The sequence below is a fragment of the Struthio camelus genome, chromosome Z (assembly GCF_040807025.1).
Source record: "Struthio camelus isolate bStrCam1 chromosome Z, bStrCam1.hap1, whole genome shotgun sequence".
In the NCBI taxonomy this organism is placed as follows: domain Eukaryota; kingdom Metazoa; phylum Chordata; class Aves; order Struthioniformes; family Struthionidae; genus Struthio; species Struthio camelus.
The window spans coordinates 65,881,142-66,025,320 of NC_090982.1; the positions used below are offsets into that span (position 1 = coordinate 65,881,142).

At 40.3% G+C, this 144,179-nt stretch overlaps 2 protein-coding genes across 7 annotated transcripts; one reads left to right on the forward strand and one right to left on the reverse strand.

The window, feature by feature from the left end:
* Window positions 1-6,419: 6,419 nt before the first annotated feature.
* LOC138064628 (E3 ubiquitin-protein ligase RNF180-like) lies at window positions 6,420-78,404 on the reverse strand. 6 transcript variants are annotated; one of them, XM_068928069.1, is made up of 8 exons: window positions 78,071-78,176; window positions 69,743-69,909; window positions 67,817-67,940; window positions 64,705-64,800; window positions 60,152-61,102; window positions 26,980-27,205; window positions 21,968-22,093; window positions 6,420-9,705 (listed from the first exon to the last, which is right to left on the reverse strand). In XM_068928069.1, the coding sequence occupies exons 3-8, from the start codon at window positions 67,916-67,918 to the stop codon at window positions 9,506-9,508; spliced, it is 1,701 nt and encodes a 566-aa protein (XP_068784170.1). In that variant the 5' UTR covers window positions 67,919-67,940; window positions 69,743-69,909; window positions 78,071-78,176; the 3' UTR covers window positions 6,420-9,505. The 6 variants fall into 6 exon arrangements, with proteins under 6 accessions (XP_068784170.1, XP_068784166.1, XP_068784171.1 ...); XM_068928065.1 differs by having other exon boundaries at window positions 6,420-9,708; XM_068928070.1 differs by having other exon boundaries at window positions 78,026-78,078.
* Window positions 78,405-134,224: 55,820 nt separating this feature from the next.
* On the forward strand, window positions 134,225-135,671 carry LOC138064490 (5-hydroxytryptamine receptor 1A-like). Its single transcript, XM_068927336.1, has one exon. The coding sequence runs from the start codon at window positions 134,365-134,367 to the stop codon at window positions 135,604-135,606; it is 1,242 nt and encodes a 413-aa protein (XP_068783437.1). The 5' UTR covers window positions 134,225-134,364; the 3' UTR covers window positions 135,607-135,671.
* Window positions 135,672-144,179: the final 8,508 nt, after the last annotated feature.

The following is a 144,179-nucleotide window of genomic DNA, read 5'->3' on the forward strand; positions in this document are numbered from 1 at the left end:
CTCCAACTACAGTGTGGAGTTCTAGGTATGCAAAAGACAAAATTATAGGAAACTATGCAGTTTGAATTATCTATCAGAATTCTAGATTATAATTAAAAAACAATGCTTTAAAGTGTTTATTAACTATACCATAGTCATGCCACAATCAGATCAACTTTTAAATTGTTTAAATGACTAGTAGTTAATATATTTTTATTCTACTGTTTTATAATATATATATTATTTTATTTTAGCATTTTTTGAATGTGCTGCGAGCCTTTGAAGAAAGCACAGATAAGAGAACATCAGTAATTGCAGTGCCTGCTATAGAAGGAAGGATTCGTCATGCTTCCCAGAAAATGAGAGAACACTTGTGACAATGGCCAGAGAGGAGGGTTCGCACTTGTTCGCCATGGTTCCCAGCAAAGACTGCGACAATTCTGACTCTGAGTGAATGCGATGAACAATGTCAAGGCCAAAACAGTATCTAAAAACTGCACAGCCTTTAACATGGTAATATCAAACACGAGTTTCTTAATAAGAGTTCAGCAAAATTCTGTTAGTGTTATTTTGCTTTTTCTTTCTATTGTCGTTAAAAAGTTTCACTGATATAAACATTTACTTAAAATCAGTGCTGAACATTTTTTAAAAAATTCATCAAATATCTCTGACAAGGTAAATATATTTTCTTGTTCTTTAAAAAGTAACTTGAGAGACAAAATGTTCATATATTTCGTAATTAACTTCTGTTGGTGGCTTTGTTAAACTAATCTTTTTCATATGCTTGCTGATTTGTATACAGTAATGATTCCAATTAATTTTGAAGACCACTATGCGAAAGAGAAGCATCCCAAGAGTTTTAATCAGGGATTTTACTTTGATATGCTAAGGTTTTAAAGCATTTGTACTTTAATTCCACATTCTCCCTATGTAACAACAGTTCTCTGGCCACTAAACTGTTACGTAGAATAATCTTATCATGATCAGTGATAAATATATTTATAATTTATGTATAATAGATACCGCTATTTTAAGGGGAGTTAGGTTCCTACGGTAGAGGATATGGGCGTCCTTCATTCTGTGTTACAATCACTTCCTGGGAACAGAGGAGAAATACTTGGGAGAGTTGCAGCCGCTGAAATTCCACTTTTCTCTAACAGTCACCTAGAGCTTGTTGTTCTGGCAGAGCATGGCCCGCTTGCAGTGCCATCTGACCATGCTCCCTGCCATCTGTGAGTTCCCAATGCCAAGCGTTGTTGCGCACAGCCAGCCATGCTGGCTTTAGTCCACATAAGGATTCCTGTACTAAAAGGGGAGCAGATCGCAGCAATTTCAGGTGCAGAATGATGCAGTGGTACAGAAAAAGGGCTAGTGAGAGACCAGATTTGTCCCTAAAAGCAGGTAAAAACAAGAGGAAAGAAATAGTTTTTTTGAGCTTAATGAGAGTTTTACTTATCTAAGAATACTATTTCAGTTTTTAACCTAGTATTTCTAAACCCTGCATTCTGAACGTGATGGTTTAATTCCATTATCTACTTTCATTAATTCCTTATAAAACTGGAATTCGACGTTTCAGATTAAGTGATTTATAATTTAGATGGACATGTCAGTAATCCAGTTAAGGTGTAACAGCACAACCAAGGTATAAGGAATATGAAACAGCAAGTGAGCTAAAGAGAGACAAATGTTAATCCATTAAAAAAAAAAATCAAGTGAAATAGGCTAGAGGCCAACAGGAGTCCCTCCCATATCTTTGCTTTAAAATGTTTGAATTTGAGGGCCTCTATGTGATAAACATGATCTTAAGTAATAAGGTAGAAGTGTGAAAAAGGGTGGGAATGGAAATGGGCTATAGGTTTTATTTGGAATCGGTTCACTAAGTGTGTAAAATGAAATGTTAATTAAAATAATCCACCATGAAAATTTACAGAAAAATATTCTTACAAAATAATATGGGAACAGATGAATACTGTACTTGTGTATTATCTAACACCCATTAAAGGAAAGCCTTAAGTAAGAGTTGCATTGAATTTATCTTTCAGCTGTGAGCGAGTCTGAAGGAAGTTTTGGACTATCTGATTTTTACCTCTGCATCATTGTAAGCCAGTAACAAGGTAAAGCAGGCTTTTCTAGAGAAATTTCAAAACTATTTCATTTCTGTTCATCTCTGGAGTGTCTACTGCTTCACAACAAGAACGTAAGTAAGTACTGCAGCAGAGGCTTATACCACAGCAGAACGGTTAGGAGAAGTTAGACATCATGATATAGTGCGGGTAGAACTGCTCTGAGGACTCTGAGCTTATCTTCTGCTACTATTGCTGAAAGCCATCTGTTTTATTCAACTTATTTGTGGCTGTTGTGGCAGCAATTGCTGCTTTTCATTAGACTGAGATTCGTGTTGGCAAGTTTAGGAAACCAAGGCCAGATTCAGCAAAACGCTTCAGCTTCTGCGTAGCTGTAAGCGTAGATACGCTTACATACGCTTGTACGCGTATGTAATACGCTTTGTATTTGCTAATTTCACTGGGACTGGTGGACAGCTTTAACATTCATTGCTGAATCAGAACTTCATCCTTACCTGTTTGGAAGATGCTTTTATAGAACTTGACATTTTACTAATCTAGTCCTTGAGTTTAAGTGCACTGTAATTCCTGTTATTGTATGGAGGCTGGAATCACTGCTTTACCCGGTCAAGAAAAAAAATATAAAGGAATCACACTTGCTATTGTATTTGAAGATTTTTTTAAAAAACTGTAATTCCATTCATTATGTTTGAAATAAATTTATTCACATGCTTTTGAAATCTATCCTTTATACAATGTATAAAGAGTGAGTTGTTTCAAGAAAGGTTAAAAAATGTTGTTTGTATTTGCTCTGTATTACAATTTGCACTGTTTTTCTAAAATAATGCTGTATTATTCTTACAGTGTTTTTCAAAGAGACAGCTCAACAGTCTTTACAAGCATCCTTTTTTACAGATAGAAATACTAGTGCAAAAAAGAGTTGCATGACTTGCTACATCACACAGCAGATCACTGGCGATGCTGACAGTGGTGGCTTCCTGACTCTTAGGTTTGTACAGTTACTACTTGATTACTTTATGTGTACTTGATAAAAAGCTCAGACATGCAATAAAACTCATCTTTCTAGTGAGCAAAGAACCAACGTTTGATAAATCATACTGTAATTTATATTGCGTTGCCTGAAGCAACTTGGTGTGTGCACTATTTAAGGGCTTGGACATTTTATTTTCCTACTGAGGATACTTGGCTAAGCAATGTGGAGGAATGCTGCCAACAGCAATCTTCCAGAAATCTCCTCCTTACCAGTGGATCATACACAAAATCCTGAAGCACTTTTTAATATTAAACTTCCCATAAAGCAGTACATCCTAAACCAGCTTTTTTTTAAATTGAGTCAGTAAAGAATATAGTTAATAACTGCACAAACCATGCATGTGTAATTGGCTGTCCAGTGATTTAAATGATAATTTGATAATATTTTAGTTACTGTTGCCAAAATATTTTTTTAAACTGTTGGATTAACAGTTTAATACTTGAATTTAGATACCATCTTGTGCTTGTAACAGTGCCTGTCACTTGAGGAGCTCTAAGTGCTTTGTACACTTACCCCACAAGGCGAAACGGAAGCTCTGAAGGCTTAGAACTTGTATTTAGAGATTCAAAACAGTGGAAGTTTGAACCCCTTGAATATGGGCATGGAATAAATCTGCCAGTATAGCTTGGCAACTTAATGGCATTATAATTTTTTTTTGGTAGTTTAGAATCTAAATCACTGTCCAGATGACAAAAATGAGTTTGGGAGTCTTGTTTTAATTGCTAGTTGTGTATAATACAAAACTACCAGACCATTTGTAGGTGGTGGAATTGTTCATAAAAAATGCACTACATGGGTAGTGTAAGAGAGTTTTCACAAGAAAAGCCTGTGCTCTTTAATAAAGACAACTAATCATTAATTTCTATGTCTGTTAAATTCACAACTCCAAAAAAGATAAAAAGTGAGGTCCACTTCTCTAAGATAGGGCTTAAAAATCATCTGTAACATTAGTTCCTTGCAAACATGCCCGGCTTGATAAGATATAAAAGAAAATTAACACATTCTTCCTTGCATAAGGTCTGATTCAAATTATTGTAGAACCAGTTTAACTTCTGGCAGCTGAAAGGCATACATTAGCTAGCTAGAGCCATCTGCAAGGCAAACACAGTCTTACCTCATGTGTTTCTAATTAGAACGTTTTGTCTTTCAGGCACTATCAGATGCCATGCTATGACTGGTAATGAATTCTGAAATCAAGTACATCCCAAAGGATTTAAAATCTTCATGGATTAAGGAGAGCCTTTTGTGAGTTTCAGTTATTTTCACACTTTCACTGTAAGTCTAAACAATATTTCTTGGATAGTAACTTAATTATATGAAGAGCTGATATCCCCAAGAGAGGGATGTTTTAGGCACACTGGGATTACATAGGATTTTTTTAAAGTATTATTTTTCACTTGTTCATTGAATAGGACAGTCATGTAGATTTTTATGTCAATATCCAACATCATTTATTCTGGGGAGCTAATACAGCGTGGCTACATGCAGATTTCCCTTCTGCTCAATTTGAATGCCATTCCCTAGCTGAGAAATAGTGGAGTACAGTACAATATTAGCATTTTAATACTCATTTTTTTATGACAGAGTAAAACTGATTTTATGTAATTAATTTTTAATGCTTGTATGAATATTAAATGGCTTAACATGATCTTTTTATTGGTGGCATTTACTTTTTATGCTTCACCTCTTGTTTGAGGATAAAAGATTACATGTGTGATATATTTAAGTGATTGCCTTATTACATTTTAATGCCTTATTGGAACCATAGAAATATTTCAGCTGAAGAAAATGTTTGATGGAAAATAAAATAAATTATTATTAATTTAAAAGACATCTTGCAAAAAGTCATAATATAATTACTGCAGTTTTCTCATCCTAAAACCAAACTGCAAACCTAAATAAGCCAGCACTAACATATCATATAGTGATGTGTATCATCACTTGCATAACGTCAATCATGAGAAGCAGGAGGAACAGTTTTATTCCACTAGTGTTGGGATATGGAAGTCATGAGGTTGAAGGAGTCTTTCCAAATTCTGTACAGGAACAGTGAGTGATGGTAGCACTGTTGATGGCTCTAGAGGAATATCTGGGTAGGATATGCTGTGGTACTGATTTTAGAATATTTTTTTATCTCCAAAAACTATTTGGTTAAGTACATGAAGGATACTGACTGCTGCTGCAATATTAAAGGAACTGCTAATAGATAAATTTGAAATTTCAAACAATCCTACCTGTTTCTTTTTTGAGTAGTAACATTTTTCAAATATCATAAACAAGCCTGAAGGAAGGACCACGCTTTTCCCCGGAGATGGGTGTGTGAAGACCTTAGGCCCCTGAGAGCCCTCAGGAAAGCACGTAGGCCAAGCCGGGACCTCGAGGGCTTTTTTGCCTCTGCGGGTAAAACCACCAAATAGGTTCACAAGCTGCTCCTGTTATCGTTCTCATTTCATACCAGCCTTGATTGAAGCTGAGGGAATATTCAGTTGTTTTCTTGACAACAGTCAGTAAAATAGCTTTGTTAACGCTGACCCACCTTTTCCTTAGCCAGGCTGAATGGAATCCAGTATCTGCTCCTGCCACCCAGTACGGCTGGCCAGTCCCTTCCCTGCCGGGATGGCTCTCCTGTCCTTGCTTACCTGCAGCTTTGCACACCTCTGTGGTTCCTTCACTTCTGCTGCCTTGCAAGCAGCAGCAGAGCTCCGGCTCCTGGAAACCTCTTTAGGGAACTTCCACACAGGGGCTCACAAGTCGCTTTGAAAAGATCTTTAGGGTTTGTCTGGATATATGTTTGCCTTCTGTTTACATTTGCTTTTGTGGGTAGGTACATTGGCTGTGAAGGAGTCCATTATGTTTCATAACAACAGTTCCCTGTGCAGCTATCATTCAGGATTATTTTTTTCTTAAGTGTGGGAGAGAAGCAAGAGGAGTGGACCTTTGGCAGGTAGAATAGCTACAGATATACCCACTACTAGGCATGAAACTCATACACTTCCAAATGTGCACAAAGTCCCTTTCCCTGTCAGAGGCAAACCTCTCAGTCTCTTCCTGGATTTGTGCTGCATTCAGCATTTTTTCTGTCTGGACTCTCATTTTATCTGTCTGGACTAACAGCATCAGCACCGAGTACTCTCCGAGTACGCAGAATACATTAAGGACTACACCTTGCCCCAAGATGATTTACAACAAAAGCTGACTGTTCCCTGGAAACTACTGAAACAAAAAAAAAGATTGTCAATATGAAAAGAGGTAACCATAGTAATAAAAAAATCCAGCAAATCCCAGCTGCACCCCAAACAACAGAATAACAAACATGAAGTTGATTGATTGAAAAAAATACTAAAATTTAATTCCACCAAGAAAAATCTACTGAAATGGCTGCAAAATATTACAAACAACCCGATTTTTATTGGAAACATTTTAGTACCACTGTAGATAAGAAAGACAAGATTGCAGAGCAGGATCAACTTCTTAACCAGAGAACTGCTTACAAAGGACCTACTCTTGCTTCCACAGATATCAACAGCATTTCACTGGCAGAATTCAATGAAAACCAAGTTTGAACCTTCAAATTGTTACTGTATTTTTGCAAAAGTATTTATTTGGAAAGAGCAATAAAGGGGGAAAAAAAAATCTCTCTACACTTTCTATTTTTTTTTATTAAGGAGGATTTCGCTCCTTAAAAAAAAGGTTGCAACAGTCTTATTTATGTGCCTTTGCATTTTTTTTTAAACTAATTGCCCCCTGGAATTAATAACAACCAATATACAGTAGAACAGTGTAGCCCAAGAAACAGTTTACTGTTTACGCGTCAGAGAAAGATACAGCTATACAGTTAGAAATGCCATACAAAATTGTTATTCTGACTAATTTAGCCATCCTCAGCTATCAATTTTTGCTGTAAATGTACAAAAGGGGCCAATATTACATTGGATTTTTGACTCTCCTTGTTGTCTTTTTCAGAATAAATCCATGGTAACATGCTAGTAAAAATGATTTAAGTAATTTTATTTGCACACAATTGGTGATATCTATATTATGTTTTATGGTTTCAATATATTTTGGAATATTAATTTAAAGATATTGCTTTATCAGATATCCTAGATTAAACTACTTAAAATTATTATTGGACTTTCAGACTATCAGTATGTCAGTTAAGTTAAAGTAATTTTTTATGCTATATCTTATTTTAATATTTTGTGAGATTGAAAGGTATAAGCAATTTGGATGAACAGGTCAGTCAGTCCTTTTCTTTGCTAAGATAGGAACAGTTAGCTATTAAGATGAAAGAGACAAAAACATGTAGCTAGAATATCAGTCCTGGCATAGATGAGAAAAATGTTTAAATTTTGATAATTTTTGAACATACAGACCCTACACATGTGGATGTAGCAAAACATGAACCTATGACAATAAACTAGCTTTTACAAGTTTAAATATAAAGAAGAAATTTGCCATAAGCTTTATTACAACCTTAAACTTAGAAAATATTATGCCTAATGCCATCCCATACGGCATTGGCTCTGTTACAACTGGATATACTGTAATTACATACTATACTATGATGGTGAATTAAAATTATTATGTTTCCTTAAGTTTGTGTACATTAAATAAATGATGGTGAAAGGATTTTATTTCAATTAGTGTAGCTAGACTGGTAAATTCTAATTCTGCACATATATTCTCAAAGAGATAAAGCAATTATTTTTTCCAGCCTATAATGAAAACTAAATATTAGTAGCTGATTTACTGCTGTTTTTCAGATTAAGTGAAAGTTTCTGGTCCTATCACTTCTTCATAGCCTATAAGAGACTGAGCACGCTGGCCTTGCTTCAACAAAGAAGCATAAGCACCTGCTTAATGTTAAGCACACTGATAAAACTTCTGATTCACGTCATTCCATCACATTTGGCAGATGGCAGCTTCCATAACACATTTCTCCTTGTTCTCTGCTTGAACAGGGGAGTACACCACCTACTGAAAAACCACAGGTCTCCCACACAAATCCCGATACCAGAGGAACATGCATATATGCACATGCTTTTCTAAGATCAAACTGCAGTGTGCTTGGTAGAATCATGCCCCTTCCTTGTACCTTCCTGAAAAGTAAGCCTTTTAACTACGTTGTACCATTCTTTGGCACTTGATTTCTGCAAGTTTCCGATATGCCTCCTGTAATTTAAAGAAGTTCTTTCACTTTAATTTGAAAAATATTATGTAAAGCAGCAAGTATGGACCAAATGCTGAATTGGCTGCAGGTTGGTACAGTAACCCTGCGATTTTGCATACATTAACTATAAAGTGCTTTAAAACCCTTTTACATGAAAGGTGCAAATAAATATTGTGTCCTCTTAATTGATTTCCTGGGAGACACATAGTACTGGTGAGCCCACAGCTAGGGGTATCCTCAAATTGTTACAGTAATTAAAAAGGTATGAATTCCATACAGCCATACATAGGCTGAATTAAAATTGAAGAACACTTCTTTTTCCTGTATTTACTGGGGTTAGCGTCTCATGGCATCACAGCCAGCAGGCCTGCTGCTTGCCCTCTAGCTCTGTGTCTTCCTAGATCCGTATGCAGTCATCTGGATAGGTAAAAAAGGTATAGTGCTACTTTGGAAATCTGTGCAAAAAGGGTTAATTGTGCAGAACTTGGGGTTGTTAGTTGATTCACTCTGATTGCCATTTGCTGAAAAGACGAACTGTTTTAGCAAACTGTCCGGTATCATTTCTCTTTTTGGTTAACAGGCTCAGAATATCTGGCAATGAATGCAGCACATCCCCACAGCAGAATGCTGGCAGGTCTAGCAACTGACAAAATTACCCAGAACTTGAATTATGCCATTGAAAGAGCTCTGATAAAGATCTATATAATGCATAGGGCAGCACTGCGGTACTTATAATCTACGGTCCCCAAGAGATCTGACTATAAATGAGAAACATCTTTGTTGGTGTTTTGTATATGAGGGATTGAAGCACCCATAAGTGAGATGACTTGCTTAAGGCTGCAAGGTCTGCCAGCAGTCAACCCCTAAAATGACCCTGTGGATCATGTTCTGTTGTAATGGACAGAAATCCCCTAAGAACAAACGGTACTGTATATTTCTATGGAGTAATTACTTTATACATTAGGGGTAAAATCCTGCTCCCATCTGAATCACAGCAAAACTCCCACTGAATTAAGTATGATCTGGATTTCAAATTATATTTGGAACCAAACTCAAGTACTTTGTCACATATAGCAGAACTATCAAGCAAACAGCCTTACAGCATGCTTGATGCAGTCTATTACAGTTCTTAATGATCAAAATGCAATGTCAAACATTTTGCCTTCTTTAGGTTGTTTCTATTCATATTATCATGGTTCACATAATTGCTGTTTTCTTTAGCTGTTAGTTTAATACAAACTAAAAAGGAAAAAAAAAGTAACAAAGAAAACAGAACACAATAAATCCTATTACCCAGTTGACAGAATAAATGTAGATTATCACCATGTCCATATCAAACCGCCATCCACGGCTATCATCCTCAAAGTCCATGTAGTCCATCCTGTGAGCGGCATGTGGGAAATGCCTCCTTGTTACAGTATCTGAACGTCTTTGAAAACCTGCTGGAAAACAGAACAGGAAATAAAGATCCTTATAAAAGCAACTGCACTGAGTACAAAATAAGTTAACTCCTCCCTCCCAATTATTTACAGAACAAATGGAAGCAGGCAGTCTTACACCTCACTGCTGGGTTTCCTCACTTTATCGAACAAGTAGCTCTCTGGGGATTTGACTATGAAAGATCTAAAACCAAACTTTTTCTTCCAAGTCTGGCAAATAATATTTTTGTTTGGATCTGGCACTCTCTACTATAGTAAGGTAATGCTATATGCTTATGTCATCCAGATCTATGAACATGTCTCCTTTGGTGCTGACTTCCACTGAATTTGATTCAGTGATCTGGAAGTAAAAGGTTTCATTACTGTAATTAATTTCTTGAGTCATTAATCTCTGGATTCCCTGAGCCTACTCATCTGAATTCTTCAGCAGTCTAGCCACATCCATATGCATGCACAAATACCTAATGAACACAACACTTCAAAAATAATTGAATTCCTATTGAATTAACTGAATTTTGTGTTTGAGTATTTTTCAAAACACTCTTCTGACCAAGACCTACTTGCTTTAATATTATTTGAACTTGTACTGACTGATGGTTAAGCATGCCTCTATACACGCACACTAGGTTAAAATTCATTTTCAAATTACTGTTTGTATGCTGATAATTCTCTAAATATAAATTGGGACATTGCAAACACAGGCTCTCAAGTAAATGTGAAAATCTAGTGTGAAAAACAAAACTCAAAATACTTAAAATAATACATCTAGATACATACTCTTCTACTTTTAAACTCTTCTGTTGTGAAAGCATTTAGGATAACCCTTCTGGCAAGACAGAAGCAGAGAAGATGACTTCAACGAACAAACACAGGGACTGGCAGAGTGGGCCAGAGCAGCGGTCCATTCCATCCACCAGTTGCTTCTTAATAGCAAGTAGCAAATGATACAGAGAGGTGCAAAGAATCCTCTTTTGAACAGTTACACAATAATCTGATCTAGGGGAAAACTCATTTTAATCTCCAGAACAATAGGCTTGCTTTTGCACTAAAGCTAAGGATTGATGTGTACTGTTACTCTTGTTTTTTAAAAGGCTACTCTTGTGACTATATTCTTTTCATCTTTGTGACTCTGTAATCCTACTTTGAATCCTATAAAGCTCTTAGGCCTCAAAGATCTCCCGGGGAAGTCATGGCTACTTGTGCAGGAAAAGTGTTTCATCCATTTAAATGTCTTCTCTTCAAATGCCTTTGAATATTTTCTGAACTTTACTAGGGAGAAAAAAAAATCACTGGGTAACAGTGCCCCATCTACTCTGATTTGCAAGTTTCATTAGTTTGTACACAGTGTTGATTATTGCAACTTCTTCTCTGAGGAAAGATTTTTCCATGTCTAATCATTCTTGTGACCTGCCTCCAGCCCCCTATTTCTCTCTCTCTCATTTTGGAGAGGTGTGATCAAATCTAAGCAACTGATTTAAAGACCTTCCAGTATTTTATGGCCTCAGTATGACTCCAAGAATGGCTTCTTTGAATGTAGGACCCTGCCAAAAGGTCATTCCCACCCAGACTTCTCTGTATAGTAAGAGAAGTACTATATAGGCAGAGTACTGGAATAAAAGCTGCTCGTGAGGGGGTAAAGAAACCTCTGACGGACCAGCTGTGCTAGGCACTAGGTTATGGTATGGGGAAGAGGTGGGAGCTGCGCTGCAGAGGCGGACAACCTGACCTTACCTGTGGTGGTGGACAAGGAGGGACTGCAGTCATATAGAGCGCTGGGTATATACACAGCATTCTATTTTCAGGTAAAACTCAATCTTTATGACACATTCTTTGATTTTAGGAAACAGGTTGTTGCTGAGCTGTCCAGACACTTTTCCCCTAAATTGATATAATGGATTTTGGAACCTCAAGGTGGAGGAGAAACAGTTAAAAGTGTTCCCTTCAGTGGGCATCGCTGCACAACAGCGTGCATCAGTGCACACTCCTCAGTTTCATCTGCTAACGTGCTCCTTCTAGTCTAGCTTAATTAGGCCTCCCTGAAGTTCCTCAGTCTTCTGCTTTTGATTAACATAAATAATTCAGTATAAATGGTGTTCACATGCCAGTAATTTCATTTTAATACTCTCAGACTTTATTCAAGATAATTGACAAACATATTAAAAAAATGTGTCCTAATAAACAACTTTGGTGGAATTGCACTATTTTTCCTTCTCAGTGGAGCATACTGACTGTTTCTTTGTATTTTTTTCTGAATATTTTGTCCAGAACTTTTATAGCACAATTTTTTCCATGCCTTCCAAACAAAAATTTTCTCTCTTCGGTATCCAATTTAAGATACTTTGTGAGAGTTTGACTCCTAATAAAATAATTCAACTGATTCTCCTGTGTTCATTTAATGACTGATTTAGCAATGTGACTAGACTACTGAAATACAGATTTTCACTGGAGAATCAGTACTGGTTAGACATCACGATAACATAGTTAGATGAATTTTATTTTCAATGATAATATGGATCAGTTTGTCATCTACACATACTAAGTTTCTAGGTCTGTATCTATCAGAATCTATTACTATTTATCTTATTTTGGAGACTGTATATATGAAATCTTCATGCTAATGAAGAGAGCAGTGAAATTTTGTGATGGTTTTCAGTGACTCTAAGTGGGCTAAGATTTGCCCACAGCTAAAAATGCTATAGTGGCTCTAGAAAAAGAGAATGCAGAGATTTTCTTTTATAGAGCTTTAGGTTGCAACACCACAAAATGTTATGCAAGCGCATGGGCTAATAATCTGCTTAAAGAGAAGTATGATATGAACTGTCTTGCTTTTTATGTTATGTTTTAAATTGCATTAATTTAAAACAATATCTTTGATTACTGAAAAATATCATTAGTAGTTCAGTAACTGAATACTGAAAAATGTAAGTCTTATTTAAGTATCCTTATCCTGCTATCAAGATGTAGTTTATGTGAAAAATGCTCATTAAAAAACCTACCTCAACTTCAAACCTAAATTCTTCTTAATTTCTTTTGTAACATTTGTTAAACATTATTGTCAAATTTAAGTCTAGATTTATGGGTTTTTTTTAATTTAAATTGCAAATGATGTTAAATTTTATCACTAATGTTGTAACATTACCTTTGCCTTTTACACATGAATTTTAGTGTATATTATCCTCTCTGGAGGGTCTCATTCAGGACTGCTATCTGTGATTTCTTTTTATTTATTTCTGTATTTATAGGAAATATAACACAACATTCTACAGGCTATTTTTGTGTCAGCAGTTTGGGATCATCTTGCAATCACAGAATTATGTAAATGTTTAGCTACATTAGTTAAGACTTGGTAGTCCTTGCCTTCTACAGGATTTAGACAAATATTATCCACAGTTTGTATTCGGTGTACTTCACCTTAAGCAAACCTGCATTCCATTTATCTTAGATTAGACTTTGTAATGTAATCATTCTACATTCAAGAACAGCAGTTTCAATATAGCAAGCTAGCTATTCTGTAATTGCTCTTGATATAGAAACCCTCATAAAAACTGTGGGCACTGTAGTAAAGATACGAATGCAATCAGGAACTTCTTACTGTACAAGATGTGTAATCCCTGTGGCTTGCCTGAGCATGAGTAAAACAACTGCAAGTTGCTAGCCAGTAATATGAAATCATAAATTGATTAAGCTTTAGTTGAAAATGCCAGTAGTACAACTAGTCTGTAAACTGAATTCTGGAACTTAACACAGGCTAACAAAGAACAGGAACTTTTTTTTTTCTCCTACCTTGAAGTATATTCCAAAAGACATTTGGATATATATATAGTACTGAAATTCAGTATTAGATTTAGACAGCCTATCTGATCATGCAGATAGATTACTGCAGAATCGATGATCCATACTGTGCCCACTGTCTTTAATACATTCTGACAAGAAAAATACCTTCAGATGTCTGTCTCTCCAGCTAGAGTGGAAGTAAGCTGTGGCTATACATATCATTCTAGCCATCCGCAAATAAAGTCTGAAAACTGTGAAGTTCTCCAAAAACTGTTGAGTAACATGGTAGAGGGGTTTTCACTTATTTGAAATAGAGGAGCTGATGGAGCTCCAAATCACTTCTAATGGATTTGTTCCTTTTTAAAAAAAGAAGTCCTGTCTCATTTCAGGAATACAGTCCCTAAATCATTTCTACAAGCATGTATTTGTTAAAATATATACTTTACATAATTGTCTTATGCATGCCTGTGTTGCAATGCACTGAACATGAATTTCCACTCCAATCACATGCATAAACATGCACGGTGCCAGCACAGTCTGGCAGACTTAGTGGAAACGTGTTACTGAATAAAGAAAACAAGGCTGTGTGCAAATTATGCTTTTATACTGATAACAGAATACAAATCAAAAAGGATTTTCACTAGATCATGAATAGGCACATCTGTTGCATGTGTCCCTGCTGAAGTTTTTGCAACCTCCTACTGAGGTGCTAACGATACTCAAAATAAGACTACAAATAATTTAAAATATTCTCCCTATTTTACAAAGTGACTGGACTAGTTTTGCTACGACTGAAGGTGACATATGAGAAAGGAAATTTAACTCTAAAAATATGCCTCAACAAATAATATGCAAGCTACGATAACTACTTATAAAAGTGCTCATGTAAGATTAAGTTACCTAAAATTAAGTGTATCATCAGATGTACCAAGGTCATTTTGACCCTGTCACTTGTTTCTGATATGGCGAGCAGCAGATAGACAGATCTATTGAAAGAGTGTAAGAAAAAAGGAAAGTACAGACTGACACCTTCCCATATATGTCCATGCAGCAACTGGCAGTTCAGGGCCCCTGTGATTTGGAAGCTGTGCTCAGGACGCTTGTGTTAAAAAGTCACTGATAGGACCTTCTTGCTGTAAATTTGTCCAACTGCATCTTTAACCCCCTTACACTTTTGACATCCAAAATATTCAATGGCAATGAGTTTCTTGATTTAAGTAAGTGCTTTGTGAAAAGATATTTCCTTTTGTATATATGCAGCCTATTGTCTTATACATTCATTCACTATTCCCTAGGTGTGTCTAGATTAACATTTTCATTTGGAGCAGGATGTATACTTTTGAACTAGATCTCATATTGCTGCCACTTACTGCACTTTGTGTCATGTCGTGGAGTGGTCTCAGAGCAAATAAATTGGACTAATTTCAGGTGAAACTAAACCAGAAGATAAGCTCCAGGAACTGAAGTAACTCAAGTAATGTGCTCCAACACCACCAATGGTCATCCAGCCTATGGGATCAGAAATAAGTCATCACTTTGTCCCCTGAAATGCCAATCTGGTCCTGAGCACCATTTGTTTTGCCCTACCTATTATGGCTCTACTAACTGCTTATGTAAAGAGAGGGCTTCTGAGAGCTATTGAACAACCTTTCCTAAAAACACCTTTACGCCACTCGTAATTTCACAGACCTCTTGTATCTGCCTCCTGTAATACCCTTTCCAGACTAATATGTAGTAGACTACCTTTAGCTTCCATACCCTCAGATCATCCTTTCTGTGTTACAGAAAGATGCTTCACCCTGCTTTATCTTTCTTTGAGATGATGTAATCAAAACTCTATGCAGCACTGAAGATGTGGGACCATCAGAGATCTATACAATGATAAAATGTCTTCATTTTTGTTATGTTCCTAATAATTCCTACTTACTTTTTTGACTATGTTTTCAGAAAACCAAAGCACTTCCCAGATCTCTTAAGCGGTCATAGCTAATTTACAGCTCCTCATTGTAAATATTATATATTATGGAGTCTGCATAGGCTCTATGGGCAACTGCTCCTCCACTTGACTGTCTGCATGGTGAGAAATTTCTTCTTACATGCAGTCTGGTGCCTCTTGTCCTCCTACCATGCACTACTGTGAACACAATCACAGAATGGTTGAGGTTGGAAGGGACCTCTGGAGATCATCTGGTCCAATCTCCCTGCTCAAGCAGGGTCACCTAGAGCACGTTGCCCAGGATCGCATCCAGGCGGCTTTGGAATATCTCCAGGGAAGGAGACTCCACAGTCTCTCTGGGCAACCTCTGCCAGTGCTCTGTCACCCTCACAGGAAAGAAGTTTTTCCTCATGTTCAGATGGAACTTCCTGTGTTCCAGTTTCTGCCCGTTGCCTCTTGTCTTGTCCCTGGGAACCTCTGAGAAGAGACTGGCCCCATCCTCTTGACATATACTTGTACACACTTGTACCCTTCAGATACTTGTACGCACTGATCAGATCTCCTCTCAGTCTTCTCTTCTCCAGGCTCAACAGGCCCAGCTCTCTCAGCCTTTCCTCATAGGAGAGAAGCTCTGGTCCCTTAATCATCTTAGTCGCCCTTCACTGGACTTGCTCCAAGAGCTCCATGTCTCTCTTGTAATGGGGAGCCCAGAACTGGACACAGGACTCCAGGTGAGGCCTCACCAGGGCTGAGCACAGGGGGATAGATCACCTCCCTCGTCCTGCTGGCAACACTCTTCCTAATGCACCCCAGGATACCACTGGCCTTCTTGGCCCCAAGGGCACATTGCTGGCTCATAGTCAACTAGCTGTCCACCAGGACTCCCAGGTCCTCTGCAGAGCTGCCTTCCAGCAGGTCAACCCCCAACCTGTACTGCTGCATGGGGTTATTCCTTCTTGGGTGCAGGACCCTGGACTTTCCTTTGCTGAACTTCAGGAGGTTCCTCTCTGCCCATTCCTCCAGCGTGTTGAGGTCTCTAAACAATTGGCTCTGTCCTCTTGAAAGCCTCCCTGTAGGTCTGGGAAGGTAGCTCTAAGGCCTGCCACAAAGCCTTCCCTTCCCCAGACTAAACAAGCCCAGTTCCTTCAGCCTCTCTTCATAGGAAAAGTTGCTTCAGGCCCTGAGCATCCTGGTGTCCCTCCACTAACCTTGCTCCAATTTAGCAATGTCTTTTCTGCACTGGGGCCCAAAATTGGATGCAGGATTCTCGATACGGTCTGCTGAGTGCTCAGGAGTGGGGGATAATCGTTTCCCTCAATCTATTGTCTGTGCTCCAGTTCATGCAGCCCAAGATGCTGTTGGCCACCTTTGCTGCCAGGGCATAGTGCCAGCTTATGCTCAGCTTGCTCTCCATGAGGACGCCCAGAGAGCTGCTCCCCAGACAGTGCCCAGCCTGTGTGGAGGCCAAGGCCTCCTTTGCATGTACAAGACAGCATTTGTCCTTGCTGAATTTCCTGAGGTTCCCATCAGCCCATTTCTCCAGCTTGTCTAGGTCTCTCTGAATAGCAGGCCTGCCCAGGGGTCTATCAACTGTTCCTTCTATTTTTTTGTCATCTGCAAACTTGATGAGAGAGCGCTCGTTGCCTCCTCTAAATCGCCAGTAAAGATAACTCTTAGCTGTCAAGTTCATATTTACTATCATCAGTGAACTGAATAATTTAGTATCATTAGTAAACTTTATCAGCTCATTATGCGTCTCTTTTCCTAACCACATATCAGTATGCTGACCTACATGGACTGCAGTGGGATTCCAACGACAATCCACTGTAGTTTGCTAAATGTTCTTTTCCATTGTATTTTCTATCATATTTTCCATATATATTGTCTTGGTGTGGTTTTATTTTTAGGTAGGCTGCTGAAAGAGGCCTTTATTTGCCTGTTTCACTATTTCCCACATGAAGTTTACCAGTGTTTGGCCTGTATTCGTTTCAAGGACACAGTGTTTCCACACTGCTTTCACAGAGGAGGTATTATCCCAAACTTCCTGCATGCCTACCAGCCTTCCCCAGTGTGTGTGCAAGCTGTATCATATTCTGGTTATGCTAATATAACAGCTAAATTGCAAGATTTGCTAGTTAAAATGAATTATAACTCCTATATTTCCAACAACAGAAAAGAGCATATATTACCAGAAAGATTTCTGAGAGGATGGCAGTCATCCTGTGTGAATGCCTGCAAACGTGTCACACTGATTTCCCAGTCTCCTGTCCTAACCCCTAACTCAGTCTGAAACTCTCTACCAAACTCAAGTGTCAAAGGCATCCAGTTCCTTCCCAAAACCAAGGCCACTCAGGCCAGTCACTGCCCTTCTCAGAGCCAGAGTTTTCTCCTTCTCCTAACCCAAAACCTCCCTACCCTCCTACCTCAGATACCTCAGCTGCACAAACCTATTGTTTCAGAGATCAAAATCTCATTCTTTTCTACAGCCCTCAACTTCCAAACTCCTCTTGCCCCAGAATCCACATCAGAACTTCCAGTTTTCCTACACTCACACTTCTACCATCCTGTTTCAAGGCCTTTCTCATTGCAAAGCCCAACCATCTTCCCAAACCTCATTACCCATCCTACCCATCCTACTCTCCTCTCACCTTCCCTCTGCTTTCTTTGGGTACTTCTCAACTCTTGCCCTTCTAGGCCCACCTGTGGGCTCTCACTAGCTGCCAGCATCTCCATGTGTGACTAAACTTACATGATGGCCTGGAACATCTTTCTACCCCTTTTCCTCCCCTCAAAAAATCAAAAGTCATACTTTCTGCTAGCAGATAGGCTTTAAAAAAAAACATACTACAAGTGAAAACTACATTTAAGTTGGACATCAGCCTTACCTGAAACCATTTTTATATTCACTCTCATGTCTGTTTTACTGGTTGTAGGGCTTTTGGAGTTTAAATGTTGAAATCTGCAACAGTCCCAGACAGATAAATTGTGCATGAGCAGTTATGGCCACATGCGGCAAACCTGATCGGTTGAACTCACTGTGCATGTGATGCAGAGGCCCTCTGTGCATGAAAAAAATCAAGCGTGCAGCCAATTTACCTGGCAGTGCACAGTAATTGCTTTTTAGGATGTCCAACAACCTTGTCTGCCAAAGGTCTAGAAAAGCAACCGATTACTGTGCAAATTTGTAGAAGACCTGCCCTGAAGCCTTTTGTATGGGACACAAGATTTGATTGTATAAGGGCATCCCTTCTTAGAAGTGAGAGCGGTTAGGAGCTACTGGTCTCCATTGTAATAACTAGCTTTTTTTTTTTGACATCCTAAGGCATGTGACATAAGAAGAAGATCTTGAAACTACAGACAAAACAATGCAGAAATCCCAAAATGTGATAATGGCACTAACTGACACACATTTCATCAGTTGAAGCAAGTGGTTTCTAAGAATTGTAGTCCTAAACAATCAACTCTGAGCCAAATAGTGCTTCTTGCTGATCAATGTCAGCATGACTACTGGCACTTCTATCTAAGAGTCATCAGTACTTTCATCTTAAAAATTCATAAATCCTAAATGGATTGGGATTAGAACATACATAATAAACCAGAAATCATTTAGCACTTAAAAGAAGGAAATACAAGATACAAGTTCTTGCAGTAGTCAGAGTTCTTACAGATAGTAACTTCATACTGCTCTTTCAATATTTTTTCCAACGTTAGAAATATGATCATCTATTCTGTTTTTTGTAGCTATTCTCTGACTTTTCTACATATATGTATAATCAAAAAAGCCTGTGTTTTAAGCTTACATACAATAATACACAAAAGTATTGTAAAAAATACAATAATACACAAAAGTCCTGCTTGAATTCAGCATTCATTTGGGCCCTTATTGTTAATCACTACAATAACATCTCTTAGGCGTTCAAGACAGAAAGGAAGCAACTTCTCATTTGAAGTTTGCTTTCTGAAATATTGCTGTTTGAAATATCAATCAAAATTACAAATGTTTAAAATTGACAAAGAATTTACAGTTTTACACTGGACAAGAAATAAAGATGAGATTTTTTCAAACAAAGCAAGTTGGAACTCAGTGGGGATTATTATTTGCAATTAAAATGTTTGCAAAGCAACTCTTCCTACTATTAGTTTGAATTCAAAAACATAAATTATGAGATGTCTCTCTCATAAATTAACAATACCCTGAATATTAAATAAACAACCAAATAAAAATGTGTGAAGACTGTTACCTCTTGCTATTTTACAGATTAACAGTTCAGCTCTTACTGATTAAAACACAAACCATAAAGCTAGCTAATATATCTCATCAAAGAATCAGGTTACTAGAAAGGAAAAACAAGTAAGAGAAAGCTTTAGAAAGGAATAATTAAATCTATAAAACTACATTAAATGCATGCATGCACATTTTAATATTTGGTATTTCACATAACTAAGATATTGCTAATTTTTAAAATATGAAATTGTATTTATCAACTTTATGAAAACCATTCAACTCCTACTGTGCCTAATCCCCCTCACAAATTCAGAGCAAAGCTAGAACAACGTGTGTTTTCTATCTTGGGCTGTTTATTTCCCTGGAAGTAAATGAATCAGGAAGCAACAGGACTGTGGGAGGGCAGAATAAGCTTAGAAAGCATACTCTCTCTGTCCAGACATCTGTGACTATTTTATAATTATCGATATTCAAATATAAGCTAATTGGCTAGTCTAAGTGCTGGGATGCATACTAAATCTGGGGTAACTAATCTCATGTTTCATGATATAAAAGTCATTTGACCGTGGTAGTCAGGAAGGAATTCTGATGGCCAGGCTGCAAATGGAATTTTTTTTAAGTGACCAAGTGCATTATTTGCTTTTTCTACCTTCCTCTAAACCATAACACACTAAACACCAAACGGGCAGGATGTCATATAACAGTTTTTAAAAATGACTTACAGCGAAACCTGTTCTCCTACTTTAAAACTGGATCACTTTATTTCAAAATTAAAAGGAGGATGATGAAATGAAAATAATATACGATGATTTAAATACATATCCTTGCTTTTCAGGGTGCAACCTAGCCCTGTGTGTAAACGAAACATTGGCTCCTTTAACTCGCTTCTCCTTCACCATCCCTGCTCTTCCTGACCACAGCCCACATAGTATTGCAGACTGACACCAGGAAATGAGGCTGCGTGCTCTCCCTGTGAGAGCCTGTCAGGGATCTACACACACAGTTTACGTACGCTCTAGACGATGACATGTCTTCCTTTCCTTTTACAGTGCACACTTTTCCCACAGTAAGTTTTCCATATGCATGTTGATGTCATACATATTACGCTTACTGTAATTTTCATATGTTTGCCCTTGAAGTGGGGGGTTTTAGTCACATTTATTTTCATTTTCATGTTGGTGAACTGTATCCTAACAGTGAATTTAGCTTGTGGATACCTCTCCTTGCCATGACTGTGCAGACAAGCAAAAACAGGCAAACTCAAATAGCAACTTGAACTATTTAATCCTTCTGTGGCAAGTGCACTAATAACCAACCTGAAAAAGTAATTTTAAGAAGTATTCAGAATATTTTGAATCTATTAATTTTCTTATCAATTTTTTATCTGTTGTCTATTTCTCTTCCATTGTCTCTTCACTGACTAAACCTTAATTTTTCTTCACAGTCTCAAACTTTGTTCATTCTCAGCACCCTCTTTCATCATTCCTCCTCCCTTATCACTGAACACTTCTAAAAATCATGTTGCAAAAACATTTTTTTTCTTCAAGTTTGCCATCTCCCAGCTGAACCAATTCTGTATTTCATCTATCATCAATTCTTGCTGAAAAATTCCTTTGCATCATACTTTTGTATCATATTTCTGTAATGACATAATTAGTTTCATTCCTCCCCTACAACTACTCCCTAGCTACTTACTGGCCTTCTAGTTTCTTTTGTTCAGACAGCTGCCATACAAAACGCATAGAGGCAAAAGCTATTGACATCTATAGGTTGGTTTAAAATATAAGTCAAATAGTGAATAAGGATAAAATAGTATTACAAGCAACACCACACCGATTGTCTCTGGTGCGAATACTACTTGGCACACTCCTCAATCCTCTTTAGATGCCTGGTTCTTCAATTGCATGATTGCTATATTTTGTTTAAAAATTACTTTCATTCTTTAAGTATATTGAAATTTCAATTTAATATTGCAAATCATTTAACAAAAACTTCACAGAGTTTTGCTGTATACTACTGTCCATGAGCCTTTCAGTGCTTAAGATTTTAATGTTTAAGCCAATTTTAGTGGAATACTGTTACGGTAAGAGTAATATAAATACTTTCTCAAAAATAAATTCATTAATTGGCTCAACTTGTCTAAAGATAGGGTCAGCCCGACAGCCGAGGTCAGATGGAATACACAGTGTCGGTGTGCCGGGGCCTCGCCACGCCGATCTAACGAGGGGAAGAGTACCTACATGAAGCCTTTAATTTACACTGGTATCTAGCTGACTGGCAGCATGCAATTCTTCATGTCCAAAATGATATAGAAATGATTTTCTTACCTTCAAAAACTCTGAAAGCTTTCTTGCAGCTTGGTAGAGGCCATTTTGCAGAATTTGATCTTTGAAAGCTTTCTTTTAATTTCATATATTCCGTAGGAAAAAAAGATTTGGTAGAGTTGTTCAGTTCTACAATAATTAATGGGAAAAAACATATATATTAATGCTGCAATTACAGCAATAATTTTCCTATGTTAATTCTACAAAATAAGATTGACTTATCTACTGTGTAATATTTTTCTGATCATTACATACCATGAGATCTCAAGTTTTTGAAAATCACATTAAAAATATCCATTTAAATCTGAAAATTATATTAAGCATGTCCAAATACAGCAAGAACAAGTCTTAAACATGCTCTTCTAATTCTATACCTCCAGACTAAGGCATTCAGGAAAGATGATGTCAAACACTACATGAATGAAACGCATTATAAATCAGGCTACTTAAGTTACAAGACAATGAAGACCTCTTTGAATGAATGAATCTGACTGTAATATTAATTCTCTGTTCAGGCTATATTTTGCTTTAACATCATCAGTGAAGAACAGCTGGTAACAATGGAAGGAGATGGACAAGTCTGAAAAATTATCTGGATAATTTTTATGTACTGCGCATTAATAGGAATTATTACTTAACATTCTTAGAATGATTAATGACACACTGGAAGAGCTGAGGAAATAGCTAGATGGATTGCAACCCCAAAATGGCAAAATGAACCTATCCATAGTCGTGTATCAATGAAAAATAGATTCAAAAGATGAACATATTATCCTACCACGGAAAAGAAGTGATTTGATGATAACAGACAGTTGCCAAGCTAACAGTTAACAGGAAAAACTTTTAAAACCCTGATTTCAGTTGCTGGAACAAGCATTCTCCCTTCCAGCTATCATGGCTCCATTTAAATACTAATAATAGTGGTTGTTTCCACAATTCATTCTGTACCTTAAAAAAAAAAGAAAGAAAAGAGAGGCCTTCACAAATCTTTGGAAAGGCTTATGTGTTATTACTATACTTATTACTACTTTGTTGCAATTTTGCATACCTTTTTAATAATCAATGTTCATTAATTCTTGAAGAGATGAATCTTCTTCTCTGACAAATCTGAGAAAGCTAAGCTTTTTGTGAGAGCAGGCTCCAGAAAGAAAAAAAAAATCTGACTGCAAGCTACTGAGCCCCTTCGTTGCAGTAGCTCTTGCTACCTAAGAGGAAGGGATTTGTAGATTTAAAGTCAAAAATATGCTGGCCTTATTCTAAAACTTCTTTCAACGTGCCTTTCCATATTTCACCATGTCAGAATGCAGACAGAACTGGCTGCACAGCACACAGACTACAGAAATGCCCAAATGCTTCTATCTCATTATGTGAGAAGAACTGTGCTACTGCACCTATAAACCTGTGTCAGTGAAGGGAAAGAGGCCATTTTTTCTCCTAAATATAATTGGAACAAATTGCATATTTTTTCAATAGCAGTTTTCAATTTTTATGTAAGAGCTATATATGGCACTGAATATATTTTGATTAAGTACTATCAGCATTCAGAGAAATAGCCTCTGATGAGACTCTGCTTGCCTCTTGCAGGATCAACAGAGAGTGTTTTAGTTTCCTTCTAACGGCCATAAAAATTGACTCAATTCTTTCAACCTGATTGCCCAAATTTAACCACTGAAATCTCTGGTGAGGCATCTAATTGCTGTTTTTCAGAAAACGCAGTGACGACAACTCTTACTGGCTTTTAGAAAGTTGCTTGGACAGGCTTTCAGGCTGGCCAGACCAGCTACCCTTCTGTATGTGACCCTTTCCTTGCCGCGTGACTGGATCTACTGTGGACAAATAGTACGCTCAATCTCTGTTTTTTAGATTTCTTACACGTGGGTGCCAGATCTGGCACTTCTGGGAAACATTTTACATGAATCAAACTGTAACCGGGATCAAAGTGCATGAGCCCATCCCAAGATCATTATTTCACCTAATATGAGAAGCATTTAAAAGATAAGAGTTCCTGGAAGTGGGTTGCTGTAATCAGATCAAATTCCATCCTCTTTCTCAGGTGTGTCCTGGACACTCTGTCATCTGACCAGAGGTTAGTTTATCCTGAGGGGAAGGGCTTTTCGTCCTTTAAGAAAGACGGGAATGCACCACAGACACTGCCAGCACAACCCATCTGGACTGGAACTCACCCTCAAGGGAACCAGTAGAAGAGGCTCCCTTGATGTGGGCAACAGGCCAGATTAAGTATCCTCACGAGTCACATTTGGCTTTGAAGCTCTGGATTAGGCACTCTTTTTCTTTATAGTTGGTGGTTAATGGATCTTTTTGCCTTCATCTTTTTTATTTGACTTGTTACATGCATCCTTCTATTTTAGTTATAATTCAGTTCGCAAAACTGTACTAGCTAAAAAGTGAACTTCTGCACATATCCTTAATTTTTTTTGGCATATCCTTGTAAAATAAAATGCAATTTTACAACAAAAGGACACTCAGTGAGAGAAATGAGATAGCCAGGCTGTAATATTAGTGGAAAAAATAAAGAATGCTAGCAATTTTGCTTCCCTGGCTGCACAGACCTGTAACAGCAGTGACTTTAACATAACTTTAAAAAGACTTAATAAACCTCCTGAGTAAAAAATATTTACTACCTTTTACATTAGTCCTGCACCATTCGTATTTCCTAATATGTTGATGTTATTAATCTCACTAAGGATATGATATCATAATCAATATTTCTTGGTTGATTTATAAGCTGTTCAACATGTTATGTATTGGCAAATTAGAAAATATTTTTCGTAACAGATGTAAAAGTAAATTTAGTGTATCTGTTTTCAAATATATTGCTAAGTCAAGCTTATACTCTATAAATTGTATGGAATATGCAAATAGCTGCAGTAAGGTCCTATGGATTTCTCTGATCTGAAGTTGTTAATTCTACACACATATTGTATACTTGTTATGACTCTCTATTCTTGACACGGTATTTACAGTTTAGCCACACAAATCCATTTCCTCAGTAAAAATACATACTTTTCTAAGTACTCAATTGCTACAAATAATCCTGGAAATATTTCACTTAAATGACAGTACTTCAAAGGCGTTAAAAAGGTTTGCAAATACATTTTAGCAAGCATCCATATCCTCTTTCGGCTCTCCCAGTGGTACTTTACTGTAGCAACCCTGTTGTAAGCACCTCTCCTATGAAGAAAGACTGCAAGAGCTGGGCCTGTTCAGCCTGGAGAAGAGAAGATTGAGAGGCGATCTCATCAACGTGTACAAGTATCTGAAGGGGGAGTGTCAAGAGGATGAGGCCAGCCTCTTCTCCGTGGAGCCCAGCAACAGGACAAGAGGCAATGGGCAGAAACTGGAACACAGGAAGTTCCATCTGAACCTGAGAAAAATCTTCTTCACTGTGAGGGTGACAGAGCATTGGAACAGGTTGCCCAGAGAGACTGTGGAGTCTCCTTCCCTGGAGATATTCAAAAGCCGTCTGGATGTGATCCTGGGCAATATGCTCTAGGTGACCCTGCTTGAGCAGGGAGGTTGGACTAGATGATCTCCAGAGGTCCCTTCCAACCTCAACGATTCTGTGATTCTGTGATTCTGTAAATAGCTTTTCTTTATTCACAGCCCTACAGCAACGAAAAGCCATTCTGTAGTAGTGAATCCCACTTCATCTGTGGATCAAATCGAAAGGAGCATCAAGCATTACGCAAATGAAGTGAGAACAGCTTGAAACCTCTATACACCAGACAGGCAAGGCGCTGAGAGTGCTCAGGCTTCAGTTTCACATGCAGTTTTTCTGCTGCAGTCAGTTCCTATCCTTGGCTTATTGGCTCTTGCCAACTGCAGCACTGGAGTGAACCATCCTGGGAAACGAGTATGGCTGAAAAATGCCTCCTTCCCATCCCAGTGAGCTCTTCTTCAGCCAGTTCAGTTCCTCAAGCTAGTTTGTCATCCAACTATACAAGGTTGTGCCTCTTCAGTGTGTGTCTTCAATGGAAGAGTCTGTCCACACCAGAAATAGAAGCTGGGTAGCTCTGTTGCTCAGTGCAAAATCATAACTTAATTACACAGAATCTGCGTCCTCACCTGTCATCACCACAGCACTCTCCCAGTTTAAGCAGGATGTCTGCATGATCTCTGCAGCATGCAAGAACAAACAAATGTTCCGTATGGCTGAGTCATTTCCATTACTTTGTGACCCACCTATGCATAGTTTTAAGTGCTGTAAAGGGCCTGACTCCATATATCATACTGAAATTTTATCCATTCTCCCTGAATTTACCTTTTTAGGCTGCAGGTGTTAAGACTGACCCATGCTGTTCCATGTATACTATCAATAGCACTACTTAGCCTTTCTTATTCCCACATCTCTTCTGACCTCAAACAACAATCACTTTCCAAGAATGTTTTCCTACTGCAGGAGTAGGAGTCAGGAGTACTAAAGGTGAGGGTGTAAAGAGGGGAGGAGGGCAGAATTTAGAACAGTGTTAGTTAGAATTCTATAGTTCTGTCAGCTTTTATTTTCACCGACAGCTAAATTAAAGTCATAAAACCAAGAAAAGAACAATTTTTTTGTCATGAACTTAATAGTTTTTAAAATGCCTTTTTAGTGAGGTATTTTGAGAAAATGCACGTTTATAATTTTTGGAGTTTGTGATTATTTAGGAAGAGGAAACTAAAGAAGTATAAAATATCAGGACGCCACTTCAAACCACAAAAAGTTTTGAAATATACCTCCAGAGTAGTTTCTTACCACTTAAGATAAGTCTACATGGAATAGTTCTAGGAAGAGCTGAATGCAAAGAAATCCTCACAATGGATAATGAGACGAAATTTGGCTCTGCATGGATTTTGGATATATCCCACTGCACACTAGACAGAAGAATATTTTTTATGACTATACTTGTTTGCCAGGGATTTACTATGCTTTTAACTACGTATTTATTCAGACTAGAAAAACATGAAGAAAAAAATATAAATATTTTTCTATATTGTAAAAAGCTTAGTTTTTATACCTGTTTGGAAAAAGACTCTGGCAATTGTAGTGCGACACAGTGGACATGGAGTGCTGGCTGGATTGTCTTTGGCAAGCATCCTTAAGCAAGGTTCACAAAAGATGTGGTGGCACGGATAGCACATGTAAGGATTGAAATAAACATCCAGGCACACTGCACAGAGATAGTTTTCTTTATCTCCTCTGAATTCAGGCATGTCATCTGTATGCAGGTTATCATTTGCAGTCTACAAGAAGAAAAAGAGAGAGAGAACATTTCTTCACAACCCAGCTTATAACTATTTTGGATAAACCAATCAGCAAGAAGGTGGCTTTAAATAATACCTAGGAAGTCAGTACACACTGTGATATTCTTAACTTTTAATACAACGTTACTTTTAATAAGATAATGAAACATACAGACAAGACAGGAATGTCATAACAAGCACTGAGGAAAAGGAGAAGAAAAGTCATACATGAGACAGTAAAAGAAAGGAACAACAAAACCAAAAAGTTTGACTAAAACAGTAATATCAGATTTCTTCTTTTAAAATAGATGCTAACAATTCATTTCTGACTTTATTATCAAATATCTGGCAATTTTCCCAAGAAAGGCAAAATGAAACAAACAACCCTAAAAATAACCTGGGGATTCTTCTGCCTTTGAAAGGCAATTTGCAAAGGGTATGTTTCTGCAAGATTCACAGTGACTATCAGTTAATGACTCCCAGCTTGATATAAACCACAGCTTTATTACTATAATGGAGAACATGGACCTTAATGTAGAAAGGAAACCCTTCTAGGTTTCCCTTCTAGGAAACCTTAACAACTTTGGCAAATGCTTGGTTTTGCCAGCGTGTATGTTATGAATTTTCTTGCAGGGATATATTTGTAGGGGGGCATGACTGGATTTTCCATATTGTGTACATGCCATATGAGCATCAGACATTTATACTGTACCAGGTTCCTGCTTTGGTCTAGTAAAACAACTAAACTTTTCCATGTAATCTGAAGATTTTATATTAATGGCACCCAAAGTTTTTGGCTTAGGAAAAATATATTTTTCTCCTTTTCTATGGGAGCAACACAAGAAACAGATTTACTTGGCTTTGTTTCCTCTATCTCTACTCTGTTTCATAGCTAACAGGACCTAACGTACCTCAATATCCAGCAGACCCAACAGGAAAGATCTGAGACAGAGGAGGGTGTCAGACACTGCCAAGTGTCAAAGCTCTTCTCATATGCCCCTTGTTCTAAACTCCCAAACCTTACCTAGTGATCCCAACTTAAGCATCTTAATTCTAAGCTGTCTTATAGTATCAGTGACTTCTTACAGGCTCCAGCACCCATACTTAACACCTTATGCTCTAAATATCCCTTGTTCAACCACTACCCCATACCTACCTCCTTGCCAGGCCTGCAGAAGTCCTTAGAGGCACCTATTACCAACATACCTCATGACTCACTGCTACCCAGTACGTACTGCTCTGTGCCAGGGCAGCTGCATGATTAGCAGCTAATCTACATATCCCCCAGCTGTCTATTAGACAGGCCACTTTTGACACTTGTAGGCCATGGCAGACTACCACTGCTACTTGTATACCACATAGTCACAATAATCAGTATTTTGTGGCCGCTCAGAAACATGGGAGTTTCTACGTCTGTCTCGGGGATGATTATGTTTATGGCTTACTGCTTTCGATTTCTGCTCTCTCTCATTATAGTCAGTCCTCTGCTACCTGGGATACTGAACACAAATACTGGGATAATGAGCAAATAATAAATAAGCCCTAACAACATGGGTACTATGGAATGTATTTGAAAACACAGAGCAGAAATATTTATGCAGGAGGATTTATTAGTTCTGGATAAGCACTAATCCTACCAGTCAAGCTCACCATTAACATCACGTTTTCCAGAACACCAGGTGCCAAAAGGGCTTATAAATTCTGGCCTGCAGTGACATAAATACACAGAGACAACTTGGGTTCAGCAGTGTCCAAACAGGAGCTCTTGTGCAACCCAGAGCGTGAATACCTGTGTGGCTATTGTAGCACTTTCCTCCACGCTCTCTTACACGAATGATCCCTCCTCTAAGGGAGGCAGTGGTGTGGAAGGCAGAAGAATACATAAAGCCACATTTTTACCCTTACAAACCAGAAGGAAGAGCTGATTTGCTGCTCTTAGGGTATCTCACATTTTGAAAGAGAGCAGTTTGCATATTCTTCTTTGCTCTCTCAGAAGCTCCTTCCTACCGTTTGTTCCATGTTATTTGTAAGCTACACATAAATGAAACTGTAATGATTTACAGTTTGAAAACAGAGTTTAAGCCTTTAATGGTACTATCTAATCAGAATATTACACCCAGGTTTTAAAAGTTTGGCTATAGAAGAAAGAATGGGTACAGATCTTGTTTTGTTCAGAAATAGATCAAGAAGAAATAAATACTTCTTGGTTACTGCTGGAAAAGAATGATCAGTGGTTTCAGCCTCATTTCCTAAAGATATGCGGCTTATGAGGTTGGCCCATCTAATCCATCTGTCAAGTGGTTCCACAATAGCTTTTGAACCCTTTAGTCAATTGTAACCGAATCTGATAGAATGGTTGAGATCTCAAGTATACTGGCTTCCTGCAAATTTCACAAAAATTGACAGCTAGATTGAGTAAGGAGACTGAAATGAGTGCCATCATTATGGGAAAGTCTACAGAGCACCTCACCAGGTGCCTGTTTTTTGGCCAACTAGTACAGTGAGGGCTTGGAAGAGGAAGTGGGGATACTGGAGGGAAGAGGAGTACTGAAAGAGGATTTAGTGTCTGTAAGCAACAGCTGGGGGGGGATTTAGGGGTGTGAAGAGTAAAGAATGTGAAGGAAACCACTGAAGGGAGCAGACATAATGTGGTAGTTATGTAAGATATGAAGAAGTAGGAAAGCAGGCTTCACTATTATTATCATTCACCTAAAAACTTGCAGTCATTTTCTTTCAAGTTAGTGACAGTAATAGCATTAATATATTGTTGCTTATTAGAAATTGTCTAGACTAACTTCTGCAGGCTAAACCAGTGACTTTTTATGGAGATTTAAAAGGAAACTCAAAAAACAAAACCAAGTACAATTTTAAAATGCATGAAAATCACTATCAAAAGTCTTTACTGACTAAGCTACCAGCAGTTCTTCCAAGTCAGGCCAAAACATCCATTGGGGTTTGTATGCCCTCAAGCCTCTGTTTTGGTTGACTGGTATAAACGAATGCAAAGGGCATCTTTTCAGGCTCCTGGCAAACCTAAGCTTAAAACATATAGATTATAACAGCGCAGTTAGGCCAATGCCCGTGGCTTACATTTCTGTACAAACTAATAATTCACTCTGAACTACCTGCACTCTGAATTTCTCCCTATACAACTTCTCAGAAAAATCCAAAGGCAAACTAAAAACTTTAAAGCAAAGCAAAGCAGCTTAAGCAGCTCTGCGGAGGTAACTATTGCTAGGAGCCATGTCCTTCTTTCAGACTCTCCCTGCTGCATTTGGGCTGGATAAATTGCCCAAAGGGAAGAACAACTGAAGGACATTTTCTTTCACTGAGAACTTCTGTTTAAAGCAAAGAGTGTATTTATTTTTATTTTGTGTATTTAAAAGTAGCTTTAGGCAATGGAGTTCTTCAACTCATGATTAAGTACTTTGCAGACCACGGCTTCTAAAGTAACAATTAACTACAAGTAGACACTTATATACTTTAGTATATAAGGTTGTGAAGTGACCACTAAATGAATAGAATATATAGTAAGAGTGAAAATCAGAATACTCTGAACAGATAATCACACTCCAGCCTCCAGGTAACCTCTTCCATGTTCCAGAGACAACAAATTATCTGCCTGTCGTCTTCTCAGAGAAGATACCCTCCCGAATGCTCTAATTCTCTTTCCCTGCTCTGTTCGAGTCCTCAGAGGTTGTTCTCCTGAGGTCATGTTTATTCATGAAGGTTACTACTTTACAAACCTGAAAAGACCTTTTGACCCTCCAAACTTTGTTTTCCCCCACTCTAGCAGTCTGCCTAATCAAATATGCTTGATTTGATTTGCCTAATCAAATATATGTATGCATATTAATTTTTCCCAATCAGTCTTGAATCATCTTTAGATAATGATGGCCACAATAGCATTACCACAATGTTTCCTTAGTCCTGAATGACCTCATAATAAACAGCACAGGCAATTTAGTTTCCTATCTAGTTAAAGTTCATTGAATTGTTATGCACAGCCCATAGTTGTACCCACATATTATACATGCTACAAACAGAGCCAGGTCAATAATTTTAATTCTTCACTGACCTTATCATAACCCTACCTATGGTAACTATTTGGTCCATTATTTTAGTAACTGAGCGCCTTACCATCACAACTCATCACAGCCTGTGTGGTTAAGCTGAAATTATTTTCTCTAATGCGCATTAGCATTTTTTGTGCTTACCTCATGCAACTTTCTACTCTTGCCCCGCTACACAGCTCTGACAAACTCCTCCAAAGTTCTGCGTAGTCTTGCTTGGACTAACTACGTGACTGCCTCTGCACGAGTCACTGGTGCGTCATTACAACATCCAAGTCTGACAGCCACAAATTAAAACAGACTGAAAGTGCAACTCCCAAGATGCATTTACAGCACTTAAATATGGCAGCACAAAGACTCCTGGGTAACCACTACAGCCCTGCTGCAAGTGGAAGTTAACTAGGAGAGGCTACTAAGACTGAAATTACTAGATTAGTTCAGTACTCAGTGAAACATCAAGCCCACCCTTGTGAATGAGCACTTTACTGGAGTCTGGCTAGGTTCAGTCTGCATTTTTCTTCTCTGGAAAAGCAGTTATTTTATCATGAAAAAATATCAAGGTAATATAGCAACATTAATTTTCATAAACCTAAAGCTACTATAAAGAAACAAGAAAAACATGGCTTATCTGGGATGAATTTAAAGTTTTAAAGGATATATTTATTTAATGAGATTGTCTTTTTACACATTTACTTGAGTTTCATTCTTCCTACCAAAGTAGGAAGCTGTCTATTAGTTACATCCAAGCAGTTACTATCTACATCTACAGTGTACTTCTCTGCTAGTATTAGTTATGGCATGTGGGAAAAAGAGTCCTGTCAATTCACATATACAAATACCTAGATAATCAATAAATTATTTTGGCTGAAATATTAGTACTACACCTGTAAAAATAGCTCACCTTTTGAGATAACCAAAAAACTTGCAAGAGTGAAATAACAGACAATAATATGTATTTATTTTTTCACGCTACTTGTAGGCTTTGCGTGAATGCATACACTGTTATTCTGTTAGGGAAAATACTCATAATAAAACGAGTTGTGAAAGGATGTCTGGAACAGCACTGCTATATTTTGGCAGCTTTGCATAAATATAGTCATATTTTTCCAAACAACACATCTGAAATTCTTATTGTCATTCAGCACAAATCTGAAACATTTTATAATGATGCATGACACAATCTGAGTTAATAGATAGCATACAAAAGGCCCTTTTGTGGAGAACTCCCACTCTTACCATTAAAATAGGTCTCTTCCCCAGCGCTCTACAGCAGAATGAGACATGGAAAGAGTCCTGTTCATAGATGGAGTTCCAGTCCTGTTCTGAACTGCACTGGGCAGCCTGCACTCAATTTCTGGAACCCAACTTGACAAATAACAACATCAGACTATAGATTTTAGTTTTCTGCTAAAGTTTTACTGTTCCTGGGATTTGTCAGCTCCAAGGTACAGTTCTCTCTGCCTATATAGTCTATGCTTGCTGCTGTCCAGACTGCAGAGAGTGGGCAGAACCACACCAGAGTAAATCAAGGGGAACTGGTCAGCGACTGCACAGAGGGGACTGCACACCGTCATCAGAAGACCAACACCATGAAAGGTACACAGAATTTCTGGCCACGAGATATGTTTATAGGACTTACCATTGATTTGGACAAAAAGATGGGTTGTTGAAAGAATTTAAGTAAATTGTATATAGGTTACTTAGTAGTATTACATAAACACAGTTTTAAGTCATTGTTTGCAGCGACTATGTGATCGCTCAGATGTTGTTAATACGACATAGCAACAACAGAGTTTTACAACACAGGACAGGAGCAGAACTGAGAAAGTTCTTGTCTTTTATTCTTCAAATTTTAGAATTTAGGTAAGAACCATCAGAACTATGACTGGAAATAAGAATTTAATCCAAATACACTAACTGTGCCTCTATCTGCATTTATGTGCATGTGCAGTATGGTAGACCCTACCCTGACTCTCCGGCTGGGCACCTGATGGCACGTAATGTGCCTCCAGCTGGGTCGTATACTCAGGATGTCCTTTCCATTAGCTGGACAAACAACACAGAGATTTAAGGAATCTGCAAGTATCCTGTTCCACAATCTAAGTATAGCTTGTGACATGTTATAGTAAGAAAAAGATTCACCAAGTGAAATGAATTTCTTCAAAATAACTCACCCTAAAATTAGGATCCTAAATTTATAGTTAGACAATTAAACAAGCGTCCCAATTTTCAAAAGGTTTCATTATCTAGATGGAGAAACTGGGTGATCTTCTTGCTGAGAATAATCAGACCGCCTATTTAAGAGTCCTGTCTGAGTTCCTTAAACGTGATTTAATTATTACATAAAAAGATTCTATATATAAATCATATTTATGTACAACATTCACTTAGACTGAAGGAAAATAGAGACATAAAGGATTTCAAATAAGAATATACTTCAGAAACTTTAGGGGAGATAGATATAATCAAATCTGGTCACGGTTGGTTTTTCTTTTATACTTTGATGATGGAGTAAGATAACTACTGAATAACCTTAACTTCATTAGAATTGAAGCTCTGCATTCACTTCCTAGGTAATTCAGGGATGACTTGAAGAAATTCATACATTTTTTCCTTAGAAAGCCAAACAACCCACTGAAACATATAAACATACATTTTTACCTCAAAAATGTCAGGAAAATTAAGGTAGCTTTTCCAGTACTCGCTTTTCCAGCACTACAAATCTGCAAGAAGTCCAAATCTGTTGGATTTCCTACAGAACTTATATTTCCTTTCCAAAAATTTTCTCAAGTTGTAAATGACACTTCAAAAGAAAAAACGATTAAAGCTTAAGACTCTAGTAAAGTGGGAGTCAACAGCAAAAACAAAAAGTATTTATACAAACAGGGCAAGTAAGGTTTTTTCCCTGAACTTAATTTACATAGTTATTTTGACATAGAAAAATGTGCAGTTTATAATCCATCTTTAGTACACGTTCTAATGCAAGACTGAGATAACAAAAACAACCAAAAATATAGAAGTATTTCAGATATCTTCATAGAGCAACAGAAAGAAAAAAGTCTGTCGTTTTCTTCTTTTCTTGCAATCTCTGAGGAGTGAAACTGAAATCTGATCCTGTTCTGTTAAAAAAAAATCCACATGGATTTGCAGTTAACAAAAGGCAACTCAAATATTGTTCTTCTGAAAAATAAGATCTAGATACTCAGTATGACTAACCATCTCTTTTCAAATTTTCTCCTTTGTTATAGACTATCAGAAAATATAAATTATGCTTCTGTGATGGCAGCTGCCAGCAATAACCACTATATTCCTTCCTCAATATTTTATTCAGCCATATCCAAAGTCATCCAAACTGTGCAAAAATTTGCTTTCCCTCAGATTTAACCATTAGATGCCTCACTTTGGAGACACAGAACCTGGGAAGTTTCAAAGAGTTCAGCTGTCAGGATACTGATTCTCAAATAAATCCTCTTTCCAGATTCTTAATTTAAGCAGCTGTTATCAAAATATTTTGTCACATGAGCAGAGCAGAACTGTTTATTTTTTATTTACTATAAGTGGGAAATCTTGCATACATGCATGTATGCTTTTGTAGTAATGAGTACTTTAACATATACTTCCATATATCTTTCCTTTCATAAAGAGCAAATCACATTCCACAAATAAATATTACAATTGTAACAGGCAGATATTATTTTATACAAGACAGTAATTATCTGTGTCATATAGTCAGCATACTGCATCCCTCTTTATTTTCCCTAGAAGTTTTGTGAAGATACAGCCATTTCAATTTTTAGGATGGCAACATTTCCCTTCTTGTGAACCTTCCTACAAAAGCCTTGAAGGGACTGAATAATGAGCTCTTATGATTTCAATCTTTTCTCCCTACTTAAGTTTAATATAGCAGATTTTTGCTTTTGCTTTCTTACAAAGCTTCTCAGAAACTGAATATGAAAATCCTTCAAAATTCAGAGAATTTAAGGCTTTTGAGTGACAGAATGATGAAACGGAAAAACGGAATTGAACATCTGCTATTTTACATTTCTCTGACTGGACTGAGAAAGTAGGATGCAATTATTAATCTTGCTGCATGAGACTCACCAATACAAGGATTTAAGAATTACTGTGCTAAAGTCCTCATAAACACCAGCCTTGTTTTTAAAAATGTAAAAGAAATAGTTAAAATGAAACAATACATAGTGTATTGCTGCATAAAAGTGGGTTTTAACTTGTCTGTAACACTGTGTCACCTTATAAAAAGGATTTTAATACCATAAAGAGATTGTACTCAGGGCTTGTTTAGCATGGAGAACAGATGGCTTGGGTGGACCTAACAGCAGCTGTACAACATCTACGAGGACTTCACCAAGAAGATGACTCTTCACACAAGGCATGGTGGGAGAATAAGAAACAACGCACATACATTGAAACAAGAGGGCTTCAGGCTGCTTGTGTGGTAATTTTCCCCTCCCATGTGGACAGTCTGGCAGCAGACTGCATTGTCCAGAGAGGTTGTGCAGTCTCCATTCGTGGGGGTTTTCAAAACCCGACTGGATAAAGCCCTGAGTAACCTGGTCTGATCTAGCTGACCCTGCTTTGAGTAGGAGGTTAGGCTGGAGACCTCCTGAGATCCCTGAATTATAAGATAAATCATTCTAAAATTCTGTCAGTTTATTTCCTAACCAATGATTTTCAGTTTCTAGTAATTCTCTTTTCACCTCTTTTTGTTATTTGGCCTCTATCTCAATTACAGAGACACTGAGCTTTTCACATAGCATCTTTCTGCTGCAAGTATTGCGAAATGCTTGAAGATTTTCTTGCTTTCTGCTTGCATTGCAGAAGAAGTTTTAATAGCAAAGGAAACAAGTATGCGACTGTATTTTCCACAGGGTATTTTTTTTCTTCTAAATTTCTCTTGCCTTTGCGCAAAGGAAACATAGTCCTGTAGATGAAGCAGAAGTGGCAGAAAAAGTCTGGCAAAAACCAAACTGGCTGAGGGAAAAACAAAGCCCCGTTTCTGCTCATCATTTCAGGGACATAGTCTGATATAGGCCGTATTCAGGAGGTAAAATTAAATTTCTGCTTGCTTAGCACATCTTGGGTAACGCTCTTGTAGAGGAAGTCCCCCTGCCATTCACTAAGCTGGGATCTCTTACTTGTAACAGTACAATGGCACTCGTGACCAGGTGCACTGCTACGTGGTGATGTTGACTGAACATGGTTCATTTTCTCTGCCTCATGCAGTGCAGGAGGAGGCTCCCAACTGTGTCTCTTCAGAAGAGACGTGAGACACAAAGACAACTCAATGGAAGTGCCACCGTGGAACGGCGCCACTGCAGTGTTCAGGAAAACAAGATTACTTTTTTTGTGAGGGAGGGTGAAGTTGAATTGGTTTTCTTGCCTTAATAGAATTCATCCGTGTTCTTATTAGCCATATAGGATAGCGGTAACAAACGTGTGTTTACATTTGAGAAAACCGTACACAGTGGTAAGTTATGAGTAGTGACAAGTTACGATTCTGCTACCTTTGTGATTAGTGATGTTATGATTCTGTTCATGGAGATCTATCTTGTGGTTTTGCTGTAACTTTTACATCCGTGTTGCACACTAACCTGGAATATATCTGACAACATAAACCAGCACTGCATTTCATTAATGAAAGGATCTGTACAGAAATGCTCTTTGTGTTTTCATTTTCTCCTACAAATATTCTTTGGATAAACTAACCTCTTTGTAAGAAGAAAATCAAACCCTGTGCTTCAAACCCTGTGCATTAATTGTACTGTAACAGAAACTGTATTACAGTATTTTAATCACATCATCTCCAGAAACTGAAGCTACTCTGGCAAATTCTGTTACAATTGTAAGAATTCCAATCTTTTGGTAATTTTATGTGAATGTAGTCATCCGTGTAACATCTCGAAATACATCTCCATTAACTTTCTTTACTGTTTTTCCTCCCTTTTTGCTTAAATGCACAAATAATTAAAATGATAAAGCTTCTTTACAAAGCTTACACTTTTACAGGAAACTACAAAATTAAAACAAAAAGAACAAAAAATGTTTTGTTAAATGACAGCCAGTAATAAAAGATCACCTATGAAAAGTTTAGAGAACAGCTAGATTCATTCCTAAAATATCGCAAATCTATACAGCTAATTAAATTGCCATAGAAATCCTTAGCAGCTTTTGCTGGTGCCATCATTCAGACTGGTTAAGTACCTAGACACATCTCAGTTTTCTGGAAGGTCCTTCATAAGAGGTGTTCAGGAGGTCCTGTTTCACTTACTGATCTCCCTTTAGAGTTACAAGAAATCATGGTCAACCAGAACATACAGGAAACAATTTTCTGATTAGGAAAAAAGAAAGCAAAAAATTTTCAAGTACAGTTCTAGAGTTTGGATATCTGAACTGGAAGAAAAAAAACTAAGGAAGAAACGCTCAAACATATTTTTAGCATTCCAAGAAAAACACTGCTGATGCAAAATAATAAAGAGTCTGACAACAATGTTCATACTTTTGGCAGCAGCCAAGCACACAGAGACAGAGAACTGCAGCAAATAATTTTGATGTTCAATTAACCAATTAGCCAGTATCTAGAGAATTCACTATTCAAACAGAAGCAGCAACGACAAAGTCTAAGTTAAAAAAATAAGGCATACATGGAATAATGGAGTAAGTTCTGGAAAATACAAAAAAGGCCTTACAGTAGCTATTGCTAAATTTAATAGACTCTCCTCCTTCCCTCCACACCAAAGCCCACAAAAGACAGAAGACCCTGGTTTCTGTTCCCTAAAGAGAGCAACCAAAGAGCCCTAATTTGGGCTTACCAATGGAAATAGCAGTTAAGGACCCCGAAGCAGTAAAACCATGTTAGCGAACTGCTGTGAACAATAAACTTTTCCTCCCAACGGGGATAATTAGCGTGGATATAAGGCAGTATTAGCATGTCTACCATAATTCCTGTTTCATAGATTACACCATCGTGTGTTGCAGACATGGTCAATACCATTTGCTCATAGTAGCCCTGTTAACAATGCCATGTTCATAGTAGCTCCATTAACTTTTTTCAATAACTAAGTCTATCCTCCTGCATCTCTGCTTAAGTAGATAAACAGGCATTTAGCATAGAAGAGTGTATTCAAGTTAAATCAACACAGAAAGAAAACTGCTAGAGAAAGCTTCCTTCGTGACACTAAGTTTTTGCCAATTTTTCTCAGCAGTTGAAAAGCTGAGTACATAAGGCCTAATTTTCCTATTATTGCTTACATCCATACAGCCGAGGTCAAGCACAATGCTGATTGCAACTGCCCTGATCAAGAGCTCTGACATTGACTTTACAAATCATTGCTGCCAGTCCCTCATGTACACTAGTCCGTGTGATGTCAGCAAGAAATAATCAGAGGCAGATACCACAAGAGGTTAAAGAAAATAATTAACAGTTATTTCTGTTGTTTCATGGGAATTTGTCCTGTACCACTGCGGAAAGTGGGCAGTGATGAGACATTGCCCTGTAAAAGGGATATAGTTTTCTAATGTTCCTCCTCTCTGATTCTTACCTCACCCTGTTTTTTGATGTTACTGAATTTATTGGGATATACTGCTTTGGTAAAACAGTGCTTTTGGGCACATTTTAAAAAATCCTGCTCAGATAGCCCTTGCATAAAAGCAATCAACTTCACACCCGTATTACACAGGAATTTTTTTTTATAGTTAAAAAGAAGAGACAATGTCAATTAGGATTCATCACTAATTTCAAAAGCCAGTTGGGCCCCACCTTTCAAGGCCCAAGATTATATGAAGGAAATCAATTTTGTGCAAATAACTTATTTATTTTGTTGTAAAACTGAAATACAATACAGGATTAGATTGCAGGAGACAGACAATCTCCATGAACAAACAACAAGCTCAAATTTATAAAATCTTCTGTAATTAAAACAATGCAATTTAAAGCCATGGTACTTATGGCACTTTAGTAAACAAAAGGATTAAACCAATTTCCCATTAAAGTCATCTGGGCAGGTCTAGGATTTTGTTCTGCAGCATTAGATAAGAAGATTAGACAGATTAGTAAAAGTTCATTACTGCAATACAGCTTCCATTCATTCAGACCTCCTACTACACACAAAAAAATATGTATTTGTAAATGTACAGGTCACAGCTACAAGTTTTATGGTAAAGCAGAGGTACACAGTTAAGTCTACTCATTAGTTAACTTTCACCAAAAGCAACACATTACCATAAAATATTATTTGTGATCCTGAAACACAGGTAAGATTCTTGTTTAAGGATTAAAAGTTTTGGCAATGTAATCTAGAAAAAAAAAATCCTTCAACATTATCTTTTTCTCATGTCTAAAAAGGATCACAAGTTTTTGGATTCAGCTTAGTACTCATAGACCTTATCTAAAAGCTTAACTTCTTACAAAGCAAATGCCCCATATATGTTCATCATATGTCTCCACATATTTGTATTTACAGCAGTGAATTCACTAAACTATGCTTCACATACCTTTAACTCAGATATATAACAAAACGTTCACGAAAATCTAACAGTGGTACGCAACATACAAAATTCATCAGCAGTAGACATGGCGTCTCAAAAATTTCACTGCTGTCAGCCTCAAAGTCTTTGCAAGACTGACACTAAGAAGGTACAAGAGTTTAGAAATTTGTAAAAATACAAACAAAACAGGAACGTGCAGCTTTTATTTTCATGTGAAGAACAATTAAAAACATGTATATGGAAAAAAAGAATGTCACAGAGGCATATTTCAGAATTTCTCTAAATGGCTCACTGCAAAATGAATTGCAAATTATTTTTGTGGTAAAGCACTGTATTTCAGTTTCCGGTTAGATTATACGTAACCTTACTTGCAAAAGGCAACAAATTTCAAGTTTGAATGTGATAATCTAATATAGCCCACTACTACTAACATATTAGCTAAATATGTTTTTATTTTTAATTATCTATCCTGACAGTAAGAAAGGACACGATTTCCTACTTTGTATCTAGCAAAATGCTGAAAAAAAGGAGAAACCATTCAAAACAATCTTACTGGACCTCAACAAAGGACAGCTCTCCCAGAAGAGTACTTCACTTTTTTTCAGGTCTCTCAAGTGACGTCTTGTAAACTTTCCCAAGTTAGCTTCAAAGAACGCTGAGCAGTGCCGCACAGTCTGTCTCTGCTGTCTAGAAGTCCTGGATCTGATGCTGCGAAACAGCACTTTAGGAACTAACCACCTTCCCCAACCCATGCAAGGCCCCAAAGTGCAGCAATCAGGGATGCCTCGCTGGTGACCAGAAGAGGCAGTCAGTGCCAGAAGCAAGGCTTTCAGGTAAGTAGAAATTAGACTAGACTCCTGCCTGAGATATGCCACAATCGCCTTTTTTTTTTTTTTTTTTTTTTTTTTTTTACACTCTCCTTTTTGATGAGTGGATGTGTTCAAAAGCCTTGGGTAGCCAAATGAGAGAAGGCTTCCACTGCTGGGAAGAATCACTCTTTGAGGTTAACTGATGAAAGTGAACTCTCTTTAGTTAATATTTTAAACATTTAAAAAACACCTATATTTGATACATTCCTATTCTAAACCTCTTTACAGAATAATTGCATTTCTAATTTTATGCTCCTCAATGTGGGCAGCACCCTGTATCCTAGCTTATCAGAATGGAAGAACTCTTTTCTGATGAAGAACTATAATAATCAAAGACAAAAGAATCCAGTATCGTAAAGCATACAAAGGAAACCAATGTTATTGAGTTTGATTGAGATTAGTTGATTCCTAGCTAGCAAGGTATGATCATTCTTAGATGGATTATTTGTCCATTCCTCAGACAAAAGCAGGACATTTGTATAAAACTCACTTTATTTGTTCAAAGACCTGTGTATATTAAGAGAATAGAATGTATTAAGCTTCTTACTTTTTATTTCTTTCACAGTGAATTAAATGGAAAACTAGTACTTTATTTTGGGTTCCTAAAGAACGCAAACTAAAGCCCTCAGGCAAAATAGCCCTCACCAGAAAGCCTTTGTGAAGGGTACAACTAGCACAAATGCTTACAGAATGCCCATGACAGTCAAATTCCCTAGAACCCACCATTTCATTACTGAAAAGAAGTGTTTAGCTCTCATTCTACGGACAGACCTTCAGAAGTAGTAAAATTTAACTAGTAAAGACAACCTTGAAGAAAAACTCAGTGATGCAAACCCTTCAGCTCTTAAGCCTGACTGCAGTCTTAACTGCAAAGCCCATCAATGTCAGCTTCAGTCATTTAACCACAGAACATTGATTAGACAGAGTAGGTATAAAGTAGCAATGGAATGGACTCAGCTGGGAAGGAGATGCTGCTGCGAAGAAGACACAGACAAAAGCACAAGGATGTGTCAAAAGACAATTACCAGTGAGAAAAAACAAGAAACTACTTAGGGGAGAAGCATTGATAAATATGACTAAGGGGGTATAGTCTTGCTCACAAATGTTGACATGAAGATACTGAGCAGGTAGTAATAAATCAGTGGTTAATTATCCTTCCAAGGACTGTGCCTTGGCAGGAAGAAAGGTAAAAAAAATTAAACAAAAACCAGAAGTCACCTGTTGCATAACTGCAGAGGATAACTACATAATTACAAAAACTAAGACACCATTATAAATTTTGCCCTGTGAACTAAATTTAAGTACAACAGCATACCTAAGTTTTTAATGGTTCTTCAGCCTGCAATCACAGTGCACTCACACTGCACCCAACATTACCGTACATATACTTTTGACTTTCAGTAGCTATTTTTTAAGTGCCAGAAGATACTACTTCATATTAAGCCCAACTGACTTGAAAATATTATTTTAAAAGACCTCACAAAAAAACCCCAAACCAGTATGTGGTGGCCCACGCCAGCAGTGCACATGCACCCCCAAAAAGGGCATGTTAGAGAGGGGTATATGCCACTTACAGATTCTTTAGATGACTGGAGGGTTACCTTCTTGAGGTGTGAGGGGGTTTACAAGAGCCAGGGCACACAACACTTAACAATAAATCAACTTTTATTCATATTCATGTAACAGTAACCATATATACACACACAATATTTATACACTGGTACAGAAACAATTTCAACAATAACAATATTTCAAATCAAAGCAAAAGCTTTACAAAGGGAACAAGGTCGTGGAAGCAGATTGACGCCCAGGCTATACGGCTGCAGCTAAAGCCGCACCGACAACAAACACGGGGGGGGGGGGGAAGGGGGGCAGCCCCAGACGGAAGAAGCGGCACCTGCGTGCAGGGCCTCTCGGAACGATCCCTCAGGACGGGGCGACGCCTAATTGTAGGAGCGGGGGGGGGGGGGGGGGGGGGAAGCGGTTAAGCTTACGTCCGGCGAAGCGCAGCGCTCCTCCCCGACGGGAGGGGGCGGGGTGTTGGGCTGGTGGGGGTCCCCCGGTGTCCTCACACGGCGTCCCGGACGAGGGAGGTGTTGGTGACGAAGTCCCGTGGAGCAGCCGCTTCCGCCGCTCCAACGGGGGCAGCCGCTGCAGCTGCTCGGTCTTCAGCCGCGGAAACGTGCCTATAGGGGGCGGCTGGGCGACTTGAGAGCTCTTGACAAGAGCTGCCTCAGCCCCTTCTTCACCCGGCGCGTCGGTCTCCGGCGCTCCTCCACCCGTGCTCGCCATCTCCAGCGCTGGTCTCCAACACGCGCACACGTGCTTTTGCCTGGGGGGCGGGGGGGGTTATAACTGGACTGATCGGGTACGTAGTCACCCCAGAGGCCTAACCCCACCAATCACCACGAGCGCCTTCAGTCCGGCCATGTGCGCGCCGGCGGCCTCGCCGGCCTTCCAGAAGGTTCCTCTGATTGACAGCCCGGACCACCTGACCTGGGATGGCCAATCAATTTAAAAGGAAAGTTGCGGGAACCTTTTGGCGGGGTATCGGTCACGCTGGAGGTTGCGGAGAGGGCACGGTGAGGAGCAGTTTGCCCTCTAGCATGGTGGGGCGGGGGTTAATTCACCACACAAATTATAAGACTACGTTTTAGTACTGGTATGTAAAACATCATCATAACCTCCCCCCCGAAATACTGTTCTTAAGTCAATATCTCGTAAGCAGAACCAAACACCTTTATGGTTAGGAAGTGCAGAAACTGAAAACAAGATTCTTTCATGCAAACACGGCATAATTTCACAGAAAGCTATAGAGTTAAACTGAACTTCCATGTTCAGGGAAAGGCTGACTGAAGTGACATCCTGTACACTACTAACAAAATTTCCATGCTAAGTGATAGGAAGCAGGACGTGCTAACTCCTGAGTATAAAGAACGTTGTATTTATTTCCAAGCATTTCTAAAATAATATTCAGAGTTGTTAAAGTTATTCAGCCACTGGATTTTAGGTTGCTAGGCAATAACACAAAAAGTCAGTCCGTAACAGCTCACTTTATATAATGTGTACTTCCATTTTAAAATGTAGCGCTTACTAAGACTTTATATAGAAGTAATCAACAAAGATGCCAACATAAAGATTCCAGCAGAGAATGTTCTTCGGAAAAGGTTACACAGCAACAAGGAAAATTAACTGAAAAAAATGCAAAACCTCACCTAATTTTCAAAATTGAAATATCACTTCTACTTTATTACCAGCTCTGAAAAGGTCAAAGGTAATCATCTCTAACATATATTAAGTCAGAATTAGCTCACAGTTTAGCAGAGCAAAAAAAAAAAAAAAAAAAAATCAAGAATGGTCAAACCAAAAACATAAATTTATTTATATTCAAATGCTTCCTTCTATTTTGTGGGAAGAACTGTGGTGTGTGCAAAAGGGGAGAATGATACCCTCATGACACTTTTTTTCTCCTTCAGCATAAGGACTCTGCAAAAATTTTTTTGGACACCACAAATGGACTTCAAGCTTTTGTGCATACAACAGTGAAAATCTGAAAAGTGGGAAGCTTGGGCTGGGCCTTCCTCTGTGTGTCCTCGTTGACAGCTAGTTAGGCTCAAGAAGATTTCTTTTTTTAAAGGACTGAATGCCTTCCTTCCTACTGCAAATTCTCAAAAAATTTTGAAGATTCAAAAATAAATGGGGTCATTCAAAATATGTAAATAAATATAAAGTATTTCCATTTCCCCCGTCACTCTTTTTAAGGCATGATGGGCACATTCGTAATGATAATCAAAAAAGGGGATTCAGCACTGAACCCTTGACCATCCAACACTGCTTAACTGCTAGTTAACTCCTTGGCACTGTTCTGGACTGCTCATAACTAGATAGCAGTGGACACAGTCTGGGGACTGACCTCAGAAGTCAGCATGGACAATCTACTGTATTTAGTTTCTTCTGTCCTTCGTGCAGTTCCAGGTTTGCATCCTAAACATCATCCCATATGCTCAGGTCATACTCCAAGCCTTGCAACACCTACTACAACTTCATGCTGCAGAAATCACTTTGCTATGCTACAACACAGCCTTTGTGTTCAGATGTTTTGAACTGACAAAGGATACCCGAGACCTAATTACATCTTAGGACCACAGGGCCACCGTATGGGGCTCTGAGGAGACCCAGAACCAGGTGATTTGAGGTATGGACAAAACTGGTACGCTCTGTGGGGAGTTAGCTCTAAGCGGAGTGCATAGAACCAGGGTCACCAGGCTTCAGGTCAGAGGATGACTCCTTGGCTCTCTTTCAGCAATTACAAATGTACTCTGTATGTCTAAGTGCCTGTCCTAAATCTGTCTGAACTAGCACACGCTGGGAATATGATTGGCAGTGGCTAAAAACTCTTGGAAGTATACAGAATAGGACCGTAAGATTCTCTGGATCACCAAGCCCAGTACTGTAAAAGAGTGGGTAATAAGATAATAGCTCCACAGCCTGCCTACTCCACATGCCAAAGCTCCTAAACCACATTCCAACATCCTCAAACAAGTTTCATTCTGAAAGACACAAGCAAAAACTAAACACCTAACCTATTAAGTGGCATGAAATCAATGGCAAATAACATTAGGAAGCAAACTATGAACTTATCCAGAGGTCTATACCGTTTATCTGCTTTCACCAATTCAAACTGAGAAAAACTTCTTCCTGGCAGGAAATCTAGTGATTAGGTGACCCCTGAGGGTGTGAACATGACATACTAACCAAGCATCTAAGAACTTAATGCCAAGACATCCTGCCTTCCTCCTAAGCGTGGCAAATTTCCAGTGCTTGGGGATTTTCTAAATTCTTAAGTATTATACAGATAAAAAACTTCAAAACCAGTAATATAAAAAAATAAATTGTTTAGACTAGTTGTCTACCTACCTCTGCACTGGTAGGAATGATACTTTGAAAAGAAAATATTAGGTGAAGAAGCTAGGACATTGCTTTTAACAAAGGGCTTGTTTAGAATATAAGACAACTTGCTCTTCTACTTTTCAGAAAAAGAACATTTAGTTGTCTGTGTTTACAAGAAAAGCACATGACCTAACAATCTGAACGATATACTTTTCTTGCTCTATATTTCAAAAGAACAATCATCCAGAAGTTTAAAAGGTACGCATACTAACTTGAAACAGATGCTGGTCTCATTTTTCTCCTTAGTAATCTTACTTAATGCCTTTGGAGTACAAATACCACAGTCAAGCTCTTTACTTGTATCAAAGGAAATTACAGGTCAAAATCCTGAACTTCTTAATGGAAAAAAAACCCTCAACTATTGATTTCATGAAATGTATAGCTGCACGCATTGTAACTGCCAGAATGACAATCTGAAAAGATCTCTTGTAATTGAGCTGGAATTCTTTCGGGAATTGAAAGGCTAACATGATTCTGAAATTACCTATAATTTTGAAAAATTATTTCAGTTAAACATTACAACAATTACTGCAAGACATCAAGCTGTTCTGGTTAAAACCCATGGAAAGTCTTTAGAGAACACAGCAACTATCTCTGCTTTCCCAGGTCTGAGCATGACCTGTTTCACCCACAGATTTCAACAGAGTAAATTGCTTTTCTAGACAGCTACTGTACAGTGTGAAAACAGTTCATTATTTTTCATTTAACTAAAGTTTTGAATGAAACTACTTATCCCCAAAAGTTCACGATAGTTAGCTGGCAAACCACTCGCCTCTTAAAATTTGAAATCTATTACCTGAACTAGAGCTTCTTAAGCACTTATTTTAACGAAAGCCTTGCTTTTCATAGAACTGTATTTTGTCACCTAGGCATTTTAGTTGCAGGTTCTGCTTGGTTTTAGGTGATACTAATTTATGCAGACTCAGCATTATATATTCATTAATATCTTAAAATACAGATAACAGCTCTGTGAAAGTATATATCATCTTTTATAACATAATCAATTAAAAACTGTTTTACTTGCCAAACAAAACTAAATTAATAATTCAGACCGCTCCATATTGCCACTATCAATATAGCAGCTGTTAGGTCAAGTGAGAAAAATACTTCGTAAGATTATGATTTCAAAAATTGGAGATGATTTCTGGTTTGCATCACACACATACTAATTTTGTATATGTATTTGGAAATTCTTGCAATTAGGAAACAAGGTCACGTAAGAAAAAAAATCCCTCAAATGCCCCTGTAAAGCAAACAGAGCATGACCTAATGAAATGTAACCTTCTGTAACACTGTAACAAAAATCTAGTTCCAAATCACTAACCACTGTTCACTGCTATTCTTCTATGCACTAATCCTGTGTTCTACGCTGACAGCTAACTGTTTCTGGAACGTCTCTCTGCACTGTGATCATCTGCCCATGATGCAAAGACAGCTGGCTCTTTCTACAATCATTTGCATCTGGCAGGCTTCTTAAGACGTACCTAGAATTGCATGACAGCCAATTTTAAGCTCTCAGGGCCAGGTCAGATAAACGAGCAGCTTAGCCACCTCCATTTGGTGTGGAGAAATAAAAATCAGCACATCAGAGACACCTCTTCACAAAGTTAGCTCAAATACCTCTGCACTATGATCCCAGAAATAGGGGTGTATGGTGAAGACACCTGAGCAACTCCGCCTGGATTCAGGTCGACTCGTACAGAAGCGCTTAGATGCTTCTACATCACGCTCTTTCTTGATACTGCAAAAACATGGAATCAACTTGTATATATCAACTGTACTCATGCTAGGTGTCCTGCGATACAGGAAAGGAGAGCACAGGAACTCAGGATCATCTGCAGAATTCAGCTAGCTCCCCAACAGGCTTATTAGATGTGAGTTCAGCACTGTACAAGTGTTGAACAGATCTATAACAAGTGTATATGCAACAACCAAAGTCCCTTTACACCATGGTTAGAGTCTCCATTTTATTTGTTTTGTCCATCATTTCCATCGCTTTGAAAATCCCAGGGTTCCCGCTGCTTCAAATAATGAAATACCTAGACCTACTCTGTATTCCCAAGGAAAAACTTTTCCCTAGAAGAACTAACATGTTCAGTTTTGCATCAGATGAAATTTAAATTGTACAGCTTGGGACAGCTCTGGCTCACCCTAGCATACCTAATCTCAAATACTCTCCTCATAGCCCCTGATCTGCCAGTGTTTCTAGCCTGAATACAGCATGTCCTTGTTTCTCCTGTAAGTCTGTAACTTTTTCTCCCACTGAGATCCCTCTGAATTGTCTAACTATCATTCATCTCCTCAGCACCTATTTCAGCTCAGTGACTAGGGAACACACACCTTGTTTTATTTCTAATTTTGTTAAATTCATTTAGCCATGCACTTCTTTATATACTAGATTTTGCTGAGCATTTCATTTTATTTCTGCAGTTTTTATTCTTTCCTTCAGCCGATCTTCACCGTTCTAGTTTGCTGTTCTACTCCATGCAGCCCGCTTTCTGAAATGATTCGGTGAAGCAGAGGTTGAAGCAGAGATTATTGATTTTACCTACACTGAAAAATATCTAGTACACAGTATTCTGAAGTTCTGTGAAACAAATAAAGATGCTAGGCTATTCTAACTGTTAAAGCTTTCAATTAAAATACTACACATCACTTCCTACAGAAAACCTATGTAGCTAAACAACTGTTGTTTATTAACCAAATTGTTTGGTATGAACTTCAGCAATATTTAAAGTAAATGGTATAGCACTTCTTACGGGGAGCTCTTTGCAGTTCTAATGCTCTTAGGCACTGTGACGGTATGCCTGCTATGACTGCACACTGATAAACTCTACATTTAACTATTTCTGTCCTTACAGAATGTTACGTCCTTTCTTCCAGTTTGTGTCTAACATATGTATGCTTCTATACCTCGAGAAGTGCTGCAATTTGTGGGCTGGAAATCATCTGTGATGATGGCTACTGTTCAGCTATAGCACAATCTTTTCTAAAACTATTGGGAAAAAAAAGAATACGAAATAATTTTTTTAGGCTTTGGAAGGAATTTGTAATTGCAGTATGAGAAAGCCAAGCTAGGCCAAGCCAAGTCCTCCTTATGTAGGGAGTGAAATAAGCACAAGAATTAGTCTTGATATACTGGCAAACTTTTTACTTTCAATTGTGTAATTTTTGGTAACCACCTATTTGGCATCCTTATAATTGGCATTATTGCTAGAATACTCTGTGGCAGCTAAGCAGTGCTGAGGTAAGTCAGCAGTGTATCTTTTGCTAATTTATCAATGCACTTACTGCAGTGGACCATGTTTCTAAAATCTGTTATTCCTAAGAGAAAAAACAACAGCAGGAAAAATGCTCAATATAATAAAAGAGTACATGCTACTATGCAGTATAATTGTTATTAATGAGGCAGTGTAATAGCTAAAGCTATGCTAGTATTCCCAGAATACATTCTCACTTTCAGAGCAGGTTTTTTATTTTCAGAAATTTCTACATGCCAGTAGAAGTTTGCTAGAGAGGTAGAATAAAAGTGCCCCTGATTAAAGTTCTCTGAAAAATGGCTGGACATTTTTTTCTGCCATCAAACGATAAAAATATAACTTCTGTAACTTCAGGTTAGTTTTAAAAATACTTATAGCAACTAGTTAATTGCAACTATGTTTATGATGTAAAGGACAGTTTTATTGCAGACGCCCATGTCCAGTCAGGCTACATGTAACACAAAGGTCTGCAGCTAAACATATGAGAGAAACTGTCTTTCCTATAACCAACTAAGGATCTCTGGGTCTCAGGGTACGTCTTCAGATTACAGTTATCCAATGTTATCAGCATTCAGGTTACAGGGGCTGCATGTCCATTCTTTGGAAGGGGCCCAGGCACAAACGTACCCCTAGAATGCTCCTTTTCATTTTTCTTGCATTACTATGTGGAAACTAAGCATACGCCACAGAACAGTTTCTTAGGAAACGCTGGAGTCTAGATACTTAGTTTGCATGGTATCTTTGCTATTTGTTACCATGCCAATTTTTTCATCCAGAAATACGATCGCTCCTTTATGGAACGAGGGTGGTACGTAACTAGATAGTCAGTCTCTTCAGTGCCGGCATGTTCTGTAAAATAATTGCTGTCCATCATTTTTCATTCCTGAAGTGGAACAGAGAGCTGCAACTGGGGTCTCAGATTTGCCCATTCAGCATTAAACAGATAACTATTTGCATTAATATCCATCACAATTTTCCCCTACATAAATGGTACTGCTTAGTTACTGAAACTGATCTTAATTAAGGAAGAATTAAATACATCTTTCTTTCCAAGGTACTGGTCTTCCCCTTCTCTCTACAGAATATTTTAAGATTCCACATATCACATAGGACAGCATTTACTCCTTTAGAGTTCTGAAATTTTTGAACAACGTTTCAGATTCTGCTTTTGAAAAAATACAGTCTCTCCCCCTAGACTACAGTAACTCTTATGGTAGTATGAAAATGCTAGATAGAGGCAAAAAACAAATTTCCTTACTATATTTTAAAGTATATGCTAGGTGAGAATAATCCATGGTTTAATTACATACCTGTGAGTATATAAGGCTACAAAGCTCCGATACAGATACAAAAGTCCATCTTATAAATTTATGAAGATAAAAGATCAGTTTTTGTATTCGTATGATAGAAGTGGAGTATCAGTACACTGATTATGTAATAGCCCTCTTAACTCCATTCGCCGCAAATCAGTTCCTGGAAAATATCTCATGCATTTCCACTAAGAATGATTACATTGTTATAGCTATCATCAGAAACATCCATCAGCTGAAGCTGTTTGCTCATAGGAATCATTAGGACTGCAAATGACCAAGACTCTGTGCCTGATACATGTTTTCTATGAAGACTCTAAAAATATGAAACAAAAAACAGATAGCAAAAATAGAAAGTATAATTTCATGAAAGATTGATGAGAAAGTTTGATGTTATAGCTCAGCTGATGTAATGGCTACCATTTCTTTGCCTCCAACCATGCAGTCCCACCTGTATTCTTATGCTGGCTGGAGCAATCTACTGAACTCAGTGTCAGCTGAATTAGGGAGCAAATCAATAGACAAGAATTTATGAGTTTTGCTCTGTTAGCTTTCACCTGTTTTACCTCTCTGCATTAGGTAACTGGGGGGGTCAGCTGAGAACAGAAGTACAGTTGTGGCCTGAATCACGTAGGGATGCCTTTTCACCAACTGTAACATGAAACCACTGCCTAAGTTGCCTACTGATACTATCATTTAAACTTACAAGATAATTACATCCTGGCATAATTTGGCATTGGTATGTGGTTCTGATCATGTTTGCATTCTGAACACAGAACTGTGAAAACTGTCCAGGAAGTCAGTCATAAAACTATGTTGCAATAATACATCACGGACATGTTGATTCACATGCTTTCCTTGCAGCTGATGCATCGGAAAAGCAAAATTCCTGAAAAATTCCGGTTCAGTCACAACACCACTACGTCAATCCAGCAGCCCTGATAGTCTGGTATTCCTCAAACAGCCTAAACAAGGTTGTTAGTGCAAACCCTGCAGAAGGGCACAAGATTCAGGATAGTACAAGTATCACACCTTTTGCTCTGTATTGTGCCAAAAATCTAGCTCGATTAGTAAGCTTGCCAAAGGGACAACCCTGCAAAGTACCAGGTACCCTGAACTCCCACTGAGCATCCAGCAGAACTTCCCACAGAACTGTGCTTCTTGAACCATCAGGCTCTAAATCAGCAAAGGTGAGCTACTGGCACTGATAAGAAGCTTGAGCATCAGCACAGATTTTTCTTGGCAAAAGTTTCAACCAATCAGTGTTTCTGTGAATAAATTAGGCACTAAACACAAAAAAGCATTCAACTATTACTGCACTACACGAGATCAGCTGGTTTCCTTAGTGACAATCCTAAGGTCATAGGAAAATATACAGGATGTTCTCAAATAAGCCATGAAACGGTTGCAATTCGCTTTTTAACTAATGTGTCTTAACTTACCTTTTTCTTAAGGGCAGAAACACAAAGCCACGTAAGTAAAAGATGCTCTCCAATCTATGTGTTTCATCAGCCCCTGAGCTCCTTGCCTGTTTCCTCAATATCCAAATTAAGTGCGAGTGGACAGGCCCCACTTTTTGTCTCCATTTCCTGCTTCTCACATTTCACTCCTATGTGTATGTCAAGGTACTTGCTAGCAGCCCTACTGCATTCTTTTTCTTGCTCCACCTCCACATCTATGAGCAAGAACCAAGAGCCTCTGGTGATCCTGCTCTGTCTCACCTCGCTCTTTTCCTTTTCTACAGTCCAGCTTCAAAACAAAGCACAGTAGGCCCAGGAAAGAGGTGTTGTATGTGCATTTGCACTTCAGCTCTGCTAACTTTTGTTCTGCTTCTTCCATCTCCAGCTGCAGTCCTATCCAACACAGTAGGAACATGACGAGATAGTTGAAGGATAAAAGCCGTATTTCCTCTGCTCTCTTACACTGAACAACCTTACTCTTGCGGATCTCACAAGATCCACAGTTTGCCAGCTAACTTCTAGCTAGCTACCTCTGTCTGTGCTGGGTCTCTTCCCTCTCCACAGACAAAAGGTCCCTTATAAAGGAATACTGAGGCACAAAGGAGCACAGAAAGTCATTTGCAAGCTAGATTTGGCTTTCAGATTACTAGTTGAAGGATCTTGCTGTAGAGATTTGAATACATGCGCCATTTTAGTGCACATGCAGTAAGTCTTCTATATAACTAGGACAATATTGACAAGCATTTTTTGTTTACAGTTTACATTTTGAGGTTTAAGAATTGCTTTCTCCCACTGTGCTCAAAATCGCACTTGCTATGCGCTTCCATGAAAAATAACTTGAACAACTGATGCAATGATTGTAAAACCATACTGCAGGCAAAAATAGAGCAAGTCTGTCCTCCTCAAAACATGCACTGCCATATTTCAAAAATGACAGAAGACTGATGGAAGACAAGCCGGAAAAAATTGTTTTAAAGCGCAAATAAGAAAATGAAGATAAGATGATGAGAAAACGCACATAAAATACACAGAAGCAACTGCAGTAGTCCTCAAGGCTCTTAATCTGGTACCACCTCTAGTACGCAGAGGGGTAAGAGAGACAACCTGCTGCCAGGAGCATATGGAAAACATGAGAGAAATTTACAGCCAGATGAACAGATATGCTGAACCTACATCTATCCGGAGCGCTAGATTTGCTGAGATTCAAAATGCTGAAAAAAATCTGTGTTAGAAGCAAGAGGAAAAATAAGTCTTTGTAGCTGAAGGTGATGGACTAGTGGTATAAATAGAGTGGAACACAGCACTTGCATAATGTGGTACTGGAGGTGAAATTCTGTATGATCTTCCACTGCTGTTGCCCAAGACAGGTTTTACAGAAGTTCAATCTAGAGAACAGGTGAAGTGGAGAATAACTGGGAGCCTATCTCAGCAGCCTGACTGAGCAACCACTTGCTATCTCAGCTGTCCATTAAAGAGTGAGATTGTATCCTAGGAGTACCAGATCAAGTGTGACTAGTGCATGTTACTCCCAGGAGAGCCTCATCATATTTTGTCCCTGTTTTGGCAGGTCACATTCCATACTTTTCAATATACCGCTCTAAAATTGCTCATACTTTTTGTATAAAAACAGTTTCAGTACACTAGCCAATGCTACATTTATGCTTAAACTAAGGAGAATCAGGATATTTTTAGAACAAAAGAAATCCAAGAGACAGACATCAACACAGTAGTTGATATCATCCTAAATATGGATATATTCCATACAGATTAGCAGATTTCAGTCCAGAAAGATTCATCTAGTAGTAATTCTAATGTATTATTTATATCCTCCTGGAACAGCTTACTGTTAGAAGCCAGACTGGTCTGTTGTGCTGCAGCAGGAAACAACATACTGCTACACTGACTACAAGAACGGTATTCTGCTTTTCAGTTCAGTAAGTCCCCGTACAAGAAAAAAGACAAGTCTTCCCTTCTGATGTGTAATCATTTTAAGTGTTGATAAAAAACGTTAGGGAAGTGCATAATGTTAGAGAAAACACTGTTTCAAATAAAAACTTGGGAATAGTCGGCTTTAAGTATGTACATAGGCACAGGTTTACAGTGGTAAGGCTGTTAGAATGCAACTGAGGAAACTCTTCTCTTCTTTTACTTATTAGACTAACTGGTACAAGCTTTTATTTTGGATCCAAAAAAGGTGTTCATAGGCCCAAAAGACTGTCCCACCTTCTTCAGCTAAAACGACAGATACTATCTTTCCTTACATTTAATTCTGGAATGCAGCTACCATGTAACATCTCTTCAGTATTTTGCAGTACTATATATAATTTGTTTCACTAATTTGCTACTTTAATTTTCAGTTTCCTAGTAGAATGGCCAATAGGTCATCAATTTTACAGGTAGTGAGTATGTATGCAATCTTCTCTTTTCTACTTGTGCAACATCTTTTTAAGGCTTACAATCACTTCTACTTCTCAGTGACTGCTGTCTGCAGTTCATCTAAAATGTCAAGTAACGTAAAAAAAAATTTTTTTTCTTTTCAGATAGCATTATTTTTTCCCAAATGCAGTCATGATGAAAAAACATGCCTAGGCACTTATCCATCATTCTTCATGTCTCCTTGTTACTCCAGTTTACCAGCGACAGAATGGTCTTTTCATTGCAAAAGTCACCATACAGTAATAAGAGTTAAAACAAAATAAAAGCAAAGATGGTCACGTTTTGGCTCATAAACTCCTCATATCTGAAATTTCCCCCCTCAATGTATCAGCTAGATAAATAAAGACACTGCCTCTTAATTGTAACCATGTAGCCCTGTAATACAGTTTTTGCCATTGCTAGTAACAGGCCATAGGCTTTGTGTCGAATTTGCAAGGCCTCAAGACTGAGGCTTGTCAAGCTTGCTCTGCCTCGACTTTCCTTGACTTGCCTGCAGCTTTGATTTACTTTGTTTTGCTGCAACACCATTCCCTCTAACTGACCAGGTATCTATGGCTAATTTGTTTTACTTTTGTTACCTCTTATGGTAAAAATATAGTTTTATATAGACAGCAGTAAAAAAAAAGCAGAAAGAGATCATTAGGACTAAGGTAATGACGTAGTATAAGGAAATACAGGCCTGGTACCACCACAGCCAAGCCCTTGAGAAGTGGCGACAGAGGACGTGGAGCAGCGGAGCCCAGGCACGGGACGACACAAGATGAGGCGCAGGCTCGCGCTGGAGAGCCCACAACTATAAACAACTCTCAAATAGTCCATTAAAGAAATGCAGACCCGGAGCTGGACAAAACTGGTTTTAGGGGTAACAAAGAGAACAACGAAACAGTATCTAACATATGTAAAAGGCACCAAATACAGTACATTCAGATATGATGTGGAGCTGCAGACCAATGAAGAAGAGCAAAGGTGTAGAAGTGTGTTAGCAAACACATAAAAGTGCCGCCAAGTGGATCCTGCAGTGAGGAAAAAGAAACCATAAACATGAAAACCGTACTCCTCCTGGAGAAGGACTCCAGGCGCAGATAACCGGCCGTAACACACCCCTCCCACACACCCCGCAATGAAACTATGCACTTTAGCACCCAGAGGAGCAGCAGAAGGGTGAGCATAACATCAGGAAAAAGAGGGGAAACAAAGAAGCACGTGTAACAATTATAACTACATTATTATTCTTTCTCTTTCTGTAACAATTAGATTTGGACTAATAATGATTAGGCTTTTAAGATTTCAATTCTACTAATAAATTCATGGCTTTATTATTTTATATATGGGGTTTTCCTCTTTGCCCCTAAACAAGGCTTTGATGTAACATCCTGCAGTCTTGCTGCTCAATGACTCTTAAAACTGTTAATGCTATAACATCATCAGTACAACATTACTGTTTCAGAAAGAGTAAATCATAAACGTGTCAGGTCAGGGACGGCGCCCTCTGCAACTACACGTTAACACAGAAGCACCTCAGTCAAAACATGAAAATCTTCTTTCTCTCAAACTTTGTTGTGCAGTAAGCAGTTATTTATGAAGTTACTATGCTATTCTGAGATGTGATCTAGAGCAGGGCTGGTTTCGAACTCTGAAGTCAGCCGTGGTAAATTCCCTAGCTGGAAACATTTTTATGAATAGTTGATCTTCACTTCTCTTTCAGTCACTCTAGAAAGTGAATGAACAAGCTGGTGTGAACACCTCTCATGCTGAAGCATATCTTATGAGTGTGAGCCAGGGAGCCAAAATACTCTTGCACTATTGCATCTCTCCACCTTAATCCTGGGGATCCACAGCAGGTTAGCCACGACAACTAAGTATTACTTCATACTAAATCCACCATCTTCTGATACAGATCTCAGGGTATGGGATTAGGAATTACTTTCTTTCCCCTGTGTTTCCTCTTTACTCAATTTTAAGCAACTACTCTAGGGTCTTACATTTTTTGATACAGGTCACAATCTTTAGACCTTGTAGTCACTGCTTGCTTTTCCAGCTGCGGTTTCATTTCACTTCCTTCTCATCCTGCCTTACTTTGGTCCCAACACTAAATAATACATTTATTCTTGCAACAACCAATTGAGGAATCCATAAGAAGTCTGAGAATAATTCTTTTTACTAGTATTATCACTGCAGAGGTGTCTGAAGTCCCACTGCAAAAACCTGTGATGAGACACTTGAAGGATTTACAATTTAAATACAAACATGACAGCACAAGAAAAAGAATTACAAACTAATTTACGCACGAAAGAGACAAACATCGATGAAGCGACTAGGGTCACAAGTTAAACCTTCCAAGTCCAGTCCAGTGCCTCTGCTACAAGACTGTCAGTTGCTAGAGAACATCGGTATGGATATGAAAATTGAAGGCTGCAAGCTAAGATAACAACATTTAGCACAAGATGGTGTGGTTAAACAATGCAGTATTTTATCCATCTGTTATCCTTAGTTCTGATTAACACTGGGAGCATGAAAACAAACTTACTGCCTGGAAACCGACCCCAGGTTGCTGTTCTCAGACATGCTTCCATGTTTTAGAAAAGATACAAAAGCACTGGTGATGTGTCAAGTTACAAAGTGAAGCAAATGCCCAGCAACACTTTTTTCCCCTCTGTATATCAGGATCATTTCCAAGAGGATACTGCAAATTTGAAGCTAGCTATATAGTCTTCCTCTACATAAAATGACTGTGAACAGAAATGAAAGAAAACTGGAGGAGGTGCAAAAGATATTTCTTTGACTGAGATCTTTCAGAAAATGATTACAAGTTTCAGACTTCAGCAAATAACACAAACAAACAAATTCCCTTTTGCATACATCTTGTTATAACAGAAACACTTCATACTGTTAGCTATAATAACAGTAACAAGAACCATTATTTATATTGGCAATTACTAGACCTAAGTTACTTCCTATTACACTCTAACAATATACTGTACACCTAAAAAAACCCCACAAACACGCAAACACTCTGCAGGTATCCTCTTGGTGGGCAGTAAGAGCCTTTGCTTGCTGAGCAGGCGGAGGAAGTCGGGGTGCCCCCGCTGCCTGCAGGCCGCTCAGTGTTGCACCCACGCCGCAGAGCCTGCCGCAGCGCTGGCCCCGAGCGCAGGCACAGCTCAGGAGCTCACAACATTGCTCCTGTTGACAATTCAAGGCTTTTACACTTTAACGTAATAAGAGCGTGCATTCAGTCATAATACAATGTTTATTGATTTATTTTGGCTTACTACATCAGCCAGAATATGCATGCTGAAAGACAGAAGGACAACTTGACAGATAAAGCTCTCACACTACAAAATAAACTTAGAGAACCAGCCTTTGCATTTGCAAAGAAAAGGAAGTCCGAAGTCGGAAAGGGTTCATTCTCTCAGGCTGCTCTGTGGAAAAGTTTTAATTAAAGATAAAAATGAGATGTACAGTAACTCTAATAGAGATAGAAGAATTACCTCACATCATGGTTCTGTAGAGGACTTCTTGAAAGAGCACTTAAATGAAATGCTCCCCACTGTCCCCATTTATCAAAACTCTTGCACTCCACCTACTCAAATGTTTATGCTTTCTTCTATTTGTGAAGTTTTACCATGTGACTACTTAGGTGTATAGTAATAAGTATGCTCAAAATCACAGTTTCAAAGTACCACGGCCTCCTGTTCTAAGTACCACAGGGACAATTTGCGCCTACATACAAAAGAGGGGTGTCAGAGAGCTGAAGAGAAACGGAGGCAAACAGAGCTCGGAAGAAAAGGCAGGACACCTCGGCTGGCACGAGAGAGGAGAGGCTGCTACACAGATGAAGTAGCTTTCATGACATGTCAGACTGTAGAGGGGACGTGATTTCCCAAATTCCTCTCACTCTCCTGAGAAGATGACACCATAGTAACGGGAAACATGCTGCCTGCCTGAGAGCCTGAACAGTACCCTCTTTAGATCCTCGTTTAAACAGTCCATGCCACAAGCATACACTTTCAGCAAGATTAAAGAAATCAGTGCCCATCAAGGAAACAAAACTAAAATAACTTCCCTTCACAAACACCGTTCAAAAACAGATTATTTGTTTCACATGCTTAGTTTTTAATTCTTTGCACTTTGTAAATTGCATGCCTTCTGATTAGACTTACCGGATTTAACAACTGTTTATCATTTGATATATCAAATTTAAAAATAATGTACAGGAATTAGTTAGGCAAGGTTTTACATAAAAGAGATGTGGAAGTATATTTTTCTTTCTCTAGCTACCACAAATTAGGAAAATTTGTGCAAATTTTTTTTTCTAGAAAGTAACATCTAGCAAAGATGAAGGTGGCTGAAGAAACCACAGGTGACTTGGCTGCAAATGCTCATATATACTGTGCTTTTGCATCAACATTTTATTCAATAGAAGCAATGAGGTCTGGAATTTTTAAAACCATTTCAGGGGCTCTGACACCTAATAATCTTTAAATTTATCAGAAGACCGGTATCCAGCACTAAGACATCCAGAACTTAGAAAGGTTCTTTACTCTCAGCATCAGTCATTTTACAAAGCCAGAACAAGTTTTTGAGATATTACAATGACAACTGAAATACTTCCTAACACAAAACAAAAAACAAACAAAAAACCCAAACCCAACCTTCCCCCAGATGAAAGTATATATGCCATACTGAAAAGTCTTATGATACGTCCCAGACTCCTCACATTTTCAAGCTGGATCTGCAGATTTAATCGAGAGAGACAGCCTCTATGCAATTATTTCTCAACCTTGAATTCACTGCTCCACTTTGATTTTGCACTGTATTCTAAAGGGTCTACCGATAATATCTGGAAGAGTCTGAAGTAATTCACTGTCTGAGCAGAGTGGAACTGTATGAGGACAGTGGAACGTTAAGAAAGAAAATAATCTCTGTGCAAAGGATCAGCACAACATCCATAGGCTAATTATCAATCCTACATAGCCCATTGTTTTAAACGCAAACTAATGAAAACAATATAGCATCTTACTTAAGCATAGTCAATTAAAATAAGCTTAGCAGCTTCTGGATAAGGCATAAACTCTAAATTAAATTAGATTGCTACCAAATGTAATCTCACAACAAAAAAAATCTGTGAATTATGGTTTACAGAAGCTTTACATGTCACTGTACTTCAGCTATGGAATATTCTAAGATCATAACAACGACATACCTACCCAAAATGGAATGATTTCTTAAGTAGATCTTATTTCTCTGATGCAAGTTACTTAATGTGTTTGCTCTCTGGCCACACAGTATTTTACGGCAGGAATTTTATGAGAACCTTTCTTTTGAAGATGCACATATCATTAGTCTTTCTACTTAATTTCCGCTGAGCACACAATAACCATGTTACTCATTTTAAGATACATTCCTGGTATTTTTGCCCCTCTCTTCCCCCCCAAAATCTCATAACAATCTGTGGTTTTTAATTCTGTTCCTATTTAGATGGTTTCAAGAAGGTAACCACAATTGTGTAAGTGATACGAATATATATCATTTTTGTTATGTTTTTATACAAAATATATTTAGCTACTAGAAACTGATAATATACACAGCAACAATCAGCTCATTATTCAAAGAAAAATATTTATGTTATGATAAATAATAAATGCAAACATCTTGTAAAAATAAGATATGCATAAAGATACTCCAAAATGCCACTACTTAAAAGTTAGGAAATCCTGAATGCTAGTGTTTCCCATTTAGAAGATACGAATGTTCAGATTTCCTGTGATCCCATTGATTAAATTGCACAGTATTTCTTCCCACTTCAAGTCTGGTTTACATCACAAAACAACAAGAAGTCCAACAGAAACTAGTTACATACTTATCTTTACCCATCAAGATTGGATTCTACAAAGAACGGATTAGCGTGAATTAGAAAAACTACATGTAGGAAGAGGTCATAAATCCTTGTTTGCAGGAGACCTAACCTTAGATAGTACTATCTTAAAGGAATATTAAAATACATCATTAAAAAAAAAAGGTTAGAATGATTTACAAAAGCATGCCAAACTCTACAAGCATAATTCATTTTAAACACCTACTTGCTTCTGTAGCCACCGTTCTCGCCTTCTTTGTTTTCTCCTTAAACTTTTCAGCTTGTTTCTCTCTCTCTTACTCAGCTTTTGGTTGAAGGAAATACTTGCAGGCTGCGCAAGACCAATAGGTGTGATGTATTGTTCGTCTTCTACAGCACTCACAGATGAAGCAAGGTTCATCACAAAAGGTGACTGATCAGCAAGGGCACTCCTGGAATATTGCCCAGTAGCTTCAAAATCACATTCACTTTCTGCTTCTCTATGTACTAATGGGTTAAAGGAAGTAACTTGAAACCTTTTCTGCAGTTCTTCAGCATTCAAACTGAACTGGTCCTGAAAAGCCGTATCCTCTTTCTGATTGGACTCTAATTGCAAGTCACATCTTGTGTAAACAGGTGGATTTTCATTTTGGCCATGGCAAATAGTTCCCACACCGGAAGTTCCACATGAAGCAGGCAACAAAACAAGCCTCTCTCCGATACTTAAATCCAAACTACGTGACCTTCTGTGAAAAGCTTTTACAGCACGTACATCATTTATCGGCCAGGCAGCAGAAAGATTTTTTTTTTGATTGAATGCCTTTAAGGGAATTTTTTTACCCTTCATCTCAAAACCGGGCGATGTTACTTCCAGACAAAGTGCTTCTATTAATCTTCCAATGCCATCATTATTTCTGGCCATAGATGAAAATCCTTGGTTTTTGATTTCCAAAGTTGCAGTTACCACTTTGTGGTGGGGATCCTTGTTAAAACCAGATTGAATTCTGCAGAGTGGTAAGCGTTTTGCTAATGGTTTTGCCAATTTAACAGAGGAAGCTGGCTGATAGTCAGTCCGACTCTTGCAGAAATGTATATTTACAAACTGTCCACAGGAGCACTTTGTGTTGGAAACAAAGTTAAAGCCCCCTAAGCGGGCCTCACAGAACGGACAGTGCAGTTTTCCAGTTGTCCACTGTGCCTATTAACAAGAAAAGAAAAAAGAACAACAGATTCATTGTACATAAATGATTAAGAAACCATTACTAGATTTACTTTTCTCCTTCAGTGAAAGAGTAAACCCTTTTAAACACAGGAAAAGAGACTGCACAGAAAAAAAAAAATCCACTATCAATAATGTTCTCTCAAAACACTGCTTGCTGAAGTGAGAACTAATTCTAAGAAATCTAGAACAAACACACATTTCAACATGTAGAGGCTTTATTTTAAAAATTTGTCTATTGAGAGAGTAACGCTGCAATACTAATGAAAATATTAGATCCTTTAAAACACTGAAATCAATTCACCATGTTAACCTGGAACTGGCAAGCACAGTTTCTCACTTGAGTTTTCTGAGTGCTGATACAGCTCTTGCATACTAAGTACAGCGGAAGAAGATTTCTCACGAGATGAGTGTAGCTTTTGCTTTGCTTATGCGACAGCGTTCAAAATGGTACTAAATGTATTTTGGTGTATGCAGTATTACACCATAAGCTGTGTGCAGGCACCGTCACAGACCCTTTATATTGTATCTTTAAGACGACAGTTATTGTCATTATTTGCAATTTTATGAACCTCATTTCAATTCTAAAGCCACTTTTTCAAAGGAAAACTTATCACAGATCTATAAACACACACACACACACACTCAATAATTTCAGTAAATATATTAATCTGTTCAGCAGAAACATTGTGAGGATTAAAGTTATGCAAGTGTTTGCAGGATCAAAGCAAAGATGAGCAACAACGCTGTCAACCCTGGTCACACGTAACTCACTTGTGTGCCTAGAGTAAGTGAGGTTGAGCTCTGAACATTACAGAAGCTGCCCAGATATTTCTAGCTAAGCATTGCTTTTAGTTGCCTGTATATACCTTTGCAATTAGACTGAGAAGACGTTGCCATGACTGATGCTTGCCTGAGTGGACGCTTCAGAAAGTTTCAGTAAAACCAGTTTTGCAGTTTCAGAAAAAGCTTGTGTGCTAAAAAAGGTTATGTTTTGGTATGCAACACTAGAAAAAGTTCTGGAAACTCTTCCTTGAGAAACTTACTCCCATGTCTTGTGTTAAAAGCTCAAAATTTCACAAAATGTGAGAGATGTGCCTTTTGTTGCACCTACAAGAATCTGTTTGAATCTGGACATGTTATTAGCCTAGAGGGGAAAAAAAAAAATCTCAGGTTACATATGCTCCATAAAACTTTCTGAAGGCTTTAAGATCCCTGAAAATTCCTTGAACATGCACAGCCCCTTTCACAGTTTATAAGGCTGACCAATTTGTGTCTATGCCATTCCCCAAAACAACTAAGCTGGTTCAAAAACTTACTGTGAGCTTCCCACATGCCATTTCCCGGATGCTATAGGCTAGGCACTACAATTGAGAAAAAAAGCGGCATCTCTCTAGTGCCTTCAGTGAGTCTTGTTAGCACTCAGGTACTATAGAATAGTAACTTAGATCTCCAAATGCAGGGGAGGAATGAGCTATGAAAAGTCAGGGAAGAACGTAAGAGCCTGATAAAACTAGGAAAAAAGGAGAAGAAATGGAAGAGAAAGGACATCTCTGTTCCACGTGCATAGAGACTGGGAGATGAGGTGCAATGCAAGGAAGTCCAGGATTGATTTTGCGTGAACTTGGAAACGGACTGTGGAAACGCTGACTCAGTAAAAAAGGCAACAGCCTAACTGTGGAGGAGGTGGTAGGGGGAAAATCAGCAAGATCTGAAAAGGAGCTGAGGGGACACAATTTCATGATGGGCTGCATAAAAAGGGAAAGCAGGGAAGAGGTAGCCAAAGCAGCTAGAACAAGTGATATGTGACTGGCAAAGGAAAATAACAGGCCAATAAAAGGCCACTAACACCACTAGCCAGATATTTATAATTATTTAAGAATTTCTATACACTGAAGCGTGTACGAAACCAAAGGAGATTGGTTAAGAACAGGGACAGATGGCAAAAAAGAACTGGCTAGGAAGCAGTAGGTTGTTACAGCCTGCAAATAGATTTTGCGCTTATGTAAAATGATTTAGCCTTTGATTCAGAAGTCATACAGGAGAAAATAACACATGACCACAAAATTATTCAGATCTGGGTAAGTAAGAATTGTGTAAAAAGCCCTCACATTTATCCATAAACCGATAGGACCTTTCTACAGAAGTCAGAAGGGAATGAAGCAAGAGCTTCCAGGATGTGAAAGGACAAAATCAGGGCTAAGACAGCTGAAGGCTTTTACATAGAACTGGATTCTCTGCCTCTGCCAGAGGAACACTGCTCCTCTGCTATCTTCAGCAACTATTTTAAGCCTTTTCCGCATAGTCACTGTGTGTGGTTTTCTTATTTTCCTGGTCTCCAACTTGTCTCTCCAGGCTTTTAAACGCAGAAGGCTGGGCATTTACAGCTAGCGGTGAAAAGCATAAAACTAGTTGCAATACATGAAATCATAAGAATACAAAGTACTGAAAAAAAATGGGGGTCTTTATGATCAGGCATTCAAGATTAGGAAACTCAGCAGGAAAATACCTCCTTGCTGCTCAAAGCTTTTTACCCCAGCGGGGAAATGTTTGTGAAACAGATGCTCTATTTTGCCCTGCAATGCTGAAGTCTAAAAGATCAGTAATTTTAAGAAGAGCTTAATTAATGTTTAACAAAATAAAACACAGGGCAAAACAATGAAGACGGAAGATGAAACACATCTGCTTAGCTTGCTTTGACTGCTTAGCTTTACAGTCATAACAATTTTTGCTTTGCATATTATTTTCAGGATGGATTTCTGATGTAAATCTTGTAATATAGTAAAGCTTAGACACTGAAGTCTAAGCAGAAAGGAATGCAGGTTGCATTTGACTGTCAAAATCAAGTAGGACTGATCAGAAGAAAAACCTTACAGCAAAAAAGTATCACTATTTCTGCTTCTTATATCCATGCAATAACATTAACTTTTAGACCCAAAATAACCTAAATACTCAGCTGAAGCAATCATTTCAACAGCAAAATCGTGAGCTGGTTTGTAATTTCAAATGGGCAGATAAAACTCAAAAGCAGCGACACTGCTTGTCATCAGACCTTTGAATTTGCAGAAGTGCAAGTATTTTCTATTTATATGACAAAATAGCACAGGTGATGTAAAAAACAGACATCACGTTGTATTCCAACAATTGATCTCTAATAAACTATTAATCCAGTTTTATGGAGTAACATGCTCCTTACCATTACAGTGAATATAAGTACTACAAGACACAAGGATGAAGACAAGCCAAAATACAAAGCCTTTATAATTAATATAAATGTAAAGCTTTCATAAAATAAACAGAGGAACCCTGCGAGAGTAGGTTGGACAAATATAAACACATTCATCCGTAAATGGCCAAGAATATTCCAGTTCTAGATTTTGTGCATATAGAAAAAAATATTTAAGAGCAAAGGAAAAAAAAACCTCTGTAAATGGCAATGATAGAAACTACTGACGGAAATTCCCTGAATAAAAAAGATCTGTATACGATATGTGGGCCTCATTGGAAAAGTGCCCTTCATATTTGTTCCCTGTACTTATTTCCCATTTTATTGAATACAGATGCAAGTTAAAAAAAATTACCTTTTCAATAACACATTTCACCCACTCTGGAATGGCTTCTAAGTTCACATGCCATATGTTGCAAGTCTCCTGAGCAGCAGCTGAATGCTGAGGCGCCTGTTAAATACAGAAATATTGTATCGATACTCAACATTCACGTATGTTTTTCCTTTGAATATAGCCAGAAATCAGCCTCCCAAACTCAGTAAATGTTTTATTAACAACTGATAAACTTCAAAACATGTTGTGCATTCTGTAAGCCAAAAATAAGGTACATGCTGTCAGTAAGACTCTGTTTCCGAATCTAAGGAGACTGGACAGACTCTGATATGGAGGTGGGGTTTTTTTGTAAGAACAGAAAGTATGCAATGGTTGATCTTCTAAGTGCATTAGGAAACTGATTTTGCAAACATCAGTTTTCCAGTGAAGAGAGGACAAAGTTAAGTTCTAGTTCATATGAAAATTGTGGTCAGTACCAGAGAATCATTCTACCAAGAATTTCAAATTCATTTTCTCAAAATGGTTGTTAGAATAACTCACTGAGAACCCAAGGACTTTCAGTAAATTTTATTGAGTTTTTATTGCAATAATGTGACCAGCTGCAGGAAAAAAAAAAAAAAAGATTTCAAAAATATTCATATTTTAGTTGAGCTTCCAAATTGTCGCATTTCACTAACTGATGCTAAAATAAGTACAATTACATAACTATATTCTAGTGCAAAAGGAATTAAAATATTTTAATATGATTCAGAATGACAATAAAGTTATAAAGGTGGCTAAGTTATAGAAAACTCTGAAGATCATAAAAGCCTTAAAACCAGGTATTAAAAGTTATGAACATGGAAAAAATCCTGATTCCTATGTTATGAAACTCATGTGCAGTAACAGTTCTATTATGCTGAGAAGTGAAAGTAGGTCTGTATATCGAAGACAGAAATTTTTAGCAACTCTTCCATTAATGTCAGCAGAATTTAAAATACCTAGATATATTTACCATGCTTGTGTTGTCTTCTTCCTCATACCTATGGAGAGAACTTGTGCAAAAATCCTTGTACTTCAACTTGGATATATTTCTGACTTACGGAGTTTATACTGCATTCGTAATGTCAACGTTCGATTAAGATTTGCTCTAAGATTCTGTCCTCCCCAAGTCTCCTTCACTTACAACTCATCTATGTGTTTGATTGAAGTTCTAAAATTCAGCACGGAAAGAATACGTTTGCTAACACAGTGAAAATATTACTCTTCTCATCTTTGTAGAATATTTGCTTTCCAGTATCTCAGAAAAGAGCGGTAACTTGTGTGTTTTATCTGCTACTTACAGAAAGAACTCTTTCGGTTGTGTGCACAATGAAGGTGGATCTCCACTAGCAACTGAAAATACCTGGTTCCACCACGAGGGATTCATGTAACAGACAACGATACCCTCTACTGTTCACTACTTCCTTTCCCATAAAGAGTTGAAATTATCCCCAACCCCTCCCCCTCCACCCCAAAACCTAAACTATGCACAAAATAAAAAACCTGAAGTATAGAGTGTAAAAAATATTCCAGAACCTCAAGCTCTGTGGGTGAGGGGAGTGCACTGTAACAAATTTAACAAAACAAAAAAACCTCAGCTCTCTAACAATATACATATCTATGCTATGAGATTAAGATCATATCTGTATTATGGGTAGCTGACTCTATTCATATTAACTCCAAATCCAGAAACACAGGAAAGCATAGTGCAGTAACAGCAAAGCCATCTTGGATGGAAACAGTCTAAGTACACTCGCATTGAATTTCACCTCTGCTCAAGAGATGGGTCTTTCTTGCTTGATGCAGCGCTACAGCACTGCATGGATACATACATGCTGCTGCTGGATCCAACTGAGTATGTCAGCGCAGCTATGCTGGCTTAGGAAATCTGCATTAGGCTTGACTTTTACAAAGACGACCCTTTCTACAAAACAGGACAGCATGTAAAAATATTTGCAACAGGAAATGAAATGTTAAATATGACTTGTATACTTTGCACTGTGCGAGAAATAAAAATATATTCAGTGAATTATTTTAATGACAACACATCCTCAAAACCTGCATAGAAAAGGAGAGATTTTCAATATGTATGAGATAGGCTAGTTTTTGCTTTCATGCTTGTAAGATCAGGCAGGTATGTCAAGCACAGACAACATGTATGATCTCTGGAAGAACAGTGACACCCTGGAACTGAGGTGTTTCTTTGTAAATTTGTCCATAATCTGTGCTTTCAATTTAAAAGTCGGTGTAGTTATTCCATTTAAGTGGAGTTCCGTCAAGTTTATACTGGAATTATGACATTATTGGCACTACAGAAAACAGGACGTGTTTTAAGAAAATATTGTTTAAAACGTCAAGAACGTGCAAACAGAGACTTATACAGATGTGTAGTATGACATATTTTAAAACAGAGAGGTATAGCTGGCATTAATGGTTTAACACCTAATCCTAAATATTTCTGGTAACTCCTGAGAAGTGTTGCTTTTTTAAAACTACTGGAAAATTTTGGACAATGTACAACAACAATACATATTTCCATTTAACTTTAACAAGATGCATGCAGCAGCAGACACTAATAGAACACTAGCAATACAGCATTTAAGAACAAATGCAAACTGTTTTAGATGGTCATCCGGTCAGATGTATCTTCTGAACTGTTTTTGAGTATAGACTATCCCCTACTTTTTCAAAATGAATAGCAAAAGTAACTGATGTAGAAATGTTTGACACACAATTATCTGTCACAGTGGAAATTAGTATCTGTATTTAAAATACACCTTAGAAACACAGAGCTCTGTGTTAAGAGATAGATAACCAGTTCTTAAGAGTGATTAACAGATCCGATTTTTTATATGAAAAACGGAACACTATATAATTACCCAAGCTAACAGACAAAGGCTATATCGTGAATATCAGCCCTCATATTGTGGAGCACAGAGGTGATCACTGCCCTCGTGGCTTCATCAGCATTCCTGCCTCTAATGAAACGATCCATATTTTAGTAACTGTCTTCTCAGGACGTAAATTACTAGGTGAAAGCAAATACTCCTCTTATGTTTAAAACCAAAGGCACTGAAAAAAGTTACAAACTTCCTTCAGACTCCCTACTTACTCTGGATGGTTTTTCTCCATGACGTTTTATAAGGAAAACGGAATTTGCTATGTATTTTCTACATCTCCAGCAACGTAGCGCATCAGTCTCTTCATTACTCATTTCCACTTGTGATTCCTTAGATCTGTAAAGAGAGCAAAAACATACAACTCAAGTCATCTGTTATATCCACACGTGCTTTCCTCTTGCAACCCCCATGTCTATCAGTAGTCTATCTTCACTGTAGAGGAGATTAATATTTTATTTATAAACAAAATTTTCTGATCTTGTATAGCATGCTACCTGGAAAAACATGTGATGCCATATAATAAGAAAGAAAGCCCACACAGAAGGAAAGACTGTTTTCTCAATGCACCTCTGGAAGCTCGTTCCCTTAAATTATTTTGTGTGGGAGGATCAGCGCTGCCGCTGCACTAAGTCAACAGGGCTTTTCACAGACCTGAATTAGCCTGCTTGTCAAACAGAGACTTAATTTAAGACAACAACCAGAAGGACAGAATAGCTGTTTTTCTGTTTGCACCTTACTAATGTTCTGATGTCTCTCTTTGGTCTTTTCTAATCTGTGTCCAAAGGCTTCTCTTTTTGGCAAGCTTTCTCCAACGCTCTTCTTTCTACCTATTTCCGTTGTGGTAGCTACCCGAAAAGAAACCTAAGGTGGTCTTTTACATTTATACACTCAACTCAAACATTATGCTATAGTTATGCCTACTCACAGTGCTGAAGTGCACAACGCTTCCTGACAAGGAAGCTGTGCCATAAAAATTAAAACAAGTATTAAAAGAATGTGTTCCTCCACAATCCAAATGTCTGATTCTGCAATTCATTTAACGACTTCATTTGTATTTACTTTTCACTAACAAAGAAAATTAAAGTCCTCAACGTAGGTTGTCTGCACAGCAGTTTAATTTACTAAATCCCCAATCCTTGCGTTTTCCCCATTTCCATCTTTCGCTCTTCTGCCTTGTTTACTAAAGGAATGAAAGACTATGAAATAAACAAACACATTGGTTAAACCTTGTTTTTCATTTGTATCTGAATTCTTGTTACAGCAGAATTCCTCCTTTTTCTAAGTGTGTAGAGTTTGAAATTTAGTTTGACAAGAAAGAACTAAAACAATGTGTGCCTACATTAGACTCCTAGCTCAAGCGTACATACAGGTTTTAATAAGTAGATCCACACTAATGAAATGAATGAAATGAAACTCAAGCAAGCGTTAAATCTTTTCTTGCAATTTTACAAAAAATTAAAATGAATTTTTTGAAGATGCCAGTTGTCTTTGTTTCTAGATAAGTGAACGTAAGAACTTAATGTAAATTAAATCGGCCAGGCAAGAGATCATGGAAGAGATACTTACAGAAAAGGGAGAATTTACACTGGAAGTCTGTCTCGTTCGCAACAAAAATCTGACGATTCTAATGCCTTGACTCTCAAGTTTTTATTGACCTGGCTATGCCAGAGCTGCTACTTTCTGTATCAGACACATTTTGAAAGTTGAATGTATAAAAATGTTAGGCCTGTCTATGAATTACATATATTAAAAACAGCAACAACAACATACTCAGGTTCTGAAAGATTTAACAAGCAGCATGGATCACTTTGCTATGATAAACGTAGCACTAGACTTCACAGGGCACTGAAGGAGTGACTAGCAGTTGCGAATTTGCTTCTATCAGTCCAACACCGTAAAGCTGTTCTAATTAATTCATTCTTGCCAATTTCATAAAATACACCTTTCATTCAATCTTACAACAGCTCAGTGAGAACCTCAAATCTAAGACGAAGCAGGAAGGACAACCATTTTTTGCACAATAAGGCCAGCTCAAATGTGCATTTCAGGTACAGTCATAACCCCTATGTACTAAAGATACATTCTTGCAAAGTGCTACAGTTAAGTGATATCCATCCTCCACACCATATATACCATACCTGTGTATTCAAACTGTATATAGGTCTCCGTATACATCCTGTCCCCATTATATAATTCTTAAGGGGAAAAAAAATACAACTCCGCTTTGCTATCTGTTGAATAGCTGCTTCATTTGAGGCTGATGACAGTTACTGAAGAAGGGTGTTAAACAATTGGCGATGCACCCCTGAAATCACAGATAAAAAAAGTGATGCATAAAGGGGTGCTGCTGTATTTCAAGACAAGGTTGAAGTAATGCAAACAAAGGCTGTCTAGTCATCAGTGATATCTGAAGTGATGAAAACTTTCTTTTACTTGAACAGTGTCCAGCAAGCAATCACTGATTTACAGCAAAATAAAAGCTTTGTATTTTTTGATAAACACTTTAAAAGTATTTTCTTAGTTCTGCATAGGCCTTTCACTTAAAAATACATTTTCGTAAGAGAAATGAATGTATAACACACAATAATCTACATAGCACAGGTTTTATTTTGTGTAACCAAGAATGCTGATAGTGAATTATATATAAAAAAAAATCCCACAAAATACAGGTAATTTTTAAGACTATTTTACAGTAGGCTAAAGTGTTCCGGCCCAACAGAATTTAAAAGAGGAAATTCTTGTAGATCTATTAAAATTCTGCACATTCACATCCTTCTGCAGTTCTTATAGAGGACAGAGGAAACACTACCATTGCACACCAACACATTGTATAGGCTTTCACATGTACCACATTAGAAAACAGCAAATATAACATTTCTGATTTGTTAGATGAGCATTGTTTTTTATTTTGATTGGCATAAAACTTAAATGGTGACTCAAAAGCACACAAATACAGAATTTGGCAGGGTTTTTATTGGTTAAATGAAATTTAACCAAAGGGTCCTGGATATATTTTTAATCAGTTTTTATTTCTTATGTTTTGCATTTAGAATTATTAAAAGGCATCTGGTTCTCACCTTGTTTTGTCTTCTAGCAATGATGCCACCATCAAGGCCATAGATTCCATTCTGAGATCCAGGCACTCAGCAACTAGATAGTGTTACTCTCAGTGGGTCTTTTTAGTCTGGCACAGGGCCACGTTTGCTGTGCCTGTACTGCTTCCAGATTAGTTGGCCTGTGAGCTCATGTTAACTTCCAAAATAGCATGTAGACATATCTGAGTGTCAAAAAGCCTATGTTCCCTCTGTGGCTCTTCTTTTGTGTCCTTCAAACCTTTTTCTATGATTCACTCCCAAGATGAGAGGGTCATAAGAGTTCCTTCCCAAGTCAGAGACCTCAGTCCTAATTTCTGAAAAACATTTGTCTAACCTTCTCTTACAGACCTTTGATGGATACTCCACAGCCTTCCCAAACTACTTCACTACCTTGCTATCTTTATCATTATAACTTTTCCTCTTAACAAACAGCCTGAATGTTCTTGCAATTTAAGCCTTACTTTTTCCCTTATCCGCCACGTATACAGAGAACAAAACATCGTCTCCTCCTTTTCTTTTGTTCAAGAACATTTTACAATTTGAAGCACTTCAGAGAATCACAGAGTGGTGGAGGTTGGAAGGGACTTCTGGAGATCATCTGGTCCAATCCCCCTGCTCAAGCAGGGTCACCTAGAGCACGTTGCCCAGGATCGCATCCAGGCGGCTTTGGAATATCTCCAGGGAAGGAGACTCCACAGTCTCTCTGGGCAACCTCTGCCAGTGCTCTGTCACCCTCACAGGAAAGAAGTTTTTCCTCAGGTTCCATCTGAGGTTTTTCCTCAGATGGAACTTCCTGTGTTTCAGTTTCTGCCCGTTGCCTCTTGTCCTGTCCCTGAGAACCTCTGAGAAGAGACTGGCCCCATCCTCTTGCCACCTTCCCTTCAGATACTTGTACGCACTGATCAGATCTCCTCTCAGTCTTCTCTTCTCCAGGCTCAACAGGCCCAGCTCTCTCAGCCTTTCCTCATAGGAGAGAAGCTCTGGTCCCTTAATCATCTTAGTCGCCCTTCACTGGACTTGCTCCAAGAGCTCCATGTCTCTCTTGTAATGGGGAGCCCAGGGCTGAGCACAGGGGATAGATCACCTCTCTTGACCTGCTAGCAACACTCTTCCTAATGCACCCCAGGATACCACTGGCCTTCTTGGCCCCAAGGGCACATTGCTGGCTCGTGGTCAACTAGCTGTCCACCAGGACTCCCAGGTCCTCTACAGAGCTGCTTCCCAGTAGGTCAGCCCACAACCTGTACTGCTGCATGAGGTTATTCCTTCTTGGGTGCAGGACCCTGCACTTGGCTTTGTTGAACTTCATGACCATCTCTCCAGCCTATCCAGGTTCCTCCAAATGGCAGCACAGTCTTCTGGTGTGTCAGCCACTCCCCCCAGTTTAGTATCATCAGCAAACTTGCTGAGGAGACACTCTGTCCCTTCATCCAGGTCATTGATGAGTAAGTTAAGCAATACTGGACCCAGTATTGACCCCTGGGGGACACTGCTAGCTGCAGGCCTCCAACTAGACTCTGCGCCATTCACCACAACCCTCGGAGCTCGGCCATCCAGCCAGTTCTCAAGCCACCTCACTGTCCACTCATCCAGCCCGCACTTCCTGTGCGATGTGATGGGAGAGTGTCCAAAGCCTTGCTGAAGTCCAGGTAGACAACATCCACTGCTTTCCCCTTATCTACCCAGCCAGTCATTGCATCAGAGAAGGCTATCAGATTGGTTAAGCATTATTTCCCCTTAGTGAATCCATGCTGACTACTCCTGATCACCTTCTTGTCCTTCAGATGCTTAGTGATGACCTCCAGGAGGAGCTGTTCCATCACCTTTCTAGGGATGGAGGTGAGGCTGACAGGTCTGTAGCTTCCTGGCTCCTCCTTCTTGCCCTTTTTGAAGACTGGAGTGACACTGGCTTTCTTCCAGTCCTCAGGCACCTCTCCTGTTCTCCAAGTCCTTTCAAAGACGATGGAGAGTGGCCTAGCAATGATGTCTGCCAGCTCCCTCAGTACTCGAGGGTGCATCCCATCAGGGCCCATGGACTTGTGGGTGTCAGGTTTGCCTAAAGGATCTCTAACACCATCCTCCTTGACCAAGGCAAAGTCTTCCTTTCTCTAGAGTTTCTCCCTGGCCTCCAGGGTCCAGGATTCCTGAGGGCTGGCCTTAGCAGTGAAGACTGAAGCAAAGAAGGCATTCAGTATCTCTGTCTTCCCTGTATCCTTTGTCACCAGGGCCCCTGTCCCACTCAGCAGCAGGCCCACATTTTCCCTAGTCTTCCTTTTGTTACTGATGCAATTGAAGCCCTTCTGGCTGTCCTTGACATCCCTTGCCAAATTTAACTCCAAATGGACCTTGGCCTTCCTTGTCGCATCGTTGCATACTCTGACAATGTCCCTATGTTCATCACAAGTGGCCTGTCCCTGCTTCTACCTTCTGTAGACTTCCTTCTTCTGTTTGAGATTTGCCAGGAGTTCCTTGTTCATCCATGCAGGTCTCCTGTCCCTTTACTCGACTTCTTGCTCATTGGGATGCACTGCTCTTGAGCCTGGAGGAAATGACCCTTGAGTATCAATGAGCTCTCTTGGACTCCTCCTCCTTCTAGGGCCTGATCCCACGAGATTCTTCCAAGAAGGTCCCTGAAGAGGCCAAAGCTGGCTCTCCTAAAGTCCAGGGTTGCAATCCTACTTATTGCCCTGCTCCCTCCTCGCAGGATCCTGAACTTCACCATCTCACGGTCACTGCAGCTAAGGCTGCGCCCAACCTTCACATTTCCAATCAGTCCTTCCTTGTTTGTTAGTACAAGGTCCAGCAGCACACCTCTCTTCCATCACCTGTTGTGAGGGCAACTGCTCTCAGGAAGCAGGAAGCTCCTAGATTGTTTGTGCCTTGCTGTGTTGTTCCTCCAGCAGATGTCAGGGTGCTTGAAGTCCCCATGAGAATTAGAGCCTGTAATTGTGAGGCTACTTCCAGCTGTCTGTAAAAGGCCTCATCTACTTCCTCTTCCTGGTCAGGTGGCCTGTAGCAAACACTCAGAACAGTGTCACCCTTATTAGTCTGCCCTTTAATCCTTACTCATAAGCTCTCAACCCGCTCATCACCCACCCCAAAGCAGAGCTCCATACACCATTCCAGGTGTTCTCTCACATAAAGGGCAACTCTACCACCTCACCTTCCTGGCCTCTCTTTCCTAAAAAGTATGTGCCATTCATGACAACATTCCAGTCATGCAAGCTGTCCCACCATGTCTCTGTAATTGCAATGAGATCAAAGCCTTGTGACCACAAACAGATCTCTAACTCTTCCTGTTTATTCCCCATGCTGCGTGCATTGGTGTACAGGCACTTCAGAGAGGTATTCAAGCATGCCAGTTTCCCCGGAGGGGTGCAAGACGACACCCAATAGTCATGTCTTGTAGGCACCTCCTTGGCTGCATGCACTTGCTGGAGGTATCCCCACTTGAGCCCTGTTTTGCTGTCTGGGTGGTCTCTATAACTCTCCCCTTCCTCCTTCTTTCCTAGTTTAAAGCTCTCCTTGCCAGGTTGGCCAGTCTGTTGGCAAAGATGTGTGTGGCCCGTTTAGTGAGGTGGATCTCATCTCTCCCAAACAGTTGTCAATCCTCAGACAGGGTCCCATGGTTATAGAAACCAAAACTCTGTTGCCAACACCAGCAACTCAGCCAGTTGTTTACTTGGAGAATCCATCTATTCCCCCTCTCATCCTTCACCCTAACTGGCAGGATTGACCTGGGCCCCCCAGACCCTTTAACATCATCCCCAGAGCACTGAAATCCCATTTGATAGTTTCCAAGTTGCCCTTGGTATCATTGGTGCCCACACGGAACAGTAGCAGTGAGTAACAGTCGGACGCACGGACAAACCTCAGCAGTCTTTCCATGACATCGCTGATTCGAGCTCCCGGCAGGCAACAAACCTCTCTAGTCAAGTGGTTAGGTGGGCAGATTGGTGCCTCTGACCCCTGCAGCAGGGAGTCACCCACAACAATCTCTTGCTTCTTCTTCCAGGTGATCCTGCATGGCATAGGGTTTCTTGGCTCTGTTGCTTCACTTGAAGCCACTGCCAGCTCCTCCTCAGCTTTAAGGGCACTAAAACTGTTCGTCAACTGCAAGTCTTCAGAAGGAGCAAGAGCCTTTCTCCTCATATGAGGAGTGACCAGTTTCCAGCCTTCTTCTTCTACAGACTTACAACTTACTGTTTTACATGGCACAGAAGCCCCCTGCATCTCCACTGCAATGGGGTTTTGAGACTCCTGAAGCTGTAGGGTTTCTGAGAATATCCTATCTACCTCTTGCTCATCTTCACAGATGATATGCAGCCTTCTTACTTCCTCCTGTAACTCGCTGACCTGGCAACAGAACTCATCAAGAACAACATACCTTCTGCAGAAGAAATGATTGGCATCCCCAGCTTCACAGAGAGGTCCAAGGTACTCCCCCCTGCAACGTGAGACCTGCAGAGCTACATCCACCACCAGAAGATCTGCCTGGGTGGAAGCCTCTGACACAGCTACTGCAGCAACTCCAACAGCTACCAGGGAATGAACTCTGCAGTGTGTCAAAACCATACCTGAAGGAGCAAACACTACTAAAATTGGAGATGAAGGGGCCTTCTTGCACCCTTCTGCACGAAGGGCTACACGAACTGCTGCGTTTGTACACTGCCTCTGTTCAAACTACTGCCTCTATTTGCTGCCTCTGTTAGCTGCGCTCTCTGCCTGGCTCTTATATAGCTCTCCCTAGCACTGACTCACCGGGTGCTTGACCCAGGCAAATCAAGGGCTAGCGAGAACAAAGGCCCCAACTCCCTCTGATCGGGGCAACTAACAAAGCTTGTTAGCAGCAGCTACACCTAGCTAGAGCTTCCCAGGAGAAGTTAAGGCCCTCAGTAGCTACCCTTGCTTAGCTCTCCTTTCCTGTCAGCAGCAAGCACCCTCTAGTTCCTCAGAGGGCCGCCAGAAAATCCCCACAACTTCCAACAAGGTTCTCAGAAGTTCTAAGCAGATCCCAGACCCTGCTGTGCAAACTGCTGCATCTGTTCACCGCCTCTGTTCGCTGTGCTGTGTACATTTAATAAGCCCTCACTTCAAGCTTGTCTTTGGGCCAAATAAATCCAATTCTTTTACTCTTTCCTCACACATGATGCTTTCTTAATCCCCAACTGTCACTGCTATTCTGTAAACTCTTTCAAATGCATCAGCTATTCTTACACTGCAGTGTTCAAATCTTCATACAGAACTCAAAATGAAGTACTACTAGCACTGAGTAGCCTGGACAGACTATATACATTTCTAGCTATACTGCTGTTTATGTATCCTAATACGATGTTACTAAACAGGTGAACAACATAACACTTGATTATTCAAGCAAAAAAAAAAAAGAAAAGAAAAGAAGGGGGAATGCCTTGTTAAGGTGAAAACTAACACAAAATTCACTAGGTCCTTTTGAAATTGTTGTTTCTTATATTTATAAGGACAGGAAAGGCTGAAAGAATAACAAACAACTTTAATAAGCAACTTCTGCATGAGATCTTTACAAGTTTCTGATTCACAAACGCTCCTTGAGATGTTACGGGGAGAAGAAATAGGAATTACAGTCCCCCGCCCCCATCTGGAAAACTTATGAACACCACCACAGAAAGCTAATGGAACTATTCACAAAGAAAGCACTGAAACTTGGGTGAAGAATGAAGTAACAGACATAGCAACTAGCGAAATGGTTCAGAGCTGATCAGCTTCCTGTTTATTCACAGCTTCTTGAATGGGACTCTCCCTTTTGGCATCCTCTCGCTAGTAGGAGGTGTGTGTCTGTGTGTGGTTTTTTTAAAAGTTCCCTTTGATATTTACACTGAAGTTTCTTATACAATCCAAACTGTATAGTGTATATAGCTTTGGCCATTTCTTGTCAAAAAATTGCTTACACTGTAAAGCCCAAGAAATTTCTTAAATGCATAAAGTGAAGGACTAAACATAAAAACCTATTTCTGTTGAAAGCTTGCTCCACAATTGCTCTCCAACTAGTTTCCCCTTCCTCCCTAAAAGCATAAAAATAAGCAAAGTAGTGCAGCAAGCCAAGTGGTTCTCAATGCTTTTTTGTTCAAGCCATCCATGACCTTTCAGGAGACTGCAGCCAGAAAGACAATAGTGATTAGGCCGCACGAAGAAATTAGGGCACAGGAACTTGAGCTTTAGTTACTGGGAGTTTCAAAGAAATGGTAGATGAGTACCAGCTTTGAAGTAAGGCGACAAAGAGAAGTTATATTAGCTGTCTTAGCCAGTAGACATCTGGACCAGAAGCTCCTGCTCCCAGAACGAGATGAACTCATACGTAAGGCTGGACAGAGAAATGATCCTTGAAGCTAATAAGGTACATGTAAACACTGGCTGCTGGCCTGCAATCTCACAAGTACTTCTGCTTAAAGAGACACCTTTAAAAGAATATTTAACCTGCATTTCTCAATGTCTGCAATAAAGTCACGCTTTGATGGGAAGGCAGAAAAAAAATTGCCCCCAGGTTGCCAGAGAAGCAAAGCAGCAAGATGAGTAAATTGCCATACAATCTGCTCCTGTTGGACTACGAACTGTACTTTGTTCTACCATTGCAGCTATTGTGTGATCAGCTTTCCGATGACGGTCTGCTCGTTGATGAGAGGTGGTGGCTACTGGGTGACACTGTTTCTCTTGTAGCGAGAGCAGCCCACATAATTACAAGGCAGTTAATGGAAAAATAGGAAGGAATACATATTACTTGCAACACGTGTGTAATTTGCTAAAAAATCCCACTGCCTGCTACCAAAGTCAACAGGTCTGTAAGACTCAGCAAGACAGTGCCAAGCGTTTAAACCGCTTTGGCAAAGACCAAACATAATGGGAAAATGCAAAAAGACCTAGTGAAGCAGAAACTTCCCTGGGGCGATCCCACAGCGTGCTCCACGCTCTCCCACACCGAAACATCCACTAGTGTACAAAATAAAGGACTAAACAAACAGGAACACTGCGAGCCTAACAACAACCCTCGGCCGCAAGTCACCGCCTAGCGCAGCGCCAGCGCCAGCGCCTGCCCCAGGCCGGCCCCGGGCGGCCGGGAGGGCCGCGGCCCGGCCGGGAGGGAGGGAGGGAGGCCGCGCAGGCCCCGGCTCGCTGCCCGGAGGCAGCTCGGCTCTCGGGGCGCTGCCAGCCAGGAGAAGCGCGGGATCGCCGCGCTCCGCCGGGGCCGAGCAGACGGCCCTGCGGGAGGCGCCCGCTCCCCCTGGCGGGGAGGTCCGTCCGTCTGTCTGTCCGTCTGTCCCCCTGTCCCCCTCCCCCCGCCGCCGCGCTCACCCCGCACCGCACAGGCGCCGCCGCGCTCCGCTCCGCGCCGCTTACCGGGTCGCGCTGCGCGAGGCTGCCAGAAGGAGGAGGAGGAGGAGGAGGAGGAGGCGGCGGCGACGCCGCGCGCGGGAGGGGGAAGGGGTTGCGCAGCAGCAGCAGCAGCTGCCGTTGCTTCTCCAGCGAACGGGAAGAGATGGGAGACAAACGGCTGCGGAAAGCGCTCCGCTCCGCTCCGCCGGGCGCGGCGCCAGCCGGTCGGTCGGTCGGTCGGTCGGTCGGCCGGCCGGCCGGCGCAGCCCCCGCCGCCCCGCTAGCCGTGGCCGCGGGGCCGCTCAGGCGGCCCTTGCGCCCCCCGCGAGGTGTGGGAGGATAAACAGCGCGTAACCCCGCTGCCCCTCCCCCCCCGGAGGGGGAAATGGTGCCGCCCTGGCGCTGGGCGGGTGCGCTGTGGGGGGGCGCCCCGCACTGGGGGTGGGGGGGGAGCGGCTGCGCGCCCCGGGCCGGCGGTAGCCGCGGGGCTCCTGCGCGGCCCTCGCCCCGGGGGACGGCGACGGCGCCCGGCGCCCTGCGGCGCCGAGGGCGGCCGTCCTCTGCTTTGCTGCCGGGGGAGAGGGAGCGGCTCGACCCCTGTGGGAGGGTGTGAGGAAATGCCGAGGTGAATGGTCACGGTAATAAACTAAGGAGTATTGAATGAGCCTGGCTCTTGGAAAAATAACACTTTGGGCGGTAAACAGACTGTAAAGGTAACAGTGGAAGTACTTTGGATGCTTCAGGTTGCCGGCGGAGGTGGTGTAGAGGCCAGAGCCGTCTTCTGGGGCCGGGACAGCAGAGACCGGCACGGTGAGTCGGTGAGCGGCAGCGCCTCAGTGGCGGGTCGGAGCCAGAGCACCAGCGGGGCTTTGCTGCCGCCTCACTAGCCCGATGGCCCGTTAAAGTAGTCCTCTGCCCTGATCAGGAGCTTCGGGAACGGCTAAACGCAGTTGCGTTGCTTCAGGCATAGCCCCCGTTTACACCTGGAGAAGGGCTCCGAGTTGCCGGCCGTATGACGGGGGGGGGGGGGGGGGGGGGGGCAGCGTTGCTGAGGGAAAAAAACGTAGAGCGTGTCCGCTTTTTGGCCCGTGGAGATGGTTTGAAACACTGAAACCTCCCTTTCGCTATTACTCCTACGTTCACGCTATGCCATTTCAGTGACTTTAATATGTGACTTACTGCATTTTAATGTAAACTTTGTCTAGGTCAGGATAAGCCTTTGCTATCGCTTACTTGTTTTGGACAGTGCAGGACTCTTCATGTGATTTGGCCCTTCATGGATGCAGGAGTGTAATATCACCTTTTTTTTCAGTTTCCTCATTTACCTGAATGTTCAGTACTGTTTTGGTCTTTGCTGCCCTGCAATTGTAGCAGACTGCCTTGTAACAGTAGAATTATTTAGTCTGCTTTTTTCTTGGAAGAGCATATAGGTTTATTCAGTTCCTGCTGTCTGGAGTCATAATCATGAGAGCTTTCCAACAGTAGCCTATACAGGTATTTTAAAGAACAATATAATAATAATCAGGAAGTTATGATTTTCAATAATTACTGCTAACCATAAATCTTTATCCTTGTCAGTTTTTTGCTTAAACACTATAAGTTTACTGGCAGTTTTTTTTTTTTTACTTTTTAAAAAACATTAAGATGAATGATTTTCCTATCCTACTATTTTCCTATTCCATGGTTAGAAAAGCTGTCATTTTTATTTTTGAGAAGAGGATCATTACAGTCCTTTGAGCGATTGTTACTGTTGGTGAGATGTAGTGCTAATTACTCCTCTTGCTTGCTTTACCTAGACTCAGTAAAGTAGGCCTACATGAAGATGCTTACAGGTAGGATGCTCACAATAACTAACTTTTGCTTATCTCTGACATGACTGAATAGTAATCTTATGTACAAAAGAGAGAGTTATTTTGGAAGAATTTCTGATAAGATACAGCATGTTCAAATTTAAACTGAGTGCATCAGTGACAAACAGTTGTAGGTTATAGGGCATTTTATAGCAGGCTTAGTTGGTAAAGGCATGCAGAAACAAGCAAAATAAGGAAATGAGTAGGAAAAGACAAGGGCAAGAGGCAACGGGCACGAACTGAAACACAGGAATTTCTATCTGAACATGAGGAAAAACAACTTTCCTGTGAGGGTGACAGAGCACCGGAACAGGTTGCCCAGAGAGACGAGTCTCCTTCCTTGGAGATATTCCAAAGCCGTCTGGATGCGATCCTGGGCAATGTGCTCTAGGTGACCCTGCCCGAGCAGGAGGGTTGGACTCCAGATGATCTCCGGACGTCCCTTCCAACCTTGGCCATCTGTGAAAAGGAGTAAATAAAAGACAGATTAATATGACTAGCTGCTAATTTAGGGCTTGATCCGCTGAGATATAAGAATATTGGAAATATGAGAGCAGAGCGTTCTTACTCTTTTAAAATTTTGCCATCTAACTGTACCTGGTTTATTCCTCTCAAAGAAGATGTAGAATTGTACTGGGACTTAATGGCATCCCATGCTTAAGGAGAAACAGCAGAGACGATGGCAGTGAGGGAAAGAAATGAAAGGCACAGTATGAATTATGTCACAGAAAGAGCAAATAGCATGCAGAAGAAAAAAACCCTTGCAGTGGCTTTTATGAGATTATATTTTGATAATTTTGTTCAGGCTACTTTATTTTATTGAGCAAGAGGAATGTGCCATTGAGCTGTGTGCCATTCAGTTGCTGTCTTACAGAGAGTGTTTGTCTGTTGCAGGAAGAGTACAGGGCACCAGCTGTCCTGCACAAGATTAGAGAGATTAAAATGGCCACTAAGAAGGTTAACGGATATTGCTTGCACTGTGGCACTGGGATACATGACAGCCTCATACAGAAGTTAATTCCCAAGCAGAATATGTATGGAGCGCTTTTTACTGGGATGGCCCTTGGATCCATGGTGGGCAGTCCAAGGTGCAGTGCCAAACTGACAGTAAATCAGAAAGCAGAGACTGTCTTTGAGACAAGGATGGGATAGCAGGGAGGCTGTAGTGAAGACTCTATGCAGTGAATTATTGAACACCGAAACACGCTGCAGTGGTGTAGTGAATCGTGCGCAGACAGTGGCACATACAGTTTTTGTGGCCCGTGGATACACGGTCCGGTCCACCGGCTTCTAGCAATGATGGTCTTTGCCAGTAGCCACAGCAGTGGTAGCTCTTTGCCAGCAGTGATGATGAAGCTGGAAAAAATAGTTCTTAGCTATCTAGCAAACTGAATGACCTGTCTTTTGCTCCTATAGAGTTGCTTCTTTATTAAAATACATTTTCTGTGATAAGAGGAATTACTCTTTCTCCAGTTGTTCAGTAGTGGAGCAAAGAATACCACAGGTATTAACTTAGCTCTGTAATCCCTGGTCCTTTCACCCATTAGGCTGTCCCAGTCAGCTGGGGTTGTCTCCAAGACTTGGATATTTATCATTTCATCCTCTGTGCTGGGGCGTCATATCTTAGAAAATGGCTAGAGAGGGGGCATTAGGAAAAATGACTGAAAAAATAGTTGCTGTTGGACAGAACTGCTGGGACATGCATGAAACTGGGCACAGGAAGACACTTGCTGTTGCACTTACCTTTTTTCTTCTAAGCAACTTGCATACTTGAACAGCATTGCATTAGTAGAAGCCCAGTGAGCATCACTGTCGTTTCACCCTCCACCACAGGATTCATTGTTGGAAAAACTTCGATGCCACTGGGCATTACAATACCCCTAAAACATAACATGTCACTGTATGGAGATTATCATCACCTTGCATTTTATTATCCTTTGAAAAATATACCCCTGTTTTTCAATTTGACTTACCATTTAAGAACTTTTCCTATTACAAGTGAATTTTAAGAAAATGTTATTTCTTCCCCTCTCCCTGGAAAATAATGATTTATATTTGCATTTAAGGTTCCAAACGTGATTAGTGAAGCTAGTTATAGTCCTGTAAGAAATCTAAAGCCAGTACAGAAAATCATCATTTAACAAATCATTTGTTTCATTTTGCTTCTCTTCAAAGAACAATCAGATCAGTCTAAAATTGTTGTGTGTGGTCAGAGGCCATGTTAGATCTTGCGTAACTTTCTTTAGAGGTGTTTTAAGTCATTCAGGACTAGATCTAGTAAGTAATTCTTAATACCACTTACCTTGTTGCTTGTCCCCTGGAATGGAATCCAGAACTGTGTTGCTGCTTCAAAATCCTGCTGATCAAGGAGCTATCTTGAACTAGAGAATAGAAAATGCTATGAAGAAGACATAGTCTGCAAACTAGTACGGTCAGTGAAGTTTTTTAGTTTGTGTTCTGTTTACCACCTGTTGGAAACTAGTTCCTAGAAAGTGGAGTATTCATCTAGAAAACAGACCTAAGGTCATTTCTCTCCACTACCTGTACTTATTCATTGCCAGCTTTCCTACAAGCCAGGATAACATATTAGTTACCAGCTAATGACAAGAACACTCTTGTATTTTGCTCTGCAGTGGCACAGCTTCAAAGAATTTATGATCTATGGGGCCATAAGGGATGGAACAGAACATGCCCATGTGCAAAGGACTGTAGTACTTGCATGGGAATGGAAAGTTCAGGGATCTTCAAGGACCACCTTAAATGTTTTACGCTAAGCAGAAATTTAAAAATATGTTAAAAGTCCTATGAAGAGACAGATACGCTGTTTTATATTTAGTGTGGGTAAATAATAGGCACATTACAGATAAGCCAGTCATGTAACTTTTGATCATGACATTTGATTAAGTGATTCCATTTAGTTTAAGTGGAAAGATAAACAAATGTGTCATCAAGTAAAATGCTTCACTTGAAGAGTTAGCTTAGCCAAGCTAAAGAAACTGTACTGATAACTCAGCCAGTCGGAACTGCTCAGGAATTTGAATAGAGAGGAAATGTGGAATTTCTTCAAGTTAAATTTATTTAAACTTTCTAGAATTTATATCCAAGCAAGGAAAAATACTTTCAGAAATAATGCCAGACCTAAATGTACAGTTACTTCAGGAACAATTTTAGAAATATATGGAAATCTACAAAGAAAAGAAAAAAAACAGGAATAAAAAAATTATTAATCAGCAAAGAAGGTTGTTTTTAAGAATGCAGAGCAAGAAAAAAAACTGAAGTTGAGTTAGAACTTGCAAAGAATATTAAAAAAGAAATGGATGACCTTGGACATTAGAGAAATGGAAAAGGAATGCAATGCAATTGAGTAATATGCAAGGTTATGCACCTGAAGACTGCTAACAAGATTTTCTGCTACCAACTCAGGACTCATCAGATGGAGGTGATATGGAGCAGTATCAGAGTATACTAATTGGTCACAGACTGTCTGTGCATTGGCAATATGATGTAGCCCTAAAGGGGCAAATGGTGACCTGGACGGTGGGTGTCTTCCCAGTACCTCTAGGGGAATGCTGACGCTCTGATAATTCTTTATGTGAAATAATATAGATAATTGTAATCACTCATTTTCAAGAGAGAAATTGGGGGTAGAACGGGTGCAAAGAAGTAATACTAGGATGATCAGAATGGAGAGAGCCTGCCTTATGGGAAGACAAGAGCTTTGCTTATGTAGTTAACAAAACAAATGTTGGGAAGAGAAAAATTTATCTTTATTGATCATCAATGAGGAAATAACTAGAGATTACAACAGCCTTATTTAGCCTAAAAGATACTGAATATAAGAAAAAAAAAATGGGTATGAACTGGCCATTAAGAAATTCAGGGTGGAAATTAGAAGGTTGTAGCTGTCCCAGCAGGGAGATTATTGGAAGAGCTTCCTAAGAAAAGTAGTTAGGGAAAAACACCAACTAATCTGAAGATGAAGTACAGATGTATGATATGAATCTTACAGCAGCTGATGGTGGGACTTAAAGATTTGGAAGGCCCTTTCCAGTCCTCTGTTATTACACTGCCAGCTGGTTTTTGAAAACCTTATGTTTTGGGGGAAAAGATTTAGGTAATTTGCTGTCTTGTGATCTAGTGTGTCTCTGTCTCTCTTTGCCCTGATTTGCCTGTCCTGTAAGAGGCAATGCCATATCAGTGCTTGAATGTATTCAAAAATAAAATTTCCTAAAGAGTGTACAAATATCACTTATATCCTTCAGAAAGGACATAAAGATTTCTTTTTTTCAATACTACTGTCATTCAGGCCCTCCAAACAGCTCTGCACAGTAACTTCTGTTTGGGGGAGTTCTAGCTTTCATGAGACTCCAGCATCATCTGCTGTTTTACCATTGTCTAAATTAAACCTTTGCAAATCTTTTCTTCCTCCAGTGTTTCATAGTTTATGAGAGCAGCCTGGTAATTCACTTCCATTCCAGAATTACCAGTTTCACTTTTGTAGAAAGCAGTGAAAGTTTCTTTCACTTCTCGGTGCTGCTGCCTGCATATAACAGGTGTGTTCTCAAGCTGAGGACAATTCATCTAATTTATTTGTATCTATTATATTGAAAATTGTCTTGATTTTATAGGGTCATTAAATCAGTTTAGCTTTTAACCCGTGTTTTCCTTTTATATAAGTGTATCTATGCCTGCTGTATTTGATCTTATCTCTTAGAAACATTACATAGAGAAGAAGTAGAGGGAATAAACAAGTCGTCTGACCAGACACCCAAGGTTCAGGAGTGCAATTCTCCTTGAAAACAGATCAAAGTATCCCTTTTATAAGACCTGTTTAAGTGCTACATGCTATAGCAAGATATTTTTGCATAAATAATAATTTACGCAGATTTTGTGGTTGTTTTATATTCTTTTTAATTTTACATTAATGACATTTGGAACTCTCTTTTTAGCCTATTACATTTCTGGAATGTGTTAACTAAAAAACCTTGATATATTATAAGAAATCAGTGGGCAATAAATTCATGTAGATATCTATAAATTACATTAGAATTAGCTTGTTTACACACATATTCCAGTTTAAGATATGTAATTAAAAACGTTCAATTACAGTCACATTACAGTAACTATTTCAGGTGTGAAATTAAGCAGTGATAGGCTCAAAAGGAGGCTGCCTGCTTCACTGAGGTGATCCAGGGCAGCTGTGCACCTCCTGGAGTCAGTAAAGACTGAGATTTCTTTAAAGGGCGATTCACTGTTCCAGCACTCTTAGCAGGTTGCAACCAGAATTTATGAGTAAGAACATACACCAGCTAGTCAGAGCGCTGGATGCTCTTCAGATAGAAGTACTGGTTCTACTAGGTACCTAACAGCACTCACTTTTATGGCCCTGGACATGGTTTAGTCGCATCGCCACCTCAGGCTCAAGTCATAGCAGACTTAAGGACAAAGCTATATGCCTGCGGTATCTGTGCCTGCGGTTAAACATTTAGCAAATTTTGTGGTTCACAGCATAGGTACCTATAGATTGCAGGCACTTTTAAGAACTGATTGGTTGTGGAAGGATGGTATGCTGAATCTTTTCTCTGACTTTGACACAACACTTGTTTTAGATGCCCACGCATATTATTTTAGTGCTATTTAAGATCCTCACATCTGCAGGGTATTGGCAGATACAACATGCCCTTCTGGAGGAACAGTTGAAGGTCAGGCTCAATATTTGAGGGCATCTCAAATGGCACTAGGGGCTTACTGGCCCCTGAACTGAGTCCTGATCAAAGTCCTCCACCAAAGTGCATCTGAGATGCCAACAAGTAGCTGTTCTTATTTGCCCCAATATTTTAGTTTTTAAGGCTTTTGAATTCTGATACCAATGGTAGTGTAATGCACGATGCATTGCATCAGATACAGAATTAGGTTCTTAATTCCTCATTTGCTATAGTTGCTGATATGTCCAATTAAGCTTATGCGTGCACTCTGTCAAAAAACATGCTAAGATGCTCATGTATTTTTATAGATTCTTGCTTTGTGTAACATTCCGTTATCTTCTGTCTGTGGTTCAAAGAAAGGACATGAGAAGGATATTATTTCAACAGAAAAATGATTAAAAATGTTAAACTGGTTGTTTACAAATATGTAAAAATTGTAATTGTACAGTATATAACTTCAGAGCAGATCTTAATCTGAACAAGAGCAAGACACAGGGGGAATGATTAGCTGATATACACTGAATCTGAGCCGTTTTATTGAGTACGCTGTGTACAAAGAGAAGAGTCCAAGGAAAAGACTAATGGATTTACCGTATTGAGACCTAGAACTGATTTATACTAAGTCTTTGTCGAGTTGTCATCCATTGGGAAGATACTTCTAGTTTAACTTGGATGGAAAAGCTATATGGGTAGAAATGGATAGTACAAGTTATAAAAGCACAAGGAGCAGTAAGTATGTCTCTGTGTGTTCATTTATAGGCTTGATCCTACTGTTTACAGTTGGCTAAAGGACAGCTCTGTTCTAGCAGAGCCTCAGCAAAGTCAGTGATGCTTTATACATTGAGTTGCAGGGTCAGGACTTTATATAGTATTTTACAGGCAGAGAGATAAGGTGTGAATTGAAGTAAAGTGATGAAAAATATTATAACATTCTCTAATCATATGATTTTTCTATTTTACTATACATAGAGAACAAATTTGATTTTAGGAGGATGTAAGCATCTATCTAAGCTTGGGTGGAAGGCTGCAGAACACCTAATCTTTACAACAGAATAGTACATGCAACTCCCCCTACTTCCCACATTCACTCCTGATTTATTCAGACTGAAAATCCTCGGGAAGTACAGTGATTTTTTTGTGTATCTTTGGGGATGAGCATGAAAGAGCCCTGGTCTGTGACTGGAAGTCTTAAATGATGCCACAGTATAACACTGACAATGAAATATACAGTTGGCATGTAATCACAATTTTACATTGAGTGACAATCTTCAGCGGGTACTCTATTGGTCCATGATGTCAGTGTTTCAGAATGTGCCGAATACTTGCTGCAACAATTCCTCTGGTTCTCTGCTGCAGTAACCTAAAATCTGTAATTATGTACGTTTCAGTTGTTTGTTTTGATGTACGCTGGATTTTTTTTTCCTTTTGGTTAGATCATTACTATTAATGACATACAAGAAACAATAAAGTTTGTTGATTTCCATGTTAACAGTGGTAGACTACAAGGGAGCCTGTGGTTTCATGCTAAGTACAGTACAGCAAAATCATAGTAAATTAATGTGCAGTGTAAATAATATGAATTATAAGAAGCTATTCTTAAATTGTAATAATTAGTAGTAAACTCCATCTATACTTGCACAAAAATATTGAATTCTTCTTATCTGTTGTAAGGTGAGGTGAGATGGTAAGAACTGGTAGTACTTTGCAAGCAAATGTACTTTGTTACAAGAATCTCTGTACAGTTAATGAATATATGTAGGGGCTACAGAAATGCATGTAGTACTTTTTTTCCTGTCCTTTCAAAGTTGAATTCTTAAAAATGTAATTCTTTATTAACAAAAGGGAGAAAACCAGAAAATATTTGAATGGTATTGTGTGGGAAAATGCAGAAGAATGTCGAGGAGATAGGCGAGGGAAGCTAGCCAGACCGTTCTGTGGGAAAAGGGGCATCAACAGGGCGTGTTGACCCATAGTCATGTGGCTGAGCCCGTGCCAGCGTGGCGCTGCACCTGGGCTTTGAATCAGAAGTAGCGGTGAGCTCAACAGGCTTACTGCACATGTGTGTAGTCCATAAAAACCTCACATAGTGCCCCCCTCCGGCATTCCTCGCCATGGACTTATGCTCAGTGGTGTCAGGGACTCTCCCGCTCTATTATTGCCTCAATCAGAAAATCGCTGGGGAACCCCTGCTCAGACGCAGAGGTAATAAACGCTCAGTATCGACCCTAGTGTGCCTTGTGTTTGTGTATCTCCCAGCTGGGAGTCCAGGCAGTGCCCCCGCCTTACCCTTACAATTATATTCAAAATGTAGATTTATTTAAAACTTTAGAAAAAATATGTCAGTGAAAGCATCTAGATAGATGGCTAAAAGAACCTTAATAATGTCAGAAATTCCTATGTGTTTTGCACATTCTCACGGCCAAGTAACATGCCAAGCAGAAGCTAAGTGACAGGTCAAAGAATCACATTTCATTCCTGGAATATTGCCCATCTCAGCTTGGCAGCGAGAACCTGCTTGGGTAGTGCCTGGACAGCTCCAGGGAAGCTGGAGAGATATATGGATTGGAGTTCTCCCTCCTGGACACACACTTGCCCTTCAGTTTTCTGCTCCTGGTTGAGTCACGGTGTGTAGACAGCGCATCTGCCACAGCTGTCTGTTTTGAATGATCGGGGGACACGCGCATCTCCCAGAGCTTTGTTTCCTGTGGTGTGGCTTTAAAGTGTCACATCACTGACAAAAAGAGCTAAAGATACTATTTCTGCCTCCAAGAGAAGGAACAGCTAGGGGTCATTAGCAGGCTTGTGTCCAGAACCATGTTCTTGTGTCTTCTCACCTGAGAAATCGGATGTGTGGTGTGGCAGCTTTTAACATGACTTTTTTAATAAAGTAGGAAGGTAGGAAAATTCTCTTTGCAGCTACTCACAGTCTTCCATCAGGCTGAACTGTCAATAATTGGGAGCAGTACTGCCCTGATCTAAACTGGTTGCCCTGCACAGTTACAACCCTATGCTACCCAGGAGGCATACATTTCTCCTTGTACCTTGTAGAAAATGCATGCTTGAGATAACTACAAAAACAAACTCTAGGTATGTGCCTCTGTTTTTATCTTTTTCATCTTCTTCTACTTCTTCATGTTACTTCTTCTATGTATTTTATGCACTTATTGGGTGCTTGTTTAGCTAGTGTAATTTTTCTGCAGTAATAGCTTTTAAACACTGTCTTTGCCCCCTTTGCAGCCTTTCCTATCTCTTCTCTTGTCACGACACTAATTTTCTTGTGTTCTAGTTCTTATCTGTCCTTTTATTTGCATTGAGTATTTTTTTCTCTGACACTGGTTTTCTTCTTTCGTTTGTTTATCGAATCTCTCTCCATTAAATAGCACACACACGCTCTCTCTTTTCAACATTCAGCAGAAACATACTGACAGCATCTCTTGCTCTCTGTGAAAACATGTATGAGATCATCTTGTGTAAAGCAAAAGTACTGACTGTGCTTCCAAATAGTGGGCCACCAAACAGAAACGAAAAGATATAACCATCGTTTAGATCTGCCTGGTAAGTGCTGGGCTAAAATTGTCAACTGCGAAAGCAAGAGGCTCAGAAGACCAGCAGAGGGAGTGAGTTCCTCAGGCAATACCTTCTATTAGGGATGCCCTGACTTCAGCCCCCAAGAGCAAGTGTCAGCGTGCCAACACGGGAACAAGCATAGAGCCTGTGAGATGTGCAACAAAGGGAGATGCCTAAAGCAGTTCAAAATACGCAAGCTATCTAAACAGAAAGCACTATCTTGAAATGGCTGCAATTTTTATTTTACTAGTAAAAAGTTTGAGAAGTTTAAGAGCTAAGAATACAGCAATAATGGTTAGCTGACTCGAAGTATGAGACGTTGCTGAGGAAATCATTTTAATTAATGTTAGTGACATTTATCTTCATGATTGCTACAAATCAAATATTGATGAAGTGAAATTAAGCCTTTAATAGGGAAATTTATTTCATTACTGGCACATGTAATTTTTCACATCTGTTCATTAGTGTGTAGCCTGAAATGCTACATCTTCTTGCTGAAACGGTTATTGATTAACAGAAATTTCATCACTAACTGGAAAATATGTAAACAAATGACAAAAACAAACAACTCAGAAGCAGACCTGTGTGATGGCCAATTAATTCACTGGTAGTGCCTGCAACATTATGAATCCCATTTTGATTAGTATGTTGTGAGTAACAAGGTAAAAATCTCTACATGTTTTTGCAGTACATTTGTTCTTACTGATTCTAGAGATTTTCCTGAAGTACATTCCTGAGAAAGAATGGGACGGGTAGGTCAACTTACCCATGAGCCATCAGCATTTTGCAAGCAATCATTAATCTCTGGGTATGATGAGGTCTAGGAAAGGTGTGGGCTGTGCTCAAGTATATAACAACTGAGTTCTCTCAGTTTTTACTGGAACTAGGAAAGGATGAATAGACAAGGGATACGGACAAAATGGACTGACCTAAATACCAGCCCAAGTGAATGAAAACTTAGCTTGCAATTATCTGTTTGGTATCCTCTACTCCTTCCATAATTTGCTGCAATTAATTTTCAGTTCTATTAAAAATAGTATATTGAAAATCTGCTGGGGAACAGCCCTCTTGTGCCTCTAGATTAGAAACAAAATTAATGGGCTTGGTTAGTATGAGCTGAAGAATAACTGCTCAAACTAACTGTGGAAAGGTAAGTGTCAAGATTCAACAAAAAGTCAATATTGGGGACAGTATCATTCAATGTGCCTTATTAATGAACCAAAGAACATTTTAATTTACGGGTTGGCAGTTTCTAGGATGCAGTTTTAGACCAGCGCACAAGATAAAAGGAAATTACAGAATGGTCTACAGTTCTCTGAAAGCATACTGATGAAGTTCATGGGCAACAGGCAGAACTAAATCGCAACATAAAAGACACCCAAAGGAATTCCAGGCAACTAATCCAATCTAAAATAGGTACAAAAAATAAGCTTGGTTGAAACTTGGGTGAAGTAAGGAAGCTTACTTTTGTTGTTCTTTAAATCATGTCAAAATGCTCTAATATTTATCGAGACTCGTGTCACTGGGATGAGTAGGGAAAGCCTATTTTTCTCTGTTGAGGGGAGTTTGTTTTGTTTTGATAGCATTTTCTCAATATATAAAAACTGTATTATTTATAAACTGTGCATATAAACTACCCATTTAAAACATGGAAACTACTTTTAGAATTCAATACAAAGGAGATGGAAAAAACAACAAATCCATCTGAAAATTGTCAGCATTACTTACCTATGTATTACATATTTGTTCAGCAACGTACCACTAATTCTACCATAATAGAACTTGACATGCCTTTGGTCTTTAGGAGCCACTTTAAGAATGTCAAAGGGAGGAAAGACAAAAACATCTCCCTCACCATAAGCAACTGCAAAATATTATGGTAATTTTTCGGTGACCCCAGCTGAGAGGGCGTCCTGTTGTGCTAGGTACCACATTGAGAAAGTATGTTTCTCCTAGAAATCCCATCTCAAGAATGGAACCAGCAATGAGGAAAATCTTACAGTTATTGTTATCTAATAAAACAGAAACATTAAATCAAGTATTATTGCTGAAAGTGATGGGCACCTGTGATACTTATTTGAACAGTCTGTAAACTCTGAAAATCAGGTTCTGAATTAGCAGTTTAATAATTTCAGTCAAATTTGTGTTCTCCTCAGAAAGAAAGGTGTTTCCAGGTAAAGCTTTTGTCTTAATTTATTTTCTTGACTAGAATACGTATAATTCAGATCTTAATAGAAAATGCTAATTTTAAAAGACAAAGGAAAGGGAACTTGTTGTCTGTGAAAAACATAAGGCTGAAATATTAAGGGATGGCAGTGACTGTATGCACTGGAATTATCAAGAGAACACTGAAATTAAGATTTCTTCATTATGTCAATTATTATGTCTCTGGTTAACATGTGATATCCGCAAGAGAAAACTTAACTCTTGGCAGGGATATGATTGTTGGATGACCCATTAGGTATTTGTGGCAGTAGTTGCTACGATTATTTTGGTACAAAATTAAGAAGGAAGCCAGTTCCTGTGAATTGTTTATATAGCTATGAGGTTTGAAAGATATAATATGATATTAAATGTGTGAAGGGTATTTCTGACAGACTGAGCATTCGGAAATGTTTTGCCAGTAAGTGTCATTTTTAGGAGATTTTTCTGTTTGAGACTATCCCTTCTGTTTTGGGGGAACAGGTTTGTAGGAAGAGGTAATAGCTTATCTTACTGATACGACCGGAAAGAAATGAGCAGCGTTTCAGAAGGCTGACCTTTAAAAAGAGACAAGCCGTTCTTTAGGTATGAAATGTAGGTAAGTCTCAAATTAAGCAGGGTGGCTTCTTTGAGTTTAACAAATGTCTCACATCAAGACCCCTGGTGTGAGGAGTTGTTGAGGATGGCCTCTACAGATATTGATAGATCTCAATGAGGGTAAATATTGTTAAATATAATAGGTTTTCCAGGACTCCTTGGTTTGTTTTAGATGCTTCACAGGGTTCATGTTTAGGGATAGGAGAATGGAGAAATAAATTCTGCAGATATTCTTGGATATGCCAGAGGAAGAATGTGATACGGTCTTTGAGTACTGAAATGAATGGTATTTCTTCCATTATTGGTATTCGGCAGATATTTTTTACTAGGGAAAAAATGCATGGTAGAAAAGACAGGCAATGCAAATTGACTAAAAAGCTCAACTTTGTCAGCTTTTTAAAAACTTTTTGTAAGTTTTTGAAAAGATCAGGTTTGAGATAGCAGAACAGTCGAAATGGCTAGCACATAGCTTTTGCTCTAATTTTTCTGTCATTTATTAGCTTATTATTTGGTAGATGTGTTTGACTGACTTCAAAAGAAGACTAGAACCTTGTGAAAGGAATAGGTAAGCATAGTATTTATAATCAGATATTCCCAAGAGCAACCACTACTAGCGAACAGGTATTTCCCTTTGGGAGAGGTGTTTTTCCCCCATTACTCCTGCCCAAAGAGTCTTCCACGCTCTGACGTGCATTGTTTTAGATATTAATCTAAAATATCTTTAGTGCATTTCTTGTTGTTGTTTCTGTAGTCACCATCTTATGTTTGGTGTAATTAGCTGTCAGCTCATTACCAGTAGTAAGGAAGCTCTAACGCGAAAAGCAACCGTAGTGGCTGAAATAACACGAAGGTAGATGTTACTGTTTTTGTTCTATGTTAACTTACTAACTTTCCTGATTGTCCGGGAGCCCCCTGTTAGTAGGAGCGTCATGTGATAGCAATGTGTTTGTCACATTACGATAAATGTGTAGTTTCTAAAAGCTCTAAGGGATCAGTGTTTGAGAGAGATCCAATATTTGAGAAAACTAAGGAATGTATGAATATATGCTTAATAGATATTTGTGCACGCAAATGATCAGTTAAATAAAAGTTTTATATTCTAATTCAAGAATATTCTAGGGGGTGCTTAGGTCTCACCTTTTCATAACTGGTTCAAAAAGTCATTTGTCCCCTCTCCTGAATGGAACAGGAGGATGTTTCATTCAGTATGTTCTCCAGGTCATACTGGGGGGCTGTTCTACAGGCTATTGCAGAGTATGACTTCCTCTAAACTACAGAGATATTCCAAACATGGCTTGAGAATCAGGAGTGGTCTACTCAAAGCACCATTGATTTAAGTACAGGTACTTACATGGCTTGGCTAAAATTAGCTTTTGCTGAGCTCTGTCATACTGAGGCTAGGCTCCCAAGGTTCCTGAGCTAGTTTCTTTAAAGCTAGCTTGATAATTGCTAGTACTGTGGTGCTGAACGATGGAGATGTATACCCAGAGGGTTTCTCAAGCATCACTGCAGTCAACTTTCATTATGAAATGCGCTTTCCCTTTCTGCTATTGTAATTTGTTTAAAAATTATCTGTGTTTATAGACTATATAAATAGGAGAGAACTGAACTTTAGGTGTGTGCTAGTGCTTCTGACTGATTTTTGTGAGCATTTACTCTGTGGCATGGCAAGTGCTTTCAGGTGTTGTACTTAAAAAATTGAAGAAACTTGAAGAGTAACGCTTCCTTTGATATCTCTTGGTAGCTAATGTATCTCTCTTTTAAATGCAAACTACTTTGTGTCTCTAATAGATGCTCAGAGTGGGGATTTATTGGATCTTACTGGCTCTGTCAGGTTTGCATCTACAGATTGGAGTGGGCCGTTGATTGCCCTCTGTAGCATGTCTGCCATAGCTTTAGTACCTATATAGCACTAAACAAACAGAACAAGTAAGTACGCAACTCTTTGTTTAATAGTTGTACTACGATATCCAAGAGTCACAGATTTGTCCCTAGGTAGATAATAACCATGATGAAGCATCCATAATATAGAATGAACCTGTTTCATTCCTGAATATTGATGGGGGAAATAAGCAAAATAGATTATTGGAAAAGCTGATTCCCCTGCTCTTTGTCCTCCACCTAACCAAATCAACTGAAAACCAGAAAAGAGGGTGCTTTCAGGGGTCTACCTAGGACACTTCTACAGCTGTACACAGCTAGCACCACCACCATCATTGCTTTTTAAGGGCTAGGTGCTGGCCATCCTCTACCTCATTATAAAGGTATGCAGGAGAACGCTGAGCCACAGGAAGTCTTTTTTTGGACTTTTAGACTTGACGCTGCAGTCTCAGACATATTCTGGGCTGCTCGTGTTGGGAAAGTATTTCTGACTTTCAGTGACAGATACTAATTCTCCTCTTTCTTGTCCTGCAACCTAGTGACAGTCCCTTACTTCTCCAGGGGAATAAAAACGCATTTGACTTCATCTTTGGCAGAATGTTTTTAGCAAGTAGTACGTTTTGGCTGCTCCTCTCCCATCTGTTGAAGTTAGCTACCTGAAATGCAGTGAGAGACAGCAGTTGATGAGGGGAAGGGGGAAGAATAGGAATAACGGTACTGCAGCTTGGAATGAAGAGGTACACAGGAAACACCTCTCTGGCCATCCACCCAAAAAGAGTTCCAGAAGTTGCCAGTTGCTGTATGGATTTGACTGTTTATTCAAATGCTAATACTAATGATAATTAATGCTAATTTAGCAGTAATGTTCTTAAAAGCCTATAGTGGCCTTTAACCCCTTCTCTGGGGGCTGCAAATCCCAGAGTACAGCATATCAAAAACTAGATTACTAAATGAATTTATTTGACAATTTATTTCATATCATTTTAACTTTTGAACCTGTACCATCTATGCATTAAGGATGAGTGCACAGCTTATTGCTCTTTTGGAACCTAACTTAGATTCATCACACCGAGCCGTAATCCTCCTTGCATTCAAATAGAGTTGTATCAGTAATCAAAACAGAAGGATAGTAAAATAGCAGCAGCACATATGGTAATAAATCCCATGAAAAGAACACAGACTGAAGCATAAATCTACCATCTGCTATAAGATTTACAGACTCTCTTTTTGCTTACTAGATGACAAACAAATAGATTACCCACCCTGTTAGCTCATACTGAAGGGGATTTTTCCACTGTGTAGTAATACAGTTAGCTTGGGCTGAAATTTGCCTCATACCTAGTGTTGCCTGTCTGAAATACTTTGGTGTATGGAAGAAGTTTAAGGTGTTAGTTCTAGCTAAAGGTCTCCACACCCCAAACTGAGATACTACTGGGCAGTCATTGTAACCGCTAATGGTTTGTCCCAAAGCATGGTGAAAGGGAAGAAGAATCTTTTTTTACTGATAAGGTGAAGCAGCTGTAAAACCTGCACATGCAGTTTAGAAAGACATAAGGATGAGGGCACACATTCTGTTCTTTAGCTCAATACTACACCTTGCCATGACTATTTTTGCAGCTGGCTTACCTGCATAGAGGGTCCTTTTGTTCCCAGCATTATCCAGTAGCCTGACCTAGTTGCTTCCACATATAAGTAAGATTTACCTCTGTGTGGAGGGGGCCAATTCAATGCTTTTTACTTTCCCAAACGCCAGTTAAAGTCTCTGCTTTTCAGCTGGAGGGCCAGGCAGCAGAGCAGGACAGCAAGGAAGCCATTTTCCACCTCTGCAGAAGTGGCAGTGTCTTGCTTGCCTTTCACAGAAGCTGGCTCCATGCCCATTTCGTTTGCTGCCAGGGCTCCTGGGGAGGTGTGGAAGAATTCTGTGGGAGGAATCTGAATCAGTATCTCCAAAGCCTGCCGTAAGTCCACTGTTCTCCTCTGCTAACTGTAATCAATTAACTGGAAGGCAGGAGTCCCTAGTGGTAAGGAAGTAAACTGCATCCAACAGTTTAACATCGGAACTGCCTCGTGTTTAGGCTGGAGCTGGCAATTGTGCCTCTTAGTGATGAGGCATAGCACCCTCAAGCCCTCATGCTTTGCTGTCCTGCTGAAATGTCCTTTCAAATGAATTTTTCAACTCTGAATATAACGTAGCTGACACTCATGAATTTCAAATGTCTGCATTTGACTCCAGAGTTCAGTTCTCAGAGATAAATGAGGTACTTCAGCTCTTTTGCTCAGAACTCTTGTTCCACATCACTGATCTGAGCTCTCATTGAGATCATACATAGGTTTCAAGCACAGAGCAACAGCTGCACAAAGGGGAATTAGAATCTGAAAGGCCTGATCTGCAGAACTGCTAAACTTACAAAATTTAAGCAAGTCCTGATAGAAACCTTTGAAACTTAGAAAATCTAGGGAAAAGTGTTCACCTCCAGTAAGAAAACCAAAAACCAAAACAAAACTGAACAGAGAAAGAAAGAATATTTAGGCACCTGGTGCAATTTTAGGAGATATTAAAAATGGACAGACAGACCATGAATCTATTGTGTTGAACTGGATTTCCGTAACACTTTACGCTTATCTTTCTAATAATGTTTTCTCATTGATTAAGAAGTCTTGTACCCTTCCAAACGGAAAGGTTCTTGTTTCACTAAGACAATGTTGTATTTGTTCTTCTGCCTCCTTGAAGATTTCTGCTGGAAAGCTCATTTCTTCCACTTTTTCCTTGTTTGAGACTTCTCAGGCTCATATGAAACTAGAAGACTCTCTGGAAGATGGATGGAAAGAAAACTTTTTCCCTTCTGAATATGTCCTTTTCATCTCCAAGATACAGTTTTAATACAGCTTTAGCAGTAATGCCCAAAATGCTTTAAACTGTTAGATAAGTAGCAAGGGCACAGATAGCAAAGACTCAGCAAATACTTAAGTCAGTCTCCTCTAATTTCTGCAGTTTCCTTTTGATCAGAATTTCCTTAAGAATTCAGGATTCCTCACGTAAGGCTTTCCCCCCCTGCTTTCTTCTGCAAATTTTGAGGAAACTCTGGAGTACTTTTGCTTAACTGACTGACTTTCCAGAACCCTCGAAAAGTGTGAATAAGAATGCTAGAAAAAAAGACCCTGATACTGTTCATCATGTAGCTATTTTTTATTGTTGCGAAGAAATGGTGGGGAATTGCTTATGCATTGGTTAAAATTATTACTTTACAAGTATCATTTTCTTATAGAGAAAAAAACCCAGCATTTCCATTTTTCTTTCAGCGTGCTGACCACCTAATGCAGCCCTTCTCTTAACGACTGTTACTCTGTTAAGGAAGGAGATGTAGCTGGTACTCTCCATGTACCCAAGGACTTGCATCACTATCTAAATTATACCAATGCTTAACCAAGCGAACTATCTCAAACAGTTCTAAGGTGCACAAGAACCTCACTGTTGTCATTAGCCGTCTTATTGCAACTCGCTAGTAAATAGTGCAAGGGAACGCTCCTAGGTACTGAAATTCAATTGCACCTAATGTGAAATTGTTAGTACGGCTCCTACTCGGTTTTTGCCCCAGGCTAGCTAGCACACTTCCAAATATGTGACACGAGAGGCTACGTCATTTTGTTCATTGGCACAATGAAGGCCTAGTAACATTCTCACGTTATAAGGCTTACCTATTCCCTCTTTCAGAGTAGCCATCCAGTGTGACCTTGGCTCCTCGTCGTCTTCTGGACATCCCAAGACCAGCTGATGCAGAAATCTGCTTACCATAATCCTTACCTCAAATCTCAACCAGAAGTGACAATGCTTACTATAACAAAATCCTTGTGTTCTAATGCATGGAAAGACTTGCCAATTCTCAGTCACAGGATCTACTACTGTGAAGGCATTGATTATACTCCTTAAAATGCGTGTGAAAGTACATTTTCCCACTCAAACTAGGCAGTTAAAAGCAAGCTAAAAGTGCAAATGCACACTAAAAATCATAGACAATATATATTGCTGAGAGAAGCTGTGTTAGGCAGTATGAGATACACAGAAATCCCAAAGACTTAAAAAGAGGGTCAAGTATAAGTAGCTGTGTTCCACAATATCACTCTAAAACCTACCTGCTTTGTGTGTAAACATCCAGTTTAGGCCAACAGGTGCAGATGCTAGTAGCGCAGACTACTCTAACTTAAATGCACTCTGAGAAGATAATTCAGCTTTACGTGAAAACAATTGATAACACAATGATGTAGCTGAAGGAAAATGATTCACTCATATTCTCAGGGGCAATTTCCTCCTTGCTTAAATAGAGAGATATCAAAGAAACACTTGAACACAAAGAAGGCAAGATATGTAATTGTTAATCACATCTGTCTAAGTTAAATAGATTCAGAAGACTGAGATTAGTAGTCAAACCTTTCATGTCCTCACTATTCTTAAGTATTAGTAATGGAAATGGAATTCCCTCTTTAACACCTATTGAAATCTGTTTTGCCTCAAATCTTAAATAGCACTGAAGCACTGACTAAAGTCTTGAGTTTCATATTGTAATTGCTAACTGTTGAGGCATCCTTTATCCATTATATATCCATATAATATGGATAATATATATATCCATTATGTATCCATATAATATGGATATATAATAATATATATAATAAATAATATCCATTCCTGCATTCTGGAGCAGTCTCATTCTTCTTCCAGGGTAACACGGTATTCTGCTTGTCACATGCTACTTCTGTGGTGTTGCAGATTCCAGCTGAAAGAATCAAGGAGACCAATAGTGAAAGTACAGAATCAAGAGTAGCTGAAAGTTTATTGTCACAAATGCTGGAAGATCTGGAAGTATTTCTCTTTTCTTCCTCTTATCAGGAAAAACATTTTTGAAGACCTCTCTAATTTCAACGATTATCTGTTTGAAGACTTCAGTTTCAAACTTCTCTTTTCTTCCTGCTAAGGGTTGTTAACACAGGGTAAAAATAAATGCTAAACAGGGATTGCGTGGTGGCTGTCCTTTGACAGTCTATTTTGTGTGAGCGTTTAGACTGCTTATTATCTTTAAAACTGCACATATTTCCTTCACATACCATATAACTGGAGTCATGTCATACAAGGGGACAAGGATGAGATATTAAAAAGAGCTGTGCAACACAATTTTTTTTTTGTGGTTTTGATAGAATGGGAGGCAAAAATGCCACCATTCTTCTGACTGTAAGTTGAATATTCAGCAAACTATAATGAAAAACTCAGAAAAAGTGTACAGAAGTATAGCTACTTTTCTTAAACAGCCTTGGGTTTCCCACAACTGTTCTTCCAGTTCTCTCAATTAAATTTCCCCATTATTTCCAAGGTAGCGTACCCTGAGTAGAAACTACGAGCGAATGCTGTCTGACTCACAGAGAAAAAAGACTTGAGATTTGAAGTGTAAGAGGAGTTCCGTAGCTCCTTCTCTTTGTATAAAGTGCATTGTATTGCTCTAGAAAGATGCACATGAAGCTGATTGATCACCACAACTTCAAAAGTGTTAGTAAGAAATGTGAGAATCCCCAGACTAAGGATTTTCAGACCAAACATGCAGCAGAGAGTGGATGGGAAAAGGGAATGCAGCATGTAATCACAAATGCTAAGTAAGTTCTGTATATGGCTGCATGAATTATGAATTATGCTAGCATTTATAAAAATGCTGGCAAGTTTGTCTCACTGATGATTTTCACTGAAGTCTTGACATCTGAGCTTTGTCCTATCAAAATCATTTTTTTTTGTTGTTGGCATCCATGGGAATCGGACTGAAAAAATGGTCTGTGAAGCCTAATAAAAACAAAAGCAAACATCCTCCTTTCTTCCTCATAGTTAAATAAGGAAACTCTAAGTTAGCAGAACCTTAATACTTGTGTACTCAGCTCTCATACAGAACGGCAGTAAGAGCAGACCTTTAAGAACAGTAGTATTATGATGGCTTTCTCAGGCTGGGGCTGTAATATTGTATCTGAATACTGATATTTAAAATTGATTTCCAGACTAGAGGTTTCAGGTAGTTAATCAAGGCACTACATTATGGCCTCAAAATAAGCTGAGCAACAGAGATACAGGCAAAACATTCTTATGAGGAAACTCTTTGGAGTAATAATAGACCAGATTTGGCATTAATCTGAAACTAGTTATCTTATCTGACAGCTGCTTTGAAGGTCAGATATAATAATAAAAACACAGGTAAAAAAGAAATCCCTTCTCACCAGTTTGCTTATAGTCACAGTGAGTTGGCATTGGGGTGCCTTTCTTGTTATTCCCTTTAAGGAGATTATCTGTGAAGACTAAATTTATTTGAAAACATTCTGTCAATGTTGTTAATTTCTGGCAACAGAAAGAGGTAGAAAAGTATTGTAGAATGAAACAAATCATTAGAAAATAAGCTATAGGTGATGTAACTGGCAAAAATGGCATCCATCCAAAACAAAAATGATGTGAGAAAAAGAAACATTATCAACAATCTGTCCGTTTACATCAGTTAATTATAAATGTTTATCTGTATCAATCCACACCTCTCTTAACAAAAAGGTAGGGGGCAGTTGCTTCATTGTTAAACACATTCAGATTTCTCTTCTCCATCCTCATTTGATGGAACATTCCTCTTTGATCTGAAAAATTTCAAAGCTGTATTTTTCACTTTCTGTTTTTTCCATTTAAAAGGAAAAGCATTTAAGGAAATTGTAAGCACAGTATAAAACAGTTATTTTTGGAAAAGTATACTTGACTGGGGTAAATCCTGCTCCACTTGCTTGGGAGAGCAGTCTTCATTACTTCAGTAGAATTAATTCCATAAGTATAGAGAGCAGGATTCAGTTCTTTTAATTGTTTATGTTCTAATATAATGAATCAGTTATAATATCTTGGTAAGATTATGCACGTGATCTTTTGCAGAACCAGTATGATTTTTGTATAAGCTGCTGTGTCTGACTGTCCTGCAGTGTCCTGACAACACAGATAGATTTATCCAAGCTAGCTTTAAATGAGCTGGCTTGGGTAACAATAATAGTGAAGATACGCTACTGTAGGATGCGGAGAATTCAGATGGTCAGTTTGCGCTGAAGTCCACAAACTCCCCTCTTCTCTGCCACTGTCACCAAAGCTTCATTCAGAAGTTCTCTGCCACTGTCACCTTTGCTTCATTCAGAAGTTGACCTGCTCTCTACCTGCACTCTCATGAGTGTTATCTCAATACCTATAGATTTCCTCCTTCTATATAATCTACAATCTCTGTTTATGCAAGCTTAGCTTTCCTTAAAATAGTCTGCCTCTGCAGTCACAGTTGTATGTTGTTTATTGCACATTCCACCTGGTCCTGTGGTAAAGAGCTGTAGACAATAAAGTGGGCAGCCCTTTCGGATTTTGAACTTCATTAGTTTCTCTTAGCTGAGCTAAAGACTTTGATTCCAGATATTTTTTCCTAATATTTTTAATACCAAGTTCCCGTAAGTACAGTAAGCATCATTATACAATTAATATTCAGGATTCAATGCATGAAAATTATATTTCAGTAGTGGATCAGTTCTCAGTGCAAGCAATCACAGCACAGCACAGACCTAGGATCATGAAGGCATATCACACAAATAAGTATTTTTCACCTTTACTATTTTCTGAAAATTGTTTTCTTATGATAGGTTTAATTAGAGAAGTGCAGATTTTTGGAGAAGACATTTACGTGTGGGATTTCTGACAGCACTGATTAATCCACCTTCTATTGATTTCAGTGGGAGTTAATGGAAACCATCTTTCCCTTTTCAAAAAATTACAGAGTAAGATTTGCACTCCTTACAATGAAACCTAAATAACCCATGAGTATTTTCTTTCTTTAGAATTTTATTTCCAATGACATCACTGGACTCCGAATAATAAAAATAAGCAAGAATCTAATTTAAGATGCTACTGCATCCTCAAATACTTATTATGAGAGACCTTCCTGATATCATAATTCAACATAAATCCACTGTCTGAACTAGAGTAATTTTCTGAGTTCGATAACCTGTGCATGCCAATCGGCATCATTCAAGTGGGTAGAGAATCATATATTTTTCTGTCTACCGTGCTTAAGTTCACATTGTCATACAAATATCTGGTAGCAACTGTGAATGTATGTGGTTAGTTTTGGTGGTACGGTCCACTGCGTTCAATGCACTGTTATTTCAAAGATCTATCAAAATGACTGCCAAATCAGAGAAATGTCTCTAAAATGTCATGGCTATTTCTGTATCAAATGTGTTTATTTTACATTTAAAAAGTTTACTGTCTTTAAGTGAAAACACAGCTGGGGTCAGAAAATCAAAATGTGTTTTTTTCTTCCAGTATTCAGTAAAGATGCAGTTCTATATAGGCCACAATTGATTGATAAGGAGTTAAATGCTTCTTTTTCCTTTATCGCTGAGCAGCTCTACTGAAGTAATAGACTCAGGAGAGACTTATTATCCTTCTCTATATGTCAGATTCAGTGAACATGACCCTGCTCAGACTAATAAAATTTGTGCGTCGTACACATCAGGCACTGAAGGATGTTCTTTTAACAGTATCGAAGCAATATGGAATGGTAAAAGACTGCTGTCTTTGGTCCATTAAGGTAGTTTTCTTTCAGCATCTTTCTACAAAGCTGCCCTGAAGGAACACTTAGATTTGAAGATTTCAGTTGTGTTGGGATGAACTAACAATGTGCTCCACCAGGACACTGCATGGGGCCCGGTTTAACTAATTGAGGCTTGATTCTAGATGCAAAAGTGATCCCATGCTTCTACCTATAGGCTACTGGCTGCCAGTGCTAGATAGAGGGTACGTTAGGCTGCATGTTGGTGCTCTCTCAGATCCCCTTATGTATAAAAAGGTAAGAAGAGCTGAGGTGAAGACTGAGAAACAAACAAAATGGTTTCACACTGAGTATAGCTCACCTAAAGTGAAGAACATATTTTACGTGGGCAGGAGAGTACACGTTAGAACATAGCCATCCTGCTTCTATACAGAACTCTAAATGTATAGCATGTGAATTTTTAAATAATCCTTTTTTTTTTTACTTTTATAATGTAGTAACATGCTACATGTTCTCAGGTTGCTGTTACAACAGTCTTGGGCTTAAGCCTCACTTTATTAGCAGCCATAAGTAACAGAAAAGAGAATTTTTCCCAAATGAGATCACGTCAGGCTACAAAGCGGATGAGCTATCTGCATGAAGAAAACTGTTAAAGAGGGCTCTTGTGAAGATCTTTACTGAACACGGGAAGTGATGATGAATATTTATTTACCTCATTTGTCTCTTCAGAAAGATGTGTGAGCAAAATAAAAATTGCTAAATTTGTCTTTTTCACTAAAATGAGTATGAAATAATAAAAGAGAATTGTCATGTCATCTGTTCAAGTTTCCACTCTTCACGAATAGTTTTTGAGGGATTTTTCTCCTTTTCTCCTATTCTACTTGGTAAAATTTAATATAACAGATTCTGATAGAATTTCCTCTTTTACTGAACTTGTCATTTGGCCATTGCACACTTCTTTTGAAAAGAATGCAAAAAGTGCCCGAGAGAGAAGTTAGTTCAGAGTGTATGGAGTATTAAACCAGAATTTGAGCGCTTAAACTATGGGAAGTCAGTTAATGCTGCAGAAAAGTGAAACTGTATGTGTCTGCGCACACACAGCCAGCATCCAAAGTTCTGCACTTGAGAATATCTCTACTTCCATGACCAGGAGATTTTCAGCATATGGGAAAGCGATTAGCAATAGATTTGCCTGGCTAGTTACATCAGTAGAAATTGTATACAATAGGTTACCTGCTGAAGATTATAACCTTTGTCATTTGCCTCTAACGCCATTGACCCTTCCTGCCTACTTGTGTGTACATTACATAGTCTTGTCTATCCGCCAGTGTTTCTTCCAGTTTTCTGTTCGTGCCTCTCCCTTCAAAGCAGTGAGCCATGACTCTTCTCTGAAACTGCAGAAACTTTGATACTGCCAGCTACAAAGGTCCCCCATGTTTTGCCTGTGTGTTGACCAGGAGGCAGCCTTTACAAACTGCAATTTGTCAGGTGCAAGCCAAAAAAGAGGTTGCCACACACACACAAAACACTGGAATGGGTTAAACCGAAAGCAGCTTACATGGAGAAGTTTAAAAGTGTAACAGAAATACACTTGGTCTTTTAAAATTCTTGTATAACTGAATTAACTTGAGTCCGTAAGCTACCTATGCAAGCTAAATAGATATAAACGAGTTTAATTTAAGGGTCTCTGAATAACGACCTTTTAATAGTTTGGATGAGCTATAAGGGACAATTTGAAAATGAACATCTTTAGAGGCTCAGAAAATAGAAAGCCAGTAAGTATGATTTTTTTTTTTTAATTTTGGCTTTAGGAATAAAATCTTATTTAAACTACTTGCCAGTAGTGCACAGGAATAAAATATTTCCCAATGAAAACAGATGTAATAGTTATTTTGCAATCTCGTACCTAGAGATCACATGATTATGTCAAAAACTCATACTTAAAATTAAGATTTCCCTGGCTGTTATCATAGGCTGTGCTCTGATAAACCATATAAATCACAGCTTGCTGTGACAGTTACATTTACTGATTAATTTCTGTGCTATTCATCTAAAACACCTATTGTGCACTACTTTATTACTTTAAAAGTATTTGATAGAATAAGATCACAGGGAATTTTTATATTGATTCTTCTCTCTGTGTACATCCAGATCAAGATAAAACTGGGATTTTGTGGTTGTTTTTCTTTTTTATATATCTTATTTAACATCTTTAAAATCGCATTTTTAAACTATAGCACAGGCATATTGTGTTTCGAGTGTATTAGGTAGTCAAGATTAACCTGACAATTCATCTAGAGTTCCTCTTGGAAAAATCTAATGTTATATTATAATCTGGCTTTAAAAAGTGAGAGATTTAAGAAATATTAGCTAGCACTATAAAAAAAAAGCACAAACATCTACTGTCCTGCTCCAAGGTGATTGTTTCCTCGTTGCTTTAATCTGACATGAACACCCTTTCCTCTGCCACTGGTTTCTCATCCCTTCCTTGAGCTGATCTTAGTGTTGCGGTGGCTGTGCGGTGAGTCAGACCTGTGAAGAGAGCCAGCTGAGAAACGGCAAAATAAACAAATAGATAAAAGATTAATTCTCAGCTGGATCATTTTCCTGATCTGACTCATCAAGTGATCAAATAAATATTAATGTGTTCTGCAAATGCGTTGATGAGGATCAGATAAACTATCTTGTTCAGAAACAACTTGCATTTATGACAAATTAATGTAATTTGAAACCCTGTTCTACACGTACCCCGTAACGCTGTTAGCCGGAAATGACAGCAGTCTAATTCTGCTTGTACGATTTTACGAGTGATCCCAGCTAGATCTTATCTGGTAGGAATAATAATTTCAAGATTGTTCAGTGGATCTAAAACAATATCTTAAACAAATCTGTATGTGTTATACACAATCATAGAAAAATGTTCATATAATGATAACAACTGCATTGCAGTTGCTGAGCTTAAAAGGTACTCAGAAAACAAATATGAGAATAGGTAGTAAGAAATACTGGAAATGCTATACATGGCTACACATATCAATTTTTAAAGTTTCATTTGGCACTGGGAGAAATTTTAAGTGTAGCAATGGTAAGTAATACTCCTTCTATTTTTTAGATATCTTTGTGAACAAATGCTAATAACCATTTGAAGTATGCCTTCTTACTTCAGAAGAAATCCAGTGAGAAGTTCTACATCATGATTTTTCAATGATGTTCATTTCTGCATGACCTTTAGCACAACAGACAAAGGAAGGAATTCTTTGAATTTCATGAATGAATTTCAGATCAGAGTTTGGTAATAATTATTAGTGATTTTTTTTCACAGCACTTTATTTAAAAATAGAGATGTATCAAATCTATCAATATTGTGGAGGTAATCATTCCCTTTACTCCACAGGCAGGAAAATCTGAAATACAAGAAATGAATGGAACTTATTCAAATTTACACAATCAATCAAGGGCAAAGCTGCTAATAGAATTTGTATCTCCTAAGTACCAGCTACTACTTTACCCTCAAGATAGTGTTTTACTATATTAAGCGACTTTGGGTTGTTATGAAGGAGAGAAATTACATCTCTCTTATCTTCCTGGTAATCTGTGCTCTAATGAAGCACTGATTAATTCAGATTTAATCCACTGTAGTGATTTGAGTTTTACCCCCCACTACCTAAGTCGAAACCTGGAGTTAGGCAGGCGCGACTGGTACAGTTGTACCAGGTCCCATGCTCAAAGGCAGCTGTTGCCCTGCTACGCTGACAGGAAGATCTATGGGGGCAGATGGGTTGCTCATTGCAAGCTTTTACAAGAAAATTTGTGAAACTGTGTTTCTGCTCAGGAAAAGAGACTGCCTTATATTCAAGCTAATCCAGCAAATTCTTTTTTTTTTTTTTTGATATTGCATGCAAGAACCGCATGCAAGAACCAAATAGAAAAATCACCAAATATAACTTTTAGCACTTTAAAAATAATTCCATTGGATTTGCTGGATGGCAATTAATGTTTCAGCCTTTATTGGCATTTTTGGACCTGCCTGGTGCCTGACAAGGCACATGACCAGCCAAAAGCTGTGTTATATGATGCATTCAGCATAAGACATACCGCTAGAATCTGCAAATCATATGAGCGTTATATACTGTGACGAAAGTGGATTTGATTTATGCTATATCTACCATAAAAGGAAGAGATTTTCTCTTTGGCTATTCTTCCTTCCCTCCTTTCCATGCTTTCCGTCTTTTCCATCCCTGGGTCCACATGACTTCTGCTACTGTTTTACAAAATTATGGAATGTGACACAGATCATTTGGCCCTATTGGGTGTGTTTGATATTGTTGTCTCACCCTGATTCTCAAATGAATCACTGTCATAGTGAGCACAAAAGTTCCTAGAAAGCCTGTGTCTCTTTGCCCTGCTCATTCTCAGCAACCCTTGAAGGTAAAAAATATCAGAAATGGCACCCTGGCGCTGCCCTCATGTTAGAGTAATGTTTGTTATCAATACGGGCTTTAACCATTTGCAAAGCAGGTCAGTTAGCAAACAGAGATTTGATGCTTCGACATAAAGGTGTCATCTCTCTGGAGGTTCTTTGTAAAATATTTTTTCCATATTCAATTTTTTTCAATGTAGATTTGCTCTTGGTAGATACCACCTTTGATGTTTTCTTTTAAAAGAGTTAAGTATCTTTAACAATAGATTGTGAGTGGAACTTTTCTGGATGAAAAAGTAAAGAGGAAATATTTAAATAGAATAGAAATATAAAAACTCTGAAAGTCTAACCAAGGAAAATATATTAGTACGGTTATCTTCAGTCTATTATGTGGCTTGTTCTCCAGTATATTTCTCCCTGAGACACCTTCATCTAACTATCAGGAAAAAAAAGGTGATCTTAATACCCCTGGATCTGCTCACAAGCCCCAAACTGAGAACCTGTATTCTGGTATGCAGGAAACCTGAGGCTATTAAAAAAAAAAAAAAAAGGAATAAAATCCTGTGGTAATAGAATTGTTGCATTTATAGAAGTTGTAGAGTTTGGAGTTACAGAAGATGGTGACCTTTCTGCTAGCATTTCTTATGTATTAAACTCCCCAGGTGTATTTAAACTCCTCCTCCTTCTTCTTCTTCTTCTTCTTTTTTTTTAATTTATCACAGGTTAACTTATTCCAGTGTCAGATTCTATTCACTCTTTTAGAAGTGAAATTTATGGGAGAAGGCCTACAGAACTTGGGAAAATAATCTCTTTATAGAGGTTTTTAAATAACTACCCAAGATCATATCATTAGCCTCAGAACATTGTATAATTGTTTAAATAAAATCCTTTTAGGGTGACATTGTTCTGGAGTAAAAATGATAGGCTGTTTGAGTAATTTCTGCAATCTGATTTTCTAATTTCTTCCTTGATTTCTTCAGTCTCGCATTCCATATGATTTTCCCAGGGTGCTTCCTAGTACTCTAAGCTCCTCCTGGCATCATGAGTCATGAGAGATGTCTGAATATTGAAAAACTGTATTTCATTACAAGAGATAAGAATTTGTGGGACCTAGGAGACCGTGCAAATTTAGTCAGGCTAGATGCCAAGGTCTTTTTTTTTTTCTCTTAAGCCAAACAGGAAAATATATAACTTTTATTGGAGGCAGTTGTGGTCTCTGCATTTTTTAAGAGAATTTGAACTTGACGTCTGAGGGAAGCAGACCATGGAGTATGAAAACTGTCTAGCTACTTAGTAATGTCTAGCTAGGTTATAGATGCATAGAAAGCTGTGTATCTATATTGTGCTACATTATTGTGCACATTATTGCGCTACAGTATGTACATTATGGGGCTTTAGGCGCAAGAAAATAGAGCAATATCTTTAGGGTATGAGTTGATTTAGATTTAATACTTACAGTTGTCTTAAGCGTGACTGGATTCTGAAGGTAACAAACTGTGGTAAATGTTTAAAACAAAAACTCTGGGGAAGAGTTTCCGCACTTGTAGTAGTAATCAGAGGAAAATCGAAAGGAAGATCTGCTTTCAAAAGCCAGCACAACCTGGCTCTGTACTTGTGTGATTCTCTGCCAGTGAGCGGCATAGGAGAGGTCAGGATGAATGAATCACAGGGGAAGAAGACACCAACATACATCAGCCATGAATTTGAATCAACTAAGGAAAAATATGCAGAATCACATTTCTGTTGATGCATGTGCAAATTCTGCAATAACAGGAAAGTTTACTCAACTGTAATGTAAAGAGAATAAAATTCTGTATTACAGAATCTGATGAAGTCATTGCTAGGGCTATAAACAAGGCCTATTTTGAGTCAAAAGTACGTAATTATTTTCACTGATGAGAATTGTTTAGAGAGAAAATGCAACTGCTTGTTTTTGGGAATGTTCTCTTTATATTTTGTCCTCTAACTTTGTCTATATGTAACTGCCCAAGTCTCAGTGCAGTTTACTGTGTTTCTCTCTGTTCTTTCAGGCTTTATTTATTTCACTGAGATCTCTTTCCTTCCTCATGCCAGACACTTTCTCTCTGCTGTACTGAGACCATAACAATTATTAGCATTTGCTGGTGTTACAGAATCTACCTTGTCTGGTGAGAAATATTAAGAGGGATCTCTCTCGGCTGAAAGAAAAAAGGCCTCTGAAGTTCTCATGGGAACAGCAGATGAAATGCATTAGCATGGAGGTGGTAGCTTGCTTCTTAGATCACAAATAATACTGAAAGTTTTCTTTATGGAAAACTATGGCACAAATATGCTTATGTCAGTCATTGCGAATGAGAAAACTGGCAAGTATGTTTGGCACTTTGAAGTGAATTAGGTTTCTTGAGTTATAATTGTATAAAGTTAACCAGTTTCTTAAGGTGATAAACTGTGGTAAATGACAAAATCAAGGATGCCGAGAGAAGACTGTCAGAATGTAGCAGTCTGGGAATGGAGGGGAGAGAAGGCAAGCGTCTTCCTCCAGATTAAATAATTTGGTTTGAACTGCTTCGGTTAAACATGAAACTAGCATTTGTGATGATGGAACTTTTTTTGAAAGGGTCATGTCTGTTCCTAAGAAAGGATGCTGAAGAGAAGATATACAAGATGACATCTCCAGGAGTTACTTAACCCATCTAAAATCCCCAGATACACTAGAGGCCTAGGAGGAAAAAATTGCTGCTCAGCAGGGGTGGGTGTGACCCAGAAACCTCATACTCAGGCTGTGCAGTAAAGATATGCTGGAGTCATTAGCAGATTCCTTCTGAATTTATACCTGACAAATTTTAATTACTGGGGAAGGATCCCCACCACAGGCCAAAGCTACTGGCGACTCATCTACCACCATTTTTATATCTAAGACACTGGTTACAATCTGGGAACTGATTTTGGGAACAGGCCTTGGGGAAATGCTGATAAGACAAGTGGAGACTGGTGAATGAGTGAGTCCTGCCAAATATTTGGGCCCAGCGTGCCCAGAGGAGCTCCTGCTCACCTGTGCCATCAGCATGCTCTTTGGGTTCCTGCTTACAGACGCGGAGCGGCTGCCCTGTTTTGAAGGGCAACACACTGCGTTTGGGGTGGATCCACTGAGGAGGAAGAAGGAACAGTGTAAGGGATTTCTCCTCCCTCATTAATGGAACTGATTTTTAAAAAGCTTGAATATTACTATAGAAACAGAACCTTATTTGTATGTTGTGTATCTGGCTGTGTGCAATGTGGCTCCTATCCTTAGGTCACCACTGCTACAGGAAATTTTTGTATTTATTTTCAGTAAGAGCTGATTTTTGTCCTGAAATGTTTAGTCATAAAAAATATGGAGAAACAATGAGACAAATCTTTAGTATTGTATTTAATAAGTTTATTTGCCTGGGGTTTCAGTCGGAGCTAATTATTTTGTTATTTTGGTGATTTCATGCAGGTGCGGATGATTCCAATAAAAAGTAATTCATCACTGAGCATGATTTCCATTGCAGATACTGTTGCAAAATGGCTGAGTAAATCTGTTTGAAAGACTACAAAACCGCCTATGTGATGCATTGGCATGCAGCTATATTTTATGTGTACAATCAGAAAATACTGCAAGAGAGCTTCTAAAAGATTAGTTGTCTCTAAAAGACATTGCTGACAGCCTGTAAGTGTTGCATAACAGGAGTGATTGATAGACTTTCAGTAGAAAAATTACAAATTGAGTGTCATTTTTCTATTTACATTTAAGAAATACTGAAATAGAATCATCTTCTTTATTGTAACATTTTATATAAAAATTAAGCCTGTAAAAGAGTAAGCCCAAATTCTGTATTTCCTTGCATGATATGGTAGGAATTAAAGCAAAGGGAACATAAAATGTTATCATTGATTTTGGCGGCATTTTAGCATTTGATCTGTATTAGTGTGATTTTCACAGGTTATAGGAGGAAATCATCCACAAGAAAAATAACAACCCCTGTATAGTACAGACCTATGTGTGTAAAGTGCTTAAGGTTATAGGTTTACCTTTGTGATATCTGAGCACAAGACTATGCGTTCTGTCCTGTTGCACTAGGCATGTATGATTTATGTAGCATAAAGGAAAGCATACAGGTTTGTATTCATCCTTGTAAGCATTATCAGAACCTGGAAATGTCTAGGTAGAGATAAGTAGTATGTTAAGCTTTCACCAACTAGACTGTCTTGAAGGTGAGTTAAAACTCAAGTGCTGCTAATGTTCAGTCCAGTCCTGCAGAAGAGATATATGGATGGATTTTCAGCTTATCCACTGCTAAATCATGTCCTAATCTAATGGCCTCAAAGAGCTGAAAAGTGCAGTATTCCCATGGCACTTTAGCTAGATTGCCACAGTGGACTTTGGGTACTGAGATATGTGTTGGCAGAGCAAAATCAGAAAGCTTACTGCCCTAGCCTCTCTGCCTATCTCTGATAACATTGGTGTCCCTGAAGCAAACCCACCTGATTGCTCAAGAGTCAGCTCACTTTTCAGCTTAGCCTACTAAATTAAACCTTCCTTCAGACAGATGCAAGAAGTTGGGTAAGAGCAGTATTGCTTACCTCAAACACCACATCAGAGCATCCTACGTATCGATTGTTTAATTGTTCATCTAATTTCTAGAGTAACACACATAAAGAAAACCTCAGACTGGGGATATGTTACCTTTTGGATGGAATCACCTGTGATTGTTGGAAATAAAGGGTAATGCCATTTGTTCTCTTACTTCTTTGATTCCTCCCAACAAACGATCCTCCTGACTACCGAGGCTATACAATGAATATATTAGAAGATGTACCAGAGAAAACTGTCCCTGGGGATGCCTCTGACCCTTGTCCATTGCTAAAAGTGGTACAAAAGGTTCTTTTACTTGAAGAACCTATAAGATGATAATTCCCCATAACTCATCTTTTATCATTGGCTGTCAATCCAGATCATAACTCTTTCAAAAACATAGCATATTTGGAGCTGGAATTTTACTGTGCTTATAACCTTAATATACTGGCCAGGCAGCCACTGTCAATAACTGATTTTACTTTTTTTCTCTCCAGTGTACATTTACCAATATTTTTGTTTTCTTCTAGGGTTCTATTTGGAAACCTATTAAATACCTAATCTCCCTAACATTCCTATATCACTTTCCTCATTTGCCATTCATCAGCTAACTAACTACTGTTTAATCTTAGCTCTCAAAGTAACTTCTGTCTCTGGATCAGTTTTATACATCTTGCGCAAAATAATACACATCTTTCTCAATATGGAAGTCAGTCCCTCTAAATGCCACAAAGATTCTTTCTAGTGTGACAGTGCAAAAAAATGCATGTGAGCGATGGATAGAATTCTGATTTAGTGGCTGGAGTCTTATCTAGGAGGACCGATAGATAATTAGCAGAAGACTAAGTAGAAGGTGTTTGCTAATATTTTGTGTCAGAGAACTAATGGGAATAACATCTTGTAGCAAGACTTTTTTTTTGAAAAAATATTTCTTAGGGAACAAAAAATATTCAACAGAAAGTAAGAACTTTTAGATTTGCCTATTCAGTTATCATAACCATGCATACAGAAGTGTAAGAATACAAAGGCAGGCATAACAAAGCATCCACTGCTTTGGAAATTGGATGGACTTTGAATGAGGACCAGAATACAGTTGTTCTTATGTTCCTACAAAGAAACCTGAATGAATTCAGAGAAATGGTCATTGGGGTCTCAGAGGGATCATTTCAAGGAGTGTGTGAGAGAAAGTAATTACTGAAAGAAACTTTATTAAAATCAGAGTGGCAAACTGACCTGCTGTGGAGAAAAAATTGGGAAACATTATAAGGGACAAATATGTCTGCATCTGCCGTGCTTTAAGGGACAAGCAAGCACGGGTATTTGAAGACAAAATTAGCAGGGCTAAACTGGAGAGTAGATCACGTAAAAGGCAATACAAAGCAGACATTGTCCTGTAAGGAAGAGAAAGGAACAGATAGGCCAGTTCAGTACCGTTACTGGGAGGGGTGATTAAATAGTGATGGGTGCAGAGAAGGCTGAAACATTCTCATGAAGGGCTGCTTATGACTACTCAGTTAATGAACTTCTGTTTGACGAGGATAAACAGGCCAGAATACAACGGAAAAGATAGTATTTGGATATGCTGTGTGAATACAGGTTGCAAGGGCTGGTGAAATTCAGCTTGGCATGTTGAAGGAATTATTCTGAGCAATCGGTAGAGATTATCACTTTGAATCTGGAAAGGATAAGTCAAACGTGGCACATATCTTGAAGAAGGAGTAGAAAAGGACTCAAAGAATTATAGATGTCTGCCTAATGTCAGTATTTGGTATAGTGCTAGAACAATCAATTTCATAAGCATCTGAGGGATAACAATGTTGATGAAAGTATCCAGCATAGATTTGTCAAGATCAAATGGTGGAAGCCAGTGTAATTTCCTCTTCTGGTAGGAACCAGCTTAGCAAGTGAGGGAGAAGCAGTATATATGATATACTGGCTTCAGTAAGGCTTTTGTCACTGTCCTACGTGACATTCTCATTTGCAAACTTAGGAAATATGGTCCCAATGAAATAAAGTAGTCATCCAGTGGAGAAACACTTAGAAAGCAATTCTCAGTGGTGTGCTTTCAAAATGGGAGGTCATTTCAAGAGTCCTACACAAATCTGTTCAGGGCATGATTCTAGTCAAGACTTTCATTAATGGCCTGGATGGTGAAGTAAGGAAAAACCTGAGAAAGTCTGCAAGTATCACTGGACCAGAGTGGGTTTTAAATACTTCGGAGGAAGGGCAGGGGGACTGGAATTCACAGTATTCTTCCTATAATAAAGAGTCCAAACTCAAAAGAACATCCCTTTGGCAAATTGCATTTGTAACACAAAAGCAAACACTATCCACTTTGTATGCATTCTGTTTTTAAGGTTAGCTCTTTCTTTAAATGCATGGGAGAAGTATTCTTTCCTAACGGTTGTTAGAAAACAGAAAGGGAAAAAATGTTTATAAGCACTCACTGATCTTTGCAGAAGTGAGTGGTCCTGGAATTAACAGTACCAAAACCCTCAAAATGACAGAGGAACACATGTTTTTGGAGGAATATATGAGTAAGAATTTCATAGTTCATTGAGGAACCAATGTGATTAGAAGGTATTTTTACTTAAACCAAAGAAACAAACCAGACTGGATAGATGAGATACACTATGGTGAACGTTTAGGGACAAGCAGTCAAGCATAATTACATATAACCTACGTGGGGAAAATTTACAAAATAGCGTACTCAGAGGGGAGATACTAATGGAACATGATGGGAGTTGAACAGAGCTGATGGAGTCCATTATTACAGAACTACAGAGGAAAAGTGAGCAGTTTTAAAAGAACAGCTAATGCCATATTGTGCAGAACAGGCCATCTGCTGTGAAATGCAAGAGTACACTCTGCAGTGACGTTTCACAAAGTGCAACTCCAGAGGCTTTGGCTATAATGGGATGGGGGTGTCCCTTTAATATTATTTTTTGTTTTTTTTTTTCTGGCTCGAAGGGATGGAGTATTGGTGGAATCATATGTACTTTCTTTGTTGTAAGGCACTAGATGATTAGTCGAATTCTTGGTCCAGTCTTCCTGTGCATGCTGTGGAGAGAGTGATTTCATACCAAGAAAACTCTATCCCTGCAAATTTCCCTTCAATCACTAGACAGCACTCCTTTTTCAAATACATATATATGTGAGCAATAATTACCAGAAGGACTACTACAGAAGAATTCTTTACCACAGAATACAAAGCATCTGTTATTTAAATTAACACTAAAAGAGAGTAAAAAGGATGTAGGAGGACGTGGTCCTGCTAACACAATCCAAACTCATGAAAAGTCCAGTCTATTAAACTCAACCTGTACTTAGAGGAGGCAAAGGAGCAGATACTGGAAGTATATGTTGTGTGCACAGGAGAAGAGGTTACATTTGACTCAACCACCACCTGGCAATCCTAAACTCTGTATAATTTGGTGGGAGCTTTTGCTAAAACAGTCAACAGGAAAACAGCTTCCCCATGCTGGAAGTTCACATCAGGTGTCAGAGTTGGCAAAACAGTGAGGTGACCGTACAACTGATACCTCTCTAATGGCTGTTGTTTAACAACAGTCTCACTGCAGAGTGGGGCTGTAGTTTCACAGTCATCAGTATCAAATCAGCATGTTATTGGATCACCTGTCTATATGAAGTTGGTCCAAATCAAGCTTGTAGTTTATGACTACCTTTCTGTTGCTTTAGCTGAAGCACACAGTATGAAATTCATGACTGGCTTTATGCGAAAAGCCAGATATGGGAGGTCAGATGATACCAGGTCTGGCCCATCAAAAACTGTACTCGTGCAGCAATGAGTTTCTCCTGGATCAGTCCTTCTGTGTCATGTGGCAGTAGTCGTTTTGATGTGGTACTGGGAGCCCTAAAGCCAGACTCGGTGTGTCATGGAACCACAGCCTAAAGACATAATTTGCAGATATTTTCCCAAATACATCCTAGATGGTATAAAAATTCTACCTCTGCTTTGCTTGTGGGTGCATGTTCGTATTTCTACATGACAGTTTGTCATCACCTCACTTTTGCCAGTGCCATGCCAGTGCCAGTGAGCTGTGCTGCAGCCTGGGCCACAGAAAGGAAATTAAACAAACAAATCCTCCCCCAAAATACTGTTGCTTGTTTATTCTCTTTTAGAGTGGGATCATTTCAATGATCTATTTTACAGTGTGACCCCACTAATAGCTGTGCAAAAACAGCTGAGGAGTGGCGCCCTGTGACATAAAGTAGGAATGAGTAGCCAGGGACAGGTTCACTTAGGTCACCTTTGCCGCTAAGGAAAATGTACATAGGACAATACCCACAATAAAACTAACAGGGTCTTCTGAGCAAAACAAAAGGGTTTAATGTGGGAGGAGGTGTATAAAACCCTACATGACAGCTAAAAAAGCACCAGAGAAAGAAAAAAAAAAGTGGCAGCAGAGCATACTACTGAATCTGACTGTAATCTAATCCTCAGCTTTGCTGTGAGCCTCCCAGCTCTGGAATTGTCTCACGTGACTAGTGCTCTGCGTGTGATCCAAAAGCCCCTGCTTTGCAGTAGAATCTCCATAACTGAATTGCTGAACATTACAGATTAAAAAACTATGTATTTTAAAAGGTGTAAGAGTTGTGTATTAAATATGCATTTGTCATCCGCAGCCAGCGTGGATTTCATTTGCAGATGATGATAGCATCATAAGCTGAAAGAGGCTTTGTTAAGGTTGGGAGTGTGCTATGTCTTGTTTCTCCCTTGAAAAGACAAAGTGATTTTAAACGTTTTTATTTTCAGAATGACTGCTTTTGCGCTCCAACAATGAATCAGGGGAAGCAGTGCTTGGTGCTCATGAGCAGATGTAAAAACACCTCCAAATCTACCACTAAGCATGACTGATAAGAGGAGATAGATAGAAAATGAAAAAATGTATTACAAACTTCTAAAGAGTTTTTCCAGACTAGGAGAGATGATTAGTGTGAAAGTTATTACAATCCCTTCCTTTTGTTTTATTTGAAATATTTTACAGCTAAAAATCTCTTCTCCATCTCTGAAGAAAAAAAATTGTAAAGAACAAGTGTAATTGCTGTAAATTAGAACTGGAAGCTGAAATGAGACTAATTTAAACTGGAAGTAGAGTACAAACTTTAACAATGAGGGTGTAAAATATTGGAACAAACAATCAAAGTTTTTTTTTATAGCCTAATGCCTTCAAATAAAGATTGGATGCCGGTTAGAAGGCACGCTTTACTGCAACATGAATTATTGCAACCAGCATAGGGATAGTTGGCAGGAATACAATGACCTGTGCTGTACAGAAGACCAGACTAAATGACTGGTAATTTCTTCAGGACTTAACTTTTTGAATCTCTGGAAAAATTCTCTCTTTGCTACTGCAAAACCTGCTATTTCACTAATTGAAGAACCTGAATAACCAGCTATTGCACATTTTCTCATTTTATGGATATTACTAATTTCAGCAATATCCCATATCAACACACCTGCTAAAGGCTAGTAATCTGCAGCCTAGTTCAGTGTCAGTGTCAAACAAAATCGAGAAAATGACATTCAGGGTGTGGAAGCAAAGTAGATTAACACAATTTACAATTCTACAGAACTTGCATCTGTTTAAATAAAGGAGCAGTCCTCCCCTCTCTAGATTCTGGATGATATATTACAGAGGATTCTTGAAGTGTGATTTGTTGCCAGTATAATTGTAACTATAGATTTGGACCTGTCTGTATGTGTATGTGTGTCTGAGATGCATCAAGATGTGAATGTAGCAACACATCTGGAATCTGAGGCTACAGCTACAGTTTACAGCTTCCCAAACTGCTAAGCGGTAGCCCAAATGTGCCGGTGCGCTGGAATACAGCTCAGGTCTGTTGTCACTTCCAGTCAATTCCTGGGCCCGGTCTGGGACCAAAAGGCGTACTGCATGCAACCACCCTCTTCTGGATGCTAAGAGTGTCTGTTAGTGTAGTTGTGGGCCTTTCCACACCATTTCACTTTAGTGCCCAAGGGCATTCTCATGCGCATTTAATTTACTAGAACAGACTGAGTTTCCTGCCTTGGTCTTTATTGTATATAGTTGCAGAACTGGCTGCTGTCAGTGAAGGATGCTTCCCAAACTGCTTAAATTATTAATAGAATGTAATAACTGAAGCAGTAATTTAATATATTAAAATGCCTACTTGTTCTGTGACTAGTTTCTTTCCATTAGGGAAAGCATTTTCAGATGTACTTAGTGTTAGCTTAATTTTGTTCCTGCTAATGTTCGTGGAATTCCCAGCCCATAAATACATAATGTTTACAAAAATGTGTGTTTTATCCTGTAACAGGGGGAACCTCATAGCTCAGAGTGATAAACAGTGGATATGGATAGCTAAAAATTTATCATATTTCACGTAGACTTATTTCAGTCCACTTTCTCACTATATACCAAAACCCATCTGGCTTGCTGAGGGAAGACGTTCCTGCAGAGAGAGCATAGCTACACGTGAGCTTCCTGTCCCTTGGGCCCTCAACCTAGCCAAGCTCTGCAGCCTTCGACCTCTCTATGCCTACAGGAACGAGAAACCTACTATGTGTGGATAGAAGGAGTTTCTGGAGGAGAGGTTGATAAACAAACAGCCATGGATTGTCTGCCTTTTGCTCACAAACTCCAAAACTTGCATATAAACCATATGACCACTATAAACCAGTTATAGTTGTCCCATTGTTTCCCTTTTAAAGGAAGCAGCATTTGAATTATCACATTCTTTGCTGATGGATTATATTCATTCCAGCCAATAGTTTTGGTTGTACTTCTTTCAACTCTAGTGATAGAAAAGTATATAACATCAAACTTTGACCATGGTATTAAAAGCTGAGCTACCTGTAATTTAGTGACAAAGTCCCCCCAACTCCTTTCTGTTACCCTACAGAGACTTCTTTGCATAATAGATTCATAATGTAAATTATATTTGTTCATTCAGTTTTTTCAGCATTTTCATCCTGAGCATATGTGAGGATTTTCTGGCAGCTTCCCAGCTAAAGGATGACTGCTAGCACCTCTAGTCAGCCAGGACATGGGCTTGTTTGATTCAAGTGATGATGAGTCATTTCTTTTACATTGTGAAAAGAGTTCCTGTTCTCTCTATTGTCTCTGCACAACTGACTTCTTGAGGCCCATACTCAGCTAGTTGGGTTCATTTTTTGAATATTTGTTAAGCTGTGTCCCCCTGGCCCTATCTGCGTTACTTCCAAACGTATTTGGTATTTCATCAGCACAAAAAAATCCCCCAAACAAACAAAAGGACCCTGGAGAATATGAAATACACCCTTTTGAGCTAGTTTGATGTTTGGATAAGAGCTGTTGCCATGAATTTCACAGGTACTACACGGCTTAGATGACTTTTGCTAAAACTAAAGCAGTGTGTGAAATTAACCACATCAATTTCAAACACATTTCAGTGTTTTCAGGTACACCAGGGCAGTGGCAGCGTTTCTGGCAACTCTTTATACCTCATTCCAGCCCAGGGAGCGGTTGAGATCTGGTTTAATCTTAGGGTTGCTAACCTGAATTGGAGAGCCAGCAAGCTCCATAGGAAGCTTATAAAAATGCTATTTCCAGGGCTGAAAACTGAGTGGTTTCATCCTGGGACTGCTGAGGATTATGTATTACACAGTCTAAGGCTTCTTGCATTTTCTCTGTTAACTGATTCCTGGTCAAAGGTGGCTGAGAGAAAAACTTAAGAGACGCCTGTCTGGAGTACCATCACATACTGGTTCATTCTGACTACTGCTTGCACACGTATTTAAAGAGCATTCTCTCAGCCATGGTTTCAGACTGAATGCTATTGTAATTCCCTCTTGCATCCATGTCACTCTTTAATATGCTGATCTGATTTAGAGATTTGACAGATTTATCTGCTTTCCTGAGGCAGAAACACCACTAAAATGAGTAAGGAGCACTGACCTGTGTCCTAAAGCAAACATGCAGCTATATGATTTCATTCAGTAGCACTGAAGAATGTAAATGCCCACTAGTTGCAGCATTTTTCAAGTATTTTGTTGAATCAGGAGTTCTTCCTAAGCATACAGTTAGTTCCACTGAGGTCCCTGGAATCATTGAAAGTTAAGGGTGTGCTTTACCACCTTAAATTTGGGCTTTAAACTCTTCACAACAGGACTTGCAAACAGCAGAATATTTATCAGCCCCCTCTAATCTACATGGTATCCCTTTTTGATGAAAACTGGTATAGACTTTCCTGCCTCTTTCCTCTTTGTTTATAGCTGTTAGCTGATTTCTGAATGGAATTCTCGAGATTTGGGTCACTTTCTTGCAGCCGAGTTATATTTAAAAATGAGTCAGACTGGCAGTTTCTGATTGCCAGCTATAATACATTTAAGCACATTTTCATTTAATTTCAAAAGACAGAGCTTTTTCTTCCAGGTTGTTACCTAATGCATCCCACCAGCACAATTTCTTTCCAACAAATAAAATATATTTTATCTTTATAAAGGTATGCATAGGTCTAACTTACAGGATTTGAAATCTTGCCTGGCTCTGACTAGAAAAGCAACTTGCATCTGTAGTTGGTGCAGGATTTTGCATAGCTAGTGAAAGTGCATGGGAGCTTTGACTTTTGTTGGAAACAGGATTTTATTCACAAGTTTCATACTCTTAGCTATGAGCTTTCTTCCCTTTTCATGGTTCTAAGTTACTTTTTGTTTCTGTTCCCTGCCTGTTTTGCAGATAGTTCATGTCAAGTTTTCAAAACAGTGGCAACTACATTTTCATATGCAATTGTGTCTTGGCAGTTGTTCAACATATAATGTCTCTGCAGATAAAACAGCTCGACACTGTAGTCTTGTGGCCTTCCTGTCAGTTAAACCACCAATGCAGAAAACCATTGCTTGCTGGCTAGTGGATTGCCTGCGGATGTTCTTTGCTTAGGGAAAAAAAAAGTAGAATGGCAGAACAATACTCTAGGACATAGAATCCAACCATTGCTGGCAGAGTAGCGTGCACACTATCATATGGCTGATTCTGCTCTCATTTATTTCAATTTTAAACCAATGCAGCACTACTGGAATTATTTCTGATTTATTTCAGTATGAGATCATTGGCCTGCCATTTGTAATTGGAAACGAGAGAGCTTAATGCAAATGGAAACACTATTTTAGCTGCAGATCTGAGTTGCTGAATCACATACAGAAATGTCTCAGATCTCTGCAGCATTCTGGGGATTGGTTTTCATCACCTTGTTACAATTTAGGGGAAAGTGCATTGAATTATACCCGTGTAAATCTGGTGAACAGGAGAGAAATAAACACCCGATCACTGTTATGCTACCTGTGGATGAAAGTCTCTAGAGACTTGACAGGGTCTGTGCTCCTACAGATTCATTTTTGGGATGGGCTCCAACACTGTGGAAAAAGCTATAGCAAGAGATTGACTCTGATGTTGAAGAACAGAGAATTTAAAGGACAAACTCTGGGCTGCTGCTTGATTTCTTGAGAAACAAATATCCAGGATCCAGGTACGGTTAGCATTAATGTACAGATACAGAGCTACAACCACACACCTGCAGTCAGGGAATATCAGCCATTTGGTCCAATTAAAGATGCTGTTGGGAAAGAAGAAAATCCAGTCTGCAAGTGTCTGAGGCTTCTGCTGTCTTTCACAAAACTCACAGTTTGCCTTTCTAAATCTTGAATGTGGAGACAAGTGCTGGCCTTTGGCCCTGGCAACCAAACTGTTACTCTGACAAATCAGAGACAGATTATTTGCCAAATATACAACTAGATCTGAGGCTGTAGAGAAGGAAATATCTGTATAGCGTGAACTATTCCAGATTTTAGGAAAACTCTTTCCTGATGCAACAACACAAGAGTTGACTGGTTAACCCAGAGAATGAAAAGAGACATCCAGTATCAATCCAGCCAATTTAGTAGAGTGGGCTTGAAAGATTTTAAGTTGGTTGCTAGTCAGATAAACTGATGTGAGGATGTGGGAGATCTATGGCTATCTAGAAGCCAGTCACTCCCTGTGGCTACCATGGGTAGCAATTATTTGTGATAACTGCTGATTTTTCAGTTTGAAAAACACTACCTCTCTACCTCTTTTGCTGTTAGGCTAGAACTTGTCAGGGCTTATATTTTAAGGAATTGGATTTCCATGACAATCTAGCTCCTGTCTTCAGTAAACTCTACCAAGACTGAAGAATGGGAGGACATCGCAGAAAAAATGTTGTCACCAAGAATAATTTTGTTCCAGGAGAGAGGTAAACACATAAGTTTAATACTGGTAGGAAGGTCAATAATAGTTAGATGAAATTACTTTTCCTCAAAAAAGGTCTGACACTGAGAAATATCTTATAATAATTGACAGTTGGATGATTAGGATACATCCCTGGGGTCTTGAACACATGATTCTGAGCCTGTGAGATTTACAGGAGGTTCTTGAACTTAGGTCTTCTGCATGCCCGGTAAGCACCCTAGCCATGAGGCTATTTGCTATGTTGAAGTAAGGCACTTTCCATCTGTTGGTGGAAAGCAGTTTGTTGGAGCTTCGTATAAACACTTTGTATAAACAATTAACTGGTCATTAGAATAGGGTTTTGAAACCACTTTCTGGCTTTATGTATGAATGCTTTATGCTCAAAGCCACTGAGTCATTCTCCCGGTGGACTAATGGATATTGATTTATTTACAGAAAGTAAAATAGTTTTAATCAAGAGAGAAAGAGAGAGACAAATACTGACTCTATACTTTCCCTTCCTATCCTTCTCTCATTTGGGAAATGAAAAGTGAGCTACTATCAGCAATACATTAATAGAAGCATTATTACTTGAATTAAGGTGACCACTTGCTCTTATGATTGTAGGTTTCATCTTCTTATAGAGTAAGCCAAATGTGTTTTCTGTTAATATTAGTCATTAATATTAATTTCTATTCTTAAGTATTTTTGAATTTGGGATTTTGATATTTGTTTCAACAGAAAGATAATGTGGAAAAATTTTAATTGCTTTTAACATGGTCCATCTTGCATCCATTTTTTCCCCCTGAATTTTGAGTATTTGTGGGATACTTGGCTTGTCCATATGTGTTAGTGGGACATATCCGTATAAGCTTTTGTTTGTAAAACAAAAAAGTTTGTTTGTAAACAAAAAACCCAAAAGTTTGGAAAAACTCAAATATTTGATAAGCAGTAGACATCTACTTAAAATATTTTGCAGAACCTTCACTCTCTACTCCGACTGACATTACTTCCAGTGGTGTCAGAGGAACATAAATTGTCATTTGAACAAAGACTCTTATTCCAAGGGCCCGTCTGTAGATGCATATGTGCTTGCCATAATCTTTATTTTCATGCAGTTCTAAAGAAAAATGGTTCTGTGAAGTGGTCCATACCTACTTGGTAATTCTGTAGCCCTTATGAATGCAGAACTTCCATTAAAGTCAGTGGTGATTTTCCTTATGGAAGAACTCCTTTAACTTACATCTGACTTCGTCCTGAGTCCGTTTGTGGACATCATCCTATGAAGAACTGGCACATCCACCTCAGGTATGAAGGGAACCAAAAGCCTCCTTCCTGAGAGGGAAGAAGCTAAAGAAGATCGATCTGCAGTGAACCACAACAGGTGACAAATGAAAAATGGAAAAAAAGAAAAAGTGACATGTACATACCAAAACTTCTCTTAAAGTATTTTTTATTGCAATGACCACCCACACAGCAGGCAAACTGAGCTGTTGTACGGATCAGAGCTATTACAGAGAGAGTCTTTGTTAAAGGCTGATTAGAATGACATCATCAATATTGCAACAAAAATTGGGCAGATACCCAAAATCAGGAATATGGCCCTAACAGCAGTGATCCCAGAATTGAAGGTTGGTAGGTGAAGAGGTCTGCCACAAGCAGTGCAGCAGATATTCCAGTCTTGTCCCACAGAGCAGCTGGCAGTTCTCTTCATGGTCGTAGATGTATGCACTTCTATATTGCCTGTACTTTAGAAGAATCACACATCTGTATCCAGTTTCTTGTGTCTGATGATATCGCTCTCAGCTGCATCTCATTAGGAAAGATGGGACATGCTCTATTAAAAGAAAAAGTTGCAACCACCATTGTGATACAGAGAAACCAAGAAACAATCTCATGCTTGAGACACCCAGTTGGTTTCCTTTTAACAGCAGATTTTTCAGCCTCTCCTTCTTTCTTCCATTCAGCTACCTTTACAAGGGCCAAAATCTATAGCCTATAAACAACACCCAAGTGCTACATTTTTTTCTGTGATAGTTTGACACAGGATATTCTATTTTAGATGTCACAGCCTTTTTGAATCATACTATGTTCTCAATATTTATTAAAATTTGTGGTTAATTACATTTTGGTTTGACTACCTGATTTACAGCATCTGGAAAACCAGTCCCTCATCTCTTAATAGTGATGTTAATTCTAACCATTTTCCAGTGTTCTTAATCCAGGAAGCTTGTTTAGACTCTTTCATTTAAATGCTGATTATTAGTTTGAGACTATGCTCACAATTAGTAATAAGGTGAATGCTATTACTTGTAAAAAAGGCTTGAAAGCCGTTTCTCTATGTAAACATCAGAAAGAAGGACGCAAGAGAACCTGAACTGTTACACAGAAGTAGGAGTTTGCTCCAAACTATATATGCATTGAGTAAGCTAGTGCAAGGAGAGAAAAACACAGCCTTAATACTAGTTACTGATAATGCTCTTCTGAACAGTGTGACTAAAAGCAGTAAGAAAATTAGTTGCCCAAGTGAAATATTCATTTGCTGAAATGAGTTCTCTCGGGAAAAAGATTTAACTTTACAGGCTCTCTTCACAAAGTTAATTCTCCTTGGGCAGCACTTCCAAGGGAAATGACAAAAATATAGCAGTCCAGGTTATGAGAAGAAGAGCTTAGAGGGCTAGAAAGGCTTCCATATGATGTAAAAAGACTGGAGTAATTCTGTTCAGGCAGAACCTTGTTAGAAAGAGGCATCACAGAGGTAGTAAAGAAAATGGATAGAGAAAGTATTTCAGGCTTTTCTTAATACACAAATAGAAAGTTAGCTAATAAAAATGTAAAAACTCATTTATAATCCTTATACAACACATAATTGAACTATTCAACTCATTGCCAAACGTGGAATACAGGCCAAGAGCAAAGTATGTTTTCTTTTTGAACCTGACATTTTTATGACCTTAATTACATTAGAGTAAAAACATACATAAAGAGATATGAATAGATGCTCACTTGTTTTCAAACATGCATTAATCATAAACTGTCTGAGATTCGGAAATCTTCCAGTTATTTCCCCAATAGGTATGTTGTGCATAATTGTTCAGTGCGGTTTTACGTCTTCCTCTGAACTTCCTATTTTTGCCCACTGACGGGGAGAGATGGATCCCTTGTCTCAGTAAGTGGAGCTTCTCCCAGCTGCAGGTTGCATTTAGCCTACATGGGCTTCAGAAGAAAAGTGATGAGACCAAATCTCCTCCTGAGTTATCCTGACAAAGCCCCTTGGATTCCAGTAATTTCAATCCAATTTATGAGACTTTTTTTTTTTTTAATTAAAATAAAAATTGCACTTTAGCGCCTGGAAGAGCCAGACGCAGTGCCCTGACCCCACAGGAGGTAAAAGGCAGGTTTTCTGATGATAGAAGTAAAGGACAGAATTTTCTCCCTGTTTTTTGAACCTTATATACTTACCTCTCACTTAGTGAGTGATCAGATGGAAGTCCCCACAGAGGAAAGTGCTTAAAATATGAACCCCTAAATGAACATCCACAATTTGAGCTGTATGAGAAATCTAATGAGCACTTTTTTCCTGTGATCCTCTGTTATGTGGTTTAGAGCCAAACAGATTATTAACTTGAGTCATATTATTGCCAACACAGAGTCATAAATGTCTTCTTCCTCAGCTCTAGTCTCTCTCATTGTCTTATAATAATCAGATACAAGTTAATTTATCCCTAAGATGACAATGTTACTCTGACATCAAGATAAACAAAAACAGATTTGTGGATTTGTGCAGAAAACAATTTACTCTCTTTTTCCTTTCAAAAGTCTTAGCCAGCATAATCACTTACCAAAGTCCCATGGAGACAGAAATGGAAAACAGGCATAGGGCAATTGAATTCAAGGATGATATCACAATAGTGATTTACTAAAAAACAGATATGATGTAGAAGAGAACTGATACAAAGTGAACAGATGCATGAGATACATATATATATACACACACACTATAGTGTTAATTTCCATGGAACTCTCTTTAGAAAGATCTAGAAATAACTTTTATAAATTGAGTTTGTAGTAAATAAACTATGTTATGTCTTGGTTCACATGGCTAGAGTGTTGGACAGGGGAGGGAATGCCTCACAGAGCTTTGCTCCCAGGATTCAGACAGAGAGGAGGAAAGAGATTTTTGCCATATTGCTTTTTCCTCTTGAGTAGATGGACAGAAACAGGTAAGAACTGGCAGTTTACTCTCCCCTCTGGACAAGTGGAAAGGAAGAAATGAATTGCATCTGCTTCTTAGCAGTAATGCAATTATATATTGTACCAGAGTACGGGTAAAAGAATGCTTATCTAGCCTTTCATGACTAACATAAAACACATTGTGACTCTTTTCTATGAACAGTCACGAAGATAAAATTATTGGAAAGAATGGAGATGAAGGGACTGGTTTGTCCAAACTTTATTAACACCTCGTTCTCAGATTTTGTTTTATAGTAATAAAGATACTAATGCTCTAAAGCTGAGTTCTTGGGTATAAGGTAATTGGAGACAGCATCTAACAAAAGTCATAAGGGCTAGCTTTACAACTAAGTTAATTAGTGCAATTTATGTGCCCATGGACAAAATTTAGATCCACAAGAACTCTGCTTCTAGATGGAGATTCCTGTAAGTTTTAGCAGAATACTATACATTGCAACTGTACTTTCAGACTCCATGGGAGGCACTGTCATTCAGATAGCACTGAGGGCCCCAAAATGTGACCCCATTAGGTTAGAAAAGATGAAATGGGAGGAACTGATAACCAGATGATATTTTGCCAGAAAAGGTGTTGCTTACTTTGAACCTGATTTAGCGATAACATAAACCGCAGTGAGAGAATTTGGAAGACCATTGCAACTGGAAAGCAAATGTTGACTGTATGGCAGAGGGGATGAAGCCCCTGATGGTACAGAAGTTTTGCCTAACACCTGGGAGCTTATAAAGAGTGATTAATAAAATAGGAGCGCAGAGAAGAAAAAAACGTTGGAAAAGAAGGTCTTGAACGAATGTCACCAAGGAACAGCACCAGGACTCATGAAATAACACCAGAAACCATACTCTCCTGTGGTGATGTTTAAAACGTGATCAATCTCACTTAAATGTAGCTTTGCTTCTCTGTCGTAGACATCGAGTCTCTTTGACTTACCTTGATAGTAAAGTCACCTCTTAGGTTATATATAGCAAGTTATTCTGTGTGTGTTTCACAGCACCATGGAAACTGCAGTATCTGTTTGTCATTGTGTAGTTTCCCTTGCCTGCTTCCTTTAAGAATCAGCTGGTGTATGGATTGAAAGTCCATCAGCCAGCTGTCCCATCAGGTGAGTGGCAGTGGCCCTCAGTTCGTATGAACTGCTGCTCATCCTCATTGTGGAGATGCCCAGGACTTCCCTGGTCAACTCAAGAGGAACCTACATTGTTGCTGCCATGAATATACAGAATTGATTATTTTCTGGCAGCACCAAGCTCACACCTAAGCTCCAGTTGGATTCATAGAGTAGATGCTCTCTTGCCTCCGTGGCCCAATCCAGCTAATCACATACAAAACATAAGCAAGAGGAGATGGTAGTGGTGCCTCCCATCACCTTATGCCCAAGAACCCATAATTCTTTTAACTACTAGAAAATAGATATCACCTGTCTGAGGTTTCTAGCTCTGCTGACAGAAGTAGATGTCTGAACCACTTTGCACAGAAGAGGCTAAGCAACAATCCTCTCCCTATAATTTGCAATGAAAAGGGTTGGGAGGCTGCATGCTCAATGTGCCAGCTCTCATGAATCAATTTTTGGAGGATCTCTGAACTCCCTTTGTGACGTAGGAATCTCAGATGCTTTGCTTAGCCTGAACTCTGCTAGTTAGCAGGCCACTTAAAAGTTAATGGGCAGCAGCAATGAATCTGCCCTTATGTTCCACAATTACTGTAAACTGACAGTATTCGTATGGGCTGCTGCTAGAGGGGCGCTCCTGCCTTCCACCATGTCCCTGGTCGTATACTCCCATCTGCCTCAGCACTAGCACTTATGCATGGTATAGTTTCCTCTGCTAGACAACAAATTCAAAAAGAAAAAGAAAAGCTTTTCAGCCGATTAATTCCTCAAGAGCATGTTTACTTCCAGCAAAGACAAAAATCTTCCTCCATGAATGGGGTCTCAGGTTCCTGAGAAGACTTGGTGGTTTCGTACTCTGCCAGCTAATGCCATAGGTAAAGGAGGTTACTAGATCAGGAAACACAGTGTCCTCACGGTCTTTTTCAAGGTCACTCTTTAAAAGCAGAGTCAATAAGGCTCTGTGATTAGGCATGACTTGTTTCTGTATAGGTAAAATAAATTGTTTCTCAGTTAACAGAATAAAGTTAGTCTGCAAAGATCAGATCTTCCTAAAATTTAATTTCTACACATCAACTCTGCCTTTTCCATATAGTATTTTAAAAATAATGTTATATTCATTTTAATGTAAAAAGATTAAAGTTAATTCATAATAAAATCTTTTTTTGAAAAAAATATGCTTGAAGTAATATACTAATATACTGAATATACTATTGAACTCCAATCAATACTATTGAACTCCAGTTTGCATCAAACAGTAGAGTTTATGTCCTTTATAAGCAATGATGTTTAAACTGGAACTGGTATCTTTATTAATTAAGGAGACAGTGATCCTACATAATTTATTTTTGATCTCTAGTGTAGTATGAAAGCTCTGACATGATTAAGAATAGAGGAAGTCATCAGTTTTTATGTATCATAACACTGAGTTGAAAGATTCAAGTACCTTAACTTTATTTTGGAAAATAATGATAAACTGGTTCAGTTCAGTCAAATATCTAAAGTAGAGACCTGTAGAACTTTAGCTAGGGCAATGAGAAGAGGTTTTTCTTAACTTGTGGTTATTCTAAAATAATTTCTCTCTTATTTTGTCTTGTTCAGAGTGATAAAACTTATATATGTAAGCTTCAAAATGGTTATTGCAATAAAAATATTCTGAGCATAATTCTCCTTAAGCTGAAATTCATTCAAAATTGCTCACTGTATAAAGTTCCTTCTCATTTAGAAGTTATTCTATAGTATATCGGGGGGGGGGACAAATCAAAAAGGCTCGAATGTATCCATTAAAAACATTCAGTAAAAAAAAAAAGTAGGAAGTTTTAAAAATGCTTGCAAAAGTTGGACTGAATCAACAATACTTGTTTAAACAATCATGCAAATATTCTTTAATACCTGGAAAAATTGCTTAAGATCTACAGCATTACTGGAATCTAGTATGTATTGTCAGCAAATGCTTTCAGCTAGTTGTATTTTTTTTTTATAAGATGAATGTGAATGTTAAACAAACAGAAAGAATAATCTTAATTAGCTGCTAGAAAAAGCATGATTTAACCAAGAAGCTGCTCGGTGTTAGTCAGCAGTTTTAGAACTGTATAGTGGATGTTATTATGATGATTTATTTTGCAAACTTCAATGGGGAAAAATAACTTTTGAGGTGATATTTTTAATTCAATTACAAATATCAGGCTACAGCTTTTTAAAAACCATTTAGCCAGATTCTGGATTCTCAGGACTGCATTGCACCACACAGGTGATTCTTAACCAGCTACAAAATATTTCCTCACAAAGACCAGCTCTTAGCGCACCAGCTCTGTATATTGCTCTCCCTTGTCTCTGACACAGGAGATGTGCTGATAAAAACCTGTGTGTAGCAGGAACATTGCTTTGTTCTCTGCAGCATGATTAGAGTTGACTAAGTAGATTTCCCAGAGTTTCTCAGGAATCATATCCATGCTCAGCAGCTTAAATATCAAGAAAAATGCAAATGGTTAACAGACAATATTGCAGGTCTTTCCTTATCACAGCTGCACTGGGTACAGAAGGGACAAGGCAGAAGATTTAGCCTAAACTTAAGTTTTTTCGAGAATGTCAGAATTCTTGGAAGTTTCTGTAAACTTATGAAAACTTCTGTTTGAACATATACTCTTGAAAATCTTTCTCCCCATGGAATAATAATATTATAGTGAACCTCATTTAAAACTCACCTTAAATCTCTAGACTTGCATAAAGACTGACCCATCATAAGGGTAGCAGGGCATCTCAAGTAATAGCTTCACTTCAGTGATGCCATTTGGATACATGCAGCATGTATTAATTTTGGAAGAAAAAGATTGTGTTACTTCTAAGACTGTGAGGTGGGTTATGCTGAGTTATGCTATAATTTTAGGTACCACTGTAAGCTCTTGGCAAAGAAAGGCGCATAAATACTTGTGTGTCTACTTTGTGTCTGGTTTTAATAAAAATGATGAATATGAGAGTAGTGATAAGGTAAATGAATGGAAGGAGAATAGGAGAGTGGAAATTGCAGTCAACTCATCATTGTCTGGGACGATAAGGGCAACTGGAACATCTCAGGTAGTGGAAAACGTGGTTAATAACATGGGAACATAATGGACCAACTTGCTAATATTCTGAGACGGTGGTTATTCCTCCATCGTTCAGGTTCCTCTGGGTTATGTGGCTCACATTATATAGTGGGTTCTAACAAAATAAATAGAGCAATGAAGTAGAAACCTAACTCAGTTCAGTGCAAAGCCACCAGAGGCCTGACCAAGTCAGCAGCGTGAGAGCCTGGCTGTGCTGCTCCCAAGACCTGTGGAAGCCAGGAAGCAACACAACTGCTTTGGCATGACCGGCACCAGAGCTAACAAATCTTGCTAGGCCTGAGCTTAGGTATATGGCCCTGTGGGTCAGAGCTAATCAGCTCTGAGCTGGATGAGAAAGGGCCACACGGAGAACCAGCTAGCCCTCTCCATGTCTAGAGAAGGTGAGCTCTAGAGAATGTGGTACAGAAACAGCCGAGCGGCTTAGCTGGACTGAGCTCACTTTTGCATCTGCTTAGCACCAGCTGTATTGAAAGTAAAGGCCAGGGATGTAGAAAGAACTGTGTAAATTAGAGGAGAGTGGTACATGACCAGCTAGGGAGTTACATTAGATTTTGAAAGATTTATAATCGGGAGAAAAGTTGTTAAATAGCCCCCTGAAAATGGACAAATAAACCTTAAATGTTTTAAGATGGAACTTGATAAATTTAGGGAAAAGATAGTGAGAAAGCACTCAGTGGTGTTTTCCAGAAGTTGGAAATTTTGGCTTGTTTATTGTGCTATTGCACTGAATTTGTACTGTATTCCAAGGAGACTAAATGTAGGCTTGAAGAGGCTATTGCTCACCTCTTGATACATAAATTGGGTGTCCTCTAGGGCTTCAGGAATTGGCCATAGCTAGAGAAAGGACACAGGGAATGATTCTGCTGCTGGTTTTGGAAGCCACTCAGGTTCCCAGCTGGTTCTTCTTGCCCATAAAATCAGGACTAAACAGATTGCCAAATTTGGAGTCATTTTGCTCTAGATTCGTCTGAGAGCTATGAGGCTACAACACCAGCAACGCTGTTAAACTTTTCTCTTCCCTCATAGATTTTGGCCTGTTGCACTGCAAAGCTTAAATTTGTTGCAGAGTATTGTTAATATGTTTTGTGGTTTATGAAAAGTGGGATATGTGAAGCAGGTATTCTGAAGTGGATCTGTCATAGTAAAATGTGTGTGTTTACAGGAGGGGAGAGGCTTCAGTGACAGAGTCCCCTCTGCCATGAAATTCCCATTCACTTTTCTGTATTTTGAAGTTATAGCTGTTCTTCAAAAGGTTTTTGAACAGAGTGGAGCGCTAATTTCTGTTGGCTCTGTTTCCGAGATACCTAATGAGAAAATTCAAGAAGGCTGTAGTTTGGTAGGTTCTCTCCTGGCAATCTTCTCTTCCACCTGTTTGGAAGCTCTCCCGCAGAAAACTGCACATACTGGATCAGTTTCAGTGAACTGCAAACATTAATTTCCTTAGCTCCCTAGTAAAGCCCATTCGTACTGAAACTATTAGTGGAATATATTTTCTTTTTTTAACACAAGCCCTGTATTTTATCTTGCTGAATGAGGGGAAAGAAAACCCTAAACCTGAATTCCTTTTCAAACCAAAGTGTAATATGCAACCGCATGAACAAAACACTGCAATCAAATTGTAACATTTCAGTTTCACTCTGGCAAATAGATAATACAGTCATAATCTGTGAGCATCAAAAGTAAGTAGCTGTCCCCATTTCTGAAGTGTGTAAAACGAAATTTTGAAGGAAAGCATCTTCTACTATGATTGTTAATGCTTTTTCTTATTGAAGAACCTTCTTCTTATTGAAGAACCTCTTGTTTGCTGCAGCTGTGTCATAGCTGAATAACATTAACTAATGTTTTAACTGGACTTTTTAAAGTTGGGTGGTGTTAGGGTTTCATTTGCTCTCAAGTCAGCTTGGATTGTATGAGACTATGGCTTTTCTTGAAGGAGTTCCCTAGTTGCTTCACCTAGGTTATCTGAACACATTAGCACCTCATTTAGTTGTTTAAAAGTTTAAACAGCATTTTGCTGTTTGAATGCTTAGTGGGATTAAAGATACTATCACATCAAAAGAGTGAGTTTTCCCTTTGTCTACATCTTGCAGCTCCGACTGCCTCCCCTTCCTTCATGGTTGCCTAAATTGTCTCTCAATTTAATTCAGAGTGAAATGACTTTCAGTGGCTGGGAAAAAAATCCAAAAAGTACAGCCGATGTAAAAGACTTCAAGCGGAAAAGGGCCCTGTTGGTTGTTCTTGGCACAAAAAGCGGCTGCGGTTGACTTCGCTTGGCCTTGTCAGTGCAAAACACCTCTGAAGCCAGTTTCTGCAAGAGCTTTTCGTGGACTTCCCAAACCCGCATCCCCTGTGGCCCTGAAGCACTGCCAGGCTGAGGCTACGGCGCAGGACCCGCAGGACCCCGCAGGGCAGTCCCCCTGTGGCTTCCTGCCTCCCCGCCTTGCACTTTCCTCGTTGCATTAAGCCGTCCCGAAACAGCCAGGACAAACTTTCATTTCCCTGAAGGGAAAGGGGCTTTGAATAGCCAGTTGCTCAGAAGCCAGCCGTGCTATGCGTTTCAGGAGACATAGCGAAGGAAGCAGCAGGTTTCGGTAGCGAAGGAACGAGGCCAGCGATTGCTGCGGCGCGTCGCCGGGGGTCTGAACCTCACCTCTGCGGCCACCGCTCAGGAGCGCGCAAATCTGAGTGCGGCCAGCTAACACGGATAGGCAGGGCGCAGCTTGGCTTATCCAGCCGATCTCTGCGCCTTGACCATTCAAAACAGCAGAGGCTGTAAGCCTGGAGGCGGACAAATGTGGCCAGGTCTTCTCGTGAAGAGGAACTGACCGAAATCTACCCGACTGTTGTGAAGTTAGGAACGCAGACGTATTGTTAAGTGCTGGCAGAGAAGATGAAGAAACCGGACTGTGTGCGCAAAGGCTGCCTCTTTGGTCCTCATCGCCAGTTTGATTACGTTCAAGTCTGGCAGAATCGTGCAGTTAAGCAATTACTTACTTGGCTTTCTGCGTTTTCTGAGTTTGCATGGCACAAGCGCAAACTAGAGTGAAGGGTGCTCTCACATCATTAAAAATACTGAGCCGCAAGACAGTAAGCAGAAAGCCTGCCGCATAAGTCATAGGGTTTCTTTTAGCTTCCACGGACAGCTGAAGTTAAGCCTGTCAATCACAACACTTTTTGTTTCTTTAAGTGACAGAGGATGTTTCCCAGGTTTACGATTGTTTGGGCTATTTACTGGGTATTAACTGATTGACTTATGATGTGTCAGTCTGACGCTCTTTATTCAAGATTGTTCCCAGAGATATTTTTCTCATTTCAGTCGCTTTCAGACTCAGCTTGTCCCCCTCCTTTGGGGAGGAACTATAACGCAATTTTTTCCTTTCTTTTTCGTTTTGGTTGTCCTCGGAGGACAGCGATTTCAGTAGCGTGTTGCATTGCAATTTCCGGCCTGGCCGCCCCACAGCGCCGTGTTTCTGCGGGGAGCAGCGCAGCGGCGTGAATGATCACGAGTGGGGCTCGCATGGGGGGAACGCCGGCGTGGGAGCCCGCCCGGCACGGCGTGTCCCGCCCGCGGCACCTACGCGACCCGCCGCCGCCGCCCCTGCCCCCCGCCTGCAGGTGGCGCTGCGCGCCCCGGCGCGGAGCGCCGCGCTGCCCTCCGCGGCAGCCCGCGGGCAGCGCTGCGCGCCCCCCCACCGGCCTCGTCCGGCCACAGCGAGCCCCCCCGCCTCGCCCGCCGCACATCGCCGGCGCCGTCCCCTCGGGGGAGCCCCAAGCCGCCGGTGCCGGTGGCCCGGGGGCGGCGGAGGCTCCGCGCTGCCCCCGCGCGCCAGCGGCGACCCCGCGAGACACCCCCCCCGCGGAGGGGCGGGATGGAGGGGGCGGAAGGGGAGGGGAAGGAGGAGGGCGGGAGGCGGCGAGGGGAGAGCGCAGAGGCAGCGCAGGAAGGAGCGGAGCGCGGCGCGGAGCGGAGCGCGGCGGCGGCGGCGCGGCGAGCCGGGGCGGGCGGGAGGCCCCCCCGGGGCTGCGCGCTGGGCCGCGGCAGCCGGGATGGGCGGGCGCGGGGCGGCTCCGCCAGCCGCCGTCCTGCGCGCCTCGGCCGCCTCCCGCCGCGCTATATAGGGGAGGGAGGGGCGGCGGGGGGGCCCGGCGTGGCCAAAGCGCACGGGGCGGCGATGCCTCCTGCCAGGAGAGCGCACAAGTGACCGGCGCCGCTGCCCATGCCCGTCTCCTGAAGCGGCCCCCCCGCCCGGCATGGATGTGTCCAACAACACTACCTCCCCAGAGCGCTCCCCCGAGGGGGCCGGCGGCCCCGGCCTGGCCGAGGTGACCCTGGGCTACCAGCTGCTCACCTCCCTGCTCCTGGGCACGCTCATCCTGTGCGCCGTGAGCGGCAACGCCTGCGTGATCGCGGCCATCGCCCTGGAGCGCTCCCTGCAAAACGTGGCCAACTATCTCATCGGCTCGCTGGCCGTCACCGACCTCATGGTGTCCGTGCTGGTGCTGCCCATGGCGGCCCTCTACCAGGTGCTGAACAAGTGGACGCTGGGGCAGGTCACCTGCGACATCTTCATCTCCCTGGACGTGCTGTGCTGCACCTCCTCCATCCTGCACCTGTGCGCCATCGCCCTGGACAGGTACTGGGCCATCACGGACCCCATCGACTATGTCAACAAGCGGACTCCGCGGCGGGCCGCCGTGCTCATCAGCCTGACCTGGCTCATCGGCTTCTTGATATCCATCCCGCCCATGCTGGGCTGGAGGACGCCCGAGGACCGCTCGGACCCCGACGCCTGCACCATCAGCAAGGACCACGGGTACACCATCTACTCCACCTTCGGCGCCTTCTACATCCCGCTCCTCCTCATGCTGGTGCTCTACGGCCGCATCTTCAGGGCGGCCCGCTTCAGGATCCGCAAGACGGTCAAGAAAGCGGAGAAGAAGAAAATCGCCGACACCTGCCTCACCCTCTCCCCGGCCGCCCTGCAGCGGAAAAGCAACGGGGAGCCCGGCCGGGGCTGGCGGCGGACTGCGGAGCCCAAGCCCGGCGCCTGTGTCAACGGCGCGGTGCGGCGGGGCGAGGACGGGGCCGCGCTGGAGATCATCGAGGTGCGGCACTGCAACAGCTCCTGCAAGACTCACCTGCCGCTGCCCAGCGAGGCGGGCGGCTCCCCGCCGGCGCCCTCCTTCGAGAGGCGCAACGAGAAGAACACGGAGGCCAAGCGGAGGATGGCTCTGTCCCGGGAGAGGAAGACTGTCAAGACCCTGGGCATCATTATGGGCACCTTCATCCTCTGCTGGCTGCCCTTCTTCATCGTGGCGCTGGTCCTGCCCTTTTGTGACAGTAAGTGCTACATGCCCGAGTGGCTGGCGGCAGTCATCAACTGGCTGGGCTACTCCAACTCCCTCCTCAACCCCATCATCTATGCCTATTTCAACAAAGACTTCCAAAGTGCTTTTAAGAAAATTATCAAGTGCAAATTTTGCAGGCAGTGAAGCCCGCCGCTCCGGGACGGGACGGGACGGGTGGGGGGGGGGGTCCTACCACTCGCTCCATCCGCCTACCCCTCTTCCCCCCGCGCTGCCGTGCTCCGGCCCCCGCTCCGGCAGGGGGGCACCCGGCCGCCTCCCGGCGAGCCCCAGCGGCTGCGCCCGCCGGCCCGGCCCGGCCCGGGGCAGGGCGCGGCTCGGCGGGGACCGGGGCCGCCCTCGCCCCGCCGGGTCTGCTCCCGGGCGCCGGCGCTGCTGCCTCGCTCCCCTCCGTCATTTTGGGTAGACTTGGGGTTTGCAGATCTTTGCTTGTGGTCGCTGTAAACCACGTTGTCTGCCCGAGTAGCATCGGTAAAAATAAACCACCCTATGCAGAAAACCGCCGTGTCGGTTTTTGTTCTCGGATTTAAGAGAAGACGGCGGGGAGCTCCGAGCCCGACCTAGGTCTGGCCGAGTAGGAACGAAGGCTGAAGGCGACTCTCGGAGTGGAGGAAGCGGCTCTGGGCTCGGCGCCGCCCGGGCTCTGAAGCTGGCAAGTGGATTTACTCTGGGGAGAAGCGACCGTGTTTTGCGACCTTGCAAGGTACTTCCAGCAGCATTGCCGGCTGCGTAACGCGTGTGCAAGAGCTCGCGTGTGGTGTTAGGACCTCCCGCTACATCGGGCTTCCCTGTTTACATCGTGGGGAGGGGGACGAGGATAAACCCGAAGTAATTCCGGCACGCGTAATTACAAATAGTTGGCTTTGTCTGAAGCCTTTGCCTGAGTGTTTCCCCCCAAGGAAGCGCTTGGCGCTGTGTCGCCGCGGTGCAGGGAGTTTGGGCAGCCTGCAAAGTAGCGACGCAGGGCTTTTTTTTTTTTTTTTTTGGAAGACGCTCGAAAGTTTCTCCGGAGACGTTGCGGCTGTTTCGGAGGCAGCCAGCTGCGGTACATTTTGCTGGGAAAAAAAAAAAACCCAGCAGACCAGTGAACCAAAACATTGCCATGTGCGCGCAGCGGCAGCGGGGAGGGGCTGAGCGCGGCGGCTGCCGGCGGCGGCAGGGCCCGGCCGCGGCTGGCAAGGGGAGGAAGGGGGGGGCTCTCCAGTGCCACGGCAATGCCAAGGGCAGGAGCGCCCAGCGGGGCTAGCCCTGGCCGGACCGGTCCCCGCGGCCCCTCAGCCAGCCTCACCCGGCGAGCGCCCCTCTCTGCCGGCAGTCCCCACTTGCTTCGCCCCACAAAATCCCGGGGTGCTCCCCTTTCACCGCTTCGCTCTGCATGGGGGCGGCAAGGCAGCAGGGCTTGCAGCAGCCGGCCCCCCGCCGCCTTGCCCGCTGCGCGCCGCGCCTGCCGCCGGCCGCGGCCGCGCTGGGAGCCCGCGGGGGCCGCGCCGGGTTGCGCCGCGCCGTGCGGCGGCTCGGGGTGGCCGCTCCCGGCCTGTGCGGCGGGTCGCCTGAACACGGATGCTTGACCAAATATATTTTTTCCCTGTTTAGTTCGGTGTAATCTGTATTACCTATAGGTAAAAGGGAATGTTAACTCTGTGCGTCACGTGAATGTAAGTGTCCAGTCATTTCTGAACTTAAACCGCTTACATTAAACGACAATAGTGCTTTTAACAGCCTCAGATAAATAGCTGATTTTCTGAGAATCTTATTTGACCTCATTTTCGCAATTAAAGTGATCTTTGATCTTATCTTCTCTTTGATCACTCCTAACCAGGCGTGTCCTAGATGTTCTTTGAGTGCCAAAGTGTCAGAAGAGTGCGTCTGCAATGATTAAGGAGTAGCAACTTCTTAGTACTCGAGTACCTTGTGACTTAGAGAGGCGCTGAGCAGCGCCCGCTCGGCCAGGCGGAGCGGGGAGCGGGGAGCGGGGAGCGGGGCGCGGGCCGGCCCGCCGCGGCCGGGACCCCCGCGCAGCGCCGTGGGGGTGGGCTCCCCTCGCCGCCTCTGTCCGCTCCCGCGGGCTCTGGCAGGCGCGTTTCTGCACGTCTTCCCTTTTCTGCAAGCTCCCCCGCAACAGCGATCCTAGCTGGGCCAGTGTGAGCGGCCGCCTGTGCAGGCCCCGCAGGGTCTCTCCTTGCGCCCCGCTTCCCCCAGCCCCCGAGGGCCTGGCTGCATGTCCCGGGCCGCTCGGCCCCGCCGAGAGCCGGCGAAAGAGCCGGACCTCGGGGCTGGGCCTTCACGGACCCCACCGGTCGGTGCGGCATGGGGGGTGCAGCTCCCGTGCCCCCCCTACCCCTCTCACAGCCCCTCTGCTGCCTGCCCAGTTTCTGCTTCAGAGAGGGGCCAGAGCTGGGAGAGGCGAGGGAGGCTGCTCCGCCTGCCAGCACGCCCGGGGCAGGGCCAGCAGGTTCATTTATCGTTTTCCTTCCACGGTTGGAGAATTTCGGAGCGAGAGCCTCAGGTCTCCGACTGGGAAGCCGCTCGCTGAGCTGCTCGTCCCGCAGGACCGCCCCGTCCGTGGGCGCAGAGGCCGGCCCCGCGGGACCGCGTCTGCCTCCCAGCTCGGGCGGGATGGGGGAAAACTTCGGGGAGAAAATCCCTTTGGCTTGCACCGGGCGGTGAGAGCCGCCTTTCTCCCCGGGCAGACGCTCCCTCCTTGCTCGGAAAGGACGCGCAGGAGCGGCCGCGGCCTCCGGCTCCTGCCGCCGGGTCGGAGGGGTCCGCGGAGCGGCGCGGAGCGAGCACCGGCACCTCCGTGCCCCCCACCGCCGCCTTCCCTGCCTCTCCTCGGCCGGGAAGAGAAGCGAGGCCGGTCGCGACCCAGCGGGCGACAACGTCTCGGTCGGTCAGTGAGCTCAAGGGGCACGGGATGGGGAAGCAGAGACAAACGGCGCCGCGGCGGCGGCTCGGCCAGGGTCCGGCGAGCGCAGGGGACGCCGAGGAGGGGCCAAGGTCTCCGCGGACGGGTCCTGCCGGCCCGGGGCGCAGGGTCCGGCGCAGCCTCGGGCCGGCTCGCCGTGCGGGGCCGTGCACAGCACGGCTGGGAGGCCGAGGCTGCTGCCGAGACCCCAGAGGGGCTCCGGCTCCCCGCTGCAGGGGCAGAGCCCGGGGGCCGGGGTGAGCAGAGGGAGCAGAAGTGCCCCCCCGGCGAAAGGCACCCGGGAGGCAGCTAACACCCGGGGAAGCTGCCGTGCCGGGGACGCTCCTGGGACAAGCAGCGGCTCGGGGAGGGGGGCCGGGGCCGGCAGGCGGCGGGGGTCGCCCGGCCCAGCCCGGCTCGGCTGGGCTCGGCTCGGCCCGGCAGGCGGCGAGGGTCACGCGGTTCGGCTCGGCTCGGCCCGGCTTGGCTCGGCCCGGCCCGGCCCGGCCGGGCAGGCGGCGGGTCGCCCCCTCGCAGCCCGCAGCTGCGTCTCCCGCGCCCCAGAGCGCCGCCGGGTTGCGGCGGTGAACCCTGCCCTGACTTGGGGCGGGGGGGGGGTCGATGTTTCTCCCCCGAGTTTTGCATTTCTCATTCGCTCCGTTTTCTCGTTCCTTTTTCCCAGTTTAAATTCTGTAACGCGGGGAAGAAACAAGCTGCTTTCGAAGATGGGGCATTTTGTTTCTGCGCTGTAGTTTTCACACTGCTAATGTCATTTTCACTAAGATTAAACAAAAACAAACAGAGGATTTAGTGTTTTTAAAAGGAGATATCGATTCTATATCAAATCAGTGTTTGTGGTTCGTTGCAGTATTGAATTTGTTCCATTAACGAGCGACCTCCTCACATTTTAGAAAGCTGCATTTCAGTTTTAAAAGGCCTATGGAAGCTCGAGCAGTGAATAAAGAAAAATCCAAATGGCAACCAAAGGCAAACAGAGCTGCAGAAAATTGACTTTTAACAACTTGAGTCAATTGTTAATCCCAAGAACAGCTATAGATATAGATGTTTTAACATTTTCTGCCCTTAAAAAATGCTTCTTTAGACTGCTGTAAAACCAGAAGAAAGTCTCATAACTTAGAATTTTGTATGCTCTGTGGCTCCAGTCCAGGCTGAGTTAGGGTCTGAATCCACATCTGAAAAGATGTGTTGGCAGAGCTATGCCGGCACCCTTACACTGCCCAACTGTTCTTATGGTTGGGACAGAGGAGAGAAAAGGGGTAGGAGGAAGGGAAGGACACATGCTGGCATAATCTATATTAGTTCAAAGAGCAAAATGGCTCTGTGTAATTCCACCTATTTAAATAAAAATCTTCCTATGGAAACATTTAACTCCCCTCCTTCATTTACTCCTGGCACTTCTATCCAGATAAAAACATGCTAAAAACAACAACAAAAACAACCCCCCCCAACCAATTCCCCCACTCATCTCCTCTTCGTTAAAAATCTGTTCTTTAGAATCTGCACTGTCAAATGTTTCTCCAAACATTGCTCAGGGCAACATTGTGAATCTTACTTTAAAACACATAACCAAGAAATTCACCCTTCAGAAAGAAGAAACCAGAAGGATGTTGGAAGTGAATATGTGTTGCTTGGGTGCTGAGAGAAGCATTTTTAAGAATTTGGGTATTACCTCTTCAAATATGGCTGGAGAAAATAAAAAATGGCTATCCTGAAGCACTGAATCAATCCTAGTGGGGCTCTGCAAAATCTAAAAGCTGTCATACCCGTCATACTTTCACAACAATGCTATATAAGTGTAATATATTCTGGATTTTTGTGCTGGGGTGGAAGTTTTAATTTGAATGTGAGGAAAATAGTACAAGCCCAAGATACTGTCCCAAAGGACCTACTTGTCCTGAAATGATGACAACAGTTAAAACTGTATCCTAAATACGAAGAAAGAGAAGGGGTACCAAACACAATGGCAAGGAAGCTGCTCATCTCAAGTATAGTCTTAGAGAGTCAAACATTTACCTACAGTCGTTAGTAATGCTCAAGCGCTGTCCATTAGATACGTATTTTTATGTAGTTTTGAAGAGTCTCCCAAATCATGGCTGGAAATAGAAGAAGGGAAAGATGATATAGTCAATAAATATGCTGTAAAACAAGGTTTCTTTCAGGCGCCAGGTCACAGCGGCTGTATGAACTGTGAGCAGGCAGTGCTGCTCAGTGCGGGTTTGCTGGGTCCAGAATGACTGTTGGGCTTCTGTCCCCTCCTTAGTCCACCACGGGCTACTGTATGCCATGTAGGCCTGGTAAAAATATATTTGTCATATTACATGATTAGACATGTTTTTTCACTGGTGTACAAACGAGCATGAAGTCCAACAAACTTCATGACTTGTAATTCTCTTAACTTTGGTAGGATCCCAGCTCAGGACACCCTGGTAGCGTGTATGTTGTGAGCTTCACCTTATGCTGCTGCCTATGGCTGAGCTCATTTTCTCTCTGAGCAGCCTGTGGGACTCCCAGCCCCAAAGCAGGGCAAGGCCATACATAGCATGACCTTCTTGGTTTCCAAGCCTGTGTTGGACTGGAAGCAAAAAAATTTTGTGCACGGTACTTTGCATAGCTAGAATGTAGTCAAAACCATATGACTTACTGGAGTGGCTTCTTGGCTTGAGAAGTGGGTGACAGAGGATTTGTTATTATTTTCACACCTCTCAATTCATACAAAAGCAAAATGTTCAGGCTCGCAGAAGACTGGGGACTCAAGCTTTACAAACATTTACATGTGGCCACAAATCCTGGCCTTGCAGATGTCTGTGCCAAGGCATTTTGGCAGGCTGTCAACATTGTCCTGCAGAACGTAAATGAGGGATGGGAAACAGATGGATTATAAAATGTTTTAAAAATTACTAAACCTGAACAACATTTGATAGTACTAAAAATAAGAGGAAAAGGCACATGACCATCTAGATGGTGCTCCCAGGCTTCTCAAAACTATTGAAAATAGTGAGGGTCTTAAAAAGGAAAACACATTCCCCCAAGCAAACAAATAAAATGAGAAAGCACAAGAGTCCTGTAATGGAAGTGCTGGACAACATAAGCAGAGTCAGTATCTGCTCCCTCTGTAATAAAATCTTGTTTTATTGTTTGTACTAAGCAGTACTTGAAGCATATTTTGCTATTAGACAGAGTCAATATAATCTTTACAAATAGACTTTCACATTCTTAGAGCTATTTACACCCACTCTGCTGATCTGTAGTTTCCACAGAGAGGAGATGGAGATGATGTAAGCTAAAGGTGTTATCTGTGGTCTGTTTTAAGTTGTACCCTGTTCCTTCTCCTTGGCATTCATGCTGTGGTTTTTGGGGGGGGGGCAGGGGTTAAGCAGGCCTAGGTGAATTTGTATATAATGGACTTGAGGTAATATCATACAGTGTGTGTGTTACACCATTTCGGACATTTCCCTCAGTAGGGAATGTGGTCTGCAATCTGATCTTTAAACTGAAATCTGAAGACACCTTACAGCTTTATAGAGAACAGCTAGATTATACTATGATCAAGCAGCTCAGAAGCAAAATGTCATTTTTCAATTTGATATTTAAGCGGCTGGCTATGATTTAAAACTATTCAGTGACAGAAAAAAGTATGTTGGTTATCTGTCTGCTTGAACTGCTGTGGTCCGAGCATGGGTCTTTTGAGCTGAAGTGGGTTGCGGAATGTTTGGGAAGCTGTTAAATCTCAGATAAAAATGTTGCGTCTTTGAAGTCAAGATGTCAGTAGACATTCATTTTGGATCAGGTTTTGGAAGACTGCTGCCAGGTGATGTGAAGCAGGCTTGGCTTTGAAGACAGACACCTGGACTGTCAGATACAGCGCTTGGACCACACGCAGAGTCTGTGTCTGGACTCAGTTTCAGCCTCTTACCCAGACACCAGTCTCAGGCAGGGTTTGCACAAAATTTGTGTTCTCGTGTAGATGAAATGCCAGCCTGGGTGTTGCCTGCAGGTTGGTGGCCTTTCAGTCTTATTTCACAGTAAGCCTCAGGACAATGAGGGCTGATCCGTAGATGGTCTGATCTGGTTGTATTTCTGTAGGAAACTGCCTCCAGCTCACTTTATGCTCTGCCATTGTTGTCCCCAATCCTAAGAGCATTGCCAGATTTGCTCAAGCTGAGCAGGTGGCTTTTCCTTCTCTTTTTAAATTCCCATCCCTGCCAGCCTTGGAGCAGATGGCTCCTGAGTTAGCAGCACACACCTGCCCTGGGGACGCAGTAGAGTCTCTTCTTCCCACCCCTCCGGGACAGCCTGGGCTCCCTGGGGTGCCTGGTTCCTGGCTGCAGAGACCTGCAGGTGGCTGGTGGTATCCATGGATGGCGTTCCTGCTTTTGAGATGGCTCACAGAAGCGAGGTGGTTACCGCTTTGGGGTTGGGCTTAGCTATCTGAGAGTGTGTAATATCCAAAGAGTTTGGTTCTTTCTAACCAAAGAAAGGGGAGATTCTCTCTGGAAGATCAGCAAATCCCGTTTAACTATAGAACAAGTGCACAAAATGCCCATTTTGATAGGAACCGTATTTAGGATACAAAGCTATTTTCTTTAATATGACATTTATCTTTGTTCCTGAGGTGTGCACCTGTGGCAATAGACTTGGTGGTAGAATTGGGAACTCCCAGGTCCGAGCTGCCCTCAGCTGGGCTGGGTTTCTATTTTAACTGTCTTATGCACAGAGGAATAAATATCCAGGTAGGAAACAAAAGAGCAGGAAGCTGGATCAAGTCTGTCCCTTGAAGAATACCGCTGTCTTCAGAAGAATTGCGGAAGGCATGAATTTGGCTTATTATATCTTGAGCCAGCTGATACACTACCTATTTTGTTATAGTTCAGCACACAAGCATTTAAACAAAACACTGTGTAGGTGAAAGAGGCAACTTCCCTCACTGTATTTCAGTTACAGACACCTGTTGTGAAAATCTGTGAGCTAGTTGCCTGAAGCTGCCATTTTCAGTAACCCACAACATTTATTTCCCCCCTCTTTCCTGTGGGCAAGTCAGCAGATTGCTCAAAATCACTGGGTAAAAGTTCTCCAGTTTTTCAAAATCACTACAGTGGAGTTATTGTGAATCTGTCTTTGAGGCCTCGTTTTCTTCTGTGCTTCCACAAAACTTTTTTAAAAATTAGATGTGTGCAAATTCTAGGCGAGCTCTGCCTGGCTTCAGCAGGGAAAATGGCAGGTAACAAGCACTCGCTGTCTCTCCATCAGCCCCCTTCCACAGCTGTGGCTTCATTAGCAGAGCCGGGCAAGATGTTGCTTCCCTGTAATATTTAAGTAAATGTTTAAGGATTGTGTGGGGGATGTTTTTGAGGATGTCACAACATTTTCATAGTGTCATAACAGAACGTGCACCTAATCTGGTCTGTCATAATAGGTCACTGTAATAATGTAATTTATTTAAAATTATTAAAATTAAAGACAGGTAACATCTTGTCTTTTCTAGATTAATCATGTGCTTTATGAGGCATTCAGTCTAGAATAATGTTTCAAGCAATAAAATGTAGCAGCTGAGCTTAGTGACTTAAAAACACAGTTTCTGTCATCTTACACGTTGACATCAAGAAATTATGTAAAAATAACAACATAAAAAAGAGTAGCCATGTTGAGAATTGAAATAATTCACAGATGTTAGAGAATTTTACAGTTGCCCTTAAAAAAACTTCATACATTTTATACAAAAACGGTGTTTTGATAAACTCTTCCCCACCATGTCAAATTGTTATCCAAACACAAT

Excerpts from the sequence above, each read along its gene's own strand:
- LOC138064628 (XM_068928067.1), bottom strand. The coding sequence starts at position 67,918 with ATGAGTAATGAAGAGACTGATGCGCTACGTTGCTGGAGATGTAGAAAA. Across the intron at positions 64,801-67,816 it reads ATGGAGAAAAACCATCCAGA|GCGCCTCAGCATTCAGCTGC; the intron begins GTAAGTAGGGAG and ends TGTATTTAACAG. Across the intron at positions 61,103-64,704 it reads TGAAATGTGTTATTGAAAAG|GCACAGTGGACAACTGGAAA; the intron begins GTAATTTTTTTT and ends TCTTGTTAATAG.
- LOC138064490 (XM_068927336.1), top strand. The coding sequence starts at position 134,365 with ATGGATGTGTCCAACAACACTACCTCCCCAGAGCGCTCCCCCGAGGGG.